The sequence below is a fragment of the Melospiza melodia genome, chromosome 20 (assembly GCF_035770615.1).
Source record: "Melospiza melodia melodia isolate bMelMel2 chromosome 20, bMelMel2.pri, whole genome shotgun sequence".
NCBI classification, from domain to species: domain Eukaryota; kingdom Metazoa; phylum Chordata; class Aves; order Passeriformes; family Passerellidae; genus Melospiza; species Melospiza melodia.
The window spans coordinates 3,171,876-3,310,189 of record NC_086213.1 but is presented as its reverse complement, the minus strand read 5'-3'; the positions used below and the strand labels follow the sequence as shown (position 1 = coordinate 3,310,189).

The window sequence follows — 138,314 nt, the reverse complement described above, 5'->3', positions numbered from 1 at the left end:
ACTGGTTCCATTACTGACCCCGTGACCGATCCCGTCACCTGTTCCATTATTAATCCCGTGATCGATCTCGTGACCAGTTCTATTACTGATCCCGTGATTGGTTCCATGATCGATCCCGTGATTGATCCCGTCACGGGTTCTATTATCGATACCATGATCGATCCCGTGATTTGTTCCATGATTGATCCCATGATCGATCCCGTCACCGGTTCTATTATTGCTCCCGTGTCCGGTTCCATGATCGAATCCCTGTTCGATCCCGTCACTGGTTCCATGATCAATCCCGTGCCCTGTTCCATTATCGATCCCGTGACCAGTTCTATTATTGACCCCATGATCGATCCCGTGATTGGTTCCATTACCGATCCCGTTCCCGGTTCCCGCTCCCGGTCCCGCACGGTTCTCGCGCGCCCTCTGCCGGGGGCGGGCGGGCGGTGCGCAGGCTCCCCAGCGCTTACTGCGCATGCGCCCTGCAGGCGCAGCTCCATCCCCCAGCGGGGCGTGGCCTGGCTCCTGCCGCCGTGTGCGCGTGCGCGCTGCGTCACGTGTGGGCGCGTGCCGTTTAAAGGCGGGCGCGGGGCGGGGCGCGCTCACAGCCATGGCGCGCGGCAGCAGGAGCGTGTCCCGGCCCGCCAAGGCCCCCGCGCACCCCGCGCCCGCCAGGTACCGCGGCACGGCCGGGCTCGGGCGGGCGCACCGCCGCTCGCCGCCCCACGCCGCCCCTCATGACTCCCTTCTCTCCGCAGCCCGGCCCCAGCGGCCCCGATGCCCGCGGCGCAGCCGGCGCAGCCCGGGCTGATGGCGCAGATGGCGAGCACTGCGGCCGGCGTGGCCGTGGGTTCCGCCGTGGGACACGTCGTGGGCAGCGCCATCACCGGCGCCTTCAGCGGCGGCTCCTCCGAGCCCGCCAAGGCGGCGGCGCCCGCCCAGGTGCGAGCGGGGCCGGGCCGTGCCCTTGGGCCGCCCTTGGATGGGAGGGCGGCGGGAGAGGGGAGCGGGGCTGGGCGGGACGGACGGACGGACGGACGGGCAGCCGCCCCCGCTGGAGGGGACGGGAGCGCGCTGGAGCCGGCGCCGCTGCCCCCGCCGGCCTGACCGGGCCCGTGGGCGCAGGAGCCGCCGGCCGTGCTGCAGCAGTCGCCGTACGGACCGTGCCACTATGAGATGAAGCAGTTCCTGGAGTGCGCCACCAACCAGCGGGACCTGACCCTGTGCGAGGGCTTCAACGAGGCGCTGAAGCAGTGCAAGTACAGCAACGGTGAGCGAGCCTGGGCCTGAGGGAGGGAGCTGTGACAGCCCGGCGCCGCAGAGGGCTTGAGGGTGGCAGAAACCACCTGCTGGGGATATGGCGCCCCTTAGGGCTTTAGTAAGACGCAGTTGTGTCTTTAGTCAGGAAGGCAGCTGGAAAGGGAAAGATAAACGATTTTCACCATGTCTCTGTGAGGGCTGGGAGGCTGTAGGTACCTTCTTAAAAGATCCACTCCTGCTGCCCTCCCTGGCTGACTTTCTAATTCCTGCCGTATTTGGTACAAGCTGCTGTCCTTAGTGAGGTCGTGGTGTGGTTACACTGGGTGAGAGAGCTTTAACTCCAGCTGGTGGAACATGTTCCTAATGCTGACCCTCTGCTTCCTCCCTGCAGGTGTTTCTTCTCTCCTGTGAAGAATTCGCCCCCTCGTAGGGAAGAGGATCGTGGTGTAGAGCTCTGCTTTCCCCAGGGAGTGCCAGGACAGACAGACAGGGAGTGAGCTGGAGGGAGCAGAGTGACCAGCCAGGAGTATTCTAGTGGTAATTCACTTCTGAACTAGTAGGGAAGGAAGAGAATGATTGGACCCAAGGGTCTTCAGTGTTCAGATAGCACTGTATTTATTACAGGGAAATAAAAGAATTTATTTGGACCTATCACCTGTGCATGTTGTTTATTTAATTCTCAAGCTAAAATCAAGCTACCAAAGCATGAACATTGTCAGCCAAAGGACAAGGCACAAGTGTGAATTCCTGGAAACAGGGGATGCAGCCTAGCAGGGACTGGGCCTGCATGACTTGGCACAAGGGGATCCAGACACTGGCTGCCCTCCAGGCCAAGGAGAGGCTGAATGAGCTAAGCCAACACGTGTCCCATGGGATTTTCAGTGACAAATCACTTTCCTGCAGATATCCTCTTCCTGAGTACCTGTCCTGCCCTCAGAGCTGAGAGTGTGACCTGTCTGGCTGTGGCACTGGGGTACAGTTGGCTGATGTGACTCTGAGGCTTTAGCAGGTTATGCAATGTTCTCAAGGTCGCTGGCAGCAGGTGAAGTTTGGAACTGTTCTGCTCTTGCAGTCACCTTGGCAGCACAGCCTCGTGATTGCTGCCCTGACTGGCTTCCAGCAGGACATCCTGTTCCTCATGTTGGTCTGACAGGGAATTCTGAGGTTTCAGCTGGAGTTTTAGTGGCACAGCGGTGAAGCCAGGACACTTTCAGGTGCTTAACTGATGCATTTTTCATGCCAGAATGAGTCTTTTAACCTTTGATCTGACTGTTGAATAAAGGGCAAGTTCTCAGCCCCTTGCTGGCATGTGTGAGGAAATCCAAATCTGGGTGGTAAGTGCAGTTAGCAGGTACTGGGGGCTGGTGTTGAAAATCCTGCCCCTTCTAAATGTCACAGTCTTAAATTCTTGGCAGAGATATCCTGAGCCGTGCCTGGCCTTAGCAGGGGTGTCTGGTGTTCTGCTTAGAGACAGCCAAGGGAAAAAGTAGATGGCAGAGATTAAAAGCAAGTGCTGCGTGTGCTGCTCTGTCCTGTGAGAGGGAGGAGCCACTCCAAAGCTGTTTAACTCCCTTTAAGAAATAAGTGTATTAGGCTGTTGGTGTCTTGCTCTGGGTGGGAAAGCAGCAGCAGCAGCACCTGCAGCAGGTGTGTTCTGCCTTTGCCCCTCTTGGCAAAGAGCTGCTCCTGCAGTTGTGCTGTCTCTGGAGCAGCTTTCCCTGGACATGGAGAGCAGTCCCTGCAGGGCCGCTCCAGGGTGCTGCAGTGGGAAGCAGCCCCAGCAGTGCTGGCAGTGCAGCTGGGTGGGGAGGAGGTGCAGGTTCCTGTCCCTGTGATGCCGAATTTTGCCCCAAAAGGCGAGAATAACTGCCTGAGAGACTCAGCTTAAGTCAAATAAGCAGGAGGTATTTTATTGCGACACGTCGGAGAAATCACAAAATGGATTTCTGAGTTTCCCGTAACAAAGGCAAGCCTTTTACACAGTTTTGGATATAGGATTACATCAGATCATATACATAATCATATCTTTGCATGAATATTCATATGGGGTGTGGTGTAGGCGGGGCATGGGCGGGGACACCTCTTTTGAGGATCATCTTGGTGGTCGTTCCGGTTGCCTTCATCATGGGCTGGGGTCTCCTGATGAGTCTTCCTCCTTGAACCTTTGAACCCCTTTCCTAATTTGGTCAATTCCCGGTGTACTTGGCTTGGTCCCCATGGCTTGGCAAAGTTCTTAGGGTCAGTTTGACATTGTTGGCTCTGAACATGCTTAGCCCATCAGTTCCCCTATACCTATCTCTCTTTCCTGTCATTGTGTTCCATGCTGTAGCCGATTTATTGCTCTATGTGCTTCCTAAATGCTATGCTTTCTTCAAATGCCTCACATTCTATGTTTTAACTCATTATTTCTTGAAGACTATCTGTTTTGGGGCTTCACCTGGGGCTGCAGGCCATGCCAGGGGCAGGAGCGGGGAGCCTGTGCCTGCCTGTGATGCTGGGAGTGTCATGGTGCAGCCTTGTCACTGTAGGACACAAAAGAACTCACACCGCTGTTCTCAAGGTGAAGGAAAGGGGAAGTTTATTTTCTGACTCTAACATTTATAGTTTTCCAAGAGTGACTGGATTGGAGGGTGACAGTGCCACCTCTCCAATCACACTGGACAAACCAACAGTCTTATCAACTCTCTCCTCCTCCATAAAGGAATACAAAGCAATGAGTTATTTACAGAAAGTGTGAGAAAGTTTGCTACAAGAATGTCAACATCAGAAGGCTTAGAAAATCTTACAAAAACAGGTTGACACAGCTTGGGGTGTGTGAATCTCTGGGGGGAGAGGGGCTCTGTACAGGTGACTCTGCTGTGCTGGAATAAGATCCTGGGCAGGGCTTGGGGCCCTGGTGGGGGCTGTGCTGACCAGTGATGGGTCTGTCCCTCATTTAGGGGTGCTCTTGTGCTCCAGGCTTCTCTTGCTCTGTGAGGTGCTCCTGTTCCTGGCTCGGGTGCTGGTGTGAGGCTGAGCCCTCTGCAAGGAGCCCTTCTTCCTCTGCTCTGTCCTCTGGGTCTTTGCTGAGAGCTGCTGCAGCCGATCTGTGGGGTGACCAAGCCCCTCCAGAGCTGTTTTCCTGCTGTGTTGCTCAGTTGCCCATTACATGTTGAGCAAGGCCCTGCCAACCTGTCAGACTACATCCTGGAGAGACACTTGAGGGTTTCCCCATTTCTCCTGATGTCCTCCCCTCCCTGGTTATTCCAAGGAGGTGAGTCTCATTGTCAGGGGGACAAGCTGGGCAGGGCTCTGCCTGCTGTGGGGTGTCACTCCTAACTGGGAGGGGACCTGCACAGCAGCCCTGCTTGTCCCTCCCTTGGTGCCTGAATGCCCTCAGTGCCCCCAGGAGCCCTGAGGGAGCACAGGGATCAGAGGAGAGTCCCACAGGTGCTGTGTGAGGGCTGAGAGGGAACAGGAGTGATGCCTGCACCCCTAACTCCTCTGTGGAGGTGAGGTGGGTGCCTGGCTCTTACCTGGGAGCTCAGGGTAGTGTTTCCCCAGGTCCTCAAGCAAGGATTCGTAGCAGATGGCTTCAGAGTTTTCTTCTCCTGGCAGCAGAGTGGGAGAAACAGATTAGTCTCTCTCCTAGCTGTAAACTGAAGGCATGTAACTGGGGCAGCTGGTTCTGCCCAGGAAAAGTTCCCTTTCCCCTGGAGCAGCCCTTGGACAAACAAAAGCTCAGCCCTAGCTGTTCATCTGAGCTGGCTTTGGCCTCCTCAGAGCTCCTGGGCTGTGTCCCAGTGGCTGCAGAGCAGAGCCCTCCCCAGAGCAGAGCCCTCCCCTGGCTGCCCAGGACTCACGGACAGCTCTGACCAGGATGTAGCGCTGCCTTCCCTGCAGGTGTTTACTGGCATATTCAGATGCAGGATCCTCCACCTTGCTCAGGTTCATCAGGGTGCCCTTTTCATCCATCAGATCAATGCAGTCTGGAGAGAGAGATGGTGAAGGGAGCCCAGGCTGCCCCTGTGGGGCCAACGTGAGCCTGAGGGGTTTAGAGGCATTTTCCTTGGCAAGTTACACATAGAACAGAATCTGCTGAGATCTGGGGAGTGGGAGGTTTGCTGTCCCTTCCCCTGTGTTTTGGGATGTTCTGTGACTCCCATTTGTTACCCTGTGCTGTTCCTCTATGGGCGAGTGGCAGTCCCTTGGTGACCACAGAGCACTCCTACCTTCAGGCCTGCACTGGCACTTCCACTTCAGGTGGCCTGTGAGGGTCTGGACACAGCAGAGCAGGTTCACCATCTCTTGGCAGTTGGCTGCAAACAGAGAATGAGACCTGAGATAGGAGCATGGTCACCCCAAACCCAGGGACCACATGGGCATGGCAGGTGGCTCCGAGGTGCCCACTGTGGCCAGCACAGGCAGGACCCCCAGGTGGCACCAGCAGGGCTTTGGGGACCTGCATTACAGCCTTTGGGGACCTGCATTACAGCCATTGGTGCTGTAGGGAGTGCTGAGAGTGCCCCAGGGCAAGGGGAGTAGATGAGCGCTTTCATTTGGGGAGAATGGTTCTGATTGATAAAGTGTCTCTCTGTCCTTCAATTTGTTTCATCAAGCATGAGTAGGAAAAAGCAGAGTCCGTGCCAGTGCCCTCCTACGAGCTGGTCCCAGTCTCACGGGGAAGGAGCTGCAGATTGTGGCTGAGTCACCCAGGATATTTTGGCCATGAACTCTGACCGAGTTTGTCACAATTGAGAAATCCCCCAGGGCTGACACACGTCAGCACTCAGGGCTGGGGATCCAATTCAAATAGCAGAGGGAGCAAAGGCTTGGGACTGTGTGTGTGTGATGGCTCAGCCACGAGTGTCTGGGGCAAGGCCAAGGCTTTCAGCCAGCTGGGTAAGGTCAGCAGAGGGGCTGCTCGTTCCTTCCCACAGATGCCTGCTCTGTGACACTGAGAGCCAGGGTTGCAGCCAGGGAACCCTTCCCACACAGCCCAGAACACAGGAGCTCTGCTGGCAGCTGCCACTGGTGCCCCTCGGCTCTTCTGGTTGTGTCTCGATAAGCAGGGCCCCCTCTGGTGCTTTCCCAGAGCTGCCAGGCTGGGAACTCCTCCTGAGCTATCACAGGCATCTTTTATGGAAAATCCTTTCCTTAGGATTTTTCCTCCTGAGAAGCTGGGAGGCCTCAGGAACAAAATGTAAACATTTATTATCTGCTGCTGTGGAATGCAACAGGTGCATCTGTGATTGGGCTCATGTGGTTGTTATTAATTAATGGCCAACCACAGTCAGCTGGCTTGGACAGAGAGTCCAAGCCACAAGCTTTTGTTATCATTCTTTCTTTTTCTATTCTTAGCTAGCCTTCTGATGAGATCCTTTCTTCTATTCTTTTTAGTATAGTTTTAATATAATATATATCATAAAGTAATAAATCAAGCCTTCTGAAACATGGAGTCAGATCCTCATCTCTTCCCTCATCCTCAGACCCCTGTGAACACTGTCACACTCACCGCCAGCCTCCCTCCCTGTGCTTAGCTCAGCTCTGCTGCCGTGCTTTCCCTCCACGATTTGGAGCAGGGGTAGTAGGTAAATGAAAGCAGTGATGTGCTGGATGCTGCCGTGCCTGGCACAGCTCTCCTGCCCGTCCCCTCAGCCCTGGGCGCTGCTGAGCCCCGGGTGCTGTGTCCCTGCCCGCCCCTGGTGGGGGTGACAGGCTGGCCCGGGTGCCCGGCTGCCCCCGCGTACCTCCGAATCTCACCGTGGCGAACATGGTGGAGCTGCCGGGTCCCTCCCTGCCGGCAGCGCTGGGAGCTGCGGCACAGCCCAGGACAGACGGACTCCATCCCCATGGATCCTGTTGTGGTTTCAGCAGCCAGATTGCCCAGCAACGGGGAATGAACGGCCCCTGCAGACTGCCGAGCCTCCCGCGGGGGGAGAGGGGAGGCAGAGCTGAACAGCGGCCTGTGGGAAGGCTGCCTGCTCCATGTGGTCCCAGGCGCTCTGAATTTCAGATTTTCTGTAGTCCCGTGGTGTTTCCTGTCCCCCCATTTGTCCTGCAGCTCATCTGGGCTGTGGTGGTGCCACATGTGCTCACCCTGCTCCTAGCTGAGGCCAGCACTGCTGCAAGGCCAGCCTGGCCTGCTGTGTGACATGGCTGATGCCACTGGAGAAATCCCCCTGAGGACCCTGCTCAAAACCTGCTCTGTGGCATGGGGTTTTGCAGCCCCGTGTGGACATGGTCATGCGCCGCCTGCATCTTCTGTTTGGTGCCCAAATGTTGCTGTGCAAGTGTTCCTGCAGCCAGGGCCCTGTAGCATCATCCCCTTTTCCTGTGGAAAACGTGGATGGAATCATGTCCCTGGGCTGCTCAGCAGATGGGGAGGCAGGAATGGAGGGAACCTGTAACAACACTGACGTGCTGCATTATCCAGTGCTCACTGCCCTGAGGACAAATTCCCTTCCTCTGGAATGCCCCTCTTTGCATGAGGAGGGGATTTCCCTCTGTCTTGCCAGGTTTCATTTCACAGTCAGTCCAATCCATGGACTTGACCTGCTCAGAGCTTGGGACAAGGTGTGTGTGACACTCCTCCCCTAGGACCTGTGCAGGGAGACTTGTGTTCATCTTGGCACCCCTTGGCAGAACGTGGGCAGTGCTGGTGGGCAGCAGCTGCACCTGCAGGGTGCTGATACCTGCCAGAGCTCATCAAACACAAACTGCTGATAAAATGCAGGGGCAAACTTGCAGATGTCTTTGTCTGGGGCCTCTGTGGGTGCTGCAGAGGGCGGGAGTGGCTGTCCCTGGGTGGTGATGAGGTGGCACAGGCAGGGGCTGGGCCTGCCCGGGGAGGGCACAGGAGAGGTGCCCGCTGCCCTCACGGCTGGAGACAGCCCGGGCTGGCGGCCATGTGACACGGTGGCCCCGTGGCAGGTGTCACAGGCAGGAGTGGCTTCACGCCCGCTGAGCTGGTGGCCGTTGCTGTGACAGTCTGCTGTCCTTCCGCAGCAGCTGTGCTGCAGCCACCCCTCCCTGGGGACACCAGCGCTCCCTGGGGACACCGCGCCTCCTGCCCGCTGGCCTCAGCAGCCACCCCCCCACCCACCCAGCAGGGCTGCCCACGCTGCTGCTCCTGAGGGGCCCCGGCCAAGAGGCAGCACCCCCAGCTTGCCCTGCTGCAGGTTCTGCTGAGACCCTGCCCTGCCATTCCTGCCACAGTGATGGAGCTGCATGAAGGCAGCAGCAGCTTTCCTCCTGTTGTTTCTGTGATGGGACAGCTCCCTTCTCCCTGGTGGCCCCCAGGCTGCTGCCCCCCCAGGGCATCCCTGGCACAGTGCGGCTCCTGGCCTCCTGCATGCCTGGCAGCAGAGTGTGTGGGGCTGCAGGGAAACCTCTCTGCTCCTCCCATCAGCAAAGAGAGATGGTCAGCGATGCCCAGGCCATGGGGTGAGCTGCGGGTGTGCTGGTGCAGCTGAAGGAAATGGCTTGAGGTGAAGGTGGGTGGCTCTCAGCCCTCCCTGAAGGCCAGCTGCAGCAGAGCGAGCAGCCCGGGGAGCAGAGTCCCTGAGCCCCCCGTGTCATTTACATACACCCCACCAGTGGCCACGGCACAGCACCCGCGCTCGTGCAGCGCCCAGAGCTGCTCTGAAACAGCCTCCCTGCCTCTGCCTCCTGCCATGGCCCTGCGAGTCACAGCCCTGCTCCTGCTGTGGACGCTGGGCACAGGTAAGGGGGGAGGCAGCTCTGCCTGGGGGCACTGCAGCATGGAGGGCAGGCTGGGCTCTCCAAGGGGCTTGGTTTGAGTAGGGGGCTTGTGATGCAGGGTGGTGGCTGGGGAATGCTTTGTGGAGTTAGTGATGGGCTGGTAGTGTCCCCCGTCACATTTGGGGGCTGAGGGTGATGGGGGACATCCCTAACTGCCTCCCTGGTGTGTGCAGCTGCCAGGGCTCAGCCCGTGCTGAGCCAGCCCCACTCGGTGTTCGTGCAGCCCGGGCAGAGCGCTCGGCTCTCGTGCACGCTGAGCCCGCAGTACAACATCAGCCACTTCGGCATCTCCTGGTACCAGCAGCGCCCGGGGCACTCCCTCACGTACCTGCTCTACTACAACTCCGAGAGAGACAAGCACAAGCCTGCCAGGACTCCCGAGCGCTTCTCGGCCACCAAGGACCTGGCCAGCAATGCCTGCATCCTCACCATCGCTGCTGCCTGCCAGGATGACAGTGGCACCTACTACTGTGCCCTGTCACCCGCCCTCAGGTGGCTCTAGAGAGCGGCAGCCCTGGCAGGGATGGTTAAAATCCACCTCTGCATTGAGACATAAACTTGAAAGAATTTCGGGTTTTTAGAGGTTTTAGTTAAAGTTAAGCCTTTAATATTAGAGTTTATCAAAGTAAATAGGTAGGCCTTGATGAAGTTGAGTTAGTAGTTTAATAATTGATTGCTTGTCAATATAATGTTTGGTTAGCTGGGTTTATAATGAAGAATATAGAAATTGATAAATAGCTTTTAAGAATATAAGACAATTGTGGCCTCCTCTGTTCTGAAACCAATTGAAGACTGGAATGGGAGTTTTACCAATGGGTTCATTTGTCATATTTGCATTGAAAAGGTAGAAAGGTCAGAACGAGGAAGACTTCATTTACTTCCTCATTTTGGGACCTCTCCCCATGAAAGGGACCACTGACCCATTTCAAGGAACAAACTGTGCATGGCTTAAAAGCTTTTTAACTAATTACCTTACGAAGCGGGGACTGGGATGTAACAAAGTTATGAATATGCCATTTGTATTTTGGGTATTCAATACTTGTACAGATAAAAGCACTCTGTAATCACCTGTAAATTGTGATGTGTATTTGGGAACCATCCCACAATAAACATGTACTTTCTAACTTTAAACTGTTAGAGAGTCTTTGTCCGCCACAGTTGGATATTGGTACTAGATCGATATCCATATTTTTAATAAATCAGCATGCTTGAGCAGGCCCGGCAGTGCTGCAAGCTCCTCTTTGTCCCCAAGTGTCCCTCACGGGGCATCAGCCGGGCACGGCCGCGGAGCGGGAGGATGAGGGCTCGGCCTCGGCCTGGCTGTCCTGGGCTCTTCCAGCGCCTGGCACAAGGCGGCCTCCACCTGGCAGGGGCTTCCGCAGAGTTTAATGAAGTTAATTAATAAAGGCTAATCCTGAGCCGCGGCTCGTGTGGTGTGTGCCTGAGCCGTAAGGGGCTGCGGGCCTGGCGGGGTGTGTGGGTCGGGAGAAGCCCTCACCCAGCCCTGGAGCAGCCCCTGGTGCCCCAGCACAGCTCCCGAGGGGACAGGGACACGCGTGGCCCCGCGGGGACGCTGTGGGGACGTTTTCTCGCAGAGGGATGAAGGATTTTCCCACAAAATTCCCGCACAACTGGGGAAAATGCCGGGATGGCCGCACTGCGCATGCTCAGCTCGGCGCGCCCCCGGCGGCGGGAGTTACGACCCAATAGCGGGTCTGGATGTCACGTGAGGGCCAGCCGGCGCTACTATTGGCTCAAGGGAAGGAAAAAATGGCGCGCCACTTCCGGGTTACCTCAGTGTGCGTCAGGGCCCCGCGGCGGTAGGGTCGGGCCGCTGCCCTGCGCTCAGCATGTGCGAAAAGCCGCGCTATGAAAAGTCCACAAAGGAGACAGAGGAGTCCTACAACTTTATTCGAATAAAGGGAGACAGTCCACTACGCCATACCCCCGTGGGGTCTCTGTCGAGATTTCGGAGCACGCAGCCTCCTTTTATCCTAAACTCCCGGGCCCAGGTTGCTGTCTTCCTTTCCTCATTGCCTGAGGTACAGTGGCAGGAGCTGGGCACTGGGTTGTGTAAAGCAAACAGAGGATAATGAATTCTTGTCTTCTTAACCGAGTCCTATTTATTATGTTTGTCAAAGGTGAAGATCAGCTCGAATTTGGTGCAAGGGGTTCCAAGGGCTAAAAGGAAGCTGCTGTTTGCTGCCTGAGATGCAGATGTCAAACATTTCAGGATCTGGAGCAGGCTGGAAAGGCACAGGCAGCTCTGAGAAAGGTGCTGGGGAGAGCTCAGCTCCACCCTTTGGCCTCCTGCACAACCAGGAGTGAATTTGAAATACTGAGGCCTGAACAAGTTCAAGCAAACAAATCTTCCCAGCTCCCTGTCAGCAAGTGGGCAGCAGAGAGCTGCTCACAAAACTGGACTCCTCTTTGAGGAAACTGCTGCAGAGTAACAAGGAAAGTGTTTAGAGACAATAAACATCCCATCCCGGGCAGATCCCTGCTCTTCTCTTGTGCTATGGGACTGTGGCAGAACAACTCCATTGGAGTTCTGAATGGTTAAACTCACTAAGAGGAACATAAGGACTATAGTGACAAATCCCAATAAAATTCCTTTAGACTAAGGAGGAAAAAAGCCCCTACCAACTTTAGTCAGGATCTAAAATATCCCTTCTAGCTGACACAGCAGAGCAGGGAGTGAAAGGCATCCACAACTAGCTATGCAAAGCATCCGTACTTTCAGCCAGTGACCCATATAAAATGAATAAATAATTCATATTACATATGTAGTGTACACCATGCATGCCAAGAAGGGCTCCAGAGAGAGAAGCACAGTGGGCATACTTTGCCCTCTGAAAGGAAAAGTCCTCCAGTTACTTCTGTCACCCTGGAAAGTCTCTGAGACCCAACTAAACCTCCATTTACAGCTGCAAAGCCACATCAGATATTTTCCCCATGATGTTCTATAGCCTAGATTGACTCCATGATTCCTGAAATTCAGAGGAATTACTCAAAGAATGCACTGGCACAGCAGCACACTGCCAGCACTCCAAAGCAGGTGCACAATAATTTGAAGAAAGCAGGATTCAGTCCCAAAAGTTCATTACTTCCTCTCTTCACCTCTGGCTTTGCCCCCACACACAAGGCAAGTTTTTTACACCGAGGCTTTGGTAAAGCAACAGCTGCTGTCTGGTCCTTCTGGATTCAAGGCTGCAGTTCCTTCCTCTGCTGCTCAGATGTGCAGCTCTCAGACAGGCAGCAGCTCTGGGGGATACTCCCCATAGCAGTGTTTGGCAATTGGGTCTCTGTAGGTGTTTTCATGCTGCACACTCTGCCAGGAAAGGAGGAGAAGCTTTAACAAAATACACACAGTGAAACAAGGCATCCCTTCACCGAGGGACAAACTGCACAGAGGTTATGCACAGGCAAAAAAAATTCCCAAATTATTCTAGACATCAGAGTGCCTTTGGATCAAAGAATTCTGCACTGCCAGCACACAAGAGCCAGCTGCTGCATTACAGCACTGCAATGTTGAACCAGAACCTCCTTTTCAAGAGAGTACCCAAGTAGGTGGGAAAAGATTTCATAAAAAAACCCCAACAACTGAGATCTGCTTAGGCAGTATCACCAAATGCTGTAAGCAAGCAAAGCCCAATAAAGTTGCAACTTGAAATGTCTGCATTTTTCTAGACAAAAGGTAGAGTTCAGATTTTATGATTTTATGTTTAAAAAATCCCAGTAACTTTGCAGACATTTGGAACTCTATCCTTTGTTTGCCGTCCATCCCTATTGCTACCTGAAATACTGAAGCTGCAGGACATACCCAACAGCACTTTCTGAAAGGGCCACTGCTTGCTTAGAGCAAAACTTCTAATAAAATCACATGGGTAACAGAGGTTCACCTTAATAATTAGCAGAGAAATTACAGCACAGTTTTGGAGTTACCATGCAGGTGACTGTCAGCACAGGGTGAGTCTCCAGCTGTACCATAAAATAAAGAGCATTCTGAGGCTACTGGGAACAGCTCTCATTGTCTTAATCCTCATGAGATCTTCCCCAGAACTCATCTGAGATCTCCACTGGTCACTAAACTCAGTCTCTTTTTGGTTAAGCTCTTATTTTCTACAGAGAATGTGCAACTCATCCTGCTCTATATAAAGTGCTTTCCCTTCAGGCTGGCTCTCAGCCACGGCTTCAGCTTTTATGAAAACACAAACACAACACACCTGTTCAATTCACAGCACTGAGCCCATTTCCCAAGGGCGTTTCTGGACATGTGCTGGTGCCTCACCTGTGATGAAGTCCTGCACTTGGCCAGACACAGCTCAAAGTGATCCTCCACGGCCATGAAGAGGTTCTGGAACGCCATCGCCGCCCGGTTCAAGAACCGCTCCAGGAGGTGTTGCTGAAATGGTCAGCAAAGAGAAGGCAAAAATCAGAAACACATTGCTCCAGCAAGGAGCAATCAAAGCCCACCCCAGCCTGCAAAGCTCAGGTATCAGAGGAACAGTGAGGAACTCCACTTAGGATTTCTAGCAAGCACTGAGAGCTAATGCCTCAGAACCACAGCAGCAGGACTAGAATCTAAGAGAAGCTCATAGAAAAAGGGGAAATTACAATTAAAAAACTAATACTGGCTGCAGTAGCTCTTCTGCAATCATTTCTCTTCAGCAAATGCAATTCTCCTGAAGCTGAAACACTTTTCAAGTCTCTCGGTATTTCCTCCCAAAAGTGGGAAGGATGAATTTTGTTACAGCTTTATTTATAGCTTGCCATACACTCCTTGGAGGCTTTCCTCATCATTCCAAGAAAAGGATCCGTCTCTCTAATAAAGCTCCTCACAAAGAAGCTCTTTTAGCCACAGAGGGACCCCAGCAGCTGAGAACCCCTGGAAAGCAGGAGGGAATCCATCACCTTGCTGGGCTGCAGGCAGCAGGACACGCAGAACTCGTAGATGCTGCAGCAGCCGTTGGGCAGGCAGCTGTCACAGCTGTACAGCTTGGTGCTGGGCACGTGCACATTGCAGCAGCCATTCACCAGCAGGTCCTTCCTCTCACAGATGTAGCCTGGAAAACAGCAACAGGAGTGACAACTGGCAAGGCACACCCCTCTGTATGTCCTGTGGAAATCTGCAGTAAGGATCACATTCCCAAAGAGCAGGTCTGTTTGTTATTTAGTGGGTTATGATCCCCCTCAGTCCTGTGCAGCCACTCTTTGAAATGGAGAGCAGTGGTTCAGACAGCCTGGTGTTATCTGCACAGCCATCACATCCTACTCTAATATGTGCTCTATATACACCAAGAGTATTTAAATGCACATTATTTAACTTCTGACTTTTTTTGGGGGCACAGTTCCTTGTTGTGAAAGGGGAAATGGGATTGGCATTGATTATATTGGAAAAAAACCATGATAAACGTTTTTGCAACAGGTCTGTGTCTGGATAATTGTCTTACAGTTCAGTATGAAGAGACTTAGATTTAGCCATGCAGGACAGTGTAATATTCATTGCTGAGTGGAATCCTTAACAGTATAGAAATATGGTGTATATTACAGAACATACACCATATTAAATATATACAGAAATGGTACTAACACAGTGTTAGACAGTGAGAGAGCTGTAATTTTTAGAGATCTTATGAACTGGCACCAAGCCTAAGTCAGGCAGTGCCAAATTTAACACTGATGCAAATCACAAAAGATGTGGTGGGTTCTCTGTAGCCTGATTTGTGGCCAAGAAAGAACCAGGTCTAAGCAAGAATCACAATCCTTAAGAACAGGTCTGTTTGTCATTTAGTTAGATTATGATCCCCCTCAGTCCTGTGCAGCCACTCTTTGAAACGGAGAGCAGTGGTTCAGACAGCCTGGTGTTATCTGCACAGCCATCACATCCTACTCTAACGTATGCTCTATATACACTAAGAGTATTTAAATGCACATTATTTCAGTTTTGACTTTTTTGGGGCACAGTTCCTTGTTGTGAAAGGGGAAATGGGATTGGCATTGATTATATTTAAAAAAAAAAACCCCACAACACACCTTTTTGCAACAGGTCTGTGTCTGGGTAATTCTCTTACAGTTCAGTATGAAAAGACTTAGATTTAGCCATGCAGGACAGTGTAATATTCATTGCTGAGTGAAATCCTTAACAGTATAGAAATATGGTGTATACTACAGAATATACCATATTAAATATATATAGAAAACAGTGCTACCACAGTGTTAGACAGTGAGAGAGCTGTAATTTTTAGAGATCTTATGAACTGGCACTAAGCCTAAGTCAGGCAGTGCCAAATGTAACACTGATGCAAATCACAAAAGATGTGGTGGGTTCTCTGTAGCCTGATTTGTGGCCAAGAAAGAGCCAGGTCTAAGCAACAAGCACAGTGTCTTTAACTTCTACTGCTTGGAACAAGTGGTTAATAACCTTGGGTTTACAAGGGTGAGACAAGCTCGTTAACTGTGACTGAGCACTAATTACACCACCAGCCCTGAGCTGCCTCCATGCAAGGCCAAGGTTTCCTCAGTTGCTCTCCCTAACCCCCCTGACAGCAGCAGAGGGAGACACAGAGACCTCTGCAAGCAGCCACAGCAAACTGAGCAGGACTCAATGTCTGGGTTCTGTGCAAAGGTAACTGTAATTCTTTGAATTTTAGGTGGTCACAGTCACACTCACACAGCCCTGAGCCTGAGTGTGGTGTGCACACAACCACAGCAGCAGCACCTGCAGCCACAGTGAAATTCAGGCAGCCAGGAGAACAGGCCAAGGGCTGAGTGAAAATGCCTTAATAAAGAGCAGCTGCTCCATCAAAGTGTCATCAGTAGTCACAGAGGCAAAGCAGCATTCAGCACTGCCATATGCAGAATAAATTCAACTAAATATCAACTGTACCCAGTTCATCTGTAATGAGGAGCTTCCCCTGCACAGAGTTCCTGCACTGGTTGCTCAGCTGACTGCTGTTCCCCGAGCTGAACTTCACCTTCCACATGATGGGCTGCTCATGCTCCTGCACTTGGAGGAGAGTCCGATCTCTCACCATCCTCTCTTCCTGCAAGGAAAAGCAGGAATGCAACCAAACATGCCAGCTCCTCCTGCCACTTCAATCCACGTGCCTCTCCCAGCATTAAAGATGCCTAGTACTTGTAAACTCCCCAGCACAGGAAATTCCACCATCAATATTGCAAACAATTTACTACTTGTAGTATTTTACTTCATAGTTCAACAGGAAGATACACATTCCATTAAAGTAAGGGTATTCCAGTTCACCATGGATCAGCTAACACAGCTGAACTTGGTCACTACAACTACAAAAGTAGTATATTTTATATTAAATATAATAGCTGAACATATTTTATATGTATATTTTATAGTAAAGTACATGTTATATTAAATATATTTTATAAATATTTATATATATTAAATAAATAATATGTACTTTATTGATATAATATTAATATACAATAATATAATATGTATTAATATATAATATATAAATATATGAAGTATATTTTATATTAAATATAATAGCTGAACAAATTTCTCTTTCATGAGCCCTTTGCCAGTGGAACCACCACTCCCAAGAGACTCAACAACACCCATCAAACCCAGTGGAGACTTTCCCAGTTTCGGTTCAAACCGCTGTTGCTGCCAAACACAGAATCAGGCGTTCCAATTTTAAACTCTTGCATCCATGAAATATTTATAACGCCATTCTTAGGGCAGCATCACCCAGGGTGCGGTGACAGCACCTGGAGAACGAGAGGCCCGTGCCATACGGGCAGTTCTAACCTAGCCGCGGCTGCGGGGCCCGGCCGGCACCGACCTGCTTGAAGGTGCTGCTGATGAAGTAGACGAGCGAGAGCCCGAACACGACGCCGAGCACCCAGCGCTTCCGGAGCAGCCTCCGCCAGAGCACGGCCCCGCAGGGCACCATGGCCGGGCTCGGGGCAGCGCGGGCCGGGGGCCGGCATCACCGGCGGGCGCAGCGAGCTCCGGGCGGCCCCAGCGCGGCCCCAGCGCTTCCGCCGGCGGGCGGGGCGGGCGGAAACCGCGGCCGGGCGTGCGCGGGGCGGCACCGGCAGCGCCGCCTGTACCACCGCCGGCATTACCACCCGCACCGGCACCGGCACCGGCAGCACCGCCTGTACCACCACCGGCATTACCACCCGCACCGGCACCGGGCCGGCCGAGCCGAGCCGAGCCTCTGGGTACGCGGCACCGCGCCACAGATTCCAGCGGGAACCTCCTAACCGGAAAAAAGGCCTGGCTTATGTCTGTATGTGTGTGTACGTATAGAGTCGTATGGTTTTAATTTATATACATATACATATATGTATGTATCTCTGTGTGTATATATGTATATATCTATAGATGTATACCATGTATATATGTATGTAGGTATAGGTATATAACCCTATTAATAGATATTTCTCCATATATACGTACATGTATACTGTTTATATATATAGATGTATATACATATGTGTGTGTATAGAATCATATTAATAGATATGTCTGTATATAGATATATATACATGTATGCATACCTATATATGTATAGGGTGTGTATATATAGATGTGTATTTGTATGTATATATATAGAACTGTATTAATAGGTATTTCTGTATATATATGTATGTATATCTATATATGTATACTATATATAGATATGTATATATAGATGTATATATATGTATATGTATAGAACTGTATTAATAGATATGTCCGTATATATCTGTATATGCAGGTATGTATACCTATACATTTATGTTTATATATCTATATATGTATAGTATATTTATGTATATCTATATATCTTATCTAGATACTATATATATGTGTATCTATACGTACACAAACCTATATGTATATATATTTTTGTGTATGTATATGTATGTATATCTACATATGTATACTATGTATATGTGTGTATATATATAGAACTGTATTAAAAGATATGTCTGTATATATATGTATATATACACATATATGTATGTATAGGATTGTTAATAGATGGCTATGTAGGTATACATTAACTACATAGATCTATACGTATACATCTATATAAATGTAAATATGTATATATAGATGTGTATACACATACATATATATATATACACACATGCATTTGTACATATGTGTATGAATAGGTGGATATATAAAGTATATATTGTGATATGTGTGTGTTACATGTCCTGCAATACAAGTGCATGTATATATAAATACATTGATGTCTGTTTTTATTTCAGACACACACACACACACACAGGTGTGTGTATGGACACACTGAAGGCAGAGCACAGCTCTGGGAGCACTCCCAGGGAGTGCCTGTGTGGGCAGCAGGGCTGCAGGTGCCAGTCCCAGAGGAAAACATCTTTGCTGGGCCATGCATGAGGGCAGGGCTTCCAGCACTGAGAGTTCCTGCACCTCTCTGCCTTTCCCAGGGACATGTGGAGGTAAAACTCTTTGTGCTGTGCTGAAAATTGCTCTCTGTGTGTGCTTCCTCCAGGTGTCCCTGTGAGCACCAGGGCTAAGTGCTGACAGTCACTGGCTGGGAGGACCTGGGATGAGTTTGGAATCTGGACTGTCCTGAAGCACTCCATCTGTGAATGTCTGCACACTCCTGGGCTTCCATCTCTGCCAGTGGCACCTTTCACCTCTGCATAAAGCTGTTCTTCAGGTACTGTGCTTGGAGACAGCTGGCAAACCTTCCCAGAGCCACTGTGCCTTTACACATGGGCTGCACATCTATGTATATATTGACATGTGTTATGAATAATGTTATAACCTTTTATATTCAAGAGTATTTACATCTTACTCTGTACATTTTATTAAGTAGCTATTGTACTCTGGGCCTATTGTCCAGACTTTGCAAATGGTATTTCTGTAGATTAAAATGAATGAGCTGCTTATTGTCATGAGCTAATAGTATTTTTTTTCATTAGAAGTGTTTACACATTTTCTTTTTCTTCTTCCCTCTCAGTTTTGCTTTGCAGAGCAAGTTCCTGCAGAAAAGGAAGACTGGATCTCATTTCCCCAGATGCTGTTGAGTCACGTGTCACCTCAAAAGCCACTGTTAGGTGTCCCCATATCCCTTACCAGGACATGCCATCCCTCCTGGTGACTTCCTGCAGGAGGGGACCTGAGTGACTCCTGCCCAGCCTGGACACCTGTGTGCCCCCCTTTGCCATCCAAAGCGTGCTGAGAAACAAATGGGAGCTGGAGGTGCTCTGTCACAGAAACCAATGCTTGCTGCCAGCCATGTGCCCAGCTGAGCGGGTCCCAGTGCCCTCTGCCCCCAGGGCCTGTGCCAGTTGCCACTCTGGGATTTGCTGAGCCGCAGGGTTCATGTTGAGCGTGCTGTGTTTTAGGGTTTTGAGGAAAATGCAGAGGCGGCACAGCAGCAACACGGACAGCGTGCCTCCTGAAAGGTAAATGCTTCCCCTTCTTCTTCCCTCCAGGCTCCTCCCCAAGAGGAGGGTTCTGGTTTAACAGTAGGGCTGTCAGATTAAGCCTTTTTCTGACCCAGACACATTCTCCACATTTTTCCTCTGGCAGAAGCTGATAGGCCAAGAAACACAGTGTATTGTAATTAGGAAATAATTGGCTTCTGATTGTGATGGTGTGAATTATAGCACCTGTATTGTCTCACCCTTCTCATGAGACTGAGAAAATGGAATAAAAGTTTTTAAAATTCCTCTCAGTTGCCCCATCTCTGGGTCAGGAAAAGGCTTAATCCAACATAGGGGGTGTTTTAGAAGATGAAAACTCAAAATTGAGAAAGTCAAATTCCTGTGTGTGTGGTGTGGCCAGGCTCTCTGCTCGAGTCTGGGGATTCTAGAGACAAGTTCACTTTTTTCCTTGCTGTCACTCACTGATTGCTGCCAGCCACAGTGTTTCAGGGTGACCCAGGATGGCACAGCTGGCAGACAGCTGGCTGAGCATGGGCAGGATTGTGGAGCTCTGGAGGAAGGGATGGATTCATGGCACCTGAGCACTGTCAGTGTGCAAGGACGGACCTGTGTGAACAGGAGCCATTCACACTTCTCTTACTGAGGTGTTTAAAAAAATCTGCTGATCTGAAGCTCTCAACTACTCTGACTTAGTGTTTTATGAAGAATTTGGATGACCCTTTGCATCTTCCCAGAGTCTGTATCTATCTACATGTGTGTGAGTATTTAGAATACCTCTAATTTGTTTCTGTAATTATACCATCAGCAAGGGAGCCTTGCCACAGTTGTTGTTCTGGTACTAAATATTCCCTGGTGCTTTCCCAGAGTTAGAGTAGGACTTTTTTATTTTTATTCCTAGAGAAGAAACGAATCTAATTACTCCAAGACAAAGATGGAACTAATATATTTAATTGCTCTGTTCGAGCTGAGATTAAAAGTGAAAGATCATTAGTAAATATTTTATTTTCTATAGTGGTTTTGCAATTAGAGTTGAAGCTTTATGTCATGGCCATTGCTAGCATGGTACCATTTCTAATTTCAGGGGGAAAGAAAGCCATCTTCAGGTTTTTTCTGCACGATGTTTCCGATGGTAAATACATAGTCAGGAACAGAGGCTGAAATTTTTCTAACTGTAGAAGGAAATGCTGTTGCCACTGGTCTTCACTTCTGTTAACTTCAGCAGCCTCACAATTTCAACAAACAACCCTTGTTTGTTTATAAATATGTCACAGATGAATTCCTTCCTGCTGAAAGCACACTCCAATATTATTCCAAAGGATAGTTGTGTATTTGTAGCCCTGGGTTCCTCCCAGGCTGTTTGTTACATTCCCAGCCCCAAGCTGTGTGTACATCCCTGAGTTGCAATGTTAGGTGTGAATTTGAAGGCCTGGCTGATGAATATTTTGGACCAGAACAAGGTGTGCAATGTCTTGTTGACTTGATTCCCTGCAGGAGCCTGTGGAGATGCAGTGGGAATGGGGTGCAGCTATAAAAAAAGCCTTATTAGGAGTTTGCTTAGTGGGAAGGTTTGGCCAGAGAGGTTTGAGGGTGTCCCCAGAGGGAGGTGGAAGGCAGAGCTCTGTGCCCTAGGGAGGCTTTGGAACCCATGGGGGAGAGAGGGTTGAGGGCCCTGGGTGTGCTGTCTCAACTTGTAACCACTGTTCCTAAAGTTAGAGATCTCCCAGGGCTCAAACCAGGAGGGAGCAAAGCTCTGCACCATGCCCTGCTTGTGGGCTTTGCCTCTTGCTGGGGTTTGTTTGTTGTTTACTCTGCTTTTGCAGGTTAGAGAAGTGTTTGTTGTCAGGTATTTACTGCCTGGTGATCATTCTATTTGTTACCTGCATTGTTCCCTCTCAACTCAACTTTCTTTGTATTGATTGAAAAAAAGCTTGTTGTCTTTTGATGTCAGGATAAAGATATTTAGACTTTCTTTTTGGAATCTGGCTGTATTCCAACATGCTTAGGAAAGAATCAATACCAGAACTAGTTCTGCACAGTAATTTGGGCACATCCATGCCTAATTCACCAAAAATACAAAAATAAAGAATTTACCTGGATTTATGAGCACATCCTTCATTTTTGTGTCAGGTCAGGGACACACAAAGCAACACTTCTTTTCCCCTGGTGTCTCTTCTGGTGCTGTTAATCAGTGGGCAGGTAGTGATTGTCCCAAAATACAGAGGATTTTAGGGATAGGTCATTGCTTTGAGTTAGCCTGGTTAGTTTGTTTGTTTATAGTATGACTGGACTTGGTGGTGCTGTGTCAGTTTCCATGAAGTTTTGTATGTTTTTCTTTAAGTACCCAAACCATTATAGAAGATGCTGGATTTGGTACTGGATGTATTATTTCTTTGTTTTTCCAAAAGCAAGCAGGGTGTTTGGGAGCTTCATTCCTTGGTGAGGGAGCTGATGTGTTCTGGTCAGGTCTGGAGAGGCTCTCTGATCTGGTTACTGACCTCCAGTTTTGCAGCTGTGACTTCTCTACAGAAAATACAGGGAAAAGCATCTGGATGCCTTGGTGTTCTGAGTGGGAATCCTTAAAATCAGAGAGTCTGGGGAAAGCTGCAAAAGGCAGGCCCCAGAGACAGCAGAACAGTGATTAGAGCTAAGCAGTAGCCATGAGGCTTGTCAGCAGAAAAGTTATATGAGATGAAGAAAGTAAGGACAAATAGAGCAATGATCTGTGTATTAATGCTTGGCTAGAATAACTCCCTAAGCTTCAGAAAAAGTATATCTAGTGAGATATTAGGAAGTTCTAAGCTTAATAATGGAGCTCTGTGCATTGCGTTTTAAGGCTTACAAGCAAGTATTGTATTCGAAATAAGCAAGCATTGTTTAACCAAAGGTACCTGTGCTTATAGTGGTTGGGTAGAGCTACTGTCAATGTGCTTTTGCTTTGTGTGATTGGTCAAAACACTTTTAAAGTGAGTTATAAGATTGAGTTCTTTGGCTACTGCCAAGAACATGAGCTGCTGGCATCTTCCCATTGTTATCACCTTGTAATGAGACTGATGCTGGAGAATAAACAATTCAAGACATTCCCCAGCAGTCCCATCCCATTCAGGATTTTGTGCATAAACCCCCAACCAACAATAGAGAGTGTGAGAAATCACTGCACTGAGGGCCGGCCTAAACCAGCACCCAGTTCTGTACCCCATTTTGGCTGAATCCTGGGGTCTGTACCCCTGTTTTGACAGAATCCCTGGGGTATGCACCCCATTCTGGGTGAATCCCTGGGGTCTATGCCCTTGTTTTGTCTGAATCCTGGAGTCTGCGCCCTGTTTTGGCTGAATCTCCAGGGTGTGTGCCCCCGTTTTGTCTGTGCCCCTGTTTTGGATCAATCCTTGGGGACTGTGCCCCCGTTTTGACTGAATCCCTGGGGTCTGTACACCCATTTTGGGTGAATCCCTGGGGCCTGTACCCCATTTTGGCTGAATCCCTGGGGACTATGCCCTTGTTTTGTCTGAATCCTGGAGTCTGCACCCCATTTTGGCTGAATCTCCAGGGTGTGTGCCCCCGTTTTGTCTGTGCCCCTGTTTTGACTGAATTCCTGAGGTCTGTACCCCACGTTGGCTGAATCCCTGGGGCCTGTACCCCATTTTGGATGAATCCCTGGGATCTGTACCCCATTTTGGATGAATCCCTGGGATCTGTACCCCATTTTGGGTTAATCCCTGGGTCTGTGTCCCCATTGTGTCTGTGCCCCCATTTTGACTGAATCCCTGGGTCTGTGCCCCCGTTTTGTCTGTGCCCCTGTTTTGACTGAGTCCCTGAGGTCTGTACCCCATGTTGTCTGAATCCCTGGGTCTGTACCCATGTTTTCACTGAATCCCTGGGGTCCGTACCCCATTTTGACTGAATCCCTGGTGTCTCTACCCCCTTGTTTTGTCTGAATCCTGGGGTCTGTGCCCCCGTTTTGTCTGTCCTCCTGTTTTGGCTGAATCCCTGGTGTCTGTACCCCCATTTTGGCTGAATCATGGGGTCTGTACCCCCATTTTGACTGCATCCCGTGTCTGTGCCCTTTTCAGGAGCCGGAGCCAGACGCTGAGCTCTGAGGCCAGCGTGGACGAGAGCGGAGTGTTCGAGAGCCTCAAGGCCGAGGCCGCCTCCCCTCAGCAGCTCTTCTCGGGGCTGGCCGGCCTGCCCGCCGCCTCCATCGCCGCCGCGCCCTTCCCGGCCGGTCTAGTGCTGGGCTCGGCGGCCGGAGGGGGAGAAGTCTTCATCCAGATGCCGGCCCCGAGGGATGAGGGTGCCGGCCGGGCTGAGGGGGCTCCGTTCCACCACCGGGCGCCGGCGCATCCCTTCCAGCACGGGCACCACCGCGGCTCCTCGCTGCTGCACATGGCGGGCGGCGAGCGGCACGGGCACGGCGAGGAGAGCGCCGAGGAACAGGCCGGGACGCCGGCCCCGGCTCTCTCCGAGCTCAAAGCTGTCGTTGGGTGGCTGCAGAAGGGGCTTCCCTTCATCTTGATCCTCCTGGCTAAAGTCTGTTTCCAGCACAAGCTTGGTGAGTATTCGTCAAAGCTTTTTGAGCTGTCGTTAGAGGGTGGTTGGGGGGGATTTTTCAGGCTGTGATATCTGATGCATGTCACAGATATCTCTTATGAAAAATCATTTTTTTTTAGGATTTTTCTTCCTGAAAATCTGAGAGGCCTCAGGAACAAAATGTAGACAGTGATTATCTGCTGCTGTGGAATGCAACAGGTGCATCTGGGATTGGTCTAATGTGGTTGTTTGTAATTAATGGCCAATCACAGTCAGCTGGCTCAGACTCTTTGTCTGAGCCCCAAGTTTTTGTTATCTTTTTTTTTTATTTTGAACTAGCCTTCTGATAAAATCTTTTTTCCTATTCTTTTAGTGTAGTTTTAATATAATATATATAATAAAATAATAAATCAAGCCTTCTGAAACATGGAGTCAGATCCTCGTCTCTTCCCTCATCCTCATACCCTTGTGAACACAGTCACAGATGCATCCATCCTTTTTGAGCTGTGATTGTAGAAAGGTTGGGAGGCTTTATCAGGCTCTGATGCCTGATACATTTATCCACGTGGCAGTGTCCATGTGGAGTCTAGCATGAAAGGAACATACTCAAATGCATGGGATAATGCATGTGATAAATTCCCCCTACCTTCAGTCCATCCAGAGATGGGCAGACCTTACCCTGGTGACAGCAAAGCTTTCTGTGTGTGGCACAGAAGGGTTCAGAGACTCCTGTCTTGCAGGGAGGGTGCTGGGTGTGAAATCCAGTCCAACAGCCTCAGCAGTTTGTGTCTGACAGAGCCTTTCCCTGCAGGAATTGCTGTGTGCATTGGCATGGCCAGCACCTTTGCCTACGCCAACTCCACGCTCCGAGAGCAGGTGGCTCTGAAGGTGAGTCTGGCATTTTACTTTTTTCTGTGTGGGGATTTTTGGAGGAGTTTTCAATGAGTTAGAGACAGGACCTCTGAGGTTTTTAGATGATGCCATTTATTTTCTTATTTTCTGCATAGATAGGAAGGCTGAGTTCAGCTCACATATTTACAGGAAGTGAGAAGGTCAGAAGCTGGTTCAGAGGGTCACAAGACCCCTGGTTACAGGACCTTTTAATGATTTATTGACTAATAAAACACTGCTAACAAGGATATTTATGTTTTTGACTCAATCCTTATGGACTTCCATCTTATGGATCCATGCTACAGTGTAAGCTTTCTTAGCTAATCATGTTATGATGCACAGACTTACAGTGCTACATTCTAAACTCCTTGTTTACCTTTGTAACTACTTTTATTTTTTCTATAATTTAAACTATAAAACTCCAAACTTTCCTCCACTTAATGTGTCTCTGCTTCAAACTATAAATCCACATTCTCATTCTAGCACCTAAATTTGAAAGCCTTTTCCAAGGTCTCAGAACAAATCCTGTCTTTAATTCTAAGCTTTGGCTTACAGGCCCAAAGTTCTGAGAACTCCCTGCATTTTGGATTCCAACACTCCTGTTCCCAGCAAACATCATTTTCCATGCACAAAATAGTACTTGTGATGAACCTTTGATTGCAGTGTAGGGCTGAATGCATTTATTTGTGCACAGATCTGTCTTCTCCTTCCTGCCTCTCCCAAAGTCTCTGTCCCGCTTTTTTGTGAAATGTGGTGTAGTAAAACAAAAAGGACAAGTCAGGGATGTTGTAATCTTCATCTCCCCCTGCCTGGCTGTGCCTGTTCCAGCACTTCTCTGCATCTTAGTTTTCCCATCATGTACAGCAGAGATGTTGAAACCTATTTGACTTATTAATGATGAGGTTCTGCTAATTAGCATTTAGCTAATGCTTTGAGATGTTCAGCTGAAAGATTTCATAGATGTGTTGCTTGCTAGTAGCTTTATAATGCTCTGGGCATTAATATGCTTAGAATGTAAAGAAACCAGCAGATCTTTTCAAGGTTTTCTGATCTGTGTCAGGAGAAAATTCAACAGCACTAAAAGCACAAGGCTAGAATTGCTTTTTTTGTCCACACAAGTGCATGCCTGTATGTGCCAGGAGCAGTGGAATCAGTGAGATCCAGCCCTGAGTGAGCAGAGCAGTGGCACAGCCCAGTAACAGATTGCTGCTGCCTTGCACTCTGCACCTCTGCCCTTCCAGCACTGTGCCCCTTGATCTGCCTGCCTTAAATCTCAGCACAGCAGGCCTGGCTGCTGGACAGCTACAGAGACCTCTTTCTTAATAAATCAGCTCACATGAAAGATGGTGGGTGTTTTCCTCTCAGGAATAAAATTTACTCCCCAAAGTTACCAAGGGCCAAGACCCAGGACAGTGTCTTCTGCCATCCAGCTTGTGTGTAACTTTCCATATATGTTGAAATGCAAAATTTCCACTTCTTTTGACCTTTAATTATTTGTTCAATCACAAATGAATGTTCCAGAAGCACCATGCTTTAGGATAGCACCCAGATGTGCTGCATGTGGTGGTGGGGTGTATTTGATTTAGCTGAGCCTTCCACTGAGTGGCTTTGGGTCTTTTTATAAAACACCCCTATAAAACACCATGAATTGTCACTCCAGCCAGGTGACAGCTCAGAATTTAGGACAATACATGGAATGGATTTTTTTTTAATCTGCATTTTAAATCTCAGGAGATTTTAGGTGTCCCAAGAAAGATCCCATCTTTGAAGATGCATTCTGCAAGTAATTCTGTCATTTTCACCAGCTTATTTCAATTAATTTCCATTGAAAAGGTTACAGGAGTGAGAAGCATTTCTGCTTGTGTTTATAGATATCTTTACCTTGCAGACTACTTCTTAGTCCTGTGTAAATAACTAATTACTGAGCACTTTGTTACATATTTGTTGGATTTTTCAGCAAGGCTCAGCTCAAGTCTTGAGATTTTGAGCTGCAATAACTCTGCTGTTTTTCCTTGCTCAGGAGAAGAGATCAGTGCTGGTTGTCTTCTGGATCCTGGCCTTCCTCACTGGGAACACCCTGTACTTGCTGTACACATTCAGCTCCCAGCAGCTGTACAACAGGTGAGCAAAACCTGCCTTGTGCAGGGTGGGAGCAGGGGATCATTGCTGGGGGGAAAAGAGGGAATCCCACTTGTCCCCCACACTGTGGGAGGAACTGTGTGCCCCTAAAGCATCTGCTGTGTTTGTTACATCTTTGTAATACCCTCCAGAGCAGGAAAAGGAGGTGTGTGTCACCCTGCCATGCTCCTGTCAGTAAAGGACATGAGCAGTGTGTAAATGTGATGGTGCCAAAGCAGGGTGAATCCTTTCCAAAAATGCCCTCTGAATTCCCATTGTGACCACTGCAGCTGAACATCAAGGGCAGTTGAGGAACTGACCCCCTGATTTTCCTCTTCAGTCCATCCAGATTGGAGTGCAGCACAGGAGATGAAATAGTTTTACCCCAGTGTTCTCAGGACTCTTGGATCTGAGATAATTGAAATAGCCTTGCCTTTCAAATCCTGAATTAGTTAGTTCTCAAATGCAGCAGGGTTTCTGCTCATAGATTTGAATCACAACTTAATATAAATCAGACAGGAATAATCACAGGTAGGAGGCAGAAGAAGGGGGAGAGCTGCAAAGGTTTGAATGTGGGGCTGAAGGGGAGAGGCCAAGCCATGGGATTGTCTGGAGGGAGAGGAGTGGCAGAAAGGTCTGGAAGTGAAATGTTTGCACACAGGGTGTCTCTAAGAGGATGGCCAAGGTTAAAAGCACGAATGGGACTAGTTCAAAATAAAGGCTAAATCATGTAAAATATAGGGATTTTAGCAATTTGGGGCCATCCTACAGACAGTTTAGAGTGTGGTTCATTACCATTGGCCAGGCTGGAGCACAGCTCCAGGAAGAGCCCTGTTCCTGTGAGTGCTGCAGTGCTGTCATGCTCAGGCTGCTGCATCTCTTGCTTGCCAGACCTGGGACTATTCACAAGCCAGCCTTGTCAACTTAGAAATGTCTGCTTCAGTTCTGTTTCTTTCTCTCATTTTTCATTTCCTGATTTTTTTTCTTGTTTCTAGTGCATGAATAGTAGTAAAGTTTCTGATTCTGTTTCTGTTTTTAGGGTGTAATTTTACCTGTTGTGCTGTGCCAGTGTTGTGAGTATTTTAATTTCATGTTCAGGCTTTTTGTTTTGGGTTGGTTACTTTACTTTGCTTTTTTTTTTTTTTTTTTTTTTTAATTTTGTTTGGTTTTTTTTCCTATTAAAACTTTCTACCATGAGGCTTTAGCAGGTAAAACCCTGAAGGAGAATCCTGTTTTTTCAACCTGACTAGAGTCCCGTTCTCATTATTGCTCAGGCCAGTAGCTCCTGCCCATTGCTGGGTGAAATTCTGCTGTCCCAGACTCCACTTTTTCAAACAGCAAATGTTCAGCCCAGTAAATGACATTATGTAAGGGGCATTAATTTTTGGAGCTTTGGTTCAGGTAAGAGTATTAACAGCTCTTGCTGTGCTTCAGGCAGTGGCACTGTGAGGGCAGGACACAAAGTGTGAAGTTCTCCCCTTTCTGCCGTGGCTGGTGCAGGGTTTCCTGTGTCACCCCTTTGTTAGATGTGCCCACTGGGTTTGGGGACTGTGCCCCTGTGGCAGAGCAGCCTGAGGGGCTGAGGGGCTGTTTCCTTGCCCAGGGAAGCAGGGCTGTTCTGAGCAGGGCTGCCAGGACAAGCTGTGACACCCAGATCCCTCACTCTGCACTGAGGGCACTGTCAGCACCCCAGGTTATGGACACTGCTGGATTCCAAACAGACTTCTTGAGTGCCTGGCTCCTGTTTTGTGACACTGGGCAAGCCTGCTGACCCCTGTAGGAGTGAGCAAGAGCAAAGTCAGGAGGCCCAGAGGAAGCCCAGACCTGATTTGTGTTTTTCTTGCCCTTGAGGACTTCCCTGAAGTTCAAGGCCCTTTCTGGGCTCTCTCCAGCCAACAGTGTCTACAAGGAGCTTGAGCAAGCTTCTCCCAGTGGTGTTTGAGCCTTGGTGTCTCTTTCAGCCTAATATTCCTGAAACCCAACCTGGACAGGCTGGACTTCTTTGACCTGATGTGGATTGTGGGCATTGCAGACTTTGTGCTGAAGTACCTCACCATTGCCCTGAAATGCCTCGTGGTGGCCCTGCCCAAGATCATCCTCGCTGTCAAGTCCAAGGTAGGAGACTCTTATTGAGGCACAAACTTTTAGTTTTGATCATCTGATCCCTTCACCACATGTTTGCAGCATGGAATCAGAGAATCAGGGAATGGTTTGGGTGGGAAGGGACCTTAAATCCCACCCAGTGCCATGGCAGGGACACCTCCCACTGTCCCAGGCTGCTCCAAGCCCCATCCAGCCTGGCCTGGGACACCTCCAGGGATCCAGGGGCAGCCCCAGCTGCTCTGGGCACCCTGTGCCAGTGCCAAATATGGATGGAAGAATAAAAACATTAAAATCTGTTGCTAAAACTTTGGGATTGAGGGGTGTTTTTCGAGCCATCACACACCTGAGCAAGGGTTTGGTGCTACCAGCAGTGATTAAAGCCCAAGGAGGTGAGGTGAGCAGTGCTTGAGGAGGAATCAGTGCTAGCAGCCAGATAATTGCTTTTCTCATTGACTTTAAGTCTTGTTTTCTGAGTAATCTCTGTAAATTCATATTTCTGAAGCAGGAACCTCCTCATTTCCTGGGAAGAAATTGCAAATATTTGTCTCTTTGGCTTTCCACTTGGGTCAAAGAAATAACTGGGTTTAACTAAAGCCACAAAAGGCAGCACCAGTTCTTACCATGGGAGAAAAAAAAAATTAAATGCTTCACATATTTAAATGCTTATGAAACCACATGTAGACTAAGCCTAACTTGTAAAAGTTTCTCTCTCTCATTCCAAACACCTTTGGATATGTTTCTATTTTGCATCTCTCTCATTCTGCCTCTCCCTGCACTCACTGGAGGGACACAGTGTCCTGACACAGTGTCCCCATTCTGGGGGCAGATGTGGCAATGTGTGTTATTTGCATTCAGTAGAGAAACCCCTGGCAGCTGTGAGGATGGAAGGCACCTGCAGGTGCCAGGTACCAGCAGGGATTGCTGAAAGTCTCAGGCAGGGCACTTCAGGGGGTATCCAAACTGGGAATAGTTTTACTGAGAAATGACAGGGGTGGCAGGGGAGTTGAGCAGTTTGTTCCTGCACAGCAGGGCTATCTGAGATGGTTATTAATTTAATTCTGGCAATTGTCCAGCTTTTTTTTTTTTTTTTTACCCTCCTTCTATTATTATTATTATATTTTGGGAGATTAATGTGCTGGGTCAGAGCATAATCCAGGCTGGGGAGGGAGGGAGAAATGATGTGAATAGTCCTCCCAAGATAAATGGCAGTGTTGGAAAAGGTTCACAGCCTTTGCTTGCTTGTCTGAGAGCCATCCCAAGTACTCATTAATCCTTGTCTGGAGAGAAGAAAGAGAGGGGGTCTTTATTTGCAGCTCCAGTGAGAGGCTGGTAGGATCACATCTGTCAAGGGCCTGTAATGACTCAGAGCACAGATGCTTCATTTTTAATACCTTTTTTTTCTGAAGAGCAATGTGTCTCACTTTTTTTAAGCCTCTTTTTGTCTGAGGATGTTGGGGATGGTCTCACTGTCCCCTGGCACTGCTGGCACCCAGCACCAGAGCTGGGTTTGGTTTGGGGGTTCTCTCCCCCACTCTGCAGCCTTTAATCCAGCCAAGGATGAGATGGAACAAATTGAGGAAGATCAGACTGGGGTGGGAGGGCTCCAGGAGAACCACAGGACACCATGGAAATGGTAATTGGTGATCACATAGCTGACCCCCCTCACAGGTGAGGATTTAAATGGAACCTTTTCCTCATTTTGAACACTTCTGGTGCAATTTATGCACATTAACTTTGACCACAATTTTTATCAAGTTTTTTCTCTGAATACTTGCCAGATACAAAGTTATTCTCTTCCTCCCAATGTCCTCCAAGCAGGATTTCTGCCTGAAGCCCAGCTTGGAGTTTATGAACTTCTGGGTAGCTGTCACTTAATGGTAACAGGCTGCTGGAGAAATATGAATTTAACTCAGTAGAGCTTCATTTTTTCAAGATGGGTATTGCTATATAGTGAGAAGTTTTAATGCCAATTTAACCACTGAGAACAGCAGCCTCTTGCTCCCCTGGTAGAGAGCCTGAGGTGGAGGTTGCTGCACTCTCAGGGAGTTCAGCACCCAGGGATTTAATCCTCAGCTGCTGGCAGTCAGCAGGAGATCATAAAACTTGCCCTTGTGTGGGATGTGGGGAACTTTAATCATCCTGCACTCAGCCTCTGAGCTGGCTTTTCAGATTTTCCTCATTTTGGAAGTTCAGAGGCACTTGAAAAGCTAGTCTGGCTTTTCCTGCTGCTCCTTAGGATCCTGCTCTTCTCTGAATACTGTGTGGTTTTTGCTTTTATTTATCACTCTCTGTATCTCCCCTCACTCTTGTCTGTAGACTGAACTCCAACAATTTTTTTAATTTTTTCTCAGAGATTGTTCATTCCAGATCTCTTTATTGTCTTCTGGACTGTCTTCATTCCCTCCGTATTTTCCAGATCATTTCTCCAGTCTGTCAAGACAAATTTGGAATATAATCCTTCTTTCCAATTGTGCTTACACTTTAGTGTCAGCTGTACATTACTTTGTTCCATCAGGATCATCAATGACAACAGTGAACAGCACCAAACTCTGCTTTCATCAGTTGGATGCATCTTTTCATTTTGAAAGAAAACACATAAAAAATCTGGATTAGAACACTCAGTTCCCTCATCCAGAGTACCTGGGTCATGTTTTCCTAGTGTGGCCCATCACAGGAATGACAATTTTTGTTGGAAACTTCTCTGATTTGTAGCATCAGTTTATGCTTTAACTGAGAGAAAGTGAACTCAAATTGAGGGGCAGAAAAAGTTTGTCTTTGCACTGTGGGTGCTGCAAGTGTGAAGTGTGAAGCATGAGAGCTGCTTTATTATGAAGGTACAACCAACCAGAGTTGCCCAAGCCTGAGTAACTCAGAAATTCAGAGCAACTCCTCCAAAGAATGAGGGAAGATTTGAAATTCTGACAAAATAACCCCAGACTTCCCCAGGTTCCAAACCAACCTGGAAAACAGAGGCACCAGGGGAGGCTGTGGGACTCCAGTCTGGAATGGAGGGAAAGAAGAGCTTGTGGATTGGAGAGAAAAGCAGGAAAAGGGATGTCACCCCAGCATCAGACTGATCCCAGAGCTCTGGGGGGTTTCCAGAGGATCCCACCGTGCTGGAGGTGTCCCCTCCCTGCCCCCAGGCTGTGACAGGGACCCTGAGCTGGGTACAGGTTTCAGGAACAGCTGAGCTCATCATTCCTTTGGAAGGGAGGGCTTGGCTTGAAGGCTCTCCATTAAAAAAGGCAAATAAGATCATTTGGTTCAATATAAAATGAATTAAAGTAAATTAAACTGCAGGAGCCATGTGGCCTGCAGAGGCTTCCATTGTTGTGCACACATCAAGGGCAGCTTTTCATTTGCACTGCTAAGGAATGACAGCTTGAGGGGGGTGGAATTCAAAATCAGGAAATAAATAATAAAAGGACACACTTGCCAAAGATTTCACTTAGGAAATCCCAGGTGCCTGCAAGCCTCCCATCCCCTCCTCATTTTGTTGTCAGCAATCTGAGCTGGAGAAGTGAGTGAAACATGGGGGAGGGAGAAAGAAAATCAAACCAAATGGGATTGTAAGGAACTGTTAGCCCAAGTTCTTGCATCTGTGTGTCCCTACAAAGATAGCATGGACATTTTATACATCAGAAAGGCCCTAAATAAGGATTTTCTCTGCATGCTCAATGCAGAGCCAAGTTACAGGGGACTGCATTTCCAGGAGAGTGAAAGTGCAAAAGAGAACACTGGCATTGGCCCCTCTCACTGCAGCTTTGAACATACTTGCTTGGTGGTTTTTTCCAGTTTTGATTGTTTTATCAGTGCTTTTTATTTTTAAAGTACCATCTCATCAAGTCTGGTCAGAGAAAACTTGGCTTGGATCTGGCAGCAATTGCAAATTCTGCACTTGGACAAAAAACCTTTGTCAGGTGCACATCCTATTTCCTGCCATAGATGGGTACAGCTCTGCCAGGGAACCTGGCACATTAATTTCCATATTCCTTCTGAAACTGCACCTTTCTTTTGTCCTAAGGGGGAAAAAGGGCTCTTGGAGTATTTGAGTCCTCTAAAAAATACAGAATCAATAGAAACTCACTGGGAGCTCGCTCATAGATGATGCTGAATAAAAAATACCCAGGCAAAGATGTTCCTGGTCCTTGTCTGTGCAATATGGAATTTATTGTGGCTGAGGAGGTGTTCCCAGGCAGGTGACAGCCCAACCTCTCATCCCCTCTCCTCTCTGGCCTCGGTGCTCTTTGAGGGAGCTCACTCCCAACAGATTGACTCTTCATGGAGCAGCTGAGCTTGGTTCCTCTTGAGCCATCCAGGATGTTCTGCAGGGACACTTCCCTGCTGCAGCTGGGACTGATGTGCTGTCCCAGAGTCACGAGTGTGGGATTCAATATTTACAAAATTAAAAACTAACTGAAGCACAATAGCAGGTACTGAGGAGTGGGGACTCCTCTGTCCCCCTCCCTAACTTGCTTTGCAAGTCACTGCTACTGAACTTTCTAAAAATCATTGCTCTTCAGTGCTTTCCCAGTTTAACTTTCCAGTTTAAGACACAAAAGATGTGATTTTCAGAAGCATTGTGCACTGACTAAAATTCTCAATTTCCCCTCTAGCCCACCTTGACATTACTCCTCATTAGTCCTGCATGGATTTTCACCAGCATCCTCCATGCCACAATGCTGTTTGCTGTGTAAATCTGGGAATTTTCTCTGTTTTACTGCTCCTACCCAGCACTTGATCTGTTGGCACCATGACCTGGAATCTCAGCAGAGCCTGCTCTCCTCTGATCCAAATTGCCAGCAGGACTCCAAAGCTTTTTCAAGCATGTTTCAGAATATGCCCTAATGCTGCTGCTGGCAGCAGAGCAAGTGAGACTTGGAGCTTCCCTCGAGTGCTAATCACACCTTGCAGTTGCCTCATTGCAACTTGTCTCACTCCTGCTGCCTGCCCCACTCTGATTGCACCGTGTCAGTCCTTGCTGTGCCTCTGTTCCTTATGGCCAAGGAGCTGCACACTGAGCCCTGGGGGAGTTTGCATTCCCTCTGCTGCTGCAGCCTGCCCCCTGTGCTGTGTCCAGCTTGGCATTCAGTTTTTAATTCCACTGTTCCATCTTATTTTTCTGTGAGACTTCTCCCCTCCATCCCCACGCCCCAAGGATGAAGGTGAGGGATTGGAAGAAGCTGTTGCAGCAACTGGAAAGTTCACAGGAAACAAAGAGAAGAATATTCTACAAGTTCAAGCTGAGTTGCTACACTGGAGAATTAAATGCTGTCCTTTACTTTGCCAAGTAATTCCTGTGTGAGTCTGGAGAAGTCAGGTAGAGCTGCAAACTGAAGTCAGGGGTTCAGCTTTTAATGGTAATGTGATCTAGAAAATGAAGTGCTTTATAAAAAATCTAATCCCAGCACCTCAGCTTGGACACCAAAACAACCTTGCCTTGACTTTTGTGTGTCTCAGGTTCTCATTTAGAAAATGCAGAGAAAAGCTGTCCCTGAGGTCAGGCAGCAGCATGAAAATAAAGGGGTTTTAAAGGTGTTTTCTGTAGTGCTGATGTTGTAAAGGGACTGAAGAAATTCCAGGAATGTGCTCCTCTGGGCAGAGCTCAAATGGCAGGAAGGGATCAGATGCTGATCTGCCATCAGGTAGTGAGGATGTAACAAAATACCCAGAAATTCCATGCAAAAACAGCCAGTGCTGAAACTCTGCATGTACAGGAGGGAAAGTGCAGTTGTGTGAAAATGCTGAATTCCCCTCTTTCAAATGAAATGCTTGGTTTAGAGTATAGAAATTGTATTTCTGTGTGGTGAAGGAGGTTCAGAAAAATGGGAGGATTATACCCCAGTCATTGACTTGTGTTTTTAACTGAGCACTGAAGAAAAAAAAAAGGAATCAGAATTTCACCATGTGGTATCTGAGGCTCATCAGCAGAGCTGCTAAAATTAGATCCCAGCACAGCCCTTCCCCACGTGTGCTAATGAAGTGTTTGATAGCAGCAGCAGCTCCCTCAGAGGGAGCAGGGCCAGCAGTGCCCTCCTCACTTCTTGGGCAGGCTGAATTAACCCTTGATGGGAGCAGAGCCTTCCTGCTCATCCTACCCCCATCCTCATCAGCAGCCAGAATTCCAGGTCATATTTAATATCTGCAGTTCAGCTCCCACACTCCAGTCCTGCACAGTGCTGGCTTACAGGCCCACCAAAAAGATTCTGCTGATCTCAGAGAGCTCTTCAGCCTCTCTACAGTGCATTCCAGAGAAAATTCCCATATTTACACAGGTTTTTCTGACATAGAAAGACTCACCTGACAGAAACAGACCTTGCTTTATTTCAAGCTGTAGTAGCAAATCAGATGCACAGGAGAAATAATTGTGTTTGTGCTTCATATAACACACAGTTCTCATCTTGAAGGGGAAAAAAAACAAACTGATGTATTTTAGCAGAATTTTTCAGACAAAATTCAGCTGAGACAAAGATTTGACTTTGAAAAGTGTAACCTAGATAGCCAAGAGATAACAGAGCTGAGCAGTGGCAGACAGGTGTGTTGAGTGTGCTCCCACTGATGGGTGCTGTCTGCAGTAAATTCCTGCTATCAGAAATCTGAATTTCACTGCTGAAACTGTAGGGGACAATCCTCATTTTCCAAGCTTCTGGCTCAGAAGGAGGGCCTCACTAATTGTAGAATCATTTCTGATTTTCTGGCACTTTTCCTAGTTTAAAGAAGGGGCTGGAGGTGTGCACTGAGATGCCTGAAGTTTTAAGTTTTTTTTGTTCTCTTTAAGTGATTCTCAGCTGCCCTGCTGGAATCACTCTAAACCTACCAACATTTATTTATGGTCAGGTGGGTGCTGCTAAGGGGCTGCAGGGAGGGATGCATCCCTTAAAACATCACTCTTGGGAGGCTGTCACCAAGTTTCTAGCTGCTAAAAAAATCCTGCTACCCTGCAGTTAGCACTGGAAACTGGAGATAAGGGAGTTCTGGCAGCTCTGGGGAGGGTGCAGGGGTTGTGGTTGGATGCTGAAGTTGTGGTTGGATGCTGAAGTTTGTCACTCGATGCCACTGCCACCTCCAGAGGCTGGCTGTGCCCGGGGCTGTGCCCAGCTGTGCTCACAGATGTGCACTCGGGGTTTTTGGTGCTCAGAGTTCCAGCGGGATGAAGGATGCAGCAGCTCTGGCTGATGCAATGGGACAGCAAGCAGTGACCTGTCCCAGCCAGCAGCAGGGATGGATGGAGGGTGGGAGGGATGAGAGCAGAAAGCAAAATTCGCCGCCTTTACCTTGCTGGGAGCTTTCATCAGAGCCCTGTGGAGGGACACGGTGACAGAGTTGTCATTTCTGCCCCAGCAACGCCCAAAATAAACCGTGATGGCATCGCGGCGGGGCTGGGAGAGGCCGCGGCGCTGATTGCATAAACCGGGGCGGGGCCGAGCCCGGAGCGCTGCGGGGGCTGGGATGGGAGGGGAGGGGATGAGGTGGGGATGGGGATGGGATGGGATTGGGGATGTGATGGGATGGGATGGGATGGGGATGGGATGGGATGGGATGGGATGGGATGGGGATGGGGATGGGATGGGATGGGATGGGATGGGATGGGATGGGGATGGGATGGGATGGGATGGGATGGGATGGGGATGGGATGGGGATGGGGATGGGATGGGATGGGGATGGGATGGGATGGGATGGGATGGGATGGGATGGGATGGGATGGGATGGGATGGGATGGGATGGGATGGGATGGGATGGGATGGGATGGGATGGGATGGGATGGGATGGGATGGGATGGGATGGGATGGGATGGGATGGGGAGGGGATGGGGATGGGATGGGGTGGGATGGGGATGGGATGGAGATGGGGATGGGGATGGGATTGGGGATGGGAATGGGAATGGGGATGGGGTGGGATGGGATGGGGATGGGGATGGGATGGGGATGGGGATGGGGATGGAATGGGGATGGGGATGGGGATAGGATGGGGATGAGGGGATGGAGGGGGGATGAGGAGGGGAGAGGTGATGGTGATGGGATGGGGAAGGGATGGGGTGAGGATCGGGATGAGGTGGGGATGGAAGAGGGATGGGATGGGGTTAGGATGGGGTAGGATGGAATGGGGATGAAGATGGGATGGAGGGGGAATGGGGATGGAGTGGGGATGGGGATGGTGATGGAGATGGGGATGGGACTGGAGGAAGGATGGGGATGAAGATGGGATGGGGTGGGATGGGATGGGGATGGGATGGGATGAGGATAGAAGGGGGATGGGGAGGGGATGGAAAGGGAATGAGAATGGGGATTGGGATGGGATGGAAGGGGAATAGGGATGGGGAAGGGGAAGGGATAGGGATGAGGATGGGGATAGAGATAGAATGGAGATGGAGGGAGGATGGGGATGGGGCTGGAGGGGGCATGAGGATGGGATGGAGTGGGAATGGGGAGGGGAGAGGGGATGGGATGGGGTGGGATGGAATAGGGATGGGGTAGGGGAAGGGATGGGAATGGGGATAGAGATAGAATGGGGATGGGGATGGGATGGGGAGGGGAATTAGGATGGGAATGGGGGTGGGATGGGGATGGAGAGGGATGAGGGTGGGGTGGGGATGGGGATAGAGATAGAATGGCCCTGGACGGGGGGTGGAGATAGGATTCGGATGGGGATGGGATGGGGAGGGCAGGGAAGAGGAATGGGGATGGGGATGGGATGGGGAGGGCAGGGAAGAGGAATGGGGATGGGGATGGGATGGGGAGGGCAGGGAAGAGAAATGAGGATGGGGATGTGATGGGGAGGGCAGGGAAGAGGAATGGGGATGGGGATGGGATGGGGAGGGCAGGGAAGAGGAATGGGGATGGGGATGGGATGGGGAGGGCAGGGAAGCAGCCGGGCCCGAGAGCAGCCAGCAGGCGCTGGTGTGAGCTCAGTGGCGTCCCGGGGGCCATGAGCTCATGAGCAGGGCTGTGGGAGCAGGGCTGGATTGCCGAGCAGCAGCACGGCCTGCGAGTGATCTCATGCAGCCCCCGGGGAAGGGCGCTGGCTGCTGCCAGCCCGGCTGCAGGATCCATCCCCACCCCGGCAATTAGTGATTGGCCTGCGATGACATCACTGATGACAGAGCTAACTGGGACAGCACAGCAACATTCCAGGGGAATTTCCCCTTCTCCAGGAGCTTAGCAGATAAAAGGATTTTGACGGGACAAACCCACATCTTTCAGCCCAGATAATGGCTGCATTAAGCATCCTTCTGGGCTCGTTTGCCACCAGCTGTCCCTGTAAACAGAACGGGACAAAACGAGCTGGGGGTGGCCCTAAATTAGACACTTATTCAGGCTTTGGTGAAGGGTGACAAAGGATGCTGCCCATTCTTTGAGTCTCTTTTGAGACAGAAGCATTTCAAGCAGCACATTGCCCCTCCCCACCTTTCCTTCCTTGAGCTCTTCAGGAAGGTTTGGTCTCTTTGAGTTTTAAATGCCCTGAGGGTTTAATTTCCATTTTTTTTTTATTTGTGCATTGCCCAAGAGCCAACACCCACCTGAGGGGGAGGGAAAGGATGCTGGCAAACATAATTAATTTGATTCTTAAACCTAAAAAGTTGTCAGGAAGTCTGGGGTCACTTTACATTTAATCCCTGTACTTTCAGAAGGGTGTAAGGTCAGAGATAAACTTGCTTTCCTTTTCTCACTAATAATAATATCTACAGTTTACATCATATTAATCCCTTATTAACCTTTGTTTTTCTGCAGCATTGTCCAGACACACAATTTATTGCCTGCTCTAAAGTTTCGTTTAAAATTCCAAAATGCTGCAGAGCAGATTTCATTGATTTCAAATTTCAGTAAAAAAACCAAGTGAATATTTTAGTGATTTGTTTTGCTGGTGTCCAGCTGAGCCCTGTGGAGGAATGAAGGGATGTTTTTCCTGTCTGGGCACAGAGCTGAGGGGCTGCATCTCATGAGCGTGGTCTCTGCACCATTTAACAGTGCAGTGATCACTGAGCACCAACCCTGCACAAATTAAATGTTCTTCTTTTGCCTTGCTGATAATGATCCTGGTCTCACTTGCCTGGCTGTCTTGCAGGGAAAGTTTTATCTGATCATTGAGGAGCTGAGCCAGCTGTTCCGCTCGCTGGTGCCCATCCAGCTGTGGTACAAATACATCATGGGGGATGATCCCTCCAGCAGCTACTTCCTGGGTGGCATCCTCATCATCATGTACAGCCTCTGCAAGGTGAGCAGCACCTCCTGAACCTTCCCTGGCAGCAGGGCCAGGGGAGCAGCACAGCTGAAGGGACAAATGCTCCTTTTGCTTGTGGCTGTGCCTGCTTCAGCTGCCCAGCGTGTGGGCACTGCTGGGCTGGGGGAGGCTCTGAGCCTGCTCCCAGGGTTGCATCAGACTCGTGAAGTCATTGCTGCTCTGCTCATCCCTCTCTGCAGAGGCTGCAGGAGGAGGGGAGCTGGTCCTGGGGGAGCTGCACGCCTCCAGGTGTCACACCAGCCAGGCTGCACACACTCCTGGCTGTCTCTGAGCTTTCCTCTGCCTCTCACAGCTCTGAGAGCAGCAGGGAGGGAAAGCAGCAGCTTCATTGTGGGGAGTTTGTGTGCAGGTCAGGGGCAGCCCTGTGCACACCAAGCCTTTGCCTGGGAGGGGAGGGGAGGGAAGGGAAGGGAAGGGAAGGGAAGGGAAGGGAAGGGAAGGGAAGGGAAGGGAAGGGAAGGGAAGGGAAGGGAAGGGAAGGGAAGGGAAGGGAAGGGAAGGGAAGGGAAGGGAAGGGAAGGGAAGGGAAGGGAAGGGAAGGGAAGGGAAGGGAAGGGAAGGGAAGGGAAGGGAAGGGGGAGCTCCTCTGCCAGTGCAGGGCACAGAGCCCTGGCTGTTCCCATCCCATTTCCAGTCCCCAGGGCTGCAGGTCCAGCTCCTTGCCTGAGACACTGAGAATATCCCCAGAGGAGTCCACATTAGCAAAGCCACAAACCACATTAGAAGAACCACAGCAGCCAATTTAGCACTGAGAGCTCCTGTGCTCCTGGCAGAATCCCAGGTTGGGCTGGGGCTGTGTCCCCTTCCCTGCACAAAGGGCAGGAGCACTTCCAGAGGCTGCTTGGAGCTGCTGGGAGCTGGGCTGGTGCCTCTGTCTGCCCTGTGGAGCCAGGAGCCTCTGCCTTTGGTGGAGAAATCCCAGGTGTTCACACACCCAGCTTGGATTTTTTGCCTGTCCTGAGCAGCAGCACTCCCTGTGTGTGACCCAGCTGTGAGGTGATGGCTGGAACAACAAAAAAATGGGTGAGAAATGGGTGTTTGCCCTCTGAAACAGGCAGCTTCTGGGTGTGCAGGGAGCTCCAGAGGGAAAGAAATGAGGAGGAATATGGGCTGGGAGAGAGGAGACATCAGAGCAAAGGCACTGGAGTTGTGCTGTCAGCAAAGCAGGCAGGAAAAGCTGGGAATTGCACTGGGAGAGAAAGGGCTGAGCCCATCCTCAGCAGGAGAGGGGGTGTTGAGTGAGGCAGGGGCAGCCCCAGGGGCAGCATTACTGGAGGGAGCCCTGAGCCCTGTGGGTGCTGCCTGGAATCGTTCTTGGGGCTGCTTTGCTTGCCCCTGCCTTGCAGGATGGGCTCATGGGCATTCCCTGCAGTGAGCCACTCCCTCAGCCCCTGCCTGTGCCTGTGCCCTGCTGCTCCAGCCCTGTGCCCACAGCTGCAGGTGACCCAGGTGGCAGCTCCTGCCGGGCCACCAGCCCCAGCTGCTCCCTGCACTGCCAGCTGCTCACATCTGCTTCAGTTCAGAGAGCTTTCCCTGTGCTCTGCCCGCAGGCAGGGAGGAGAAACATGGGCTGGGTGAAGTTTTCAGGCTTTTTCCTTCTTCCTCCTTTTTCCCCTTTCCCTTTTCCCCCTTTCCATTTTCCCCCTTTCCCTTTTCCCCTTTCCCCTCTCCCCTTTTCCCTTTCCCCCTTTCCCTCCTTTCCTTTTCCCCCTTTCCATTTTCCCTCCTTTCCTTTCCTTTCCTTTCCTTTCCTTTCCTTTCCTTTCCTTTCCTTTCCTTTCCTTTCCTTTCCTTTCCTTTCCTTTCCTTTCCTTTCCTTTCCTTTCCTTTCCTTTCCTTTCCTTTCCTTTCCTTTCCTTTCCTTTCCTTTCCTTTCCTTTCCTTCCCTTCCCTTCCCTTCCCTTCCCTTCCCTTCCCTTTCCTCCTTAATGGGATGGACAATTGTCCCCAACCCAGCCTGGTGCCACCCCCTCTGTGTCCTCTAAAGTCCCCACTTTGCACTCAGCTGCTCCCAAAGCTTTTCTGGCCACCCTTCCTCACTGTCAATTCCCATTTATTACATATTTCATGATCACCATGAAATCTTTTTTGGCACCATTGTTACTTTTTCGCCTCTTGAGTATCCATTTGGAGAATGTTTGCTGAGTTTCTGGACTCTAACACACGCACACACAGAGATTCTGTGAAAATTATCTAAAATGAGATGTGTTTTTTGCAGTCTTTTGACATCTGTGGCCGTGTGGGAAGTGTCAGGAAGGCACTGAAGGTCCTTTGCACCCCCCAGGTAAGGATTCAGTGTGGAGGAGCAGTCCCAGAGGTGGAACCTTGTTCCTGCTGAATGATAAAACTGAAAATTGCTCAGGATCACAGAATAAAACAATGTTAGCCCATGGCTGGGCAAGCTGGGGGCTCCTGTCAGGGATGTCAGGGACCTTTTCTGACATCTGTGTGGATTAATCCAACTGCAAGGAGCTGCAAAACTTTGTAGTGCAGAGTGTGGGAAGGACTTTGAGGATTTTGTGGTGCCTGAAGTGCAGTGGCACTGAAAGAGACCCAGGAATTATCCCAGGCACTGCATTCCACAGGGCTGATATTCAGATCTGCTGCAGTCACTTCCATTTTAAAAGGGTAAAATCAAAGGCTGTAGAGGAAAAGAACCTCATCAAAGTTTGTTAGAGCTTATCTTGCTTATTCCCTGGGCTTGGGCTGGTCATTTTCCCTCAGCAGGTTTCTGTTTGCCCTAAATCTCTTACAGTGGAACAGCAACATTTCCCTTCCCTGTATCTGAAGGGGAAGTGGGCAGCCTGTGGGTGCTGCTGCTGTTTCTCTTTCTTCCATTGTCTCCTGCTTGTTAATAATAATAATAACAATCCCTCCCTCCATCTAAACACCCCTGCAAATGATGCTGAATTAATCCTCTCAGCTCCCTGTTGAGCTCATTAAATTCCATTATCCTTGCTGCACAAGTGGAGGTCCTAAAAGATGGAGTCAGCTGCAGGGGAAAGGCAGACAGAGAGCAGAGATCCCCTCCTTCCCCACCCTGCTGTCCCTGTGGGGAATCTGGGGGTGAAAAGCAACTTCTGTGCACATTTACCCCTCCAATCCTTTCACCTGGGGTTTGTTTTCCCCATTTTGTGCACATTTACCCTCAAATCCTTTGACCTGGGGTTTGTTTTGCCCCCTTTGTGCACATTTACCCCTCCAATCCTTTCACCTGGGGTTTGTTTTCACCCCTTTGTGCACATTTAACTTCCCAATCCTTTAACCTGGGGTTTGTTTTACCCCCTTTGTGCACATTTACCCTTGCAATCCTTTAACCTGGGGTTTGTTTTTCCCCCCTTTGTGCACATTTACCCTTGCAATCCTTTGACCTGGGGTTTGTTTTCCCCATTTTGTGCACATTTACCCTCAAATCCTTTGACCTGGGGTTTGTTTTCCCCATTTTGTGCACATTTACCCCTCCAATCCTTTCACCTGGGGTTTGTTTTACCCCCTTTGTGCACATTTACCCTCCAATCCTTTAACCTGGGATTTGTTTTTTCCCCCCTGTCCCTGGCAGACCTATGGGGTCCGTGCCACGAGCCAGCAGTGCAGTGAGGCAGGAGACATCTGTGCCATCTGCCAGGCAGAGTTCAGGGAACCTCTGATCCTTCTGTGCCAGGTAAGGCCCCAAACTCCCCTTCTGTGCCAGGTAAGGCCCCAGACTCCCCTGCTGCCATTCCCTCAGTGAGCTCCTGCAGTGGGAGAGGCACAGCCAGCCTGGGAACTCCTGCATGCTCCTGATCCAGCTCCTGGTGGCTGTTGTGTTACTGCATTTTTATTTTTATTTTTTCCCTACTAAAGAACTGTTATTCCTACTCCCATATCTTTGCCTGAGAGCCCCTAAATTTCCAAGATTATAACAATTCAGAGGGAGGGGGTTTCCATTCTCCATTCCAGGGGAGGAAATTGCCCTGGGTAACCACTGGTGGGGTGGGCACAGCCTTGTGGGGCAGTGCAGACCCTGGGGCTGCAGTGAGCAGAGCTTTACCTGCCCCTTGAGAAGGCTGGGTAGATTAAAACTCCCTTTTGATAACAGGGTTATCAAATTAAAGCCATCCTGTGCACCAAAGGTGCCTCTCAGCCTTGCTGTGAACATCTGTGCAGATGTTTCCAAGCTGGAAGCCCCTGAGGAGCTGCTTTTGGACCAGGGCTGGGATTTGAGGAGTGACATTTCTGCTGAGTCCTCACGTGTGGAGGAGTTCCCAGCTCCTCACAGCTCCTCGTGCTCCCTCCTTGCCCTTTTCCTGCTCTCCCAGTCTGGGATTGGATGGGGAGAACCCAGGGAGGGTCAGTGCAGAAATCAGAGATGGAGATAAGGGATGAAAACTGAGAAGGGGAAACTGGGACTGCAGAATAAAGCAGATGCAAGGAGCAGGGGAAAGAAAGAGGTTATGGGAGCTCAGTAAGGACTTAAATAACTTAGGGAGCTGAGGAGAGAAATATGGTAGAGGAAAACCCTCTCAGCCCAGGTGCTGCAGGCCTTTGGAATGTTTATTTCTAGTGCTGTTGTTAGTAACCAGAGCTTTGGCAAACTGGGGTTTGTTTCCCAAACCCTGTGAGTGCCACCTGTACCTGCTGCCTCCCTGCTGGTGGTGTGTCTTGGCTTGAACAGACAGGTGTCTGCGAAGGAAGGCAGGAGAATGCAAACCCCCTCCTCTAAATTATTATAATTTTGAAATTAAGGGGCTCTCAGGCAAAGATATGGGAGTAGGAATAACAGTTCTTTACTAGGGAAGAAAATTTAAAAATAAAAGAATGCAGTAATACATAACAACATTGCCAGAGTCAGACCATGCCCTGCCCCCTGTGTGTCAGGGGGTGTCCCAGCCCCATGCCATGGGGGCTCAGCCCTCCTGCAGTGCCAGCTGTGGCTCTGCTGCAGCAGGGATCCTGCACAAGGGGGGAGTTTTCCTCTGCAGCTCCAGGGCTGCTGCAGATGGGCCTGGGCTCCCTCTGGCCATGCAGGGCAGCAGAAAGCTGCTCCTCTGGCAGTGCAGGGGGCAAAGGCTGCTGTGCTGGGCCAGGCTCAGATTGGATCCAGGCAGGAATGCTTGGCTCCTCCCCTGGGCGGAGCATCTCCCCATGGGATGCTGGGATTGGATCAGCCCTGCAGGGACACTCAGTGGCCATGGACAGCAGAGATCTGCTGGAGGGAGGGTTGGCTGGGGGAGAGATAAAGAAAAAACTGCCCCAGGAACAGCAGAGACCTGCCCCAGCTCTGACAGATGGGGATCGAACACACAGCCCCATTTCCAATGTGAGACCTGGTGGCAGCCCCTGTGGCAGTGCTGTGACAGCCCCTGTGGCAGTGCTGTGACAGCCCCTGTGTCCCCAGCACGTGTTCTGTGAGGAGTGCCTGTGCCTGTGGTTCGACCGGGAGAAGACGTGTCCCCTGTGCCGCTCGGTGACCGTGGAGACGCTGCGCTGCTGGAAGGATGGCACCACCTCTGCCCACCTGCAGGTGTACTGACAGACAGACAGACAGACAGCAGGGCACCTCTGCCCACCTGCAGGTCTACTGACAGCAGGGCAGCTCACCAGGCACAGAGCAGGACAGTGCCAGGATCCCTGCTCAGTTCTGTCATTCCTTCTTCCAGCCAACAGAACAATTGTGACTGGCCACAAACTGTACCCTGGAAGGAAGGAGAGGTGTGGGTTATGTTGTGGCAAACTCCAGGGTGTTCCTGGAGCTTACAGGGTTATAAAATATTTGGGATGTTTCCTGTTTTCCTTTCAGTATGGACAAACACAGTGGCCAGGGCGGGGGAGCTGTGAGTGCTGAACAAAGCTGTGCTCTGGCTCAGGAGCTCCACATCCCCTGGCCCTGCATTCCCTGAATCCATCACTTCACAGAATTACACAGCATCTCTCTCTGAGAACTCTTCCCAAGAACTCATGTCCACATCTGCAGTTGCAGAAATGTCATTTCCCAGTTGATGTCACAAATGTCACGTGCTGTCACCTTAGGAGAATCACAGGGAACTTAGGAAGGACCCTGCCAGTGGAGCTGGAAGTGACACCTCCTTTCCCTGGAAATGTTCTTCCTCTTTCGTTTTCATGTTGAAACTTTCTGATTTCCCAGTCTCTGGGGAGAGCAGAGGGAGGCTGAAGTTGAGTTGGGTTTGTCTGGATGGAAATGCAGCACCTGTCTAAGAGATCTCACAAGCTCAGTGTCCCTGCCCTGTGCTCCTCCAGCAGGGCAAACCAGAGCCTTGAGCTTCAGCAGGAGCTCCTGAGGGAGGAGATCCCTGGCAGGAATTAACAGGAATTACCCAATCCCTGTGGCTGAGCTCTCTGCTGAGCTTCTCCAGCAGCACAAGCCCTCAGAGGGAGGAGCTGCTGTTTGTTCTGGAGCTTTCCCTGTCCCCAAACCCCCCTGAGGAGCAGCAGCATCCCCAGCTCATTGCCATGGACCTGGCTGAAGGTGACAGCCCCACCTGAGCATCGGCAGGAGGAGGCTCCTGAGGGAAGGAGGTTCTGGCTGTGCTGCTGGAGACTCCACAGGGAGGAATTAAAGCCAACAGGAGCTGATGGGAGCAGGAGTGAAGCTCCACATTTCTGTGGAAATAAGCTCAGAGTGGCTGAGGAGTGGTGAAAGCTGGGCAGAGTCCAAACCTGGCTTGGGAGCCCCAGGGAAGCAGAGCAGGAAAAGATTTAATTTCCAAACCAAAGTGATGTCAAATTCTTGTCTAATGGACCCTGTGAAAGTGGAGAACTGAGCCAAGGAATCCCTTTGCTCCCTGCAATGGGAATAGCTCCCCGTCTTTGGGATGGGAGAGCTCAGAATGGCAGGGAGCAATTTTTCATTGGGCATAACAAATGTGGTGTGTGATAGCCTGGAATATTGACCAGGAAAAGGGAAATCAGTGATTCCATGGGCAGGGAGGTTCTCAAAGGCCTCAGTGTCACTGCAGTGCTAGGGAACCCAAGGCTTGGTGTTTCTGCTTTCAAACTGTTTGAAAAGCTGCTTCTCATTCTGAATTTTTTTCCCTAATTGCTCCTGGATAATGTGTTTGGAGGAGTGTAGGAAAAGCTCAGTAGGAAAGTGTGGGATACACTGCTTCAAAATTCAGTTTTTATTGGTGGCAAGGCAGGAAATCAAAGGCAAAGTGTGGGTTTGCATTCTTAAATTTTGGGTTTGTTTTTTTTTTTTGTGGAGGATGGTCCTACCTTCTCCTAGAACATGACAAAAAACATCCAGGGGAAACTTCAGTTCCAATGATTGTTGATTTCCATGGGAAAACAGGGAAGGCTGTGGAAGGAAATTCCCCAGAGAGAGGAAATAAAACTCAGAGTCTTTTTTTTTTTTGCCATTGAACAGTTATTTTTCTTTTTTTTTTTTTTAATAAATTCCTTATAAATATGTACAAAGAGTCTCAGCATATGAAATTCCTTTTACAAAAGAGAGAAGCCCCATCCAGCCAGGACCAGGAGCCTCCTGGAGCTCCAGGAACTCCAAGCACAGGCCCTGCCCTTGCTTTGGTGAGGGGAAACCTGCACAGTGACCCTGCTGGATTTCATCCCAATGGTTCTGGATCAGCAAAATGCCAGGAATTGGGCATTCCCTGCCTGGCATTCCCTGGGCAGTGCCCCTGGCAGAGACTGGGGAATTCCCAGTGGCCTCAGGATTAAGGAGGATGGGAGGGTTTTGGGATAAACTGGTGGATGCCTGGAAAAGGGATGCTGTAAAAACCCAGGGAATTCAATCCCACTGCAGCTGGGTTTGCTCTGCTTGCTGCCACCTGTAACTGCTGATGGAGTAACTAATAAAGGTGTAATTAATAATGGTGTAACTAATTAATGGCTGTTTGATCCTCAGATGCTTTCAGTGAATATTTATCAAGCTCCAGAGTCTCTTCCTGTAAATATTAAAAACCTTGGGAAATTCAAGCACTTCAGTAATTCCCTCGGAGTGGACACTGAAGTCACATCAAAATTCACTCCTGTACTCAAATAAATATTAGAAAAAAATAAATAAATTGTATTTTGTGGTGTAAAAACCCAGTGCAGGAGCAGCAGGTGAGGATCCCTCTCCTCTTTCCAGATTTGCTGGTCCTAGGGAATCCCAATTCCCATGGAATTCCCAATTCCCTCAGCCCCTGGATCTGGAACTGGCATGGCCAGAGTCTCCTCACTGTTGTGATGAGATGGAAAGTTCAGCTCACACGCAGCAAAGTCACACAAGAACCAGGCTGAGTTTGAAGCCTGGATTGAAAATCGATTTTGCTGGGAGCAAAGTGGCTGCAGGGAAAGTTGAGCACCTGCTGGGGAGCTGGGATCCAGCCAGGAGGGCTGGACATGGACAGAGTGTCAGGATTCAGCCTCAGTCTGTTCTGCACACACCAGGCTGCTGTGGAGAGCAGGGACAGATGTGGTGTGGGAAAATTGAGTATTATGGGCTGTTCTGTCCTCAGGACATTTTTCACAGGGCAGTGCAGTTTTCCAGCTGGGAATGCCTCATTCCAGACTCTCTGGACAGACTGCACCAGTTTAACCAGTTCAGTTTGTGATGGATTTCAACAGCAGGAACTGCTTCTGCTCACGCTGAGGGTTTAAGAGACCTTTGTAACTTTTCCTGTGCTACAGAAACAAAACAGACTCACAGGTCAGATGGAGCTGATTCAAGAAGTGTTTAAGGAGGATTTCAGGGAATTGCTTCAGCAGTGGGCTGGCTCAGAGGAATTCCTGCCTCTGTCTCTGAAGCAGGAGCAGATGGGATCACCCTGGGCACTGCCAGCTCCCTGCTCTGGTTCTGCCCCTCCTGGGCACTCCAGGCTGTGGCACAGGAGGCCTGGGCCCATCCCAGCTTTTTTACCTGCTGGAAAAGGAGAAAGGGGAGGAACGTGGAGCTCCTGGGCCAAGGCCTGCCCTGGGATAACCCAGCATTGCTGTGAGTTCACTGCCCAGAGCTGCAGTTGGAGCAGGTGGCAGCAGCCCACACCAGGCTGCTCTTTCCCCTTGGAATATGGAATTGCAGGTTGTGCAGGGAGCTGCCCTGGCAGAGAACTGCTGTAAAGATTGATGCAGAGCTCCCTCCCAGCCGTGCTGTGCGCACACCATGAGCTCATCAGCGAGCTCTGAAACCCGAGAGGGCCCTCCCAGCTGACCCAGCCCGGGACTGCTCGGCTGCTGGGAGAAAACAAAAGGGCCAGAGGGGAACTGTGCCGGTTTCCTGCCCTCAGGAGGGGACTGGGAATTTCCAGGGAGCTCACAGCACCCTCCCCTTTCCGTGCAAACACCAACCAGGGGGAAAGCAGATCTTGTAGAAAGGATAAAAACACTCCTTGTCAAAAAATGGAGGCGTTCAAGGATAGCAATTACACCACAAAATGTAAGGCTTTGACAAATCCATACCCTCAACAAGGAATTCCAGTTCTGTACAGGGAATTCTGGCTACAAAACTCCAAAACTTCACCCTCAGTTCACGCAAAACATCCAGTTTGGAACTACAGAAGTGAAGCAAACCAGGACCAAGGCAGAGTTTGGGGTACCAGACTGGTTTGCTCTTGGGAAGCACCATCCATGTGGCTGCTCCAGGCTGGGCAGGACAAGTCCTTTAACATTTTTTGCTGCCTGTTTGGAGCCCCTGAGGAGCTCTGAGGTTTTGGGGATTTTCACAGCCAAGCCTGTCCAGGGAGGGTTGGGACTGAGGGAGATCAGCCAATCCCTGCACTGGGGCTGATCACAGATCTGGGGGCTCTCCCGAGGTGGGGAGGACAGAATTTCCCTTCCTTTTCCTTGGCTGTGCTGCTCCAAGGGAATTGGAACATTGGGAGCAGCACCCAACAGCCAGGGCAGCAGAGAGAAAGGGCAGTGCCAGCTGTGTGCACAGGGAAATGGGATAATGCCTCTTGCAGGTGAGAAATTTATTACATTCAGAGCTGATAAAGGTGAGGGATGTGTGGGAGAGCCTCTGGGGGATGTGAGCCAGGCCTGGGGAGGATGTGCCCTAAGCCAAGTGGCACATCCATGGTTCCTGTTCAAGTGGGATTGTGCAATTCCACAGGCACAATTTCACTCCCACATTCCAGGGGTTTCCAGAAATTGGTATTTTTAAGGCTCTGCCCAGCACTGCTGGAATCAGCTGAGGCTCCTCCTTTTGTTACTGTATGAGACTGAGCTGGGAAGGGGTTCAGGATGCTGAGGATTACTGAGCATCAGGGCAGAAATGGCAGGACAATGTTTCACTGGTCCCTGTGGCTCTGAGACCACCCCAAGGGTATGGACAGACAGACTACACAGAGCTACACCACCCCTCCCAACACTGCACATCACCAAGGCAGGGCAAGGCTCCTCACTGGGAACCATTGACTTGGATCAATATCAGCCAGGAAAATGTGTGCAGGGGCCCAAAACACTGCAGTGAATATTTGATAAAGGGAGAATTTAGCTTTCAGATTGCTTAGAAACATTTCTTCTGCAGCAGTGGAAAATGCAGGGTCTGACTGGACACAGAGGCCACTTGGGTTCTTCCTGGGCTGGGTGAGGGGTGGGAAGTATTTTTAAAAGAGCCAAATTTCCTTCAGAAATCGGGTTCTAACATTCCTTTATGCCTTTGAAAATGCCCTCCCTGCCATGGCAGGGTCAATTTTCTGGTGCAAATATCTGAAGGTAGGAAAAATGTTTCTAAAAAACTGTGCACAGGTTGCTGTACGTGGAAGGTACCCGAAATCTGTCAGGTAGTTTTGGCTGCAAGGAAAAAAGTGCTCAGTACTAGACTGAAAAAAGCCCTTTGACTTCTAAGGCCAAGTTCTCCTGTTATCCCCTGCTCTAGTGATCAGTGTGGATAAGAGTTCTCTTCCCTGGTTCAGGGGGTGTGGGACTGAATAAATCACCGTGCAGGAGAATTCCCAGCTCTGGAGCTGCAGAAAGTGCTGCTCTAGCAGACTTTGATGTGCACACTGCAGTGGAAAGGGCCTTGTGTCCTTTCCACCTCAGTGCCTGCTGCTTCCCAAGCTCCACACTGTCAAAAAGAAAAAAGAACTGCTCCAAAGAAAAGGAGTTTTATAAAGTTCTGGGGTAGATTATTTGTTTTGTCTTAGTTTCTGCAGAGATTGAAAGAAAGAAAAAAAAAAAATAGCACCTTCTCAACAAGTCTTATTTTTTTGCTATCTTGTGTATAAATATCAATAACCAAAATAGATCTTTCCTTGTCCCACGTTTCAGAACATCCTCTTGGGGAAACTGTAGCACCACAGAGAGGCAGTTTAGCCCCAGACAAATATTAAATGTAGCACCAGAGAAACTAAAGTCATAGGAAAGCTGCTCTCCCCTGGTGCCAGAGCATGAATATTTACACACACAAACCGCTGTCCGAGCCGCTCCGCACCCGCTCCCGCCGCGCCTGGGCAGCACGTTTGGGATTCTCAGGATCACCAAATGTGGGTGTAGAGATTCCTCCTCATCCTGCTGCAGAAATGGGCCAGCAGGGCAGGGGGTGGTGTCCGGCAGGGCCAGCAGCAGTGCCAGGCCCGGCCTGCGGGAGCAGGGCTGCTCACAGCAGCGATCTGATCTACAGGGAATGTCGCTTACGCTCTCGACAAGGCATGCACGCGTCCACGTCTGCATACACAGGGGTTACATTCTTCTATATATAAGCAGGTTTTGTGTCTCTGGTTTGCTGCTGGGCCCTTGAACAGCTCCTTCCGGGCAAATCCTCCTTCTCACGTCGCCCAAAGCACTTCCAGCATCTCCCACTTCTTTCTTTCTCTCCACTCTTCACAGCTGCTGCTCAGCCTCTGGATTCCCTGGAGGAAAAGGGGAAACAATTTTCTCCAAGGGCACAGGGTTTGTTCCAGCCTAGGAAAGCAAAAGAATGGGGATGGGTGTTAATTATGTTGATGCATTGGGTACAATAAAAGCTTCTTTTAAATTTATGCTTGAACCCTCCTACTAAATTTACAGACAAGAAGTGTGGAGTTTATGGGGAGGAGGGTTTGTGGCTCAGTCAGAAGATGATGCCTTTTACTGCGGATTTTTGGGAGCTCTGCCCCTTGCAAGGCTCCTTTTGGGTGCTCCATCTTCATTTACATCACTTTAACAAAAATGTGAACTTTTAGGGAAGCCATTAAATTCGTTCCAGGTAGGCAGTGGGGTGCACGGAGTATCACAGGAGACTGCAAGAACTCACTCATCCCTGCCTCTGCCACTGATTAGATTTGTGGCCTGGGGCAAACCACTGCTTTCAGTTCTGCTGGAAAATGAGGGCACTAATAACTTCCTTGCCTCACAGGTGGGCTGCGAGCCTTAATTAATAAAGTGCTCAGAGAAAGGCACCCATCTAAGTGCAAATTAGCAGGAGAGGTGCCCAAAGGGCATCTGCGATGAAATCCCCATTTCCCAGCGTTTGTCCCTCAGTTTGTTGATGGCAGCCCTGGCTGGGGCAGATGCCGTGGATATCTCGTGTGCAGGCAGTGACAGCGAGAGATGTGGCACGGAGAAATCTCCACCGCAGCCGGGATGAGGTGATGTCACCGCGGGGACACGGGGGACTCGCTGACGGTGCGAGTGCAGCAGCAATGAAGGCACAGCTCATTAGGGCCGGCCGGGAGCTCCGGGGCACATCCTGAGCTGCCCTGCTCCGGAATCCCTCCCCTCGCTCTGCCCTGCTCCGGAATCCCTCCCCTGGCTCTGTCCTGCTCCGGAATCCCTCCCCTGGCTCTGTCCTGCTCCGGAATCCCTCCCCTGGCTCTGTCCTGCTCCGGAATCCCTCCCCTCGCTCTGCCCTGCTCCGGAATCCCTCCCCTCGCTCTGTCCTGCTCCGGAATCCCTCCCCTGGCTCTGTCCTGCTCCGGAATCCCTCCCCTCGCTCTGCCCTGCTCCGGAATCCCTCCCCTCGCTCTGTCCTGCCCTGGCCGTGCCAGCGGGAAGGAGACGGCCTGGGATGGGATGGGCTCCAGGGACTGAGGTGAATTGTGGTGCTGCCACGGACTCCGAGCAGAATCACGGAGTGGGAAGGGACCCACAGGGATCATCAGTCCAACTCCTGACTCCAGGGATTCCCCCTGGGCCTGAGAGCAAGCACAGCCTTGGGGCTGTCACCTTTCCCTATCCCTGGAACGTCTCTGGTTCCTGAACCCCGTCTGCTTTATCCCAGCTGCCCACAGGATGTGGCAATTCCAGCCCCTCATTCCCAGCCCTGCTTTCCAGTTTCAGGGAATCTGAGGCACCACTGGGAATGGCAGGAAGGAGGAAGGCCAGGATGAACCTCCAGGGGTGAAGCACATTTCCAGCGTGGCTGTGACCAAGGCTGCCAGCCAGCCCCATCCCAGGGCTGCTGCTCCTCCAGGCTCCATCTCCCACATCCCAGCTGCCCTCTGGAAGTGCTGGAATGTCCCAAAGTGCTTTGGCTCTTTTGGCACAAGGTAAATAGGAGAGGTGTTTGCTGTGTGGGGAGGGACAAACACAGCTACACAAAACCAGCAGTTGGGCACAGGGAGTCAATGCAGAGCTCCAGGGATAGCCCCTGGCTTGGAATGGCCCCTGCTCAGCTTTCCTGCTTCCCTGTGTGCTCAGGGACAGGCACACAGCACCACGGGCTCCTCCAGACTGGGAAACATCACCAGGAGGGGATCTGGTACCTCACTGCCCACAGAAATGCCAGAATCCCCCAGAGCAGGGCACAGCTGGGCTGCGAGTGTGGCACTGTACAAAGCAATGTGGCTGCCTCCACTCCAAGAGGTGAGATATTTACTCAAGTTACACTGGAATAAAGAGTCCAGGAGTTGATTAAAGGATTTCCTCCACAGCAAAACCATTTAATCCTTATTTATTATTTCTCCTGTAGCAGCACTCCCAGCTGCCAAGCTCTGAACCCTTGTCCTGCTGTGCCACCCGTGGCTGGCAACAGATCATCCGTGGTGTCGCTGTATTTTACAAACTGTCTCTCTGTGTCACTTAACGTATAGAAAATCTATAAAAACCTGTAAAAGTTGATAAATCCTAGAACATCTTGAACTCCAAGCGATAAATCTGCTCCAGGGCAGGCAAAGAGCTCAGCACAATGTTTATGCATCTCACAAGCCCCATTCTAAGGGCTTAAATGGCTCTTAAGTTTTGCAACAGCCTCGTGCTGGCCTTCTGCAGGAAGGTGAATTTCATGGAAAGAATAAAAGAGAACCCCAGAATTCTGGCCCTGAGCCCATCTCTCAATAAACCAATTTTGAATATCCTAGGCTGTGTTAAAGCCATTTCTGGGTGCATGTTGGCTGCATTGCCAGTATCTGACTCATTAATGGAATATACTTTGAGCCAATTCTGATCTCATTTATAGCACCGTAAATCCAGGGCAACCCAATTGACTCCAGTGGAGTTACTCCAAATTTCCCACAATAGGCACTCAGCAGACAGAGCAAAATTTGGTACTTTGGGTCTGAAAAAGGCTGAGGAAAGCCAAACTACCTCCCATTTGTACTGGGGTGGATAGTAAGTTGGAAAGAGAACCAGCATATCCCTTCTGCAGAGCTGCTGAAAAATGGATTATTTTATGTGCCATTCTTTAAAAGCTGAAACTTTGGGGGAAAACTGTCCACAACTATCAACATTTTCATTTCCTTATAAAATAAAAGGAATTATGGCTGAGCGCCTGTATGAAAAGTGCAGTGTCTATTGGAAACATGGATGGGAACGATAAGGGAAAATTCGCTTCCACTGAAATTTATTCATGGGAACTGACATTCCCTTTGGTGGTGTATCCCTCTGTGCCTGGGCATTTAGGGAGAGGCAGATTTTGCTCAGAAAGTTGCTCTCAACCATTGCACAAAGGAAGCAATGAGGTTATGAGACAACAAATGGCTTTGGTTACAAAACCACCTCAGCCAACCTGGCCACATCCCGGTGCTTTAACACTACTCGATGATCTGGAATTCTCCAGCCTTATCCCAGAGCTTTCCCAAAAAAACCAAGCTGCTTTTCTCATGGATGCTGAGTGGGATGGGCATGAAACGACTCGGGTAGGGGGTCCTGTGTCTCTTAGCACTTCTCTGAGTGATTTTTATTCAGGGAGGGGAGGAGAAGCCACCTTTGGGCAGCACCTGCACGAAGCCAGAGCAGAGTTTGAGCTGCAGCTGGAAAAAGGAGTTCTGCTCACGGCTACTGTGTCAGCATGGAACCGCTCCATTTAAAGGGATTACAGGGGCCGCTGGCTTGGCACACGTCCCACTGCTAATAAACAAAATAACAGTTATTGATATATTGAAAGGGGAAAATATATCCAAGGGCTTGGATGGCTGAGGGCGCGCTGGAGGCAGGGACTAAACCAGGCACAGTCGCTGCCGTCCCCGCGCAGCAGCAGCTTAATGAGGGAACAAGGGCTGGGCACCGGCCCTGTCAAATTCCCCAGCAGCCCCATCCGTGTACACTCACACTTCATTAGCATCGCCGCGGGAGGTGCAAGGGCAACTTGGAACACCAAAAAACAATTACGAGGGGGTTCAGGAGCGCTAGAAACGAACTGGGAGGAATAGTCTGTCCAGGAGATCTTTGTATAGGAAGAGTAGAGAACCCAGACAGTAAAAAAATACATTTGGGCTCCAATCCTCCCACAAAGACTGTCCTGCTTGGCCTCAGTCCGCCCGTGGAATGAGCCGTTCCTGGGCTGCTGTTTGTTTGTGCAAACTCTGATGTTTGTTTGTCGGGAGAATTAATGCTGAAGGTTTTCTTTCTTCAATTGAACTGCGAGGCTGGGGCGAGGGTGGCAGGGACCTTTGGCTTTTTGGAGCAGGATGCTTGCCGCTGGGAAGGGCTGGCTTTTTCCTGATCCAGGAGGATAAACAACAGAGGCTGCCTCTCTGTGTGAGGGACACACACGGCGTGCACGAGGCTGGATGTCTGTCCTGGTGCAGAACCAGCTCTCTGCATCTCCACTGCCTCTGGTCCTTCGTTTGCTCTGCTCTCCTGCACAGCTCAGTGGGACACCTCCAGAAATCTTATCAAGCCAGTTTTAATGCAGATAATTAACTGCACCGAGACTTTGGACAGAGTGGCTCTGCATGAACCTCGCAGCAAACAGTGGGGGGAATTCCTGGCAACACAGTGGGCACGGAACCAGGCTGGTGGAGCTGGCAGGGACAAGCAGGGTTTGATTTTAATACACTGCCACTCCTGAACTAACAGAGCGAAATACAAGTGACACTGTATGCCAAACTGGCACCTGACAACTATCCTTCATGCCCTGGTTGGATGTTTCAAGGTGATGTCAGATTACATATTACAACTACCAGTTGCAAAGCATCCATCCCAAATCCCAGGCAGGGTCTGCAGATGCAAGCTGGTCACAGCCCCAGTCCTGCTCCACTGCCATCAGCCAGGGCTGAGGGAGCAGGAGGGGGTCCCTAGAGCACTGGATTATTCCCTGAGCTGTGCTGCTGTGAGAGGCCACACGGAGCTCAGGGAACAAGCACCAACCTCCTGCCTCAGAGCGCTCAGAGCCTCTTGGAAAAGCAGGAGGGGAACTCGAGGAATAACCCAAGCTGAAACTGGCCTTTTCCTCTTCTCTCCATTCCTTCTGCAAGCACCAGATCACGAGACAAAGGCTGACTCTGCAGGGCACTCATTAACTGTACAAGTTACTCTCCTCTTACCAGCCTTTCCATGAAATCCAAAGATCACAAGTGGTTAGAGGCTGGACTTCCCAGCTTGTTGCAGGACAATGTTATTGTCACTGCAGACTTCTCTGAGGATGGCATAAAAACGCCTGATTTGTTCAGAAATACTCTGCTGAGGTAATCAAACACTGTCTTACCTCATCTCCAAGGCTAACCCAGCTCACTGCACTGTCACTGGGGCTCCGAGACACTGCAGACTGTCAGAAACCTCCACTGGTGAAAGCAAATTACTGCTCAGGATGAAAAGATTATTAATGGCCAGAATAACCGAGGAACTGAGGTGCAGATGACACAGTTAATTATTCTGGCCTTGCATTGTATTTTCATCTGCAGCTTGGTCACTTGTGCCTCAGAAGCGTGGCAGGAGTGGGACAGGTTGCACACAGGGACAGCCAGGAGTGTCACCAGCCTGTTCATCTGTGCCTTTATCCCTGAAACCGCTTCCCATCACACACCAGGAGCTCCTTTTCAGCCTTACATGTGTGTTTGTGTCCAGGAGCATTTGGAGGCAGCTCAGCACTGTCTGTGGCAGCCTTTGAAGCCAGGGGCAGGACGGTGCTGCCCATGGAATTCGCCTCGGAGGCGCCCGGGATAATGCTTGGCTTTTCCACAGCCTCTCATCAAAGCCATTTAAAAGCAACTGGTGGGCAGAAATGGAAGTGAGCACTCCAGGATCAACAGCACAAGAGATTGGGGGGAAAAGAATAGTGTCTGCCCGATAAACCTGCACAAAAATTAATACCCCAACCAGCTTTGGCCTCGTGGGATTGCCAGCAAGTCTGTGCATGGATCACCGGGGCCAGCTGACAGGCTCCCTGTGCCAGCCCCGCTCACCTGCCACCTCCTCTGCCTGGGACACAGTCCCAGACTGGGCAGGGAGGAATTTCCCTGGCTTGTCAGAAAGAAATGGACATTTGAGACATTAGATAAGGGAGATCACCGCCGTTCCCCCTTGGATTTCAGCTCTGTTTGTGCTCAGAGAGGCCAGCAAGGCAGACGGGTGGGTTTGCTTCCAAACACTGGAACCAAACTTGCCACAAACTGACGGGGAGGGAGAGATGTGTTTGCTCTGCTCCCGACCACAGTCCCACACCACTGACACCACCTCTGAGGCACCATCCCGTGCCTGCTCTTATAGAAATTGAGGCTTCAATTCACCAAAAGCCCACAGTTCTCCTCTGCTTTTGTTTCAAAGAAAGCTTTCCAGAGGTGACCAGCGGAGCCTCCCGCCAGACACAGCAGTTGTGGCTCGGATGGATGACAACAATGCCCCCCCACAGAGTGCACACACACAGTGCACACACACAGACCTGCTGCAAAACCTCATTCTGAAACTCTCTGATAACCTGACTTTCCTTCCACACTGCCCTGTCCAAGCTGGTGGGATACCAGTGCACGCTGAAAGTTAGACACACACTGAAATTGTGCCCTGGACACAGACAGACACTGGGGGGTGTTTATGATGCAATTTACAGCACCCAAAAGAGGAGCCCGTGCTCCTTAGGTCTGTGGTGACAAATCCACGACCCAAAGAACACCGCAGAGCGCCCAAAATCCCTGAGGTGACCCCACATATGCTCAGTATCCCTGAGTGCTCCCAGGGCTGAGGGTGCAGAGTGGTCCCCACACGCCCCGGAGCTGGCACCAGGATGGCAACAAGGAAGGTTACAGGACCGGGCATGTCCCGGTTCCCTGCTGCTCGTTTGCTCAGCGGCTCTGGAGCACAGAACCAGCAGTAACCGGGCCTGGGTGCTTTCCCTGGCCAGTGGCTTGGGACCCCCAACACTGGGCAAGGCATTATCCAAAACACAGAGCCAATGTCCCAGGTGCCCCACTGGAAAGTCCAGTGGGGACATTCCACCACCCAGTGCCCCACAGCACCCGTGGCTCTAAAGCCCACCAGGGAATGACAGGACACAGGGAAAGTTCCTCCACGCAAAAAAGGGCTGGAGGTTTGGCAGGCACGGGTGTGCGGGGCACCGGCAGCCGGGGCAACACGGGACCTGCTCGGCTCCCCCTGAGCTCAAACTGCCCCACAGGAGCACGGGTGGAGCGGGCGGAGGGGAGCCACGGGGGTGGAAGCCGTGAAAAGTTTGGGGAAGGGGAAAGGGGGCGTTTGAGGAGTCCTGGGAAAAGGGGAGAGGAGAGAGGTAAAGTGGGGATGGAGGGGACAAGGGGAGAGGTGAGAGCGACAGGTCGGTGTGACCTGGCACAGGCAGTCCAGGGAGAGGAAGAGAGGGGAGAGGAAGAGGGGTAGGGAGAGGAGAGCGGTCGGCGCGCCCCGGCAGCACGAGCAGCCCGTGGCTCGGCGCGCTGCCGCGGTCAGCCCCCGCGGCCCGGCGAGGCGCGGGTACCGCGGACAGCGCGCTCCCTGGGCCGGACCGAGCCGAGCCAAGCCCCCGCTCCCGTGCCGAGCCCAGCCCCGCCGGCCGCCCCGTCCCGCGCCCACCTGTTGCGCGTCCCGCCTGCTCCCCGCTCCGTCCAGCGCCCCTCTCCCTAGAGGCTCCTCCTGCGGATCAGCCAGGCCAGCGCGGCCGCGGGCGTGAGCGCGCAGAGCAGCCCCGCCACGGCGGCCAGGCGGCGGGCGGCCGAGGGGCCGCGGCCCCGCGCCTTGCGCCGCTGCTCCAGCTCATCGCCCAGGCGGCGCAGGCGGGCGGCCACCCGGCGGGCGGCGGCCTCGGGCCGGGCGGCGCGGCCGGGGCCGCAGGGGCTGCAGGGCGCGGGGGGGCCGCGCAGCGCGCACGGGCACATGGCTGCGTCCGCTCGCCGCCGAGCCCGCCGAGTGTGCGGCGGGCGGGACGCGGGCGGGACACGGGGGGGACCGGGGGTTACATCATCCCCCGCGGGGCGGTGCTCGGCCGCGGGCGGAGAGGGGGGAGCCGGAGACGGCGCGGGGGTGGGTGGGGGGCAGGGGGACGGCGGAGGGGCGGCGGGACGGTCTGGGGTCCAGCGGTGGTGCGGGAGTTGGGTGGGACAGACAGGGCTGCGGGTGATGGTGTGGGGATAGAAGGACATGGAGGGACTGGGGGGAACGGTGCTTGTGTGTTGGGACATTCTGGTATCCAGGGGTGGGTGGGAGTTCGGTGGGACAGCACGGGAATGGATGGATGGATGGATGGATGGATGGATGGATGGATGGATGGATGGATGGATGGATGGATGGATGGATGGATGGATGGATGGACGGATGGGACAGCATGGGGATGCAGGGACACTGGGGATGGAATGACAGTGTGGGACTGGGAGTAGAGGGGACAGTGCTTGTGTGGTGGAAGATTCTGGTGTCGAGAGTGGGATTTTGATGGGACAGCAAAACAACAGTGTAGGAATGGGGGGATAGCGTGGGGATGGAGGGGACAATGTGGGATAGAGAGGACAGTGGGGAACTTGGGACAGAGGGGTCAGTGTGGGGATGGAGGAACAATTTGGGGACAGAGAGGACACTGTGGAATAGAGGGGACAGTGTGGGGACAGAGGAACAGTTTGGGGATAGAGGGGATGTGTGAGGAAGGTGGGACAGTGTGGGATCGAGGGGATAGCATGGGGATGGAGAGGACACTGTGGGGATAGAGGGGACACTGGGCATAGAGGGGACAGTATGGGGACAATGTGGGGATGGAGGGGACTGTGGGACAGAGGGGATGGCGTGGGGATAGAGAGACAGCGCGAGGCTGCAGATGCCTGTGGGCTGGAGGAGGGGACAGCGAGGAGATGCAGGGGGGCAGTGAGGGGATTACACAGAGCTGGAGCCGATTTCATCACCCGCAGCATTACGGATTCGGATCACATTTCGGGTGGCCGAGGCAGGAGCGCGCAGCCCCCGGCACTGACCCGGGGCCCGCGGGGCCTCCCCGGCTGCCAGGGCACGGGAGCAGGGCTGGCACCCCGGGCAGGGCGCGGGAGCAGGGCTGGCACCCCGGGCAGGGCACGGGAGCAGGGCTGGCACCCCGGGCAGGGCACGGGAGCAGGGCTGGCACCCCGGGCAGGGCGCGGGAGCAGGGCTGGCACCCCGGGCAGGGCTCCCTGCACACACCAGCCCTGGGATGGGACGGGGGGCTCGCTCTGGGCCATCAATCACCCCAAACTGGCCCCGTTCCCCCCCTGCTTTGCAGAGAAGCTGCTGTGAACCTCCTGGCAAATCTCCCCAGCCCATGCACCCTCCCTGGAGCTGCCCCATGTCCTGCTGCAGGGGCAGGTTCTGGACTGCAGTCCCACCTCTGGCAGGGCTCACCAGCCTGTGCACCCCAGGGAGACCCCTCCCCTAAGTTCCCGCAAGTGATTGCTTTGTAGGGAAAACAAATCAGAGAATGGCAGACTGGTTTGGGCTGGAAAGGACCTTAAATATCATCCCATTCCACCCCCTGCTATGGGCAGGGACACCTCCCACTGTCCCAGGCTGCTCCCAGCCCCAGTGTCCAGCCTGGCCTTGGGCACTGCCAGGGATCCAGGGGCAGCCCCAGCTGCTCTGGGCACCCTGTGCCAGGGCCTGCCCACCCTGCCAGGGAACAATTCCCAATTCCCAATATCCCATCCATCCCTGCCCTCTGGCACTGGGAGCCATTCCCTGTGTCCTGTCCCTCCATCCCTTGTCCCCAGTCCCTCTCCAGCTCTCCTGGAGCCCCTTCAGGCCCTGCAAGGGGCTCTGAGCTCTCCCTGGAGCCTTCTCCTCTCCAGGTGAGCACTCCCAGCTCTCTCTCCTAGCCTGGCTCCAGCCCTTGGAGCACCTCCATGGCCTCCTCTGGGCTCACTCCAGCAGCTCCAGGTCCCTCCTGATGCTGGGGACACCACAGCCAGGGGCAGCTCTGCAGATGGGGTCTCACCTGAGCGGGGCAGAGGGGCAGAATCCCCCCCTCCTTTCCTGCTGCCCACGCTGGGGGCTCAGCCCAGGGCAGGGGGTTTTGGGGTCCAGCACACAAGCCAGGCATGGCCAGCATTCACCCCCCTGTCTGTTGCAGGGTTTCTACATACAGGAGTTCCTCCCCTAAACGAGGTAGGGTTCTTTATGGACACCTGTTCGTGAGGTTGGGTTTTATAAACAGCACAGGCAAGCTGTAGAGGAGAGAAACCAGCAAGTGGCCAGTGGGGAAGGCAGAGCTCAACACCAGGGTGGGGGTAACTGCACAAGCTGCTGCTGACACCATGGGCTGTGCTTTACACTCTGTTCTAGAAGGACCAACTGTTTGACTGACACCAGCACATCCCTTACCTGCTCTGTTTCCTCTGATTCCTGAGGGCTCCTCAAGGAATCATCTGAAGACTTGACTATTCATGGCCTCTCTGCTTCCCTGGGCAGCTGGACTGGCTGAAGGTGCAGAGGCTTCGCAGCTGCGGTTCAGCATCATTTGAACCCAGCCCTGGAGCACCAAGGTGTGTTGATAGTGGAGAGGAACAGAACCAGCTTCGTGTCCCCTCCAAAACACCATCTAAGTGGCAGCTCTCAGGCTGTGGTGACCGCAGGAGATGGGTGTGATAGAAACAGCAAAACCCCTTCCCAGCAGGTGTGGTGGGCACGGCAGCAGTGGGGCCATCCCTCCCCACCCACTGGGCTTCAGACATGGCCAAGAGAAAGGGAAAAATGGCCTCAGAGGGGTGCATTAGTCACTCAGAGCGGCATATCGGTCACTCAGAGCGGCCACTTCCATGGGCAACAACTGAACCGTGGGAAAGGATTCTCCCTGAGGGACCGGCCATGGCTGTGAGGGGACTGAGGGCTCCCAGCGGGGCTCAGGGTGTCCAGCGGGATCCTGCCCTGTGCCTGGTCATGGCTGTGAGGGGGCTGAGGATTCCCAGTGGGGCCGGCCATGGCTGAGGGCTCCCAGTGGGGCTCAGGGTGCCCAGCGGGACCCTGCCCTGTCCCTGGTCATGGCTGTGAAGGGGCTGAGGGCTCCTAGCGGGACCCTGCCCTGTCCCCGGCCATGGCTGTGAGGGGGCTGAGGGCTCCCAGCGGGACCCTGTCCTGTCCCTGGTCATGGCTGTGAGGGGCTGAGGGCTCCCAGCGGGACCCTACGCGGTCCCCGGCCATGGCTGTGAGGGGCTGAGGGCTCCTAGCGGGACCCTACGCGGTCCCCGGCCATGGCTGTGAAGGGGCTGAGGGCTCCTAGCGGGACCCTGCCCTGTCCCCGGCCATGGCTGTGAAGGGGCTGAGGGCTCCTAGCGGGACCCTGCCCTGTCCCCGGCCATGGCTGTGAGGGGCTGAGGGCTCCCAGCGGGACCCTGCTCTGTCCCCGGCCACGGCTGTGAAGGGGCTGAGGGCGCCCAGCGGCGCCCGGAGCCCAGACCGACCCTGCCGTCCCCGCGGCCCCGCTAGGCCGCCTGCGGCTTTCCAGAGCCAGGCTGGGCCCTCGTGTGGGCACCACAAAACGACGGCCCCGGCCCGAACACCGGCTCCATTTCCAGGCACCGGCCCCGGTCCCGGCAGCGGCGGCGGAACCTTGTGGCGGCGGAACGCGCGGGCGCGGGGCGCGGTTTCCGTGCCGCGCCGGGCCGGCCCCGCCGCCATGGCTGCGGTGCCGGCGGAGCGGGAGCGGCCCCGGCGGCGAGAGGAGCGGGCCGGGGGCGCGAAGCGGCGGCGGCGGGATGAGCCCCCTCAGGAGCCGCCGGAGAGGCCGGGAGAGAGCCCGCGGGAGCCCCCAGCCGAGCCCGGGTACCTGGCGCTGGCCCGCGGGCTGCTGGCCGGCAGCGCCCCGGCCCGCCGCAGCCCGGCGCCCGCCCGGCCCGCCGGGGAACCCGCGGATGGGGAAGCCGGAGATGGGGACGATCTGCTGGGACAGCTGATCCGAGACCTGGTAGGGCTGCGCGGGGCCGGCGGCGGCCCCGGGGCTGCGGCGGGGACGGGCCGGGCCCCGGGCGGGGTCGCGGTGGGGCCGGTACCGGAGCACGGAGAGGGCTCGGCTGAGGGGCCGCTGGGAGCGGCGAGCAAACGGGGACATTGAATTTGTGTTCCTGTGTACTTGTTTATAACCTCATCTTCTGAATATACATCCTTTTACAAAGTTTTAACCCTTCAGAATCCGCCTGTCCTGTGTAATGGCGCGGGGTGGGATTGTTGGGTTGTCCTATGCGGGGCTCGGTGATCCTCGAGGGTCCCTTCTAACTCGAGATATGCCATGATTCTATGAAATAATATCTTTTTTCTTTTAAGATTTTTTGTTGTTTACTCAGGCACTTGATGTGAGTGCAGGAATTAAGGATATCCTGCCTTGTGACACAGCAGCGTAGTAAGAAAACAAGTTTAATTCTTTAAATAAAGGGGGTAATTTGGAAATAGTCTTAAATACAGTTCTGAACCAGATAAAAGTTACTTTGGTAAATCCTCTAAATGCCATAGAGATGTTATTTACAGTATAGGAAAACTAAGGGGGAAACCAATTTTCTTGGTTCTCACTAACCTCACTATGACTAATTACTCTTTGCTTAAAAAAATTAAAAGGAACAGATTAAATTTCTGTCTGCAAGGCACAAATTAATCCATTTTACAGAATTAGTGCTCCATTAGCACACAGGAGCCCGAATCTGTCTCAGAGGGGCTGGTTGTATTTGAGTTTTGGACTCATTCCAGTAGACTTTTAGACAGACTGGTGCTGACTTAACATCCCTGCTTCCTTGTGCTGAGGACAGGCTGCAGGAATTTTTGGGGTGTGGGAAGACCTGGCTGTGCCCCTCATGTTAGGATTGCATTAGAATGTGTGAAAAATGCGTATTTTATGGTTGGCTTTCCACAAATATTAAAATGAATGTTATATGTGTTGTGTTAGAAAGTAATGCTGTATTAATTGTCTTAAGTAGTGTGGTAAATATAGTTTTGGGTTATAAAAAAAAAATGTTAAAATAGAAACTATGCTATGTAGGGTACTTTTTTTAAAGAAAGGACTGGCAGTGAGATAGCAGCCCCAAGACACCTCAGTCTTTCAGAGAAAAAGAATTTATTGCCCATTATCAGGAGAAATGAACTTCTTCCCGCCTCGAAGGTGCCGTCAGGATTCAGAGGAAGAAGTTGACACTGACCAGACAGAATCCTGTGTTTGAATGGAATTTATGCATCATGTATGAGGTGTATGAATATGCAACAGGCTGTTGTTTTTAAGGGTTAATCCTCTGTTAATGGGGGTCCTTTTTCGGGCTCCTGCTGCCCAGAAAGAGGTACCTGGACTGTCCATAACTCTTTGTTTCTATTGTCTCATATTGTCCTAATTCAAATTGTCCAAGTTATTATTACTCTAATTATATTACTATTTTTGTAACTATTTTATAACATTAACTATTTTATAACTATTTTATTAGTATTAAACTTTTAACATTTTAAAAACAAGTGATTGGTGTTTTTCTCAGAATGGAATCAGTAGGAGTTCGTGCTGTGCCTCCAGAACCTCAGATCCTAAATCAGGATCATCCCCTCTTGGCACTTCCTAGCCCCCATTCCTTTGCTTCTTTGTAGGTTTCTTCTACAGCTACTCTTCATTTAAACTTGGACCCTTTGCAGAACCAAAGCAGAAAAAAAAGGCACTTCTGGGTTTATTTGAAGCAGGGTATAAATCCTTGTGCAGCTCAATTTATAAAAAGCCTGTGCAGGCTGGGAGAGCTGGGGGTGCTCACCTGGAGAGGAGAAGGCTCCAGGGAGAGCTCAGAGCCCCTTGCAGGGCCTGAAGGGGCTCCAGGAGAGCTGGAGAGGGACTGGGGACAAGGGATGGAGGGACAGGACACAGGGAATGGCTCCCAGTGCCAGAGGGCAGGGATGGATGGGATATTGGGAATTGGGAATTGTTCCCTGGCAGGGTGGGCAGGCCCTGCATCCCTGGAAGTTTTTTGCTCTTTTCCCCCTCCTTTCCTCCGTTGGTGCTGAGCCTTGTGTGAGCACTGCTGTGCCTGCAGCCCTGATTCCTTGCAGTGAGACCCCAGTTGTCGGTTTCTCGGCTGTTTAGGTGACCTGGAAAGGCCCGGGGTGGCCTTGGGCAGCCCGTGCTCCAAAGGACGAGGAGAGACTTCTGATCTTTTCTCGGTCTCGGTGTTTATTAATTGTTTATCTAAAAGATTTTCTTTCAGCCCAACAGAGGTCTGCTCAGCAAGCCAGCCATGAGCACACTGAGAGCCCCCGGGGCGGTCACCTATCTTTATACTCAAAGTTACGTATACAATATTTATAATTTTTCCCCAATACCTTCTACCCTTATTAACCAGTGCACTTCTAGTAATAACCAATCCCAAAGTGCCAACATCACCACAGAAGATGGAGGCCAAGAAGAAGAAGAAGAAGAACAGGACACGCCCCAATTCCTCCATCTTACTTCTTTAGACCCCCCTGTACAGAAATCCTAAACCCTGTGTTTCACACTCTAATTAACCTATCCCTTCACCATTCACCCAGTGAAATCCTCCCATCCTCATACAGGTGTCGTCTCCCGTGTAGGATCAAAGTCCAGCCACCAGACACTTCTGGCAACATCCCAGGACTCCCGAGCCCCCCAAGGGTGCTCTCGGCCACTCTGCACCTCCATCCTGAGGTGCTGAGATCCCACACCCAGTGTGCCCCCAGCCAGCCCCGATCTGCTCTTGCACACGAGTCAAGCCCAGTTTGGAAGGAGCTCACCCGTGCTGCTGCCGTGCCTGAGCTCAAAGCCCGGAGCTAACAACCCTTGCCCGGTGGCTCCGGAGCAGGATCACCTCTGGCCAGCTCGGAGCCAAGGAGAGCCTCCCTTTGTGCTTTCCTCGGGTGTCCCCGCTGGGCACGGCTGGGAGTTACAGCACTCCAAAGCAAAACAGAACCTGCGGAGCCACGGCCCCAGCACGGGGCAGGGACAAGGAGCTGCTTGTGCAGGGAAATTGGGGGTGAGGAGGGAGGGCAGCAGCAGGGCTGGCTGCAGCTCCTGCTCTAAGGAACTTCAGATCAAGTGGGAGGTTCCAGTGTGTGTGAAATGAGGTTTTGTTGATAAGACCTGATGGGAGCATTGCCCATGCCCTAAACACTTGCCTGTGTTTAGGTTGTCTTGTCCTGAGTGTGTCTCATTATATTGGTATTTCCCTGAGGAACTGCTTTAAATAAACCCAGAATATCCCTTCTATTCTACTTTGGTGCTGCAAATGGTCCAGAACTGAATGAGAAGCTGTAGGACAGACCTGCAAAGAAACAAAGGTACCAGACCTTCAAAGAAACAAAGAACAAAGGCTCCAGGAGATGATCCTGAGCTTCTGGAGGCAAACAGTGGAGGTGGGTTTACACTGAGCAGCTGATTTTGTGCATGAGGATTGATGGACAATGATCAGGAGCACCTGTCGGGGGACAGAAACCAGAGAGAATGCTGCAGAACAAAGCTGGTGATGTAGAAATAGTTATATATTATAGAAATATATATATATAATAGAAATTAATATATTATAGAAATAGAATCGGATTATTAAGCTCTTTCTCTATTATAGAGTATAAAAATCGTGAATATCTAGACAGGATAACAGCAAAGATAAATCTTGTTGTGATAACTGCATAAAGAAGATGCAATAATTATGTAATTAAACCAAACAGAGTACATCTAGGAAAAATCTATGTGCTGCATTTAGCTGTTAGCTTAAATTGATGGATTTGGCTTCAATTTTTAGATTGAGGTGCTCAATTAGTTAAAGGAGGAACATTTCTTATTAAAATAACATTTTTATATTAGTAATGAAAGAAGCCAACATTATCTCCATTCAGTTTTATTTAAAATATTTGTTCATTTTTCCATCATAGGTGGAAAATAGATTGAAATAGATTGAAATCTTGCTGGTGAAGTTAACAATGGGCATACGTCTTCAAAGTGATCATTAATTGGGTGTTTTTGGCACTTTAGCCAAACTGTTTCACTAGAACTTGTGTCCTGCCTTTCTCTGCCCTTTAAAGGGCCATGAAATGGGGGAGAGGCAGCAAAGCTGATATTTTCATGGAGCTGTGGTGGCCCTGAGGACACACCATTCCTCCTCCATACCATGGTAACTTCTCCTGCTGTCAAGCTGTGTGTTAAACCAGCCTCACCAATTATTTTCTCCTTTTTCCTCCCCAGAATGAAATCAATGAGGTTCCTTTTTTCGACGTGCAGCTGCCTTACGAGCTGGCACTGAAGATATTCCAGTACCTGGGCAAGGCTGAGCTGGGCAGGTGTGCTCAGGTGAGTGCTGCTGGCAGTTTGCTGCTCTGATTCCACTAAAAACTGGCAGAAATAGTGAAAAACCAGGCACCTTGACCTTCTTCACCAAGGAACTCAGCTGGTTGTGCTTTCACTCACAGGAGGCAGTTCCAAAGCTGGATATTGGAAATGTGATGGTACATGAGCTGGATTTACAGCTGCACTTGAGCAGAGTTAAATAAAACATCTGTGGCTTGGGCAGCAGCAAAGCCTTAGAATTGAAAATAAATAGCGCAGAGATATTTTGATTTGAGTGAGTGTTTTGAAGCATTTTTGATTCAGGTCAGTGTCTTGCAGTGTTTAGGACTCAGCACTTGGCAGTGCTGAGGGCATGGCAAGAGCTGCTCCTCCCAATTTCCAGCATGGAATTGAACCACAGACATTGGAGTAGCAACTTTTTATCTGTAGTATTTCCATGTGAGGCTAAATTCTTAAATGACCCTGATTTCCTCTCCCCAGCCCTGCAAGGGGTTTATATTTTTCTTTTCTGACACTTTCAGATAATGCTCTCAGCAGTCTGTACTCAGGCATGGTCCTTAATTTACGTGTAGTTGTAAACTCCCTGTCTCTTCCAGAACTTTACTGAAACACTCACTCTCACCTCATTCTACTCAGGGTTGTTCAGCCCACACTGCTGGGCCTCTTTATTTCCTTTCTTCACACACTGATGAAGCTCCTCTCTCAATGAGTCTTCAAAGCCAGCTTAATTGGCAAGTGCTGATTACCCAGTGGAATCAAGCAGAATATTGTGGATAAAATTCCAGCTTCTCCTGTGGCCACTGTTTAGGGTTCCAGGCTGGTGGTCATTAACTTTCACATACAGAGCTCATCTTGCAACCTCACAAAATCCAACCAAAACCATTCTCTGTGTTACAAACAGTCTAGGGCATGGTTTGAGTGGAAGAGAAAAATGTTAATATGTGAAAACTGAGAAGTGACAGACAGGGTGTGTTGAGGATGGCTGAACTTAAATATTCTGCAGATGGTCCAGGCATTGAAAGGAAATTGGGCTTTTAATGTTCAGTGTGAGTGTGTTGTAGTGTTAAATAGCTACAAGTGGTTATTGCTTAAATCTTTGAGTTGCTAATGCCTTTTAGAGACAGGGACTGTTTAAAGAAAATGAATTCCTTGTGCAGGGCTGCTCTTGCAGAGGGGAAAATTCTCTAGGATTATTTTTTGGTGCTGTCCAGGACAGGGAAGCTTTCAGATGTACTCAAGTTTCTGTCTCTTGTGGTTGAGATATGCCATCAGTAAAGGCCACAGCCCATGACATGGAACAGGGTTGCATTTTTGCAGTGGATTAGTTTAAGGTTTTTCTTTCACTCTCTTTTCCCCCCTCCTTAGGCATGATCACTTTACCTCATGGCATAGTAAAAAGATTGGCTGCTAAGGCTGCTCCTTTTCCCTGTGCTTAGGGCTGGACTGGATTTCTCTCCCATTCACTTTGCTTTTTAGCTTGAACCTGTTCTCATAAGATGTGTTTTAACAGAGACAATTTTCCACATTTCTCATTCTCCTGTTCCCAAGTCACTGTTCCTTTGTGGCAGCTGAGCAAGTGCCCAGTGTTTCACAGGGCTTTCCCAATCAGATGAATATCCAGTGCAGAGCTGGCTTCTTTTTAACTGTTCAAATAAAAAGCAGAGCCATAAAAATAAATAGCATTTTCATTTTTCTCCTGGTGGTTTTGTTTTTGAAGGGGGGGAGCCCTCTTCTGTTCCATGGAAAACCCTGCTGCTTTATGGTGTTATCCTAGAAAGGTTTTTTTTATTAAGGTGCCTTGGGATTTCAGTGAAATTGGGCCAGTTGGTGGAATTGGCATCATGATCCTTGTGAGTGCTTTTGGAGAAAACCTGTTTGCTTGGTTCTTTATGCCAAATTGGTAAGCAGCTAACAGGAAAGGAGCCTGACTGCAGAGCCTCTCTGAGATTTAATCACACCACAGACTGTCTGGAGAACTTGAATTTCACCTTGATATTTCCCTCTCCCTTGCTCCCCCACAGCTTTTCTTTGATTTTTGGAATTAGTAGTGTAAACCACAGCCTGTCTGTGTGGCACTGGAAGTACAGAAGTCTGTAAATAAATGTCCTGAGCTCTGCTGGGGCTGCAGTAGGGGGGTGACATTCAGCAGCATCCACCAGATCAGTCCCTGTTGAATCCCCCAGATTCTCCTTGATATCTCCTTTGAATTCAAGGTGAAAAGTAATCCAGGGCTTCATGTAGCACAGAACAGGCCAGGGTAAGGCAGAATTATGCCCTGTGAGCACTTTCTGATTGTGTTCTGACCATTGGCAGAAATATCTGTACCATGAATGACTCTCCTGTGGCTGTGAGCAGGTTTGGGAGCAAGCAGTCACTCCTTCCTCCTGGTCAGGGTGTAGAGGGAAAGGAAAACAATCCCAGCATCACAAATGTGACAAACTGAAATGTCTTTGTGTGATTTAGGGCTGATACTGTAAATACATTTATTTTACCCACTGTAGTAAATACATTTATTTTACCCATGGCCTTTATGGTTCAGCTTGGTGATGAGGGGATGTGTTTGAGTTCAGCAACACTGAATTTTGGCAGTTTTGTTTCTGAACAGATCAATGGGAAATTCCCTTGACCTGTTAATGGGAAATTCCCTTGACCTGTTTGGTTTTCATCTTAGAGAAGGTTTAGAAGTGTTTACCAACACAGGAATTGTGTATGTATCTAGGGCAAGGGAGACTGTTTCTAGGAATTTAGGAAGGAATTGTCATGCATAAATCAAGAATTTCAGCTGCTTGCTTCCAGGGCTTCTGGGATTGTCAAACTGTTGAGGCTTTAATGTTTATATATTTATAAAAAGAAAATTGAATGTGTTTTTTTGAGCATGGTTTTGCATCAGGGTTGTTTATGGGTAAAAGCCATCATTCCAACCTCCTTGTGATTCCCAGAGAGTGCAGAGAAATGGATGGGGAAGGAAATCCCTGCCCTGGGCTGAGCCCCCAGCAGGGGCAGCAGGAATGAGGGGGGGATTCTGCCCCTCTGCCCTGCTCAGGTGAGACCCCACCTGCAGAGCTGGCCCAGCCCTGGGGTCCCCAACATCAGGAGGACCTGGAGCTGCTGGAGTGAGCCCAGAGGAGGAGATGCCCCAAGGGCTGGAGCCAGGCTGGGAGAGCTGGGGGTGCTCACCTGGAGAGGAGAAGGCTCCAGGGAGAGCTCAGAGCCCCTTGCAGGGCCTGAAGGGGCTCCAGGAGAGCTGGGGAGGGACTGGGGACAAGGGATGGAGGGACAGGACACAGGGAATGGCTCCCAGTGCCAGAGGGCAGGGATGGATGGGGTATTGGGAATTGGGAATTGTTCCCTGGCAGGGTGGGGAGAGGCTGGGATGGAGCTCCCAGAGCAGCTGTGGCTGCCTCTGGATCCCTGCAAATGTTCCAGGCCAGGTTGGACAGGGCTGGGAGCAGCCTGGGACAGTGGGAGGTGTCCCTGCCATGGCAGGGGTGGCACTGGGTGGTCTTCAAGGTCCCTTCCAGGCCAAACCATTTTGTGCTCAGGGCTGTGAGCAGAAAAGATGAGCAGCTTCCATCAGAATGGCTTTGGATTAAACACTTGGCACTGGTTTTTGTACTGAGCTCAAAGTCCAGCGAGTTCTAATTGAGGCCCCTGGTCCCAGCAAATGAGCCTTGACTCTGCCTTTGTGTGTCTGGGGAAGAAAATAAACCTAGTGAAATAAAAACCATTATCAGATGCAGAGGGATGAATAAACCTTCATTAGGATTTGAGCCAGTTGATTTAGATGGGATTAGAAGAAATTTTGGATTTGATGGAAGAGGTGGGGTTTTTTAGGGGGAAAAATATCCCCCAGAGGCAAAACCAAATAGCAAAGCCTGTGTCAGCAAAAGCTTTTGAAGTCCTTCAGAACATTATTACTTGCTGAACTATAAAATATAAAACTGTCCCTCTGTGGAGCTCAGGGGAACCCAAACTTTCTTTGCTTAGAACAGTTGTAAAAAGATAATAGGAACACTGAAGACAAAATTAAATTCAGGACTCCAAATCTATAAACAAGTCTGTAAGATGTTGTCATTGATCCTTGCTGCAGTTTCTGTGCAGTTTAGATTTGGAAACAGTTTTAACAAGAGCTTTGTACATCTCAGCTCCTCTCCAGCACCCAGCTTTTGGGTGCATGTAAATAAAGCCATAATGCCCTGGCTGTTGGGGCCTCACCTGAAACTCCAAGTCAAGCAGATCTAATAAAGCTGACTTGAAGCCAATGGCTGGTTTTAATGCTGCAGCTCACAGTGGTGCTGTAAAGTGAAATGCTTGAGACTCTTTATTAGTGATTTCGTGCAGCTGAGCCTCGCTCAGTGGGGTTTTACAAGGGATTGGCATGTGAGTTTGGGGCTGTAAGGAAAGGCTGGGTTAGGGACCCTTTGGAAATTCAGGCTTGTAAAGCAGCAGGGTTCACTGTAATTTGATTGAAAAAAAATCAGGATAGGATAGGATCTTTATTCCCCCTGAAAGTTGAAAAGGCAGTCAAAATTTTATGTAGCTCCCCCCCCTTTTCTTTTGTTTTACTGTCTTTATAAAATGCTTTTAAGACCTTGAAACTTGAAAGGTCTGTGCAATATTGTCTGTTTTGGCAGGCTGAAAGGTGTGTGTTTATTTTTGATTTTTCTTTTGGAAAGCAAGGCAAGAGCTGGCCTGGTTTGGCTGTGCTTCCCTGTGCGTGTGCTCAGCCTGTCCCTGTCAGGGAAATGTTGCTGCTGTTTGGGGAGGGGGCAGAGGTTCTGCCTGGGGAGCTCCACTCCTGCACCACAGCTGCTCTTTTGGTGTGTCAGCAGAAAGCTGCTTTGGGGTTTTGGGTTTTTTTTTTTTTTTTGTATTCTTGGAGCAATAACACAGATATTTATCCTACTTTTAAATCAAATTGAGAGCAAATTCCTGATGGTTTGGATTTGGGATTGCCTCTCTTTGGTGCTTTTGAAGTTGCTGAGTGTGTCCCTCCAGGGACAGGAGCGCTCAGCACTTTGATTCCAGGGTGCTGTGTGTTGCTGGAGCAGCCTCAGTGCTGGTTCTGCCATTTCAGGGCATTATTCTTGCCCTGTGCAGGTTGTTTCCTTTGTCACAGGATGGAGGGGGATTGTCTCCCTGTGCCACTTTGCTCTGAGGGCTCTGGGTGATCCAGAATGTTCATTTTGCTGCTTTTGGATATTCCTATTTGAGCACTGCTTTTCTCTGTAAGTCTCAAACCTTGAAAACACTTGCAGGTTACTCAGATCACCCCTTCTTTCATCATATTAAACATTTTCTGTGTGTGTGTCACTATGGAAAAAATGGCAAATAAATATAAAGAGATGGTCCTGGGGGAGTTTGTGTCCATGGGAGGCTTGGATTCTTGGCATAATCTGGGGACTGAAATGAACATTAGATGCTTAATTGTAACTTACTAAAAATGATGTCAGTCTCAGAAGGTTCTTTTAATCTTTTTAGAACCAGAGCACAATTGATTGCTGCTTTCACCAGTCGTGGCTTTCATTGGTTACATCTGTTTTTTTAAATTAAGAATTACAGAGGAAAAAAAAAAGCTACTTAAGTTGGCTCTTACCTCTTGAATCTTTAATTCTGAGCCCACAATTGATTGTGATGAAGCTGTTCTCTCTGGAATGGGCAGCAACTTGAGGCTGCTTGAAAAACTTAATAATTCATTCCTATTTATGCATACTGTAATACAATAGGTTATAAATCACTAATGTCATACCCCTAATCAGGCATTGTCAGTGGGACTTCAGAGGTATGGTGCTGTGATCTGAGAGGGTTTCTTAGCTACAAATATGAAAATATATTCATATTTTTGCTGTAAGCTCACAATTCTCTCTTAATTGTTTTCTTGCTGCTTTTCCTGCCAAAATTTTCCAGTCACTGATATTTCAGGTTGACAGTGTGGCCACTAAACTGGTGTCTATGTTATGTGGAGTTTCAGTGGAGTATAAACTCATTTTTTTCCTGAAGAAACCACAGAAAACAAGCCTTTTGTTAAAAGTCTGGGGGTTTTATATACTCAGGTCTATAAAGACTGAACAAATATATTTGTTAAAGTAAGACTTTTATCTTAATACAGACCTGTATTAATTTATATCTTAATATGAAATATTAAATAGTATCTGAAATACAAAATCTCATTTTTCCTTATCCATTTATCAGAGATCCATATATAAACATTGATTTCTAGGTCAGCAGGACATGGAAAATCCTTGCAGAAGACGAAGTGTTGTGGTACCGGCTGTGCCAGGAGGAGGGATACCTGTTGGACATGAGCATCTCTGACCATTCCTGCTGGAAGCTTGCCCTCAAAAACTGCAGAGCCAGAGAGCACATGCTGAAAACCAACTGGAAGGTGAGAGGAAAATTAAGGAATTGGGGAAAAATTGGAATGGGGAAAAATTGGAATGGGGAAAAATGGGAACCTGCTTAGAGCAAGTGGGAGACGAGGGTTGGTGTTGTGTTCTGCAGCTCCTCTTTCCCAGCTGAAAGCTGCTGGGGGGTTTTGGGGTAGCAGTAGCAAAGCTGGGAGTTTGCCAGCAGCAGGTTTTGCTGGATAAAGGAATGGCATCACCAGCCCTGTGTCTCTCTGCAGAACCGTGTGGGTGCCGTGAGCCAGCTGCACTACGAGCCCGGCCGCGTCCTGTGCGACGTCCACTGCTGCGACGGCGTGGTGATGGCAGGGTGAGCACGGGGCTGGCACTGCCCTCTGTGGCTGCACGGGGCTGGCACTGCCCACTGCACCTTCCACAGAGTGTGCACTGCCCACTGCACCTTCCACAGAGTGTGCACTGCCCACTGCACCTTCCATAGTGTGTGTAATGCCCACTGCACCTTCCACAGAGTGTGCACTGCCCACTGCACCTTCCATAGTGTGTGTAATGCCCACTGCACCTTCCAAAGAGTCTGCATTGCTCACTGCAGCTGCAGCAGGGTCTGCACTGCCCATTGCACCTTCCATAGAGTGTGCACTGCCCACTGCACCTTCTATAGAGTGTGTAATGCCCACTCCACCTTCTATAGAGTGTGTAATGCCCACTCCATCCTCTATGGAATGTGTAATACCCACTCCACCTTCTATAGGGTGTGTGATGCCCACTCCATCCTCTATGGAATGTGTAATACTCACTCCACCTTCTATAAAGTGTGTAATGCCCACTCCATCCTCTATGGAATGTGTAATGCCCACTCCACCTTCTATAGAGTGTGTAATGTCCACTCCATCTTCTGTAGGGTGTGTAGTGCCACTTCACCTTCTGTAGACTGTGCAATGCCCACTCCAACATCTATGGAGTATGTGATGTCCAGTCCACCTTCTATAGAGTGTGTAATGCTCCTTCCATCCTCTATAGAATGTGTAAAGCTTGCTCCATCTTCTGTAGTGTGTAAGGCCCCCTCCATCCTCTATAGAGTGTGTAAAGGTTGCTCCATCTTCTATGGAGTGTGTAATGCCCACTGCACCTGCTACAGTCAGCAGTGCCCACTCCATCTAATAGAGTGTGTAATGCCCACTCCACCTTTTATAGTGTGTAATGTTCACTCCATGTGTTATAGAATGTGTAATGTCCATTGCAACTGCAACAGTGTGTAGTGCCTACTCCATCCTTACCAGTGTGCAATTCCCACTCCACCTTTTTGGAGTGTGTAATATTCACTCCATGGAGTGTTTAATGCCCACTCCATCTTCTATAGTGTGTATAATTCCCCCTCTACCTTTACCAGGCTGTGTAATGCCCACTCCACCTTCTATAGAGTGTGTAATGCTCATTTTATCTTCACCAGAGTGTCTAATGCTCACTCCACCTTTAACAGAGTGTGTAAATCTTGCTCCATCCTTACCAGGCTGTGTAATACTCCCTCCACCTCTACTAAGCTGTGTAATGCCCACTCCATCTTTACCAGTCTGTGTAGGGCTCACTCCACCGTCACCATCTGAAATCTCAGGTGCTTCCTTTAATAAATTCAAAAGCAGCACCTGTTTGTTGCTTAATTAACTTAATTCTGTTAAGAATGGATTCAGCTGCAGTTCCTGAGACAGGCTGTCCTTTAGTGACTCATGAGGATGTTTATCTACAATTTACCTCAGCAGTTCAATTTTTTATGGAACTATTCAAAAGTTATCTCATGTACAAGTAGTCCCTGTAAAAACTCAGGTGCTTTTTGATGAACTCCATCTATTGTTTTGCTGTGGAAGGACCCAGAATGTATTAAACATTTTATACATCTACTGAAAAAAAAACCAACTTTTTAATGTTTTTTCCTAAAAATCTCTTAATCACAAAGATATCTTGTCACAGCACAAAAATAACTTTAGAAGGACTGTTACTTTTCTCCATTCTTACTTAAAAGACAACCTGGGGGGAAAATAACCCACTCAGAATAGATAAACTCAAACTTCTCTTTTCCTAATATAGAAGTTTTCTGGACCTTGGTTTAATGTTATCTATTCATGTGGTTTATACTCTTAAATACAATTTTAAGAGTCTCACAAATTTTTAGAAGAGGTTACAGTGATTCTCCCAGGAAGTTTGAGGCTTTCCTGTGTTCTGTTTGAATTTCACAGGTTCAGTAATTAGTAACCCTCCAGAAATGACATGAATAAATAAAAATTATGATATAAATAAAATTATTACATTGTCCTTGACATACCAGAGTTAAATGTGTAATGGTAGCACTTCATGTTAATGGTGTGGGACTGAGGAAACTGCTTCTAAAATACTTCAAAATTAACAGACTAGTTATAAGAAAGATGCCTGGAAAACTCTAATTCATGGAAATCCTTTTGAATGCTCTTGGACAGCTGAGAGCAGGACTCTAAAGTATCAGACAGCAAACCCAGTTGTCTCCATGCTGCTGCCAAAACCTCCAGCTCTTCTTTTCTTTCATTTCCTTCTTTGTATTTTTATCCAAACGTGCAGTAAATAGTTATGCAGATTAAATTACATTTCTGAAGTATTAATAAACAAAGGTTATGAATCCTGCATATTAAATCAAATAGTCCATATTTTGGCTTGGTGTATCAGAGAAGTTGGGTCCTGACAGTTGCACACACTCTTTTCATGTTGCTTCTCCAGTTCCTCCAGTATCTCCTGATTCTCTTGGTGAATTTACATCAGGGGTGTGATACAATTAAATAATTCAGATACCTGAAAACAGGTGAGCAGGTAAGAGACCGCTGAGGGAACTCTGCATGTGTGTATCCTTTAGGAAAAAAGATGTCCACTTAAATGACTTTCCAGTAATTTCTCTGAAAATTGAATTATCTCTTTATGAAGCTGTCAGCATGTGTTTGATAAAACAACATGAAGAAATTAAAATTCAGCTGTTTGAATTTACCTAGTTAGTAAATGAAGAGTTTAGAGCATTAGAACACAAAAGTTATGTCCTTTGCTGTTTACTGCTTGTCCTTCACTCTGCTTGGTCTCTTAAATTGGTAAATGGTAAATATCAAACAAGGGAGACTTCAGTTTATAACTAAAACTTCAGAGGGCATCAGCAAATTGTGCAGAGAAATACTTTATGTGCATTTGGTAAGTATTTAGGATATTGAGGAATTTGTTGGGGTTTTGTTGTTTGCTGTGTTTTTATTTTTTAAATCCAACCATAACCCTCCCCTGTCTCTCCCAGCTTATAAAATTGAACTTAATGGCATTGTGCTTTCAAATTTGTCATAAAAGTGTAATGAATCTGGTGATCAATAACAAACTGTTGTGTTCTTTCAGTGCTGAAGAAGTAATTTAATAGCTGAGGTTTACAAAGTCAATTCTCCTCTCAGTATAAATATCAATTATCTGTTACATTTAATGATTCTCTCTCCTGTTTCACAAACACTGTGCTCAGCTTTGCATGGGAATAATCAGTGATTACAGAGGGGCCTGTGTGTCTGAATGTGTGAGTTTGCAGGGCCTGGTGCTGCTAATCCAGAATTGTGGGGCATTTCCCAAGGATTTTCTATTCTGAATATTTTCTATTCCAAATATTTTCTATTTCTGCTCAGGGCTGCTGAGTTTTTAGCAGGTTTTTGGATCATAATTCCACTCCTGGTGCTCCAGCCCATTCCCTGGGCACGCTCCAGCCCCTCCAGGTCCTTTTTGTCCTGAGGGGCCCAGAACTGGGCAGAGGGTTGGAGGTGCCCCAGGAGTGCCCAGTGCTTTGCCCTGGGACAGCCCAGGTGCCCTTGGCCCCTTGCACACCTGGGCACACCTGGGCTGGGCTGGTGCCCAGCTGCTGTCACCAGCACCTCCAGGGCTTTGTCCACCCTGTGCAGCCTCCAGCATTCCCTGGGGTGGTGATGGCCCAAGGTAGGACCCTGCTCTTGGCCCTGCTGGTGTTCTGTGCCAGAACTTTGCCTGGCACTGAGGTCAGGCTGACAGGGCAGTGAAATAAACAGGGCAGCAGATCTTTCTCCTTTTTAATGCCTTTATTTAAAATCAGCACGGGTGGGAAGAACCGAGGGCTTGCACTCAATACTGCTGCTGCTGCTCCCAGGAATGGCACAGAGGAGGAGGAAAAGTGCAGCTTTGTCCACTGGTCTGTGGGCAGAGCTGGAGCTTCCATCCTCATGAGAGCATCAGGAGGTTCCCAGTTTTTCAGTTCCACATTCGAGGTCCTCTGTCCAGCCAACATGTTTTTAGGTTAGGGTGAGGTGTAAAAAGGGTCTTTGGAGACACTGGATTCTGTTCCTCACGTCTAGACATCACTTTGATCTGCCAATTCCATGTTGGCTCATATTTTTTAGGGGTTTTTGGCTAGGTTTGGTGAGGGGTTTCTTTATTTGCATGCCAGCTCCGATGTCCCCTCTTCACCATCCAGGTGGCATCCTCCAGGAAGCAGCAGGGTGTCACTGACAAAAGGGGGATTCCCAACCATCAACAACAGGTAGTTCCTCACAGACATCTTTTATGAAAAATCCTTTCCTTAGGATTTTTCTTCCTGAGAAGGTGAGAGGCCTCAGGAACAAAATGTGCTGGGCATGATCTTGTCGTCTTCACTGTCCTGCTTCAAACTCTGCTGCAAAGTAGAATCATTTTTATTTTAGTTGCTGTAGAGCTTTTTAACCTTTCTGAAAGGGAATTGATGCAGGTTTTGGGCAGAGTGACTTAAACTAGGGGCTGTGATTTATAGAGGCACAGTTTGAGGTGGTTCAGGAGCAGCTCTTTATTAACCTGTGAAGGAAGCAAAGGCACAGAAATACCCAGAGAAACGCTCCAATTCCATGCACTCTCCCTTGTCCCCACGCTGCTGGCCAGGCTGAGGCCAGGAGATGGCAGAATTTCAGGGATTGATTGAGTGCAACCTGAGCTGGGAGCCGAGGTGGCAGCGAGCAGCTCCCCTTTGTGCTGCCTGCCATCAGATAATTCAATCTGGCCTGCACGCAGAGCTTCTTGTGTTTGTCATTAAAATTTCATCCCGGTGGTTACCAGGCTTGTTTTCTGGGTCAGCCCCTGAGTCCCTTTTCATTTGAGCCAGCGGTGTTTGTGGTTACCTCACTCCCAATCAATGCTGGATTCGCCAGCCTTTCTACAGTTACACGTCTCCAAGGATCTTCTCTAAAGGGATGATGTTCTCCCCCTCATCCCCCATTCAAATGGAGTTTCAGCCCCAAGTCAGAGCTTACTTAAAGCAATTATATAGCTGCTTGCTTGGCTTTTAGAAATTCCTGCTGGTGATGAGGCTCCCTGAGCCTGATGCTGTCACTTACTGTGCAGAATGCCTGCATTGCTTCACTTTCTCTTACTAAAATCTTGATTTATATGGGGCTTTTTAAAGCAAATGCTTGTTCAGGCAGTAAAATTGCTACTTTTTTGCTACCTTTTTTTCTTTTGCTACCTTTTTCTCAGAGGTTGGGTCCTCCTGGACAGTGTGATCTCAGAACATGCATCTGGTCCTTGTTTGGCCTTGTCATTCCAGAGGATCCCATGGTGTGATGTGCCCATGGCATGTCCTGTGCCTGTTGCTCCTGACTGGCTCTGAAATCCTCACCTGTGGCTGTTCTTGAGCCCTGGGGTGAGCTTGCCTTGTGCTGCTGGTGCCTATCTCACCTCACAGCTCACCCCTGAAACCACACCAGCTGGGCTTTGAGGGGGATCTGTTAATTTTTTAATGCTTACAGAAAAGGCACTGTGGCTTCTCCTGGTGATGGCTCTGCAAATAAAACAAAAGAGTCAGACCAGAGTCAGAGCACCCTTTCCAAGAGCCAGAACTATAAACTATCATCTTCTTTTTCTTCAGTTTTGCATGACTGAGTGGTGGCCTGGTATTGAAGAGCTTGGCCACAAACTGCATTAGCAGATGCTGTGAGGAGTCCCTGCACCTCTTACAGACTGGGAAATCAGCCCTGGCTGCTCTTGAAATTTCAATTTCAGATGTTTTCCTCCTTCCCCCCTAAGTACTGCCAGCTTTCCTTGAGATTTGAGGAGTTAGGACTGGTGAGATTCATCTGCTGATTGCCTTGATAAACCAACAGATTCACATTTCTCCCTTTTCAGGGTGGGGCACACCTGGCACAGGTGGTGCTTCCCCAAGTGATGCTTGGTAAAGGCAATGAGAAGCTAAGGAAGAGCTTCCTAAATATCCTGTGTGGTTTCTTAGGGGAATCTGGACATCTATTTCTCATGCTGACATGATTTTATACAGTTCTTCATTCTGGGAGCACTCACAAACAATTTGGGCCTTTCAGTTTAACTCATTTTGAGCAACATCTGCACACAAGTAGCTGCTCCTTTATGGTGAGTTCCTTTGTTCTCTTCCATCACCTTCCACTCCACTTTGCTCCTGCTCAAAGGTGACCTGCAAATGACTTTTTAGAAGCTGGGCTTGCCACTCTCTTTAGTTTCATAATGATGTGTGAAACTAGCCCGAAAGGCTTGAAAAAGCTTTCCTGCACTTTAAAAACTTCATGTCAACTCTCATCTAATTTGGATTTTTTTGCTATAGGGCTTGTGGGTTATTCTCAAGGTATTTATTATTAGCTCTTGCATCTTAATTCAGTGTGCAGACCTGAGGAAACCAAAATATTAATTAGTAATGAAAATGAATCAAAGTTAACAAACTGAAGACTTCCAACAGCCTGGATAAACCCCTGCCTTGTTTAATTGCCTAAATTTCACTTCCAGGATGCCACAACTTTCATAGTTTCTCCCTCCCCTCCCAGTGACTGCGAGCCAAGATGTCAAACAAAGCAGAAGGTGAAAATAATTGCTTTTTCCTTCAACCTTCCCCAGACCTTTTGTGCTCTCTTCACTCATTGCTGAGGGGCAGTGTTAGGGCTCCTCTTTCCACCCTGAGCAGGGCAATGACATCAATGAGTTCAGAGGGTGACAGATGAGCAGGGGCTTAGGTAAGGTGGTGTTAGTGACAGCCAGGCTGCCTTTTCTGCCAGCTCCTGAAGAAAACCTTTCAGGTGAAACCCAGAGTGGGGTTGGGTTGTTGGGTGTGCTCAGTGGTGTCAGGTGTTGAGGATTTACCTGCCCTGCACTCATCAGCTCATGGCACCCATCGGGGAAAGCAGCTGAAGGCTCTTGGTGTCAGAGCAAACAGGATGGGATCATTGTTGTATTAAACAGGGAGGGAGTTTTGAGTTGATTTGGGTTTTTTTTTTTTAATTTATGAAGCCTGATCTGACTCTCTGGAAGCTGCTTTTGCAACCTGCCTGGAGCTCTTGGTTTGCCTCTGGGTTTTGCGGGCACAAGCAGTAATTTTGAGCTTGTAAGGCCAGACAAACCCATCCTTGTTTCTACTAAACTTCTTGAAGATTCCATTTTTACTCTTTGGGCTGTCACTATCAGTGCTTGGAGCTCAGGTGCTGCCCCTCCTCTCTGCTGCTTGCAGCCTGTTGCAGTTTGTGTTCCTTCCAGAGCAAACAGATAAATTTCCAGCATGCTCCAGTGGTGTCTTCTCACCTCTGTCTGCAACTGGAGCCACTGTTTTTTTCTGTTCTTTGTCCTTTGTGACATGATAGGGCTGATGGAGCAGTGCCTTCCCAGATTGCATCATAATGCCTCCTGAATTCTTATGGAAAAGATAATTTTTTTTTTTCTCCTGTACCCACAGTAATTTGTTTCCTTGGTAGAGGAGCTGCTTTAATTAATGGGCCTGGGCTGATGCAAGCCACTGGAACCTTGAGCTAGGGGATGGGAGATTTTTTGCCTTAAAAATCAAATTATTAGAAACAGTGTGGCTTTTTCTAATTGCTGCTTTTATAAATGTTCATTAAAATGTTTTCCTTACAGTACAACCCTTTGGCTTGTTTCTGTTCCCTTGGTATGACATTTGCATGCACTTAATATAGAAGGTGAGGCAGAAGCAGTGAGGATGGTGAAATGTTAATTTTGTTACAGATAACTGTGCTAAGCTGCAGAACTACGCACTGCAGCAGCTTAACCCACTTTCTTGAGGGATAATTTCCTAAATAAAGCCCTAAAAAGAAAGGTAGAAGCTCTCTGCAGCTCCATATTTGTGAGGGTTCCACAGATGGGCGTGGGTTGGTAAATTGGAAAGTTGGGTTCCCAGCAGAAGAGCTTGAGAACTGATCACAAGGATGCTCAGAATGGATTTCCTACATGCTAAATCTGAAAGTGCTTCCAGACCCATTTTGGGACAAATTAGTCACATTTTTCATGGCTGCACTCATATATCAAGCAGCCCAAAAGTACATTTGGATGAAATCAGGGCGATTAATTTTCTACTCTGCATTCTTCTACCAGCATTAGGATTGTTTCAGACTCTGGTTTTGGTTTACCCCCATCTGTTTTTCCTTGTGTTTTATGGTGTAGCTTTCTGCTATGTAATAGAAAATTTTCTCTTCCCTGTTCCATTTGTGTTTTATTTTTGGCCATTGTGTTCTATTTATATTCCTTTCTGCCATGTCAAGTAGCTCTTTTCTGCTACTGTTAGTTTTTCCTGAATCCTTTCCTTAAGGAATCCTTCAGTCAAGCTACCTGTTGGTTAGAGTTGGCAAAATCCAAATACCTGAGAGTGAGAATGCAGGGAGAATGGGAAACTTTTACCTTTTCCAGTCTTTGAGGCTCCTCATCCTGTGGTAGATGTTTCTGAGTGTCCCTCACTCATCCCTCACTTCAGAGGAATACAAAGAAGGTGCTAGAATCCCTTGAATTCCAGTGTTTTTAGTTGTGATTGAGGTACCTCCCAACATGCCATGGTTCTGAAGGGGAGGTGTTTTGAAATTGGACATTGAGTTGTCACTGTCTCACTTGAGCTGGCAGAGAAGATGGAGCTCAGGGTCAATCTGAACCAATTTGAAGGTGTTTGGGCTTGGGTTTGCATCTTTAATTGGGCCTTATTCTTGAGCCTGCTGAGGGGGGCACTGGCTGATACCTTAATTAAACACAGGAAGGACTGGAGAGTTGCTTGTGGTGGAATAAGGATGAAAGCTCTGAGGTGCTTGTTGGAGCAAGACAATGCAAAATACTCATTATTTTACTTGCTTATCAACAGGCATCTGCTTAAACAGAGACTGTTACTGCAGCAAAATTCCTACTGACTTCAATAAAATGCACTGACATTGTAAGGACTTCATAATAAGATCTTTTGAGTATTAACAGATGGTCCCTGACTGCCTGAAACAAAGTTGTTGGGTTTTTTTTTTTGGTTTGTTGATCACCGCAGGTATCTGGAAACCGAACAGACTTTGCCTTCTGGAAATCAGACCTGACTGTGAAACAAAGGGGGTTCTTTCTCCTTCCTTTTCCTTGCTACAGACTCTTTAGAGAAAATATGGAAAATGTAAACTGGTTTCTGGTGGGTTTTATCAGAAGTCTTTGGTGACCAGCCCAGTTTAGTGCAGCGAGCCTTGCCCTGGAGGGGTGTGCTCGAGGCAGCACCAAAAGTGAGTGGCACCAGCATTCTGTCTGAACAGAAACCCAGCAAGGGCCCTGTTGACCCTGTGGTTTGAAGTGAAATTCTGCAGTGCCAGCAGTCCCCCAGCCATGAAGGAAAGCAGTTTGTCTTTGCTGCTGCCATGGACTGAATGAGCGGAGTCTCGAATGTTTGGAAAATGTTCCTGTTAACAGTTTTTCTTTTGTGTATTTGTCAGTTTATATATTAGTTGCAGTTGTACTTTGCACAAACACTAATTAGACAGCCATCAACACTCAGGGCCAAAGCCTTACTAACAATGCAACTGTGATAGCAGTGTCTTAATTGGTTGAGTATAATTGTCATTAGGCAACCATAAAGACATCTGGGGCTCTGGAGAGGGATCAGCCTCCCCCTCCTCCTCTTCCCCAAATTTGTTCTGGCTATTGCTATCCAGCACAGTGGAGCTTTTTCAGATGAGATTCTGTGTTTTGACCAGTTTCCTGATGTTTTTCTCCTTATGAAATCGTCTGCCTCTTCAGCACCACTTCATTAGGGCTGTGCCAGCCTCCAGCTCTGCTTCCTCCCACATGTGCTCTGCACTCCACCACCTGCTTCCCAGACATTCATCGTGGGGCAGCAGCAGCTTTTAACCCCAGCTCCTCTGCTTTCACTCATGTGGGAGAGCACAGCAAAATGTCCTTCTCATCACTGCCACTAAAAAGCAGTCATAATGCTTTTGGTTAGTGAATAGTTATTTTTATTGTACATTAATTTAATTTCTCACAGCTTTTCTATGCCATATGCATTCTACCTATTGTTGCTCCATTTCAGCAAGGTTTTGATGCATCATTCCTGAATATCCAGGCTAATTTTTACAGCTAGATCCATATCTGGCCAGAATTACAGAATGAGCTTGTTGAGAAGTATATTTAGAAAAATACAGCTTGTCCATTCTCTGCTGCTGCTTCTCATGTGTCTATACTGAAATATTCCAAAGGGCAAAGTGGAATGTGAGTCCATCAAAGAAGCTGAGTTATTTGTGTGGAGAGGCTCTGTTGAACATCAGAGAAGGAAAAATGTGTGAGTAGAAAGAGCTGGGAGCCAGGTGTGGTGTGGTGGAAGGTATCAGGAGAGGGGGAAATTGGCCTTGTGAGCAGCAGGCTTCTTGTTGGTCCCTGTTGTGCTCAGGAGAGCAAGACTTTGGACAACCTTTCTAAATGAAATGAAGCAGGTGTGGTCTGTAATGTGGGTTGTTTTAGGGTTTGGGTTGTTGGGTTTGCTCAGTGGTGTCAGGTGTTGGAGGATTTACTGCCCTGCACTCATCAGCTCATGGCGCCCATCAGGGAAAGCAGCTGAAATGCTCTTGGTGTCAGAGCAACCAGGATGGGATCATTGCTATATTAAACAGGAAGGGAGTTTTGAGTTGATTTGGGGTTTTTTTTTTTCACTCCAGCAGGAAGCTAAGTGGGCATTTCATTGCCATCTTGGTAGAAAATTCAGTAACTGAGAGGGTTTGGAGTGCTGGGCTTGTTCTTGGGCAGGACTTGCATCTGGGGTTATTTCATTGAGTGACCCAAATGAAAATTTCAGGGCAAAATGTAAAAGTTGTGGTGGGAAATGAATAGAAATCTTGAAATTATCTAGAAATAGTGCAGTGTGTTCCTCTCTCCAGCCAGCTCTGTTGATAGGGCAGATTTGCCAATTATCTGCAATAAAGCAGCCTTTTTATTTTTTTTACAGCAAGGCAGTGCTTTAATAGTTTAAAAGCCTTTTGTTGTGGTTACAAATTGAAAGTGTGGTGCTCTTTACAACAACATTAATTTTTTTTTTTTTTTTTTTTTGCTTTCTGAATTGGATTCATCTGTGTTTGAAATTTTTCCAGTTCAGTCCTGGTGCAGGCCCAGTGCTCACTGGAAATGGGCAGTGGAGGAGCTGGTTTCTATCTCCCATTTCCCCAGGCTGCTTCCCTGCAGCTCCACTCATGATCCCACCACGGTCTTGTGGAACATCTCTCCCAATCCTTCAGCTCTGCTATGTGGGAGTGCCCTGGGAAGGATGGGAATGGTGAGAAATGGCAGAGGAGGGATACAGGAAGCCTTGGGAACCTTCCTGTGGAATTTCTCCTGTGCTGGCACTGTTGGGATTTCTGGACAGCCATGGGGGAGCTTTGGTGGGCTCTCCTGGAGTCTCCCTGGTCTGTGTCCCTGGAGGAGCACAGGATGCTCTCAGGGATTGCTGGGCAGTGTCAGAGCTCTCTGGGGACAAACTCTGGTGTCCTGCAGGTCCATGGCACAGGAATGGGAGTCTCCAGCATGAGCTGATCCACCAGGGAGTGGAGGAGGGAGGAGAAGAAAGCTGCAGGGTGGGCTGGTGCAGACCCTGCCAAACAGGTTCCAGCAACGCCACATCAGAATTTATTTCATCATCAAATTGATTTCAAACCAATGGCCAGAAGTGTTTGGTGGTGCTGCTCCAGTTCGAGCTTGGCTCAGAGGTGGTTCAGGTGGTTCTTCATGAGCAGAGAACAGTTCAAACTAAATTTTGACTTGATTGAATTCTGAGATAAAATGAATTTAAGGATTTACTGTGGTGCTGTGATGTTGTTTCTCTAATTCCAGGATTGCAGTCAATGCATTGTTATTTTTGGTGGATCCCTTGTGTTCCAGGCTGTGGAGGGAAACCAGGTGCAGTGTGCCCTGAGAATTATCCAGCCCTGGGTCTCTCCTCTTCTCCTGCCATTTTCTCCTTCTCTCAGTCTTTGTTTTTTACATCTTCAGCCTGGACTGTGTGAGAGCTACACTAGGAGGAGATGCTGTTCTTCCTTGTTTATTTAGAGATGAACACAAATATTCTCTCCCTGAGTTCTGTCCAGTGTTTTATGTCTCCCCTGGAACTCACTTTTCAGTGACAAGAGAATTTTGGCTTCCCTTGGGAGGAATCTGCTGCTCTTGGCAGTGAGGAGAAGCTCAAAAACACGACCCCAACCAACCCTAACATAAGGAAACAAAAAATCACTTCAGAATTAAAATGCTTCCAAAACATTGTGTGCCTCTTGTTGAAGGGGCCTGCAATCACCTGTCCTGTTGTGGTTTATATCCAGATTTTGAAGCAAAATGAGCCCTTTTTAGTATTGCAAACTGAGGAGATTTGTTGTGATCTGATCTGTGCTCTGTTTCCAATCCAACGTGAAACATTTTGCTTTGGGGAAGATGTTTCTTGGCCTGTTCTTGTTAGATTGTGCTGCTGTAAATTGGAAATGAAAGCAGGATTCAGAGAGGTTTGGGCCTTTTTTGCAGAGAAAGAGAAAGGGAGAAGTGTCCCACCCTGTTCTCATTTCCCTGGGTGCTCCCCTGTCAGGCACAGCAGAGGAGGCAGTGACAAGGACAGGCTTCCCTCTCTTCCTGATCAATTAATGTGCATCTCTCTCTGCCTGACAGATTTCACCACCCCCCTGGGCACTTTAATTCCTTCTGTAAATTGGAGCCTTTCCACCAGGAGGTGGGGAGGGATCTGCTCCCAGTACCAGGAGCCCTGGGCATGGCACTGCCCAGAGAATGGGAAACCTGAGTACAACTCCCATGTCCCCTAAACCTTCCTTTCCTTATTTTTCTTGTAATTAACTGGTTTTTTCCTCATAAGCACAGCCAGATTCCCAACCCCCAGACCTCTGAGGCTGGTAAGAATCACTTTTCCATGATACTTTTCCCCCAAAAGTCAGCATGTAACAACAAAGGTGACAGAACAGGAAGCACCTTTGATTTTCCAAAAGAATACCAAGTGTCAACTATGCCAGAGGAAGACATCTGACAATGTTACTTATCACAGTTTTGTCAAAACTGGCCTTAAATAATTACAGAACTGTGGTCTTTGACTAGTTGTAGAAGCTTCTATACTTTTTCTGTGATTTTTTTCCCCTTTAAAAGTCTTTTGTGTGGTCATAGATGGCCCAGAGCAGTTTATCCATGTTTGCTGTGCAACAACCTTCTTTCATTCAGATTATACTCAATATTATCTGAAAAGTTTAGTTCTGTTTCTTTATTTCCTCATTGACAAGCTGATGCTAAATTATCGTTTTTGTGATATTTTAATGAGCCTCCTGCAAAACAGGAACCTTAATTCTAAAGACAACACTTAGTTGAATTTATCAATTAATTAATTAGTCTTCAGAGATGTAGGTAAATTGATCTGTTGATGAGACATCAAGAAATTTCTTCTATAAAAAGAAATTTCTTCCTATAAAGAGCAGCAGATTGGGTGGGTGCTGGTGTGGTCATAGATAAATGCTCTGGTTGAACACAACCAGAAATCTTGAAAGACTGAAAAGAACCAGTTTGAAGTTTTGCCATGATGTAATTTAGGCTTGGTCCTGATTTCCTTTTTTTCTCCTGAGCCTGGCTCTTCCTGTGTGTTAGTTGCAAAGTGGATACTGATTGTGGTGGCTCAGTTGTGTGTCGCAGAATCACAGAGTGAACTGGGTTGGAAAAGACCTTTGAGAACATCACGTCCAACTTGTGATGTGACCCAGCAGTTCCTCATCGGCACTGAGTGCCACATCCAGGACAGTGACTCCACCACTGTGGGAATCAGACACACAGAAACTTCCACAGACTCTGAAGGGTTTGATCTGCAGCCTTAGAAAAAGGCTGGATTGATGTAAAAATACAACACAGAGACATTAAGCAGAAAAATCATAAACTTGCGTTTCTATAGTTGTAAGAATGTGCCTTAAGTAAGTGAGAAACTGCATTGATAAGATGGTGAAGGGTTTATAATGTAGGGGTGGGGTTGTATGGAATAACTTCTAAACTCTCAGCTTATAATAGAAGCATCTGTGTGTCTGTGAGACAGAAGCCTGTTGGACAAAAGCACCCTCAGTGCAGCAGAAGTAAGTAAAGGTGATAGGTTAGAAAAGCAAAATAAACCTTGTGGCATCTATTCATTGGGTTAGAAAGTTCTATATTGTCTTGTAACAAGGAACTTGTGACCATTTTGAGTTATGACTGATTGCTTGCTCCTCTAAATCTCACAGCCTCTGAGACTGATGTTTATCTGAGCAATAAATCCTTCTTAGCCCAGCTGTGGTGCCATCCCTTCATTAAAAGCTGTGACAATGATACACCACCTCCCTTGGCACAGTCTCTCTTTCAGTGAAGAATTCTTTTCTGATGTTCAGTCTAAAATTCCCATGGCTCAGCTTGTGTCCTCTCATTCTGTCAGTTGTTACCTGGGAGAAGAGGCCAATCCTCCCTGGCTACAGCTTCCTGTCAGGGGGTCCTGTGAGGTCACCCCTGACCCTTCTTTTTCCATGCTAAACAACCCCAGCTCCCTCAGGAGCTCACAGGACTCAGAGTTCCTCACAGGACTTGTGTTCCAAGCCCCTCACCAGCCTTGTTTCCCTTCTCTGGACACACCCCAGCCCTGAATGTCCTTCCCAGACTGAGGGCCCAGGACTGGACACAGCACTCAGGGTAGAGCCTGACCAGTGCTGAGCACAGGGACAGGATCACTGCCCTGCTCCTGCTGGCCACACCATTCCTTGTAGCTCCAATTTCATTTACCTGCCTGCCCTGGTAGAATTTGGTGCCACATTCAATAAATGGGGCTAAAATGGGCAAAGCTGATGGTTTTGTGCAGGGGGCTGGGGAGGATCAGTGTGGGAGCTGTTTGAACCCATCCTTGTTCTTTCTACTGCAGCCACCTCCTTGCAGGTGCTGTGGGGTTGTTGGTATTGGATTATGGATTTTTCTGATTTAGAGATGGGGCAACTGAGAGGTGTTTTAAAAACTTTTATTCCATTTTCAGTCTCATGAGAAGGGTGAGGCAATACGGATGTTAGAATTCACACCATCACAATCAGAAGCTAATTATTTCCCTAATTACAATACACTTGTAAGTGTTTCTTGGCCTATCAGCTTTTTGCCACACTGTGCTGTAAATGCCTTAAAGCCAATCATCTAAAACTGCCCCTCATGGGTCCCACCACAATGCATCTTTCATAGTTCTGTTTCTCCAAAGTATCCAGTCTTATTTTTGAGCCCATCCTTTGAAACTTGTTTATAGCTCCATTTCTCTCCCTGCAATGTCTGTCCTATTCCATGGTGCTTCTAAGTCAGCATTTCTTATCTCCAGGTTTGCATACAGATGCACACTGTGTGAGCCTTCTGTCCGGCTTTGAGAATTCTCTACAAATTCATTTCCCACATTTCCCCCTCTCTCTTGAAGAGAAAAAACTTCTTTGATGGCTTTGTTTATTGTTTGCTGTGCACAGTGAGGTGTACAAGGCACTATCACTAACATTGTCACTATAACAATCAATGCAAACTATAACAATCAATAAGGCACTATCACTAACATTGTCACTATAACAATCAATACATGTAAACTTACTTTGTAAAGGTTTTTTAGTTAAGGTGTAAAACTATGTTTTAAACAAGTCACCTAACTATGATCTATCCTCTGTTTTAATTTGATTTGTCAAATGATTTAGTTTTTGAAGTTGTTTATGGATGAACTCTGAATGGTCAGATAAATTTATATAATGCAGTCCTTCAGATCTTTATAACTATGATTATATGCAGTTTGCATACAGATCCATACTATGCTGTGGCATTCACATTCTCTGAACAGAGAGACATCATTTTCTCTCACAGGATTTTTCCTGGAGAAGCACAGAGAGAAGAAGAGAAAACAATTCTTATCTCTCTACGTAAGCTTTCCATCAAGTTATAAAAATTCTCTGCTATTAATTTCTCAGGTGGGTGATGGCTCCCTTGTTTTGCAGGTACAGCTCAGGGGAGGTGAAGCTGTGGGACACCCGCACCTGGGACTACAGAGCCCCTGTGCTGGCAGCAGTGGCAGGCCCTGGAGGGGCTGGAGCCCTGCCACACGTCTCCTTTGTGAGGATCAACAGCTCCCTGGCCGTGGCTGCCCACGAGGACGGTGAGCAAAGCACAACTCTCCTCCCTATTAAAACAACAGCAAAAAAAAAAAAAAAAAAAAAAAAAAAAAAAAGGCTTCACAAAAATGAAGCAGCTGTGCTCAGCTTTTTGTGTGTCTGTAATCCTGTGTATCCACACACACGCACACACTTGCTTTTATGTGAGAAAGTTGGCCAATAACCCTAAATGCATTAGGAGGCATTGGAACATAGCACCCATTAAAGCTGAGCTTTAATTCCTACTGGAGCTGCTGCACAAAGCTTGAGTGCCAGGCTGTAGTCCAGCCAAGCTATCTTAAGCAAATAACTTGTTTTGCTATAAAAATATTAAATATTCTTCCACCAGCCTTCTCCTCTGGCCAAAACTCCCTTGGGGTGCTGTGGAGCTTTGTTATGGGGATGGTGGTAAACTTGGATGACTGATTAATCCCCATCCCTCTCGCTCTTGGCGTGGTGTGTGGATGCACTGAAGTGTTGGTTTGCAGTGCTGGGTTGTTGTTATATACTTGGATTTAAAGAAATGAAAGCTTTCACCTAGTATTTAGTGAAACCCTCATAAAATCCTGGTTGTGTGCGTTGTTTTAAATATCCTTAGAGGGTTTCTGTAATGGACAACAAGAGCCAGAGACCAACATCTTCTGGATGTGGGAACAGCAATTAAAAAAGTCAGGTTTGGACAGTACCGGCCGACTGGGATCCTAAACTGAGGGGCTTGGGCAGATCTCAACTCCCATCATCTTTAAAATATAAAATTTGATACTTAAAATGTCTCTTGGGTACAAATAAAGAATATTTGTAAGTTTAGAGAGCTTTGTACGCACACTGTCTTTGATCCTGGTGTGTCTGCAGGTGAAAACAAAACAGAAGGTGGATAATCCAAACAAAATCCCTAATCTCCACTTTTATTTTACAAGTAAATTAAATGCTTTGTGTGTTTTAAGATTCTTAGCATCCTTAGCTGGTTTTCTAGCTTGGATCATGCCAGGATGGTTTTCTGTGGGTAAAAATTGTAAATAGGCAACATTTTCTGACAACAGCAAATCTGGTGTTAATAATATTATTATATAAATTATAACACAGGTTTAAGTGCTGGCTTTTTTTCCAGTGTTCCAAGCAACGACTAGCAGAGGGTCTTTTGTTTGTTTTCTAGTTTCCCACTGACTAATCTAATAATTTGTCTGGGTTTTTTGCCTGTCATATCCCTTGCTGTCAGTGCTGTGACTGAACTAGTTTGCATAAAGCTCGGCGTCTTTTATTCTTTTGGGTAGAGATTTTAATAGGCTCTGTGATATGGCAGTTACTCTGATTTGAGAAGCCTTGGTCAGAATAGATTAGTTTCTATGGGAATAGGGAAATAAAAAGACCCATTTTAGCAGTGTTTACTAACTGCAAGCCGAAAGCACATATTTACAGTTTGCTGGAGAGAGTTATTTTAAATTTTGGGGAGGGAGCGGACGGCTTTGAAGATAATGTGTTTGATTGTTCTTTGTTGTACTTTTCCAGCTCCCTTTCCTCTTTGTTTGTAAGTTTGACTAACCCGGAGGAGCCATCTGCTCGTGTTGGAGGTGGTGCTGTCAGGCAGTCTAGACTTCCCTGGCTGGCCCTGACACCATCCCTGGCTGCTCCCGGTCCCGCAGGGCTCCCGTGGTGCTGGCCCTGCTTCCCCATCCCAGGGAAGGGCTGGCAGGCACTGCCTGCCCTGCTCTGCCCCTCAGCTCCTTCCCCAGGCACACCAAGGACACAGGGATGTCCTCCTGGGATGCCCTGGCCAAAGTGGGTTGTCACTCCTTGGTGGCCCTGGAGGAAAATGGGATTGTGGTTGCTGATGGTGCCAGCCTTGGGCTGCAGGGACGGGGAGAGGAGGGAGGAATGGATGAGGAGCAAATGAAGTTCCCTGTGCCCGTGCCAGCGCTCAGTGGGGGCACTGGATGTACACCTGGGGCAACGGGACTTGGCAACTCGAGCCACAGTTGTGATTTTTGAATTCCAACCCACTGGCCTCATATTTCTTCTGCCTTGTTTCCTATTGTCAGCACTGGCAGTGCTCCAGTTTGATTTTACCACTAATTGTGTTGCACGTTACCGAACTGAAATGAATCAAATCAAAATGCTTTTCCTGGAGCATTAGATAAAGCAGGCGAGGGTTCTGGGTAATGAGCAGATGCTGCTAATGCAGGGACAGGAGAGGCCTTGCCAGGACTCCATCTGCTCCATGCTTGCCTGCCTTTGGCTGGGAGCCACAGCTTTTGGGAAACAGCAGTCTGCTTCAGCCATCCCTCTCCCCCCTGCGCTCTGGAGTTGCATGGTTTGACTGGCAAACAATGTGCAGCAACAGGAGAACAGAACTTTTTCCTGCTGTCCTTTAAATGCCACAGCCACCCTGCTGCAGGCACGGTGGGGAACACGGCCCTGCTGCCCTGCTTGTACCCCCTCAGGCCCACTGTGAGGAGCTGGTGGCTTCCCAAGCTGCAGGGGAAGCACAGGAGGGTGCTTGCTGCAGGGATCAGAGGTGCTCCTGCCTGCTGCAGCCTCCAGGAGGGGAATTTCGGCAGTGCTGCTTTTGGATTTCTGTGCTCTTGTCCTTTCTGGTGCCCCTAAAGCTGCCTGGGGGTGTTGTCCCTTCTGTACCCTCTTTGCAGAGTGATGGGTTTTGTGTTCCTGAGTGCCAGGATGTGCTCCAAGAGAGCAGGAGCATTCCAGGCTGGCTGGAGTGAAGGAAAAATTGTCAGAAGAAAACTGCAGGAGAGGGGCTGGGATGTTTATTCCCATTGGGTGCAGATCTCTTGGTTTGGGTGAGTGGAGTGTGATTTCCTATCCCAGTCATCCCATTCCCCACACTGGGAATGAAACAGGGTCTGTGCCTTCTCTGAGGGATGGTGCTGTGTGGAAATCCCTGGAAGAAGGGTGGTGGGGGTAAAATCTGGGAACATTTGGTGGGAACTGGTGTGGTAATGGTAGTGTGAGTAAAAGGCCCTTGTCACTGAGGTCTGATCTCACTATTTGTACCCTCAGGACCTGCTGGAAGTGAAAATTAAATGTAAAATGTTGGTTAATGAACTTCAAGTATCTACTAAGGTTAAATTAGTGTTTACCAAAACACGACTAGAAATGTTTTTGGGAAAAACTCAAAAATTCACGGCAACAAGTTTTGATCCTCCAGGCTGGTGCTCATTTCCACCCATGCTTTTCTTATATTGGTTGTACTTCATAGAGATATGATATAGCTGAAAATTATAAGGAAATAAATTCATATTTCCACTTTGGAGCAAAAAAACCCCACCTGTATGGAGCCATAGAATCACAGAATAGCCTGAGTTGGAAGGGACCCACAAGGATCATCAATTCCAAGGGTTTTCAAAAGGTGAAACAGAGTTTTATTTTATTTAAATCAAGGTGGCAAGACCACAGCTCTGAAACAGGACAAGCACCATGGAGATGATGTGAATTCAGCACCTTCTGGCCTTCCCTTGTGTTTAGAAGCTGAAGGGAATTAACTTGTAAACCATGAGCACATTTGGATTCCCTGCTCCAGCACAGACAAAATTCTGGGGTTTTAAATATTTTTTTTTTCAGATAATGCACATGTAGATTGCTTTACACCTCTTCCAAAGCTGGCAGCAGCCACCAGCTGACAGCAAATGCTGGTTTTAATGTGGAAGAGCTGATGCAAAGGGTCTTTAGGATCTGAGCTGGGATCTTCCACACCCACATCCAAGCTCCCCAAGCAGGCAGCTCAGGTGGGCAGTGCCAGCTGTGCCCAGCTCAGGAGGGGCTCAGACAGGCTCTGTGTCACTGCCAGACACAGCCAGCATAATATTTACAAATGAGATTTAGCACTGTTTGCTCTGTGGTTGTGCTGCCTTGCCCCGTCGGAGGATTAGGGGATTTTAAAGGAAAAAAAAGATACTTGGGTTTGTTTAATTTTGTAACAAATGCATTGCCTGTAATAGCAGAGAAAAACCTGTGTGGAAACAGATGTAACAGCTGCTTTTGCAGGATGTCTTTTGTGCTGCCAGCACTGCTGGTGGAGAGAGAGGAGCTCCAGCCTCCCACCTTTGACACAGCACGAGCTGTGCAGGGCTGGTGATGCTCCCAAAATCTGGGGTTAAGTCAGGACCAGCACTGCACTCTGAGGCACAGCACCTCCTGCTCAATGTTCTATCCAAGGACTTTCCAGTCTGGAGTCAATGGCAATAAATGGACCTTTCATCAGGCCACAATTCAGAAATATATGGGTTAGGAGTTGAATTTTTTGTTAAATCTGGGGCAAAGTGATAAACGAGGCTGGTGCAGTGATTGTCACATTGAATGTCAGCATTACACCAGCAGCAGCAGCTTCTTGCACTTCTTTTCATGAGCCATGATGACTTTCCAGCTTGCTCATAATTCTAAATAATTTTGGGGAGTTACTGTTGGAGTTCAGTTGGAATAATCACAATTATGGTGCAGATTTTAGCGTGCTGTGAAACCGCTGCTTATAATTTTCATTTCGTGACCTTCTAACACTTGGTAAGATTTCAGTATTATAAAAAATAAAAAAGATAACATATGGCTGCAACCTTAACTTCACCTCAGCAGAGGAATTGCTGTGGAAATGAGGTGCTGGGCAGTGCTGGAGGCAGGAAGACAGACTGTGGAGAGCAGTGATCTCATCTGCACTGCTAAATCTTTGCCTGATTTTTTTTAGTGCCACACTAATAACCTGAACTGGAATGTGTGGGATTTTTTGCTCTTACCCAAACATGATTGACTGCTGCAAGGACTTGCACACCCATAAATACCTTTTGTTGTTTCTGCAGTGAAATGCAGAATATTCTGAGCAGCGCTTTTAGCCCTCGTAGCAGCTTTACCTATTTATAAATCCAGTGGAGTGTTTGCTTTTTCTGTTTTCCTTCTGTCCTGATCCTTGTGGGTCCCTTCCAATTCAGGATATTCTTTGAACTCTCCAAGTTACTCTTTACTTTCTGCTTCTTCATCGCATGTGAATTTGTGACCTTACAAGTCACTTTTTTTTTTTTTAGATTACCAGGAATGTTTTGCCCATATAATGTATCATTATATGGGCAAGACATTGCACATATCTGTGTTTGTACACTCTGTGTTTGCCTGATTATAATATTTTCTTTTGGACAGATTTTGACATGTTCGAGATGCAATAACAATAATAACAGTAATAATAGTAATAATAGTAGTAGTAGTAATAATAGTAATAATTATAATTTGTGGCTTGTTGCCCAAAATTGGAGAGCAGAACCCTGAGCTCTGGGTTTCTCAGTTTGCTCCTGTGGTCAGAATATTTTATTTTTTTTCCCAGAACTTTCGTCCATTTAGACACTGTTAAACCCAGTGGAATGTTCATCACAGAGATGGGTAAACAAAAGGATTCACTGAAAGCAAATCACCCTTGTTTTTCCTCTTCGTGAACCTGATATTTAATTGAGATACATTTTCTGCTGAACAAAAATTGAAAATCCTCCTGCTTGGAGGAGCCTGGCAGCCAAACCCATGGTCTGACACAAAAGTCCAGTTCTGACTCCCTGTATCTGATATCACTTTATCACTGATGGGTTTTTTCCTGGCTGAGTGATCTCCTGGAGGTGAAACCTCTCCATCCCTTTGCTCTGGGGGTGCAGCCTGTGCTGCCCACTTGGATTTGTTAACTGGTTTGAAGCTGTGTGCAACCAGTCTGTTTTGCAAACCCAGTTCAGCAGTTATTTACCTTTCAAGCAATTAACATAATTACCATTATGCTAAGAAGTCATTTTGGGAAGTTCTGCTCAGAGCCCTTACGGCTCCGTCGGGACAGTTTTAGTCGGGACTGATCTTTCTGATGGAAGCCTAATTGCAGTTTTGGCTTTGTGTAAACAAACAGAGGCGGCTAATTGTTTAGGCAAATAGCAGATTAATTTAAATATTCATCCCTAATAAAACAAAAATGGTCCCCATTATGGTACTCATTCCCATGGTGAGGAATATAAATATTCAGTGGGAGTGCCATTAGACAGGGATCTTAAGGATTATCTGCATTATTTCACATGGGTAGCACTTTCCAGATACCAAATAATCTTTACAAAAGCTACCATAAATCAATTTAAACTCATTTAGCTACCATTTCACTATGTGCAGTTTCATTACCACACTCTTGCTTCACCTCCTCTGGGACTGGGGAGGAGTGTTTGCAAACTGGCAGTGGTGCCCATCCACAGCTGTCTGTCAGGGCTTTTATGTCTCCTTCTGAAGGAAGAGCTGCCATTAATCATTTCATCATTAACGTGCTCCTCTGCAAGGGAGCCTTCTCCAGCCCTGCCTGTCATGCTGGAAGATTGCTTCTCAATTCAGTGCAAAGGTGGCCCAGAAGGCTCCAATTCCCTTCTGGTTCCCTCCTGATTGCCTCAGGTTGCTCTTACTCAGATTATGATGCTTTTAAATAGAGAACTGGGGAGCCAGGCTGGCAAAAATGCAATTATAAATATGTTTTCTTTTCACTTACACTCCTTTATTCTTTAGGATTTGTATTCTTTAGCTTTTCTCTGTGGTGACCAGAGACAGGGCCCAGGGAATGGAGCTGTGTTGGGAGGTTTAGGTGGAGATCAGGGAAAGGTTCTTCTCCCAGAGGGTGCTGGCACTGCCCAGGCTCCCCAGGGCAGTGGGGAAAGCCTCTGGCTCAGGAGCTTTTGGGCAGCACTGCCAGGGATGGACAGGGTGGGGTTGTTGGGGGTCTGGCCAGGGACAGGAGTGGGACTGGGTGATCCTGGGGGTCCCTTCCCACTCAGGATATTCTGTGATTCTGTGACTGTGCAACAAAGTGACTTAAAATTGGAGCGTGGGCTCTTCCTCACTGGTTTTGGGGGAATTGAGAACCTCTCTATAATAGAACAAAATTTCAGGTGTCTGTTTACATCTGATCTCCAAACATGGAAATGGAGAGAAGTCAGTGTCTTCCTCAAGGTAGCTGCTAATGTTATTGGACAGTCAGAAATTAGGAAATGGTACAGAGCAATAGAGCCTGGAATCACAGAATCACAGATGGGTTTGGGTTGGAAGGGACCTTAAAGCACATCCCATTTCACCCCTGCCATGGCAGGGACACCTCCCACTGTCCCAGGGTGTCCCACTGTCCCAGGCTGCTCCCAGCCCCAGTGTCCAGCCTGGCCTTGGGCACTACCAGGGATCCAGGGGCAGCCACAGCTGCTCTGGGCACCCTCCCAGGGAGGAATCCCTTCCCAATATCCCATCTATGCCTCCCCTCCTTCAGCTGCAGGCCAGAGCACATAAATTCTCCTGTGGCCCATGGCCAGAGGAACCAGAGCACCCTGAATTTCAGCCGTCCTGCCCCATCTCTTCCCCGTGTGTTCCTTTGTTCCACCAGCTCCACTTGCAGCTGTTTAAAGCCTCATTGAGGGTCGTGTCAGAGCTGAGCTAACCCCATTTCCCCTGTGCAGGCACTGTCAGTGTTTGGAGCCTGCTGCTGGGCCAGGAGCCCATCCATCACTTCCAGCACAACCAGCACCTCCAGGCGCTGGCGCTGGCCCCGGGCGGCGCCGCCGTGGCCACGGCCTCCGGCTTCCAGGTCAGGCTGGAGAGCCCCGACGACAGAGGATTCTGGCAAACCCCAGGGACCTTCGAAATCCAGAAACTGGTGAGTCTCCAGGCTGCTCTGCTTCCTTACAGGAGCTCCTGATCCACTCATTGTTGTTGGAAGGGTTGGGATGGTTCTTATGAAAGTCTTACAGCCTGAGCTAGATCAGCTCGAGGCTCTGACTTTGGAGCAGGTTCAGGGTGAGTCTTCCATCCCTGAAGAGCAAGGGTGAACTGCTGGCTTGAGCTAGGAGTGAAAATGAACACAAGTCCATATGGTGCAGGAGGTTGGCTGGGTATTTTAGGTTTCTTTTATTTTTTTTTTCTTTTTTTTTTGTCAACAGTAAACTAAGCTGGCTCATTTTGTAAATCAGTTTTCTCGCATAGAATTGGAGCTGAAACTCCAGGTCTCATTCCAGATCCACACTATCTGATTAATTCTGAGGCAGGATATTGCAGGCAGCCTAATAGTGTCACTTGTGAAGCTGTAACTACTCATGCAGCTTCTTTAGGTTGCACCTTCTGTCACTGAAGTTTTGAGAGTTGTAATTAAAACTCGTTTTTCTGAAGTTTTGTTTTGTCTCAGAGTATCAGCATTTGTTTGAAAGGGGAAGGAAGTGTGTAGGAATAATTGAGTCTTGCAGCCTCTCTCCTGTAGGAGGAAGCTGTGCAGTTAAAGGGTGTGAAGTGATTTAAACCACTCCTGATTAATCCCCCCTCCAAAGCTCAGTCAGTCTTACAGTTCAGTAGTAAGCTTGATGCTTGGTCTTTGTGTGGAATTAATCCATAGCTGAGATGATTCAGGACACACATGAGTAGTTTGTTCAGTTCAGCACATGCAAAAGAAGTTTTGACTGTATTTGAATAAATTAAAATAAAAAAAATAAAATAAAAAGTCTGCTCTTTTTAGGTCAACTTCCTTAATCTGGTTCCAGATGTGAGGGGGAGCCCGGTGGCAGTGGCAGCTGCAGAGGACATTGTGTATCTGCTGAAAGCTGAAGCTCCTGGCAGGATTCTGCACTCAGTCTATGGCCAGCCTGTCACCTGCCTTGATGTGGCTGCTCACGAGGCTGCCTTTGGCATCAAAACCTTTGGCTGGCTATTGAATGAGCCCAACCAGGTACTGGCATTATTTTCTGAGAAGATTTTTACACCTTTGTAATTAAGGAGAAAAGAGTTCATGCTGAGGACTTCTTTCCTTGCTCTCCAGCTTTGGAGAGTAGAGAGAAAATTCAGTGCAATAATCTGATGCTGCTTTGTGTTCTTCTTGGGCTGAAGTGAGGGATTATTGTTCAGCTGTGGAAATGAATTTGTGGAGAATTTTTAAAGTTTGACATAAGGTTTACACAGTATGTATCTATGTAAACTTTGAGATAGGAAATACTGACTTAGAAATACTGACTTAGAAATACTATGGAATAAGATAAATATTGTTGAGAGAGAAACAATGAGAAACAACTTTCAAAGGATGGTTTTATAAATAAGATTAGATACTTTGAGGAAATAGAATTATGAAAAATATATTGTAGTAAGACTTATGAAGAGTAATTTTAGAGCCCAACCAGGTACTGGCATTATTTTCTGAGAAGATTTTTATACCTTTGTAATTAAGGGAAAAAAAGAGTTTATGCTGAGGACTTCTTTCCCTGCTCTCCAGCTTTTGAGAGTAAAGAAAAGAAAATTCAGTCAATAATCTGATGCTGTTTTGTGTTTTTCTGTGGGCTGAAGTGAGGGATTATTTTTCAGCTGTGGGAAATGAATTTGTAGAGAATTTTTAAAGTTTGACACAAGGTTTACACAGTATGTATCTGTATGTAAACTTTGAGATAGGAAATACTGACTTAGAAATACTATGGGATAAGATAGATATTGTTGAGAGAGAAACAATGAGAAACAACTTTCAAAGGATGGTTTTATAAATAAGATTAGATACTTTGAGGAAATAGAATTATGAAAAATATATTGTAGTAAGACTCATGAAGAGTAATTTTAGAGCCCAACCAGGTACTGTCATTATTTTCTGAGAAGATTTTTACACCTTTGTAATTAAGGAAAAAGGAATTCATGCTGAGGACTTCTTTCTCTGCTCTCCAGCTTTTGAGAGTAGAGAGAAAACAATTCAATGCAATAATCTGATGCTGCTTTGTGTTCTTCTGTGGGCTGAAGTGAGGGATTATTGTTCAGCTGTGGAAATGAATTTGTAGAGAATTTTTAAAGTTTGACATAAGGTTTACATAGTATGTATCTGTATGTAAACTTTGAGATAGGAAATACTGACTTAGAAATACTGACTTAGAAATACTATGGAATAAGATAAATATTGTTGAGAGAGAAAGAACGAGAAACAAGTTTCAAAGGATGGTTTTATAAATAAGATTAGATACTTTGAGGAAATAGAATTATGAAAAATATATTGTAGTAAGACTTTTGAAGAGTAATTTTAGAGCCCAACCAGGTACTGGCATTATTTTCTGAGAAGATTTTTATACCTTTGTAATTAAGGGAAAAAAAGAGTTTATGCTGAGGACTTCTTTCCCTGCTCTCCAGCTTTTGAGAGTAGAGAGAAAACAATTCAGTGCAATAATCTGATGCTGCTTTGTGTTTTTCTGTGGGCTGAAGTGAGGGATTATTGTTCAGCTGTGGGAAATGAATTTGTGGAGAATTTTAAAAGTTTGACACAAGGTTTACACAGTATGTATCTGTATGTAAACTTTGAGATAGGAAATACTGACTTAGAAATACTATGGAATAAGATAAATATTGTTGAGAGAAATAGAACTAGAAACAAGTTTCAAAGGATGGTTTTATAAATAAGATTAGATACTTTGAGGAAATAGAATTATGAAAAATATATTGTAGTAAGACTTATGAAGAGTAATTTTAGAGCCCAACCAGGTACTGTCATTATTTCTGACAAGATTTTATACCTTTGTAATTAAGGGAAAAAAAGAGTTTATGCTGAGGACTTCTTTCCCTGCTCTCCAGCTTTGGAGAGTAGAGAGAAAACAATTCAATGCAATAATCTGATGCTGCTTTGTGTTCTTCTGTGGGCTGAATGAGGGATTATTGTTCAGCTGTGGGAAATGAATTTGTAGAGAATTTTTAAAGTTTGACATAAGGTTTACATAGTATGTATCTGTATGTAAACTTTGAGATAGGAAATACTGACTTAGAAATACTGACTTAGAAATACTATGGAATAAGATAAATATTGTTGAGAGAGAAATAGAACTAGAAACAAGTTTCAAAGGGTGGTTTTATAAATAAGATTAGATACTTTGAGGAAATAGAATTATGAAAAATATATTGTAGTAAGACTTATGAAGAGTAATTTTAGATTATTAGTTTAAGACATTTACAGCATAGTGTGGTAAAAATTAATAAGTCAAAAACCACTTATACTATAGTGTAATTAAGAAATAATTAGCTTCTAATTGTGGTAGTGTAAATTATAATATCTGTATTGTCTCATCCTTCACAAAAGACTAAAAATAGAATTGAAGTTTTTAAAACACCTCTCAGTTTTCCCATCTCTAGGTCAGATAAAAGCATAATCTGACATTCAGCCAGCTGGGTTCCCTGTGCACCCTCTGCTCCTCAGCAGGGCCTAGCTCAGTCTGTGCTGCATCAATGGCATCAGGGGGAACTCATCTCAAAAATCCCACCTAAAAACCCCAGGAAACAACCCCAAATCCCAAACCATCCCTCAGCCTCACTCCTCATCCTGAGCAGTGTCAGGCAAATGAGCACCCTTAGGGGGAGACTGCTTTTTGTGCTGTGCTTTTGAGTATTTGGCCAAACTGTGAGAGGATTTGGGTGTTTCCAGATGCCTTGGGAAGAGTTCCTGTCCCTTTCCTGCACCTTGCCTCCCTTTTCCAGTCCCTGTTTAATTCCATTTTTGTGGAACACTGAGGCTGTCAGCAGCGAGGGAAGGAGCAGGAGTGGAGCACCCACTGCAGACCTCTGTGGTCTGGAGTGTAAAAATGCAGGGTTTCCCTTGGCAAGGGACTGGAATGGGAGAGCTTTATTTAGGGCTTCCTCTGGAAGGGATGAACGTGTTCAGCTGCATCTCATTCCCCTTAAAACCCCCATAAATACCTGGAGGGCTGAGATGCTATGAGCTGTGCTGACTTCATTCATTCCTCTGCTGTCCTAACCCAGCTCTTTTCCCTCCAGAGGTGGCAGGGCAGGAGGTGAAATTGCCTCATTTGGGGGCATTACCCCAGTGATCACTTTTGTGCCTTGTAAAGAACAGAGAAACTCTTGGGTTTCTGTGGTTGAGATGACCCTGAGGTGTTAGAAAGTCTCTTTTTTCCCAGCCCCGTGACTGAAGAAGAAGTCGAGATTCCTTGGTTCTGCTTTTCAAGGCTGTTTATTTTCTCTTATCTGTTACATTCCTTCTCTGACCCGCTGAGATCTGTCCAGCAGGTCAGTTTGTGGCACAGTCCCTGCCCTTGGGGTGGTGTTGGCTTTTTATACTAAGAACTACCTATACTTTATTTACAATAATTTTCCAATAACTATCACCTATGTCAGACAGTCTGTCTCTACTCTAAACCAATCCAGAACTGTCACCATCACAGCAGAAGATGGAGGACAAGAAGAAGGAGAAGGACAAGACACACCCAGATTCCCCCATCTTGCTTCTTGAACCCCCATTCTAAGTCCCCAAAATTCTACATTTTCACCCTGTGATAAATTCAGTATAATTCTACTCAAGCTCTTGTGGCTTGTAAATCTTCACACAAAGTTGGTAACTGTTTCCATGGACTAAAATCAAAGGCACAGGTGTTTGTGACTCTGTGCCAAGGTCTCTGAGCCCCCTGCCAGGGCCTTGAATCACCCAGGGCAGCCAGAGCAATGTCCTGGGTTCCAAAAATGAACCCCCCCCAGCCCCGAGTGCTGCTCAGCAAAGCCAGACATAGTCACAGACATTTCATGAAAAATCATTTCCTTAGGATTTTTTCTCCTGAGAAGCTGAGAGGCCTCAGGAACAAAATGTAACCAATGGTTATCTGCTGCTGTGGGATGCAACAGGTGCATCTGGGATTGGTTGTTTCTAATTAATGGCCAATCACAGTCCAGCTGTCTCAGACTCTTGGTCAGACACAAGCTTTTGTTATCATTCCTTCTGCTTCTTTGCAAGCCTTCTGATGAAATCCTTTCTTCTGTTCTTTTAGTATAGTTTTAATATAATATATATAATAAAATAATCAATCAGCCTTCTGAAACGTGGAGTCAGATCCTCGTCTCTTCCCTCATCCCGAGACCCCTGAACACCACCCCAGGACATCTTTCCTCGTTTAGTCCTGAGCTCCCTGCTCTTGCTGGCAGATTGCATTAAACCTGGTGCATCCTAATCAGGGAGATGGGTGCAGCCAGCCAGGGGGTGTGACAAGGACACTGCCTTGGCACTGCTGCTCCAGCTGACATCACGCCGGAAATTAATTACTGCTGGCTCTTGTGCTAACGAGCGGCCCCGCGCAGACGTGAAGGGACTCTGCAGTGCCTGATTACACTGAGCCCACGGGGACAGCCTGGCTTTGGGACAGCTCCCCAGCCTGGAAATGCCATCCTGGAGGATTCCAGCCCCCCTGGCTGCTGCCTGTGTTCCTCCCCACTTCGGGGTTTTCTTTGTTTTCCTCCTGGTTGTTGTTTTCCTTCTGGCAGTCCCTGCCTAGTAACCTGCTTCCTGATCAAAACACTTAGGGAAACCGTCTTTTTCCTCCCTCTCTCTTTTTATAAAATCATTTTCTAATTTTAGCCACGTTTGACAGCAGAGCTGAGATCTGAGGCATAAATTTACTGGGAACTTTTATGTTGGAGAGGAGGAAAACATCAAATCTGTGGCCTAGACTTGGCTCCTGTCAGATGAGAGACACCCGTGCAGGAGGGAGGAGAAAACAGAAATGCTTCATCCCTGAGAAGTTCAGCTTGCACTTTAGTAGCACCAGACAACCCAAATATGATGCTGTTTCTTGAAAGTTCTTCTGCTCTAGTGCTTCTGGAACTCTTTTTTGAAGTTAGGCAATGAAAGATTTTGTTGTTTCAGCTCTGTTAACTCAACATGAAATCCCTTCAAGTCCCAAATTCTGGTATCTGTGTTCCCATCTAGGCTTGTCTAGAGATAATTAAATAGCCCAGATAATGACCCATGGGGGAAATCCTTATTCCCAGGGCATCCAGGGGACATTCCTTGAGGGATGATGTCAGGCCAGTGACACATCCCCTGTGTCAGGCAGCTGGGAGCCCCCTGGTCACAGAGCTGCTGCAGCACCACAAGGCTGGGCATTCACCTGTGGGGATTTTGGGTTTAAACACCATGGGGGAGATTAAATCCACAGATTGGCTCTGGTCCTCTTCATGTCAGGATCTAAACCTCAAAAGGAGGCAGCAGGATAAATGTTAGGCTTGAGTTCATCTGGTTTCTGATGCAGTCTGGAGCTTTTCTCATAGCTGGTGTCTTTATAACCTTCCCTGAATCTGCTGTCAGGTAAGTCTGGTCTCCTGCTACAGCTCAGGTGAGCTTTGTGGATTATTTCTATGAAATTTAGAGGTGTTTGTTCTCCTGAGATGAGGGGAAATATCCTAAAACACAACGTTCTCCTGTATTTCAAATTCAGTTCAAAATTTTTAACATTTTCAGCAGTTCTTGTGGATATGAGACAATGAACAAAGGAGGATTTGGGGGTTTTTCTACCAAAGAAGCTTCACACAACATGCATGAGGATTTTTGTTACAAGTATTGTCAGGCACATATCAGGTGAGGATTTTTGTTGCAGATATTGTCAGGCACAGTTCAGGTGAGGATTTTTATTACAGATATTGTCAGGCACAGTTCAGGTGAGGATTTTTATTACAAATATTGTCAGGCACAGTTCAGGTGTGGTTTTGGTTGCTTGTGCACAAACGTGAACCTGATTCCAGGGATGGGGATGGGGAGGAGAGGAGGGAAGGGATGATTTTACAGCTTCCAGCTCAGGCAGAAGCTGGATGTGCTGAGATCAGCTCTCTGGGGTGCTGCTTGTTCATGCTGCTGCTTTTGCAGCTCTCTGGAGCTGCTGATTGGCTTGAGGAAAGGTGTTCAACCTCACCTGGCTCCTCTCAGCAGCCATTGAAACACTGCCTGGGTTTGCTCCTGGATTTCGTGTTTCCATGGAATTCTTCAGCTGCTTGGAAATGTGAGTGTGTCCAGTAGAATTAACCAGTGATAGTGAGTGAAAACAAATTTGAAATTATAGAATCCTTGAGTGGTTTGGGTTGGAAGGGACATTAAAGCCCATCCAGTGCCACCCCTGCCATGGCAGGGACACCTCCCACTGTCCCAGGCTGCTCCAAGCCCCAGTGTCCAACCTGGTCTTGGACACTGTCAAAGCTGCTCTGGACAGCAGTAAATACTCCTTGAAATTGAGTTTCATACTTTACAGTCATTTTTAGATTGTATATTTAGTTCATGACTGCTTTATGCGAGCTTTTACACCTTACTTACACCTTATTTTAACTAAAGTCCTCCTAACTGAGAAGCTGCATTGTCTTTTCTGGTGTTGAATGTCTGCAGTTCTCATGGAGTTCCAAAGACTTCAATTTTTTTAAACTTAGTTTTTTTTGTTTAAAAAATGTGGGGTTTTTCACTTCTGGTGGCCTCTGTGACCCTTGTAAAGAGCCCAGTTTTCAACAAATTCATCTTTATGAACTCTTGTTTTCATATCAGTAGAAGGGCAGGGCTTGCTGGTGTTTGAACAGATGGAACTTGACCAAATGTCTGTCTTTGAGGAGCTGCAGGGCTGCAGGGTGTTAGCAGATCTTTGGAGGTGTTGAAAGGTGTTTTAAATACCTTTTTATTTATAAGCTCTTTGGTACCATGTAAGAGAGACAGAACTCTCTGAGGAACTGAACTATTGCAAGGAAAAGACACCAGCAGAGAGTCCAGAGCTTTTCCTTGTCTAAATTTTGATCATGAGTGTTTGATGAGTCCAGAACTTTTCCTTGTCTAATTTTGCATGATTTCTTGATCAAACACTCTAAGTGACCAGGAATAATAGTAGTAGTAGTAGTAGTAGTAGTAATAATAATAGTAATAATAATAATAATGATAATAATAATTTGCAAGTTGAAATAAATAAAATACTAAATAAATAATAACTAATAAATAAATCAACCCTTTTCTGTTGGCTGATACTGGCTGACATTAAGGACATTCTGCTTTTTCCCCCTGTGTGTGCTGCAGTGTGAGTGCCTCAAAAATGGCACAGTGGCTGAGGTGGGTGTCTCAGGTGTGGAAAATACAGCTGCTAGGATGTGCCATGAATATTCCAGGTGATGAAACCAAGGGATTGAATTCAGTTTTTAAGGTTCACCTTGCCTCAGAAGGTTTCCCTCAGGTCAGGGAGCGCCTGTCCCTGGGCTAGAGGGATTTTTGAGCGTGTGGGTGGTTCAGTGGGTAAACACAACATCCTCCCCACGGGCCCTGGAGCTCTTGGCTCCACCAGGCACGAGTCAAAGGAGCCTGGTGACCCCACTGCAGTCCTAGCAGACATCTGCCCACATCCCAGCCCATCCCAGGCTGGCAGAGCCCCGGGGGCTGGCAGTGCCCAGGGCTGCAGGTGCGTTGGCAGCGCCCAGCGCGGAGCTTGGCTCCCCTGCTTGCCACCAGCCTGCAGCCTCGCTCTGCAACTCCAGGCACGGGGAAACTTCAAAGGGAAAAGCAAACTGCACTTGTCTTTAGCTCCGTGTGTGACTCGTGCAGCAGGTGTTGGATGGGGAGGAGCAGGGAGCTGCTGGATTTTCCTGCTGGATTTGCTGGGAGCTGTGCTGCTGCTTTTGGGTTTTCAGGCATCGCCCGGCGCATGCGTCTGCCAGCAAAAGTCACCTTTAGGATGGCATGAAAGTCAATTTTCCACATGCTCAGAGAAGCACTTGTGTTCCCAGCTCCCCACAATGACTTCTATCTGGCAAGAACTTGAAAAATAGTCTCTCTGGCTGATTGTCAAAAATTACATCATATTGGAGTAAACTGCTTTTAAATCAAACATCCATTATTCATGGATATTAACTGCTTTTTTATTTATTTATTTTTTTTAACTGGCTGTTTTGTGTTTGATTTACTCTTTTTCTTCTTCTCTGATTGTCTGTCTGTCTCCTTCAGCTGCTCCTTTTAAATCTTAGCTCATCTTGAAATTTATGGAGCCAGAACACTTATCTGTGTGCACAAGTATCAGCGTGCTGACCTTGCATTTGTTAACAGTCAGATTGTTTTTGTTGTTGTTGCAGTGTTATGTGCCATATTTACAGTAGGCAATCCAATACATTTGCACAGGGAAACTGTGCCCCTGGGGCTTGTAAACTTTAAAAATATTCTTGTTTTCCACATCACTTCAGATATAAAACCCAAACTTGCAGCAGTGTGTACCATATGTTGTGTTTAATTTGATGAGTTCCCCCACAAATGCATATTCCTGCTTTTGTAGGTACCCTCTGGATTGGATGGGTTTGACCTGAGCAAAAACCAGATCCTTTTTTTGTTTGTGGTGGACTTGGAATTTCACAGCCCCTTTTTCATTGGCAATATTTTTGTGTATTCAGGCAATGTTTTTTCCAATTGGCAGAGGGCTGGACAGAAGCAAAGGGGAGAAATATAATCTGAAAATAAATGTAAATTCTGTCCTCAGGCTTGCTGCTTGATCCTCTGCCACTCTGAGCAACTCAGGGTGGTTTTATTTTACTTGAAATGACAGAAACCTCAATCCTGGATGGTTCTTTCTGAAAAAGAGCTTCTGTAATGGATCCTGTGTGTTGTTCAGCGAGGAGAAGGATGTAGGGTTTGAGTGTGGTTTCACAACGTGCTTTTTGCTGATATTTACGATCCTCCCTCCAATACTGCATCTAAATAAGAACCAAAATTCAGAGAATAAGAATAATAAGAACCAACACACAGAGGGATTCACCCAGTTCTGAGACACAGCTCAGCCTCCAGCTGCCCCACGCTGTTCCTGTGGGCAGGAGGTGGGAAAGGAAAAGGGAAAGAAGGGAAAGGGAAAGGGAGGCAGGAATGGGGAGGGAGAGGGAAAGGGAAAGGGAAAGGGAAAGGGAAATCAGCTCATCCCAGAGCAGGCATGTGCTGGCTGCCATCCAGGACAGTGGGATGGACACCCCAGCTCTTGTTGAAAGTACCACAGGCTCTTTGATAACAAGTGCTCAGGGATTTGTTGTTTTAATGTTCTGTCCAAAAAAGACATCTCCAACAGCACAGCATCCCAAAACACCTGCTGGGGTTTTGGCCACGCATGGAAGAGTTCCATCAGCAGCATTTCCTACAGTTCCTTGGTTTTTCTTGGAAGTGTCTCAAGCAGAGTGCATCGACCACGCTTGACCTCACTTAGCAGCGAGATGTAACAAAGCTCACAGCTCAGCTCTTCTGGCTCCAGAGCCTTTAATTCTTTGGGAATTCATTTCAGGCATCTTTCATGAGTTCTTGGACAGCATTTAAAGTGAGCTCCCTGCCCCAGCACTCTGCAGTCCTGTGCAGAACAGTAACTTTGCCTTTTTTCCCGTGCCTGGGCTGGGTTCCTGGTGTGTCCCTCCCAGAGGAGCAGCCACAGGCTGAGCTGTGCCCAAGTCACCCAGCAAAGAGGGGAATTAGTCTAATGCACTGCCTTAACAAAGGGGAGACTATGAGCATGAATTATTAATACCCCCAGTCTGTGGCAGTGGGCTGAAATGAAGTCCCATTTGCTCAGCCTTATTAAAAGAGAGAGAGAGAGAGGGAGGGATGGTAAAGGTCGTTAAGGGACTTGTAACAGGGAAGGGATCGCCTCGGAGATGGATAATGTGTTTGCTAATCTCTGTGGTCTTTAACTAAACAGAATGCTGGAGGTGCTCTGGCTATTCCTGGCTTGTTGAATTATTAAGCATTCAGGGAGATTGCCTGGCTCTTGGCCAACAACTTGGACTTTTCATTTGGCCAATGTTAATAGGTGACACTTTTTATTTGGGGCGTTGGATCCCGGTGCTGCCTGCACGGGGTCTTTAATGCTTTTCCTCCCTGAGGTCCCAGAGGGGCCAGGGCTGCTCATTAGTGTGTTATCCCAGGGTTCTTCATTTCACACCCAAATGCTCTTGGTTCACTTCCCTCACTTCGGTACCTATTAGGTCACTGGGCTTGGGTGTCCATTATAGGATTATAAATACCTTTAAAAGGGTAATCCCTTTGCAGTGTGCATTATAGGATTATAAACCTCCCAGAGATCTTATGCTTTATCTGCCCTTTAACACACAGGCCCTTATTTCAAGTCCCTATTGACCAGGTATTTCCATTCTCTCTCCTTGGCCTTTGTAAGGAAAATCCTTCTTGCCTTGGGATATTACAGGAGAGCTCATCAGAGGTGTTCCAGCAACTTCAGAATTGTCATCAGTGTGCTCTTAAATCCCTGTCTCCAGGAAATTATTATTCAGACTTAAGCATTCTGAGTGCTTTTAGCTTCTTTACTTATCAATTGGTCAGGATAAGGGTTTGAAATTCATTTGCAGGTCATGGAACTGCTCAAGACAGGTTGAATTTCGAGATAGGCAAAACCTGGATACTGAAAATCACAGAGACTCTTCCAGTGATGGGACTAATTGGTTAGAAAGACATTTGTGCATGATAAAATTTAAAATAAATTTAAATCAGTAACCAGATTGCTGGTTAAAATAAACAATCTTTAAAAGAATAGAGATAGGCATGAGAAGGAGTTGAAGGGGGTAGCAGAAGATGATACAAGCTTTTCTTCCATTTTTGTGGGTGTGAACCCTTTTTTTTTAATAGATCCTTAGATGCAACCCCTTTAAATTGCAGGCCACCCTCAAGTTATGTGAGGAGAAATAAATTTTTTTCCCAGCTGCTTTTACCTGTGAGCTTTGCCATGGGCCTGCAGGCAGAGCAAATGCAACATGGAAAACATTCCATGGGAATCTTTCGGTGCAGTTTTTCATTCCAGCCTTTCATGGCCATGGCTGGATGTTCAAATATGTATCCTATGTTTATAGCAGAGATGGGAGCTCTGGTCATTTAGATAAATTAATAGTTTATGGATGTTCACTGCAAGTATCAGCCCCAGGGGACTTTTAAGAAAGCAGCTTTTGGCCCTCTCCCCTCTGGAGTTTTAACATCCAGCTGGGAAGGGCCCAACTGGGAGCTGGAATGCATTGCTCCTGACCCTGTCAGTTCTTTCTTCAGCTGAATTCAGCACTTTATTGCCTTTGTCTTTTGTTCCAAACTTTTCAAGGAGAAGTTTGAGTTGCCAGGCACAGATATTAATTTCCTTAGCACTGAGAACCCTTCGAGGTGCCTTTGCCAGAACATCATTATCTGTGGGTTTGGTTACTGAGCTGTTGGGAGCTGGGCTGAAGTGAGAACAGGCTGTAAACTGGTTTTTACCTCAAACACTAACATTGCCATGCAGTTTGTAGCAGCTTTTTCCTTGGGGTGGAAGTTTAAATTAATTTTTATTTAAATTTAACTTTTATGTCCTAGGTTTTCTAACAAAGGTCATCCTTGCTTTGGTTTTTTGGGTCTTAAGGATGAAAAATGCCATGTTTTTTGAGACAGCTTCACAAAGAACTAATTGGGAGATTATAAATCTTATGAACTCCTAAGGAAGTTGGATGTGTTGATCCTAATAGGGAGCTGAATTTGCCTGGGAGAAGGGCAGGTGGAGGAAACCTCCAAATTCTCTGTCTCTCTTTGCCCTGTTCCTTGAGATCTTCAGAGCTTCACTTTGGTTGCCCAGAGGCCTCCATCACAGAATGCTCCTCTCCTTCTCTCTTAATTCACCTTTCAGATCTCTGAAATGGCACAGATAGGAAATAAAAGGCCAGGCAGCATCAGCGCTGCTGTTCTGGCAAATGTTGAAATAATCCATCCAGATAGTGCAATATTTATTGAGCTGCACGTGGCTATAATCAGCAAATTAGAAGTAAATAATATTGATGTGACGATGACATGGCCATGTTGATGTTGCCATGGAAGCTGTGGGGTTTTTCTGGTGTTTCAAATACCATTAACTCTTCTCATGGTCACAAGGTCTCTTTTCATTTCAACAAGCAATACCATGAAATTGAATCATGTTTATGAAGTTATATAAGGCCAGGTGCAGCACTGAGCTCCACTGGGCTTTGACCAGTGCGTTTTTCTGTTTCTAAAAATATTTGTTCTCCTAAATTGAAAGGCCCAAGCAGACAGATCAGATGTGGCCCCACAGGAAGGACAGCAAACGTGATTAAACTGATGGAGGAGAGGAGTGGGAACGGGCAGGGAACAACTCGTGCTTCTCATCCAGGCTCTGCTTGAATCATCTCAGATGCTGCCTAAAATCAGAGTTGTTTTTCTGCCTTTCCCATCTGAGCTGCCACTTCAGATGTGACATTTCTGTGTGTGTGGGTGTGTGAGGGCACCCAGGCTCTCAGTGTGTGCTCAGCTCTGCCCTGCAGTTCCTGCTGCACTTGACCAGATCTGCCTCTCACTGTCCATCTGTCCAGACCTCCTCAGGGCTGCTGCTGTTTGCTTTTGCTGCTCTCTCAAGCACTAAAATTGATGAGAAAACCCTTTTTTTTCCTGTAACCCCAAAGATGTCACCTGTGGTTTCCCTGAGAGCTGTGCCTGGCCCTTCTGGGGGTGCATCCCTGCTTGTGGCTGGATCCCACTGGGAAACCTGAATTCCTGATTTCTGAGGGTGTCTGTGGTGGTGTTCACAGGGGTCCCAGCATGAGGGAAGAGATGAGGATCTGACTCCATGTTTCAGAAGCCTTGATTTATTATTTCGTGATATATATTATATTAAAACTATACTAAAGGAATAGAAGAAAGGATTTCATCAGTAGGTTAGCTAAGAATAGAAAAAGAAGGAATGAATAATAATGGCTTGTGAGTAACCAGTGAGTCTGAAACCACTGGTCTGTGATTGGCCATTAATTAGAAACAACCACATGAGACCAATCCCAGATGCACCTGTTGCATTCACAGTAGCAGATAACCATTGTTTACATTTTGTTCCTGAGGCCTCTCAGCTTCTCAGGAGAAAAAATCCTGAGGAAAGAATTTTTCAGAAAATATCGTGGCTACAGGTGTCATTGCCTTTCTTCACAGGGGTAGATCTCTTGGTGCTGTTTTACACATCAAGGAACAAGTCCTGCAGAACCCCTCAGGTGGTCACAGCTCTGCTTTGTGGGGCAGCAAAACCTTGTCGTGGTGCTCCTGCTGAATTATGTGGTGTTTTATTCCCTCTCTGCCAGATCCTCCTTTACAACCTGGAAACAAACCAGTGTGTGACCAAGGTGGGCAACTCCATGGGTGCCTTCTCGTGTGTCAACCTCCACAGCAGCCCCCCCAACATGCTGGTGGCAGGCAACAAGGACAGAAGGTGAGTGATCCCCACCTCCAGCTCCCTGTCCTGCATCTGGCCCTGCTGGAATCGCTCTCTCCTCTCGTGTTTCCATCAAGTTGAGGAGCAAACTATTAGGTAATAGTTGGATGTGGCTGTCAGTGTGCTTTGTCTGGGAAGCTCCATGGGAAGAGGAGCTTTCTGAGCCATTTGGTGGAGGCAGTTGGTGCACAGCCCAGCGAGACCACTTGGAATCTCTTCCACTTCCCCACCGCCACCCGCAAAATGAGTTTGGCATTTAAAAGCTCACTTTCTGATATTAAAAAAATAACCTAAGGGATGAATCATGGAGGATGAGATGGGCCCTGCTGCCAAATGATGTCAAAAGTGTATTTGGGAACACTGTGATGTCCCTCAGGTGACAGAGAAAAAAAGAGACTTTCATATGAACAGATTCCAGCTTCTATTTAGCTGATTAGCAGCTTTCTCTTTAACTCCTTGGCTTGGGGAGTAGGATTTTCCCAGCTCAGTGTCTGCTGCCAGGACTGGCCGCTCTGGGAACAGGCAGTGCAAAAGGATTAAAGTGCTTAAAAAGACCCTTTGAGTCCAATTTTTAGATTTCCTTTTTTTGGCCAGTCGTTTGTGGGGTCTGATCCAGTGCACCAAAGGAGATGTGGGATGGCCAGGAGCCAGTCTCTAATGGCTCCTGCTTCCTTCCCTCCTCCTTTCCACACTGGGCACCAGGCTGCAGGTGGTGCTCTGCTCTGGTGCTGGGATCAGATTGGAAGGCGGGCACTTCCCTCTGCCAAATCCCAGACCTCTGTCCCGCCAGTGCAGCAGCTTGCAAAAATGATTATTTTGTCAAACAGCTTTTTTTTTTTTTGTTCCTTCCTGGAGAATAGGGAGTGTGAGCAAGCCTCACACTTTCTCAGCAAGGAGCATAAAGGAAATAGCTGAAGTTTGACAAGTGGAATTGAATCCCTGGGAGGTTTTTTCCCCTCTAAAAGCAGATAATTGATTTTCCAAAGCACCCCAGTAAAGTTACCTCCAGTTTTGATCTCCTGCACAATGACAGGAGAGGAGCTGGAGTTGCTATCCCTCCCCTTTATATCAGAGTGAGTGTTTTGTGCCCTTCCCCTCCAGAAAGCTTTAGGGGTTCTCAGCTTTAGCACTGGCTGAGTTCAGGGGGTTGGATGTCACTAGAACAGCAAGGAGTTAGTGATGCACTGTGATTGTGTTCACAGGGGTCTCAGGTTGAGGGAAGAGATGAGGATCTGACTCCATGTTTCAGAAGGCTTGATTTATTATTTTATGATATATATTATATTAAAACTATACTAAAAGAATAGAAGAAAGGATTTCATCAGAAGGCTGGCTAAGAATAGAAAAAGAAGGAATGAATAACAAAGGCTTGTGGCTCAGACAGAGAGTCCGAGCCAGCTCACTCTCACTATTAATTAGAAACAACCAACATGGGCCAATCAAAAATCTACCTGTTGCATTCCACAGCAGATAATCAATGTTTACATTTTATTCCTGAGGCCTCTCAGCTTCTCAGGAAGAAAAATCTAAAGAAAAGATTTTTCATAAAAGATTTTTCACGGCTGGGAAGATAAGTTTGGCATCCAGGGGGCAGGAGCAGAGCATCTCAGAGGGCACATCCTCCTGTGGTGCTGCAGGAAGGTGCTGGGCATCCACAGGTGGAATGAGGCTGGAATCTGCATGGGCACATTATGGAGTGGGTTTCTGGAACGGGGACTGTTGGAGTATTGGGGGGTAGGATGGTCAGGATGGACAGAGAGCAGAGATGTCTGCAGCCAGGTCAGGAACTTGGGGTTCATTGCAAAGGGCCTGGGTGCAGGGCCCTGCTGGGAGCTGCCAAACACAGCTGGGGCAGGGCTGAGAGAAGAGAGGGGGAGAGAGGGTGAGAGAGTAAAAGGGTAAGAGAGTGAGGTTCCTGTTCCAATACAATAAATCTTCTTTGTTGAATATTCTGATTCTCACTAACCAATCTAGTACAAGATACAAATCCTATAGCATTTACATACAGCCTATAAGAATCATTACATTACCATACTGTGTTACATTTTAAACCCTAAAAACTCCTCTTTGGGCCCTTCTGCCAAGCTGCAGGGTCTGCTCTGACCCTTGGAGCTGTCTGCAAGCAGAGGGTGTTGTTCCATCAAAAGGGGATCACCTTCAGCTGGCCATGCCATTGTTTTGCCATTGTTCAGTAACTGAGGTATCTCAAAGCTTGCTTTCATTTCAATCTCACTTATAGTTTCTATATTCTCAAAATCTTTTGCCAGACAATCACATTTATAAGGCTTTCCTGTTTCATCTTCCCCAACAAGGGTCCTTGCCATGGGAGCTCAGGCTGCTGCTGGCCTGAGGGAGCACTTACTGCTTGAATTAAATACAGCCATTTCCCAATTTCACCTGAATTTGCCTTTCTTTTATCAAAACCATGATTTTGAAAAGTAATGCTCACAAAATGGTTTTGGTAGGACGTGTAAAATCTGTCTTTCCATCTGAAATTCCTGCTGATTGATTTGATTCCTGAGCTGTGCTTTGCTCTGGCAAGAGGCCTCCTCTCCTAGCAGGGAGTGTGTGCTGATCCTGCTCTGCCTTGCTGGGAGCTTGGGAAAGCAAACATATGGCAAACCCAGAAAGGTGTGGATCCAAACGTGTCCCAGGCTCTCCTGAAGGCCAGGAGCTCACTCCCAGGGCAGTGTGGCAGGAGGGGCCAGGCCTGGCCTCCAGAACAGCTCCCTGGAGCTGGGATGAGTCTGGAGCGCTCCCACTGAGCCCAGCTGTCCGTGCTGGGCCAGCTCTGTGCTGCAGCATCACACGAGATTGGCAAAACATGGTTCCTCTTCTTCCTTAAGGCCCATCTGAGCAGCCAGGTGTGCCTCTGCTTCTCCCAGGGGTGGGCCAGCATGGGAGAGGCATTTTCACCTGCCTAAAGCTGGGTGCTCCCTCATGGGATAGCAGGGCTCGCTCAGATCCCAGCTTCCAGCTGTGCTTTCCAAACAGGAGCAGCTTTGCCTGCTGGGAGAACACACACAGGAGAATGAGCCCTTCCAAACACCCAATCCTGTCCCAGGCTGGAGCCAGAGCTCCTCTCTGCTGGAGCTGGGCACTGAGGAGTCCTTGCCCCTCGTGCTGTGGGCTGGGCTGTTGCACACAGAGCGTGTTCTCCTCCCTGTCAGATGGATGCTGCTCTGCTGGAGCCCTGGCCTGCTCTGCTGCCTTGTCTCTGAGTCCCTGCAATGTGTTGTTTGTAAAATCAGATGATGCAATCTCTGCTGGAGAAGGGGAGAGGAAGGACTTGCAGCACCATTAGGATCCTAGCAGGGGTATGGAATGAGGTACAGTTAATGTGTTGGAACAAGTGTGTTTTGGCTTTTTCTGGGATTAATGTGTACCTGATGGGTTTGTTCCTGATGGCCATCAGCTGGGAGGAACTTGCTCTGGCTTCTTCTCAAACCTGAGATCAGTCTTTCCCCTTTCCTTCTGTTTTCACTTGCTGCATTTTTTTTGTTTATTCATGTACTTTGCTTTATCTCTTAATCTTGATAAATAAGGATCAAACCCCACACTCCTTTGTGATATGAACCGGGTTTAAAACTTAACACCATCAGCTCTGACTGGTATTGTGGCCTTGTGGCAATCCTAAGGTCTTTGTCTGTAGTTCTGCTTCTGGATGAGTCTTCAATTTATTTCTCTTCAAAATGCTTTGTCTGGGTGGTCAGTAATGTCCAAAAATCAGATGTACCTAAAAACAAGCCACATAGTTGCATTTTTGAAGTAAAGCAGATCCTGGTTGCTGGGTGCTTGCTTTGAATATTGGTGATTAAGTCAAGGGTATGAACCTGTAATTCCCTGTCTTTTTTGAATTGCCACACATGAAATCTCCTCTGAAATCTTTGCAGTAATAATCCTTTCCTTGATCCTGGTAATATCATCACCCCTGGTCCATAGTGGATGTGGGCATGTAGCAGGGCAGGGATGGGTTAGCAGCGGTGTGTGCACTCGTGTTGTTTCATGTCCTATAACAACAGATGAATCTTGAAATCGAATCAAAAGTAGTCTATTGTATTTTTGGGGGAAAAATGGTATTTGAAGAAGGGTGCACACAGTCCATGTTCAGCAGTGGTGAGAACCATTGTCTTCTTGGTGCACTGCTTGCACCTGCAACATCCATCCTGCTTTGGTCAGCTTGCCTCCCCCCCACACCTTCCCTGGGTTGGGGGTTTCAGTCCCAGTCCTTGGAAAGAGTGGGGGGCCCTTTTCACATTGGGGTTTCATGTCTCAGTCCTTGAGGGAGAGGCTTCTTCCATCTCAGTCTGTCTGTCACAGTGGTTGTAAAACAGGTGAGGGTCTTCTGTGGGGACCACCAAAAACCTCAGGAGAAGTCCAGCTAGGCTGAGAGGGGAGGAAAAATTCCAGGGCTATTGTTGCAAAAAGGGCAAAGTGCCTCTCTTTTCCTTTCACTGGGCCCAGTTTGGCATACAGCAAACACACCTGTGAACATCAGCTTAGCAATGCCAGCAGCTGTGCTCTGGCCTCGGGGTCCTTGGCAAGCGACTTTCTCCAACAGGGCCAGAATTTCAGACAAGGATCCTTTTCGTCAGTGGTCCCCAGTCTCTGTCCCTTTAATGACAATCGTGAGGCAGATGAGGGAAACTTCGGACAGAGACTTACAGCCACCCAGCCAGTTGTGGATTAATTAGATGGAGAGTTCTGGATTAATTAGCTGAAGAGCTATGTGTCTCTGGGAGCCTCTCAGGAGCCCCGGCCAGCCCTGGGTCAGCAGGCAGCAGGGGACACTCTCTCATGCCCAGAGGGTACTAAGGGCCAACTCTTAGCAGGGGTTAATCCAAGGTTTTATTCCAGGAGTCCCCAAGGAGCCCCCACACCTCAGGGAGCTCCTGCTGAGAGCCCTGGGAAAGGGGCCAAGGTTACATTGAAAGGGAGGTGGAAATTTAAAATAGATAACATTTACTGACCAATGAGTGACTCTGAGGGATGGGTACTGGGGAATTGCCTTGGTTTGGACAGACTGGAGTCTGCTGAGGAAGGCAGGAACCTCCCCTGAAATGGAGAATGTAAACCCTCCCCACCCCTCCCAATTGCTATAAATTTTAAATTAAGGGGCTCTCAGGCAAAAATATGGGAGCAGGAAATAACAGTTCTTTAATAGGGAAGGAAAAAAATCAAAGGATAAAATAAACAATGCAGTACACCAGAACAACAGTGACAGAGTCAGAACCCAACCTGACACCCTGTGGGTCAGGGTGTTGGTGGCAGTGCCATTGGAATTGTGGCTCAGCCCTCCTGCAGTGTCAGGGGTGGTTCTGCTGGAGCAGGGATCCTGTAGAGAAGGATGGATTCTTCCTCTGAAGATCCAGTGGAAGGAGAGGCAGCTGCTGCTCCTCTGGGGAATCCAGTGCAGAAGCCGTGCTGGTGTCTCAAACCTCTGGATTATATCTGGGTAGGAATGCTTGGCTCCTCCCTCTGGGCTCACATCTCCCAATGGGATGCTGTAGTTCTTATCAGTCATGCAGGGACATTCAATAGCTGTTATCAGCAATATCCCCTCCCAGGGAGGTGTGAATGTGGTCACTCAAAGAGAGAGATAAGGCAAACTGCCCACTTGACAAAGGTAATCTGCCATACAGATGGGAATGGAAAACATCTTGTATTGCAATCTGGAAACAGAAATGGACATTTAGGACAGAGTGTGGGGTAACACTTGTGGGGCTGATCACTCAACGTCCTGGACAGAAAGTTCTGGCTGGAGGGGATGGGATGATGAATGACTGACAGAGAGCCAGGGTGGGGATTTGGGAATGATCCCAGCAAAGGAGAGAGATTGCACAGGTAGAGTGACGGGGGTACAAACCATTTGGGAAAAACACAAAACAAAACTGTTACAAAGTATAAAAGCACACCACACCAGTTGTGGGTTAATTAGTGAATATTTGTGTGTCTGTGCCTCCCTGTGGCTGTTCCCCAGGGTGAGGGTGTTTGACCTGCGGCGTGGCGAGGCCGTGTGCTGCGTGCAGGGGCACCAGCTGGGCGTGTGCTCCGTGCAGATGGACGAGTGGAAGGTGGTCAGTGGAGGAGAGGAGGGGCTGCTCTGCGTCTGGGACCAGCGCATGGCCACCAAGCTCTGGGAGATGCACGCCAGGTAAGCCAGGGCTGAGAGGGGGATGTGGCACTGGGAGAGTTTTGGGGGAGTTCTGGGTGATTTGGGGATGGGTTGTCTCCTCCCTGTGTGTTTCTGAGCGGTTCTTTAGCTGTTGGTGCCTTGTGAAGGCTGGCCTAGAACAGAGACTAGACAGAGTTAAAGAATAAAGTAGGGATTTTAAAAGGATCTCCTCAATAGATCTACCTTGGGCAGCACAAGAGCCCAGCCAGGGCTACACCCAGGATGAACCCAAAATGGTCACAAAATCCTTGACCACTCACGGGATCTCTCACTTTGATCTGTTCTGCTCCATTTGCATATTGGATTTAATTGTCCAATTACAACTCCAGCCCATCCCGTCCTTCTTGTTTTTCTCTCTCCAGCCCACGTTTTTTGTGCTCTTGGGCCTGAGATTTGGATCATGTGTCCTTGGTGCCCAGCTAGAGCAGGAATTGTTTTGTTTCCCTGCTCTGTGCAGAGAGCTCACCATCCTCGCTTATGAAACTCAGACCCACACACTAAAGCAGCACAGAATCTGAAAAACAGAAGAGCTCAAACCTGAGGCATCGCTGTCATGGCATTTTTACTCATTAGCTGAGCGTTCCAGTTGGTGTTGGGGAGCAGGGAAGTTTTTTCCTCTGGATTTTCCATGGAGTTCTTCCCCATCCCCAAGCCCTGTTTAGTTGTGGAACCTTGGGTTTGAGATGCTGGACTGGCTGTTTGGAGAGGAACTGGTTCTGGCTGTCCCCATCCAGAGCATCCATCACAATCCCTGTGCCTCTGTTCACCTCACCCACACATTCCCTTAATGGTGAGGATCAAAGCATTTAAACTCATTTAAATATTGAAATACCAGTTTGTTCTGAGCACAAGGAGCACAGTACTGAAAGTACAAGCAGAGATCAGCATCCTGGAGCTGACACTTTGTACAGCTAAGTGAAATTTCCTGATCAAAGCACAATTCCCAGGCTTTGTCTGGATAAAGACTCGAGGGTTTAGCCCCTTGTAAGTCTGAGTGATACCCATAAAATGAACAGATAAATCCTGATTTCGTTTTTCCTAAATTAGTTTTAATGCATCTTCCCCAAAGAGGAGCTAGATGAGGTATTTACAGGCAGGGAAGTTCAAGCTGGAGTTGTCATTGATTAATAGCAGGTATCACTTTGTGTGCTGACCCTGGGGATGATAAAGCCTGTTGTGATGTGGCTGATGCATTAAGGACAATATTCCATTGATTGTCTCCTTGGCATGTTCATTAGTGCTGCCCCAGGAGCAGGGCAGGCAGGGCAGGGCTGAGCTCAGGGATGTGCTCCAAGTGAAACCATTAGATTAAACAGGTAAAAACAGTGTTTAATCTATAGAGCAATCAGAAGGCATCACTTCAATCAAAAGGCTTTCCTAGATGAGGTGTGTGCTGTTCTCCCTGCCTGTGGCCCCCTGCCAGCAATGGAGCACAGGAGCAGGAGCTGAGGGAGGTGACAGGAGACACATTTGGGGTGTGGAGATGAGCCGTGCTCAGCTGGGGAGAGCAGTGACTCCTGCTTGAACACACAGTGCTGCTGCTGGGTTTGGGCTCAGTTATTCCCCAGTGGGAGGGAAAGGAGTGAGGACCTGACTGGAGTGTCCAAGGGAGGGACATGGGGATGGGGAAGGGTCTGGAGGAGCAGCTGAGGGCACTGGGATTGCTCAGCTGGAGGAGAGGAGCCTGAGCTCAGAGCTCAGCAGGGCTGCAGCTGCTGAGGGCAGCTCTAATCTCTGCTCTGGGACAGGGACAGGGACAGCTCCATCTCTGCTCTGGGACAGGGACAGGGACAGCTCCATCTCTGCTCTGGGACAGGGACAGCACCCAGGGCACGGCTGGAGCTGGGCCGGGGCAGCTCAGGCTGAGCTCAGGGCAAGGTTCTTCCCCCAGAGGGTGCTGGCACTGCCCAGGCTGCCCAGGGAATGGGCACGGCCCCGAGGCTGCCAGAGCTCCAGGAGCCTTTGGGCAGCACTGCCAGGGATGGACAGGGTGGGGTTGTTGGGGGTCTGGGCAGGGACAGGAGCTGGATCAGTGATCCCTGGGGGTCCCTCCCCACTCCATGGCGCTCAGCTTGTGCATTTCTAAACCAGCTCGGTGCAGGGTGTGTGGGGTGGCCTTCCCCTTTTTTTGGGAAGCATCCTGCCCTTCCTGGGGCTGCTGCAGATGTTAGGGCAGCCAGCCCAGCCCAGCCTGCATCCATCCATCCATCCATCCATCCATCCATCCATCCATCCATCCATCCATCCATCCATCCATCCATCCATCCATCCATCCATCCATCCATCCATCCATCCATCCATCCATCCATCCATCCATCCATCCATCCATCCATCCATCCATCCATCCATCCATCCATCCCTGGCTCTGCTCTCCTTTCCAGCAGCATTCCCGGCCTCCCCGTGCGTTCTGGGAAGAGCCCACTAGATGGGGATAGAAGATGCGGGATGGAGGAGCCGGCAGGGCGGCTTCCCCGCCTCTCTCTGGCTGCTGGTTTCAGTCACTCCGGGTTTATTCCCAAGCCGGTCCCAGCCCAGCTCTGGGATTTTGGGAGCCCAGCGCCGGTGGCCGCTCACGCCGGGCTCTGGGTTGTGTTGCAGACACCCAGTGCGCCGCGTGTGGTTCGACTCCCACATCCTGATCACCGCCAACATCCCCGAGGAGAAGAACCCCCGAGGCTCCAGCATCACCGAGGACGACCCCAGCTTGCACCGAAAGTGAGAAACCAGCCCTCAGCAACGTGCTTTGTTCTTAAATAGCACCCTGAGCACCTGAGTCATCACCCAAAGAGGGTATAAAAACTAAAATTAAAAAAGCAGCAAAAAACTAAAATTAAAAAAAGTTTAAGGGTAAGGTTTATAAAACAAGCAATGAATTGGCTCTTGATTTGCTTGAGCACAAAAAAAAAGCTTTTTTTTTCTCAGCAGGGGAACATAAAGTCCACTGAAGCCAGGCAGGGAATGCAGCCCTCTCCATACTCAAAATATTAGTAATGCTGTCTCCTCCTAAAGGAAAACTACTGGCATTTAAGCTGCAGGTTTTGGTATTTGCATCTCAAATGGCTGTTAGTGCTAATTGAACTATCAAATACCAATGTATTTATCTTCCCCCGTGCTGGAGGGCCCGGAGATGTTTCAGCAGATGACAGTCACGTCTCTGCAGGGCTGGGGGATGATTCACCAGCCCTGGGAGGAGGCTGGGGGAGCTTTCCCTGCTCAAAGGGCTCAGCACAGGGGATGGGGGTTTATCCAGCTCTTCCCATTCCCATGGTTTTTATGGTGATTCCTCTGTTTGCTGTCCTGTGATGGTGTTCACAGGGGTTCTTGAATTCTGGAAGAGATGAGGATCTGACTCCATGTTTCAGAAGGCTGATTTATTATTTTATGATATACATTACATTAAAACTATACTAAAAGAATAGAAGAAAGGATTTCATCAGAAGGCTGGCTAAGAATAGAATAGCAAAGAATGATAACAAAGGTTTGTGGCTGGGACAGAGAGAGTCTGAGCCAGCTGACTGTGATTGGCCATTAATTACAAACAAGCACATGAGACCAATCCCAGATGCACCTGTTGCATTCCACAGCAGCAGATAACCATTGTTTACATTTTGTTCCTGAGGCCTCTCAGCTGGAAAAATCCTAAGGAAAGGATTTTTCATAAAAGTTGTCTGCGACCCTTTCCCACTGAGGTGATTTGCTGTGTCCTGGCTGTTTTGCACGCAGGTACCGAGGGGTGATTTATTCCTACGATTTCTCCGTGGACCAGCTGGCCGTGGACAGCGTCCTCCCCATCTGCCGCTCCTCCTACGACGAGGTGTCAGGTTACAGCTACAACATCGGCCTGGCAGTGCCCTACGACAGCATCTAGGGCCAGGGCACGGCAAAGCCCCTGTGGGACACGCACCCGAGAGCTGGGGTGGGCTGCAGAAAGCCCTGGGGTGTGAACCCCAACAGGGCAGGGCTGCCCCTGCAGTGTGTCACTCTGGACATGTCCAGAACTCCAGCCTGGGGGAGTGGAGAGGCTGAGAAAGGAAAGGGAGCGCTGCAGGGTGAGCAAAAATATTCCTGCTGCTTGTGGGAAAGATGCTGCAGGGCCCATCCTGCTCGGGAAGCCAGAGCGGGACTCTGAAGGGGTGGGAGGTCTCTGAGTGAGGAGTTCTTGCCTACCCCAAGAGGGAAAAAAAATCACCAAGGATTGGAAAAAAGCATGTGCTGAGGCACATGTTTGAAATGTCTGTCCTGGTATTGAGCTGCTGGTTCTTGTTTTCCTTGGAGAGCATTGAGATGTGCCTGGGAACAGCAGGCACAAAAGGTTACAGAGGCTGGGAGAGGGCTTGGGATGGAGAGAGGGAGGGGAAGGTTCCCTAGGCCAGGCTGGATGCTTGGGAACTCAGCAGGGTGCACACACACACATCAAAGTTATTTTAGAACAATTTATTTTTTTAATTCTTTAAAATCCTGGATCAGCTGTTTTCTAATTGTGTACATCTGTCAGTGGAAATTTGTTCCTGAGCCTTTTAGGGCGAGCTGAGCCCTGCTCACTGGGACACAGGGCTGGCTCAGCTTCTCAGGGGTGTTCCTGGCTGGATCATGTCCTTGCACTGCACCTGGAGGGTTTGCAGTGCTGTCCCTGCTTCCAAGCTGGGAATTGGTCATGGAGCAGAGGGGATGAGGTGGCCCCAGTGCCCTCCTGGGTGCTGAGCCCCAGAGCTGAGGGGCAGGAGGTGCTGCTCAGGTGGAAATGAGGAGTGAGGCTTTACCTTGAGCCCAGGTGGCACTGACAGACAGGTAAACCCAATGACAGACAGGTAAAACCAGTTTGGGGAACAAAGGCTCCAGCCTTGCATGGATCTTTTTGCTGATTTGAAATGATTTTATTGTGATTTGCCCTTGTAAACTGACTGGTGCAAACCAAAGCTGTGTCAGTTCTGTTTAAATTGAGATTAAGTTTTAACTTACAACACCTTTTATCCTGGGTTAATGGAATCAGTGTGAGCTGAGGGAGGGGTGCAGGAGTGTGCCCAGACCTGCAGGAGAGGGGCTGGGCTGGCCCTGCAGACAGATGGGTTTCACTGCTTTCCTTCTTTGCCTTGGGGTGCTCTCCCATTACCCCTAGGCCAAAATATCACAGTTTAGGTATTTAAGTTACCTTTTTCCGTGTGATAGATACACAAAAAGTGCAAGGGGCAAAACCATTCTGTCTGACCAATAAATTTAATCTTTCATAAAGCTTTGGTCTTTTATTTTTTATTTCTTTACCCTTCTGGGAATCCAGCTCCCTCCCTCCATTCCTGGAAGAGCAGAAGTGTCATGGATGCAGAGTTTGGACAAGAGTTCAGCTGAAACCTGGCAAATAAATCATGGTTTCTGTAGCACGGGTGACTTTGGGGGTTGCTCCGATGTTCTCATTGTTCTCCCTTCCCCTTATCTCTGCTCATTATCTGGGAACAGCTTTGTTCTCCCGACTCTGGCTGCTGCAAGGAGCCGATAAGTTTGTGCAGTGCCCTTTTCCTTTTCCCAGGGTCTCCTTCTCCTCCTGCCCGTGTCAGGCTGTGCCGTGCCAGGCTGTGCTGTGCCAGGCTGTCCCGGTTTGGGCACTGCAGCCCCTGTTCCCTTTCTGGGCAGCTCCAGTGTCCCTCTGTCCCCGCAGCCCCATGGGGGTGCTCCTTTGGGGTTGTCCTTGTTAATTAATGCAGTTAATTGAGGAAGGTTGTCCCTCAGCAAAGGGGGGGTTGTGTGTGTGTTTGACTCACTCTGCTCATGTGGATGTCTGGGGCCGTTGGAGGGTGTGAAAAACGCCAATCAGTTGTTTCTAAAATTGTAAAAGTTCAATAGTAATAAAATGGTTATAAAAGCAGTGATACAATTAGAGTAATAACAATTTGGACAATTTGAATGAGGACAATATGAGACAACAAATACAAAGAGTTACAGACGTCCGGGTACCTTTTCTGGGCAAAATAAGCCCAAAAAAGGACCCACCTTAACAGAGGATTAACCCTTAAAAGCAACAGCCTGTTGCACATTCATACACATCATACATGATGCATAAATTCCATTCAAACACAGGATTCTGTCTGGGCAGTGTCAACTTCTTCGAATCCTAACAGCGCCTTCAAGGCAGGAAGAAGTTCGTTTCTTCTGATAAGAGAGCAGTAAATTCTCTTTCTCTGAAAGATGCAGGTGTCCTGGGGCTGCTATCTCAGCGAGAGTCCTTTCTTTAAAAAAAGTATCCCATATAGCATCGTTTCTATATTTATAACCTAAAACTATATTTACCACACTACTTAAGAGAATTAATACAGCATTACTTTCTAACACAACACATATAATAGTGAAAGAAAGTTGTGCTGTGTTAATTTTCTTAAGTAGTGTGTTAAATATAGTTTTAGGTTGTAACATAATGTTAAAATAGAAACTGTATATGTGAGATATTCTTTTGAAGAGAGGACTTGCACTGAGATAGCAGCCACAGGACACCAAAATCTTTCAGAGAAAAAGAATTTATTGCTCCATTATCAGAAGAAATGAACTTCTTCTCACCTTACTCAGCCCTGAAGAGCTGTCAGGATTCAGAGGAAGAAGCTGACCACGACCAGACAGAATCCTGTGTTTGAATGGAATTTATGCATCATGGATGAGGTGTATGAATATGCAATGGTTTTAAGGGTTAATCCTCTGTTAATGTGGGTCCTTTTTTGGGCTTATTTTGCCCAGAAAGAGGTACCTGGACTGTCCCTAACTCTTTCTTCTTATTGTCTCGTATTGTCCTAATCCTAACTGTCCAAATTATTATCACTCTAATTATATTACTATTTTTATAACCATTTTATTACTATTGAACTTTTACAATTTTAAAACCAAGTGATTGGTGTTTTTCACAAATGGAAAACGCTGCAGCCGGTTGGTTTTGGGTCCTGCCTCTGTTTCCCAACCTCCTTTGCTTTCCTTGCCCCTTAGAATATCAGTGGCAGCTAATTATATTATAATGTTATATATATTATAATATATATTTTATAGTCGATATTATGTATATTATTAATATATTATAATTGGCTAATTATAATGACTAATTAACTCAAGGGATAATAATTACCCTCTCATCCATCCTCTTCACCCCTCCTGGCCTCCACCTCCCTGCCCTTGCTGGGATCCTGTGGGAAGATCCCTCGAGGAAATCGGGGTGTGGATGGGGAGAGGGACCCTGAGCTCGTGTTAACCCCTGCAGCCCCGGCCGGGGCATTTGGGGCAGGAAAGGACCCTGCAGGACCCCGGGGCTGGGCTGGGAGCTCGGGGCTTGCAGCTGGATCGGGGACTGGAGTGGCCCCGCAGTGTCTGCGTGGGAATTTCAGTGGGAAAACAGGGCAAGGAGCCTGGGAATCCTGGATTTGGGGAGGAGCTGGGGGTCGGGGCTTTGTGTGCATGGGGTGAGGAGGGAGCGCTGGGGGTCCGCTACAGGGGAGGAGGAGGAGGAGGAGGAGGAGGATGTGGTGGTCATGGGGCTGCCCAGAGGGGCCCAAGGACGGAATCCCGGAGCTCTGCAAACGCAGCCCAGGCTGGGAGGCAGCACCAGGAGCCCTGCAGGGCCCGAATGGCTCCGCCAGGAGAGCTGGGAGCTGCGTCTGCACCGTGTCCCCCAGCCCCGCCGTGCCAGCTCCATCCCAGCTCCATCCCAGCTCCATCCCACCATGCAGCTCCATCCCAGCTCCATCCCAGCTCCATCCCACCGTGCCCAGCTCCATCCCAGCTCCATCCCACCGTGCCCAGCTCCATCCCAGCTCCATCCCAGCTCCATCCCAGCTCCATCCCACCGTGCCCAGCTCCATCCCACCGTGCCCAGCTCCATCCCACCGTGCCAGCTCCATCCCAGCTCCATCCCAGCTCCATCCCACCGTGCCCAGCTCCATCCCACCGTGCCCAGCTCCATCCCACCATGCAGCTCCATCCCAGCTCCATCCCAGCTCCATCCCACCGTGCCAGCTCCATCCCAGCTCCATCCCACCGTGCCAGCTCCATCCCAGCTCCATCCCACCGTGCCAGCTCCATCCCAGCTCCATCCCAGCTCCATCCCAGCCCCACTGTGCCAGCTCCATCCCAGCTCCATCCCAGCTCCATCTCAGCTCCATCCCAGCTCCATCCCAGCTCCATCTCAGCTCCATCCCAGCTCCATCTCAGCTCCATCCCACCGTGCCAGCTCCATCCCAGCCCCATCCCACTGTGCCAGCTCCATCCCAGCTCGATCCCACCGTGCCAGCTCCATCCCAGCTCCATCCCAGCTCCATCCCACCGTGCCCAGCTCCATCCCACCGTGCCAGCTCCATCCCAGCTCCATCCCACCGTGCCAGCTCCATCCCAGCTCCATCCCAGCTCCATCCCAGCTCCATCTCAGCTCCATCTCAGCTCCATCCCAGCTCCATCCCAGCTCCATTCCAGCTCCATCCCACCGTGCCCAGCTCCATCCCACCGTGCCCAGCTCCATCCCCACCCAGCCCAGCCCGGCCCAGCCCAGCCCAGCTCCACCAGCAGCACTGTCCCTTGGCCCTGTGGGACATTCCCAGGTGAGACATTCCCAGGGGACCTGGGATCAGCTCCATCCCCCGGGCAGCGCTGTCCTTGTCCTTCCCTGGGCCCCAGGAGCTGCTCAGGCTCAGCTCCGGCGGGACACGGGGACCTGGGAGGGGACAGAAACCCTAAATATGCCCTCAGTGTGGGGGTGCTGAGCAGAGACCCCAATAATGAGAAAAAGAAGGAGGAAATGTTGCCCTGAGCCAGGGGGGACACAGGGGTGACACAGGGACAGAGGGGTGACAGAGGGATGGACAGAGAGGTGACACTGGAATGGATGGAGGGATGACAGAGGGACACGGGAGTGACTCAGGGAGGGACAGAGAGGTGACACAGGGCCGGTGGCCCCACACCCATCCCTGCCCAGCCCCTCACCTGCCGGCTGTGCTGCCCCTGTCACCAGGGGAAGCTGGTTTTTTTTTTTTTTTGATAAAACAAATAAATTTTCCCTGCTCCCCTGAAAATAGCCGCTGCCCTTTTTTCCCTGCCTCCCTCCCTCCCCAGCCCGGGCTGCCTTAGAGACAGAACCCGCCTGGAGCCATCGAGTCATTAACGGCAGTAAACAACCCCCGGCTCCCGAGCCTTGTTCCTGCGGGAACATGAGGGGGCAGAAGCCACCTGGTTGCCAGGAGCCCGTGTCCCCACGTCCCTGCTGCCTGCTGGGCTCCTCCCGCCTGCTCTGCTTTGGGATTAAACCGGGAATGTTCCTTGTGTCGCTGCCTCCACATTCCCTGCAGGATGCAGAGTGGGACGGGGCTGTCCCTGCAGGTGCTGCTGTCACCTCCTGTCCCCAGCATCCCCATCCCTGCCCCTCCCATGGCCTGGGATCAGCCCGAGCTGGGCAGATCCTTCCCCACAGCAGTACCTGGCAGAGGCTAAAATCCCAAATTTGTGGGGCAGCCAGGATTTGTGGAGGGTTTCTGCTCAGGGAAACACGGAGTGATGGATGGAGTGATGGATGGATGGATGGGTGGATGGATGGATGGATGGATGATGGATGGATGGATGATGGATGGATGGATGGATGGATGGATGGATGGATGGATGGATGGATGACGGATGGATGGATGGATGGATGGATGATGGATGGATGGATGGATGGATGGATGATGGATGGATGGATGGATGGATGGATGGATGGATGGATGGATGGATGGATGGATGGATGATGGATGGATGGATGGATGGATGGATGGTGGATGGATGGATGGATGGATGGATGGATGGATGGATGGATGGATGGATGGATGGATGGATGGAAGATTTCTCAGCAAGAACTAAAAAGAGAAATATCTTTTATTACAGATAAAAGCCTCTGATGTTTCTAGAGGGCAGCCCCAGCCTGGAACAGGCACACGGGTGGGGCAGAGCTGAGTGCCAGGACATGGAGCTGCTGCTGGGTGCTGCTCTTCCTCCTCCTCCTCCTCCTGCTCCCCTCTCAGTAGCAGTGGGCAATGGTGTCCACGTTGAGGAAGCGGACGTGCATCTTGGTCTCGATGTCGATGCCCTGCCACATCTGCCAGGGGACAGGGTGAGGGGACCAGGGACACACCCCAGCCCTGCTGTGCCCATCCCGGTCCCTCCTGTGCCCGCCCCTGTCCCGGTTCCTGCCCCAGCCCCTCCTCCCGGGGGTGTCACCGACCTTCAGGAAGTCCTCGAAGGTGATGCCCTCGTACACCTGGTCCGGGCCCTGCTCAGTGAGAGGAAACATCGCAGCTGCCCCAGGGTGATGGGGAGTGGTGGCCCAGGGATGTCCCCTGGGGCTGAGGGACACATCCCCCACGGGTTCCTGCCCTGTGCCCCATGGCCAGCCCCGGAGTGGTTCCCAAACCCCCTCAGCTGCCAGGAGCAGCCCTTTCCATAGGCAGTGAGGATGGATGGGGGTTTATGGGATGCTGTTTGCTGATCCCTCTCTCATGAGAAAACATCACCCTGGGGGTTGCTACCTGCAAAAAACACCTCCAGCCAAAGCTGCTGTGGCACAGGGGGGTGCCCTGGGAAGCAGGGACACCCCCAGCCCCATTGTGATGCCAGCAGAGCCCCTGAGAGCAAGAGGAGGCTCCAGCAGAGGCTCCCACCATTTGTCCCACACAGATGCTGGCTGCCTCCATCATGGCCCCGTCGGCGATGGACCGAGCCGACTCCTTCTCCAGGTGGGGGTTCCCCGACAGCAGCTCCTCCACCACCTGCAAGGGCAGAGGCTCAGGCCAGGCCTGGGGATGGGGAATGGGGCAGGGGGGACCCAATTTTACATTTCTGTACTCCTGCAGCGTGATCTTCCCGTCGTGGTCCGAGTCGTACATGTGGAACAGGACTGGGGGGACAGCAGGGGACAGCAGGGGACAGCAGGGTCAGGGCAGCCCCTGGCCAGCAGCCCCAAGCCCAGGTTGGCCCCGGGGCAGCCTCACATTTCAGCTTCTCCTTGCGGAAGCGGTCGAGCTGCTCCTCGTCCATGTTCATCTCGATGGGTCTGAAGTAGGACATGATGGTCAGGAAGTCCTCGAAGTTGATCTCCTCCGCCAGCCCGTCCGACTCCTGCCGCAGGTTCCTGGGGGGAGATTGGGTGTTGTGGTGTGGTTTTGTACTTTGTAATAGGTTTGGTTTTGTATCCCAAATGGTTAATCCCAGATTGTACCCCCTCCCTGTTCCATTGCTGGGATCATCCCCAAATCCCCACCCTGGCTCTCTGTCAGTCACTCACCATCCCATTCCCTCCAGCCAGAACTTTCTGTCCAGGACATCGAGTAATCAGCCAGAGGCCAGGGGTCAGCCCCACAAGTGTTACCCCACACTCTGTCCCAAATGTCCATTTCTGTTCCAGATTGCAATGCAAGATGTTTTCTATTACCATCTGTATGGCAGATTACCTTTGTCAAGTGGGCAGTTTGCCTTATCTGTGTCTTTGAGTGACCACATTCACACCTCCCTGGGAGGGGACATTGCTGATAACAGCTATTGAATGTCCCTGCATGGCTGATAAGAACTACAGCATCCCACTGGGAGATGCGAGCCCAGAGGGAGGAGCCAAGCATTCCTAACTGGATATAATCTGAGATCCTGGAACACCAGCACGGCTTCTGCACTGGATTCCCCAGAGGAACAGCAGCTGCCTCTCCTTCCACTGGATCTTCAGAGGAAGAATCCATCCTTCTCTACAGGATCCCTGCTCCAGCAGAACCAGCCCTGACACTGCAGGAGGGCTGAGCCACAATTCCAATGGCACTGCCACCAACACCCTGACCCACAGGGTGTCAGGTTGGGTTCTGACTCTGTCACTGTTGTTCTAGTGCACTGCATTGTTTATTTTATCCTTTGATTTTTTTTTTTTTTGCTTCCCTAATAAAGAACTGTTATTTCCTGCTCCCATATTTTTGCCTGAGAGCCCCTTAATTTAAAATTTATAGCAATTCAGAGGGGTGGGGAGGGTTTACATTCTCCATTTCAGGGGAGGTTCCTGCCTTCCTCAGCAGACTCCTGTCTGTCCAAACCAAGGCAATTCCCCAGTACCCATCCCTCAGGATCACTCATTGGTCAGTAAATGTTATCTATTTTAAATTTCCACCTCCCTTTCAATGTAACCTTGGCCCCTCTCCCAGGGCTCTCAGCAGGAGCTCCCTGAGGTGTGGGGGCTCCTTGGGGACTCCTGGAATAAAACCTTGGATTAAGCCCTAAGAGTCGGCCCTTTATCTTCTACTGATGTCTCTGGTGTCTCTCCTGCTGCAGAGGTGACCATGGGGAACCTGCCCCAGCATCATCACACCCCCAGCAAAGCCCTAGGACTGGTTTATCCCTAAAATCCTGCTTAAATGTCTTGTTTTCCACCCAGCTCCACCCCAGCCTTTAGGGGGAAGGTCCCTGCCCAGCCCCTCCCCATTCCCAGAGGATAAATCCTCCTTCCCTGCGTGCTGGGGGCTCTCACCGCTTGTCAAAAAAGGCGTGGACGATTTTCCCTCGGATGGGGTTGAACTCCAGGTCGGGGATGCTGTCAAAGTTCTCCTTGCTGCAAAGGGCACAGAGAGAGCCCAGGGTGTGAGGGAGATGGGGAGGAGGGAGAAGGGAAGCCCCGAGAGGCCCAACCCTCCCTTCCAAAGCATGAAAAATAAAGGGATTTTGGATAAAACCCTTCTTTCTTCCGTTCAGACTGACAGCAAGTCCGCACTCAGGGATTTTGTCTTGCCAGGATGGGTCTTGGGAAAGCTCTTGGGATGACCCCAGGGCTCTTTGCATGGCTCCACCTGCTGTGGGTTTTGGAGTTTTCCCAGGAAAAGGCCTCAAGCAGGGCTCACCCAGGAGATCCTGCTGTCCACCCTCCCCTCAGCTTCGTGCTGGGCTTTGATCTCTGGGATTTATAAAGCAAACCAAGAGCCAAGAAATAACCCTGGGGAGCAGGAGGAGCTCAGAGCTCTCCCAATTCCCTGTGCAGCCACCAAGGAGAGGGACAGGAGCACCTGCAAACCCCTCTTCCCTGCCCAGAACTGGTTTTAAAGCTGGGGGGTGATGAGATGTTTGTCAGAGTGCCCCTGCTCCCAGGCCAATGGGTTATTGTGTGGTTTCCTTGGAATATTTGCAAGGCTGTGCTGCAGGAGCTGACTCAGGGATGGCTCAGGGAAGGACACAGAATTCCAGCCCTGGACCAGCAGCTTGGGCAGCTCAGGGAAGGGGGAGATACTGGGGGTGGCCCTGGCAGTGGGGCTGGGATTGCAGTGGCGCTGGAATTCAGTGGGGCTGGGATTGCCCTGGGGCTGGGATTGAAGTGGGAATGGAATTGTAATGGGGCTGGAATTGCAGCAGGGCTGGGATTGCCATAGGATGGGAATTTCGGTGGGGCTGGAATTGCAGAAGGGCTGGGATCACCCTGGGGCTGGGATTGCAGCAGGGTTGGAATTGTAATTGGGCTGGAATTGCTGTGGGGCTGGAACTGCAACGGGATGGGAATTGTAATGGGGCGAGGATTGCAGTGAGGCTGGATTTGCCACAGGATGGGAATTGTAATGGGGCTGGGATTGCTGTGGGGCTGTGATTGCCGTGGGGCTGAGATTGTCCTGGGGCTGGGATTTAAATGGGGCTGGGATTTCAGTGGTGGGGCTGGCATTGCCCTGGGCTGGGATTGCCATGGGGCTGGGATTGAAGTGGGACTGGGGTTTAATTGGGGCTGGCATTGCCCTGGGCTGGGATTGCCATGGGGCTGGGATTGAAGTGGGACTGGGGTTTAACTGGGGCTGGCATTGCCCATTCCCTACCGGATGGTCAGCTGGTCCTGGCTCAGCTGCTTGAAGCGCCGGTGCAGGTGCTCGATCTGCTCCGAGGTGACTGCCAGGGAGAGGAGAGAGGTGACAGGGGGGGACCCTGGGGGACCCCTCTGTGCCCGTCCCAGCCCCCAGCAGCAGGGCAGGGTCCTGGGCACAGCTGTGCCACCCCCGTTCCCTGTGGTGCCACCCTGCAGGTCCCTCCGTGTCCCTGTGCCCCGTGCCAAGGGCTGGGCTATTCCCTGTCCCGTCTGCAGGGAATTCCCTGGCCCAGCACGGCAGGGAATGGCACAGTGGGATCCCTCCCCAGCTCAGGATCCTGGTGCCAGCCCTCTGGAGCAGGATTGGCAGTTTTGGGCTTGTTGGCACCGTGGGCAGAGCTGTGCCCAGGCAGCTCCTCCTCTCCCCCTGCCCCAGCTCTGCCTGGAGCCAGGAGGTTCCTCCATGTCCTGCACAGCCACGGCTGCTGCAGGAGGTCACTCTGGGATCAGAAACCCTGACAGCAGCCAGGGAAGGGGAAAGGACACAGAGGAGGCACAGCAGCCCCCAAAATCAACTCCTGGCTTTGGGATTGCTGCCACTGCTCAGGGTGAGCCACAACCCATGGGGGCACCAACCCCATCCCAGGGCAGGGCCTGATCCCTCAGCACAGGTGAGTTTATCTCCTCCTGCTGCTCTCCTGGGGCTGTAACCAAGCTCTGAACCCCTAGAACGTGACTCCAGTGCCAACATTGACAGAGCCATTCCCAGGAGCCAGGCAAGCTCTGGAGCTGTGTCTCTGTGGGCTGGGGGTCTGTCTGGGCACCCCCAGGCTCCTGCAGCCCCAGCAGCTGCAAATCAGCCACTCCTGGCACCAGGGAGACACATGAAACCACCTTAAGGGGTTGCAAAGGGTTAATTGCAGCAAGCCAGCAGGGTCAGAGCTGGGCTGAGCTGCCTCCCTCGCTGCCTTTTATGATGTTTAAATAATGTCCTTTGCTTTGCCCACTGCTGCTTCACAGCCTGGAAATAGCAGCTGCATTGATCAGCGGGGCTGGGCCTTCAGAGCTCTCTGTAAGAGCCTGGAAATCCCATCTGGGATGGGCCAGGGGAGCCCTGAGCCTGCCTGGATCCCTGCAGGATCCCCTTTATCCCCCCTGAGCCCCCCAGCTCCCAGGGGGTGATGCCCAGACCCCACTGGATGTTTCCCCCCAGCCCCTCCTGGCTGCTGCTCTGCTGCTGTCCCATGGAAACTTTCCCTGGACTTTGCTTTCCAATTTTGGCCCTGCAGAATTGACCTTTAACTCCGTGCCGTGACGCCACCGCTGTCACCATGGGAGCAGCTGGGCCACCAAGCCCTGAGCATCCCCAAAACGCTTTGAACTCTCAGAAAAACGTCCCAGGCACCCAGAGCACACAGAGCTGGGCTCCGTGGCTGGGTGCTCATGGTGGGGCTGGCCCTGGAGGGCTGGGGGAGGCTTTTCCTGCCTCTTTCCCCATCCCAGGTGCTTCTCTCAGGGCAACTCTCCCGGCATCACTGTCCCTGTAAAGGTGGCAGAGCTCGGCTGCTCTCCAGAAAAAAAAAAAAAAAAAAAAAAAAAGGGAAAATCTGCAGGAAAGGCAAAAGCTTTGCTGGAAGGAGGGCTGGCTCAAGGGCAGCACAGGCTGATGGTGTCCCTGAGAAGCATCCTGATGCTGCAGGCCCGTGTCCAAGCACGGCAGGCTCTGCTAACGGGGGAAAAAATGGGATTTCAACCAAAGGGAGCCGGGCTTGCTGCTCCTGGCCTTGCGTGGGTTCTGCTGCTTGAGCAGAGGGAAAGGGGCACTGGGGGGGCTCAGGGGGGCTCAGGGGCACTGGGGGGGCCCAGCCTGGCTGCAGGGATGCTCACAGCATCCCGGGAAGAGCTGCTTCATCCTAAGGAGATGCTGCAGCAGCTTTGGGATGGAGCACACGGAGGGAGGGAGGGGAAGCAGCCCCGAGCAGCCCCTCAGGGTGTCCCTCCATGCAGGAGAAGGCAAAGGAACGAGCCTGGGGCATCCGGGTGGCTCTGCCCTGTCCCTGCCCCTCCCAGGGGACCGGGGGTGGCCGCAGTGCCCTGTGTGAGCTCGGAGCCCAGCAGCGAGGCTGTGAATCCCTAAATCCCCTTTTTGGCAGCAGCCACAGCACGGGGGGAGCTCTGTGAATACCCACGGGGGGCACAGGACGGGCACCCCAGACATGGCCTGGAGTTGTGGGCTCCCCCTGCCCTCCCTCCTCTGCTTTCCATGAGATTTTTGGGTGCTGCCCTCACAAACCCTGCCCTGGCGTTGATCCCCGGGGCACCGGGGAGGGGCCTTCCATGCCATGGTGCCACCTGTGCCCGAGATGCTGCTGCAGGGTCCCCGGACCAGGGGGCTCCCCAAAATCCTCCTCGCACCCTGGGCTGCCAGGCTGGCACCCCGCGGGTGCCCCGAGGTCCTGAGTCTGCCCTGAGGGGCTCAGTGTGGGGGGCTCAGCCCGAGGAGAGGAGAGGAGAGGAGAAGGGAGATGAAGGGAGCTGTGACCCCCGGGGCAGCAGCAGCACTGGGGACAGTCCCCAGACCCTCTCGGTCCCCACAGACCCTCTGGCCGTGGGCAGAGCCCCCCCTGAGCCCTCCCTCCACCGCAGCACGGGGCCCGGGAGCTCCCGCTGGATCCTGCCGCGGTGACACCGGTGACACTTCCAGGACGGACACGGCCACCCCGTCCCGTTCCCTGCCGGTGCCTCGATCAGCGGCGCTGCGGGGACAGTGCCCGGTGGCAGAGCCCGGCTGGGGCTCGCACGTGCGGCCGCTCGACGCCGCGGCTCGCGGGCTGGTGGCAGCAGGGACCAGGGTGACACGCTGGCACCCTCTGGTGACAGTGCTGCTCCCTCCCCTCCCCTCCCATCCCCTGCCCCGCTCCATCGCCGCTGTCACACCCTGCTCTCCCCCAGCCCAGGTGACGCCTCTGCACCTCCCCGGTGACATTCCCTGCGCGGGTCCCGCAGCCCCTGCGCCGCTCCGGCGTCACCTCCCGCAGCCCCCCGGCCGCACAGGTGACATTCCTGACATTCCCCGTGCGCCCCCCCCGCTCCCTTCCCGGCCGGCACCTCCCGCAGCCCCCATCGAGGGTGACACGTCCCGCTCAGCCCCCCCGGCCCGGGCGATGCGTCCCCTGCCGGAGCCCGGTGTCCCCTCGGGCGGCGGCCCCGGGGGCTCGGCGCGGGTGGGACGATCCGGGGCGGTGCCCGCGGCTCCCCGGTACTCACAGCCCGTCCTGTCCGCCAGCTCCCGCATCTCGGCGGGCACGGAGTGCGCGGAGCCCATCCCGGGCCGTGCCGGGAGCGCCGCCGCGGGCGCTGCACCGGAGCCGCCGCCGCTTTTAAGGGCGGGCGGGCGCGGCGGGGGAGGCGGCGGCGGCGGCGCGGCGGCCCCGGGTCCCTGCGCGCCCCCGCCCAGAGCAGCGCCGGGCCCGCGGGAGGGAGCCTGGGGAGCGGGGACAGCCCCGGCAGCGGCTGCGGGCACCGGGAACACCGGCCGGGCCCCCGAGAAGGGAGCGGGGATGCCCCGGTGTCCCCGAGCGGGAACGGGGCCGGGAGCGCCCCATGGAGACCCCCGGCTGCCCCAGCCTTGGCACTGCCCGGGGACACCCAGAGGTGACCCCCCATGACGGGGGGCTTCCCCAGGAGGCACCCTGGGATACACCCTGGCTGTATCCTGGGCGTTTCCAGCTTTCCCTGGATGTACCCTGGGGGTTCCCGGCATGTCCCCGGTGCCAGCCCGGCCCTGGCAGGGACGTGTCACCCTGCCCCGGGCACAGGGCCATGCCAGAAGCAGCACTTGGGGACAGCCACCAGAGCCTCCGGGCAGGCAGAGGTTGGGGAGCAGCTCAAAGAGCACAGCACACCGGCAGTAGGTAGCAAGTCAGTGTTGTTTATTTTGTTGAAAGCCAAATATAAACAGGAAAGGAATGAAATCATTTCCAGCCTCCAGCTGTCCAGGAAAATACCTGTTTATAAATAAAAATGGGAGAAAGGAGAGATGCCCCCATCTTGCAACCTCAGCTGTCAGTGTCAGGGGCCCTGGGGCTCAGGGCTCCTCACCCTCCATTCCTGGGCCAGCACTTTTCCATCCAATGTGGAATTTTGCCCAGCCCAGGCACTTCCAGGCAGGAGGTGGGAAATAAATGCAGCACTCTGTCCCTGCCAACAGCACCCGTGTCCCCCGTGGGGGCAGAGCCAGGCAGGGCCCTCAGAGCTGGGATATCCCTGGGATGCCCAGAACGGGCCAGGACAGCACCTGCAGCCAGCTGGGGTGCAGGTGGAGGTGGCCTGGAAGGGACCAGGAGATCCCAGAGATCTTTCTCCAGCCCAGAACAGCCCTTTCCTCCTCATCCTCCTGCCCCCACAGCTCTCCCTGGCCCAGGCAGGGCTGGCTGGTCCGGACACTCCTGGGGCTTGGTTTTCCTGCAAAGACTGGAGACAAAGTGCCATGGTTTGTCAGAGGCCTCAGTGCCTGCCCTCGGCTGTGCCAGGCTGCTCTCAGTGTCCCTGCATGCCAGGATGGCTCCAAAGGGGTTGGAAGAGTTTCCCCACAGGATCCAGGAGCTGTCCCCTCCCTGTCCCTTGGCTGCTGGAGGGCACCAGCAGCTCCTCAGCCTGGCATGGAGCAGCAGCACAGCCAGAGCTCGGCCTCCAAGGGTGGAGGAACCTCCCGGGGATGCTGCTGTGCCCAGGAGAGTGCCCGGGAATGGCCCTGATCCCTGGGAATGGCACTGCCCCTGGGAATGGCACTGATCCCTGGGAATGGCACTGCCCTGGATTGGCACTGAGCCCTGGGAATGCCATTACCTGGGAATGGCACTGGATGGGAATGGAACTGCCCTGGAATGCCATTACCTGGGAATTCCACTGTCCTGGGTTGGCACTGCTCAGGAATGCCATTACCCGGGATTGGCACTGCCTGGGCACACCCCTGAGTGCCAGCACCCAGTGGCAAAGCCTGGACCCAGCCCTGGCTTTCCCTCACCACCCAGACAGGGAGCACTCCTGGCTTCTGCCCCTTCCCAGCCTCCTCTTGCCCCAGTCTGGATCTTTCCCTTCACCCCCTGGATTGTCACATGCCAGCACCGGGGCTGCTCTGTCCCCAGGATGGGTGGCTGTGACATAAGGGAAGGGAAGGGAAGGGAAGGGAAGGGAAGGACAGGGCATGAACTGCAGGGAATTCAGCCCCTGCTCCCAAGGACAGGAGAGACGTGGCCTGGCTTTGCACCTTGTGGGACAGAGGAGAGGCAATTCCACCTTCTCCAGAAAGCCACACAGGAGAGCTCCACACAGACAGGACAGACAGATCCCCATGGACAGCATCAGCACCACCTTTAACATGGACACCACGGAGCCAGACATCACCACAGACACAAGGAGCTGTTGGGGTCCACTGCTGTCCCCCTGGGGAAAAGGTGACAGTGCCTGCCCTGCCAGGAGGGGAGGGACACAGGCAAACCCCAAATGCCACCCCAGCATCCCACAGAGGTGTTTCCACAGTGCTGGGCCCTGCATGTGCAGCCTGTGGGAACCCAGGCTGTTCCAGCATGGACACAGAGCTATCCTGGGGGTTTCCATCTTTCCCTGGCCACCCTGGATGTATCCTGGGAGATTCCAGCTCTCCCTGGCCACCCTGGATGTGTCCTGGTGGATTCCAGCTCTCCCTGGTCACCCTGGATGTATCCTGAGGGTTTCCAGCTTTCCCTGGATGTATCCTGGGGGTTTCCAGCTTTCCCTGGATGTATCCTGGGGGTTTCCAGCTTTCCCTGGATGTATCCTGGAGGATTCCAGCTCTCCTGCCCCCCCTGGATGCTGGGCTGAGGCCTCCCACAGCAGCAGGAGCTCACAGGGGAGTTTCTCCTCCCCAGGACCAGATTCCACCCAGGGCAAGCAGCACTGGAGGCAGTGGGTGCACCTGCACCAAATGGGAGACCAAGGGAACTCAGCATTCCCTTTGGGTTTGTGTCAAACCCCAAAATCTGACTTGGCTGTGTGGAAAACACATTGAATCAATCCTTCCAAATCTTCAGCCCAATCTTTCCAAATCTGGCACCTCCAAGGCCGGGTTGGTGCTCTGGGTGACTCAACACCCACAGCCCAGGTGTGGATGTGGGCAGCACCCAGAGCAGGCAGAGCTGCCTGAGGTCACAGCCCCTCCAAAAACTCCTGCCAGAGGATGAGGATTTAGTTCCAGGGTTTGTCCCCGAGTGCCCAACCCCTCTGCAGCCCAGTCTGTGGTGAGCAACAGCTCCCACACTTCCTCCTGGGCCAGGGTATGAGCACAGAGTGACCCAAAAGAGGGACAGAAAGGGCTCTGCTGGCTGCTCTGGGACCCTGAAGCACCCAGCAGCTCCCCAGGCGGGTTGGCAGGCACTGGCCAGCTCCCAGGGAAACTGTCTGGCTCCTGTGAGCTCTGCAATTCCCTGGGAGCACTGCAGAGAGGCCCAGGTGGCAACAGGAAGGAGCACAAACCCCCAGGATATTGCTGGGAA

General features: G+C 49.5%; 7 protein-coding genes across 10 annotated transcripts; 4 read left to right on the top strand and 3 right to left on the bottom strand.

Annotated features, from left to right (window-relative positions):
• The first annotated feature begins 598 nt into the window (after positions 1-598).
• Positions 599-1,899, top strand: CHCHD10 (coiled-coil-helix-coiled-coil-helix domain containing 10). The gene is made up of 4 exons (XM_063173054.1): positions 599-663; positions 747-930; positions 1,114-1,258; positions 1,640-1,899. Exons 1-4 carry the CDS (start codon positions 599-601, stop codon positions 1,657-1,659), a joined length of 414 nt encoding a protein of 137 aa, XP_063029124.1. The 3' UTR covers positions 1,660-1,899.
• Positions 1,900-3,809: 1,910 nt separating this feature from the next.
• C20H22orf15 (chromosome 20 C22orf15 homolog) lies at positions 3,810-7,110 on the bottom strand. Of its 3 annotated transcripts, none has more exons than XM_063173052.1 (5): positions 6,991-7,110; positions 5,460-5,546; positions 5,091-5,216; positions 4,764-4,838; positions 3,810-4,334 (listed from the first exon to the last, which is right to left on the bottom strand). In XM_063173052.1, exons 1-5 carry the CDS (start codon positions 7,079-7,081, stop codon positions 4,180-4,182), a joined length of 534 nt encoding a protein of 177 aa, XP_063029122.1. In that variant the 5' UTR covers positions 7,082-7,110; the 3' UTR covers positions 3,810-4,179. The 3 variants fall into 3 exon arrangements, with proteins under 3 accessions (XP_063029122.1, XP_063029123.1, XP_063029121.1); XM_063173053.1 differs by having other exon boundaries at positions 6,978-7,089; XM_063173051.1 differs by lacking the exon at positions 6,991-7,110 and adding an exon at positions 5,690-5,901.
• A 1,229-nt stretch (positions 7,111-8,339) lies between these two features.
• VPREB3 (V-set pre-B cell surrogate light chain 3) lies at positions 8,340-10,122 on the top strand. Its single transcript, XM_063173050.1, has 2 exons — positions 8,340-8,952; positions 9,165-10,122. Exons 1-2 carry the CDS (start codon positions 8,904-8,906, stop codon positions 9,491-9,493), a joined length of 378 nt encoding a protein of 125 aa, XP_063029120.1. The 5' UTR covers positions 8,340-8,903; the 3' UTR covers positions 9,494-10,122.
• A 759-nt stretch (positions 10,123-10,881) lies between these two features.
• On the bottom strand, positions 10,882-16,960 carry SPRING1 (SREBF pathway regulator in golgi 1). The gene is made up of 5 exons (XM_063173020.1): positions 16,812-16,960; positions 15,881-16,037; positions 13,906-14,057; positions 13,283-13,396; positions 10,882-12,322 (listed from the first exon to the last, which is right to left on the bottom strand). Exons 1-5 carry the CDS (start codon positions 16,920-16,922, stop codon positions 12,239-12,241), a joined length of 618 nt encoding a protein of 205 aa, XP_063029090.1. The 5' UTR covers positions 16,923-16,960; the 3' UTR covers positions 10,882-12,238.
• Positions 16,961-18,508: 1,548 nt separating this feature from the next.
• Positions 18,509-44,896, top strand: RNFT2 (ring finger protein, transmembrane 2). Its single transcript, XM_063173402.1, has 10 exons — positions 18,509-18,668; positions 18,972-19,419; positions 23,469-23,947; positions 24,737-24,813; positions 26,837-26,937; positions 28,896-29,049; positions 39,100-39,249; positions 41,495-41,560; positions 42,836-42,937; positions 44,654-44,896. Exons 2-10 carry the CDS (start codon positions 19,337-19,339, stop codon positions 44,786-44,788), a joined length of 1,347 nt encoding a protein of 448 aa, XP_063029472.1. The 5' UTR covers positions 18,509-18,668; positions 18,972-19,336; the 3' UTR covers positions 44,789-44,896.
• A 17,523-nt stretch (positions 44,897-62,419) lies between these two features.
• Positions 62,420-123,218, top strand: FBXW8 (F-box and WD repeat domain containing 8). Its single transcript, XM_063173468.1, has 11 exons — positions 62,420-62,707; positions 66,950-67,054; positions 73,272-73,436; positions 73,677-73,765; positions 89,682-89,839; positions 97,280-97,476; positions 98,326-98,535; positions 111,684-111,811; positions 117,795-117,968; positions 120,588-120,704; positions 121,713-123,218. The coding sequence occupies exons 1-11, from the start codon at positions 62,420-62,422 to the stop codon at positions 121,855-121,857; spliced, it is 1,776 nt and encodes a 591-aa protein (XP_063029538.1). The 3' UTR covers positions 121,858-123,218.
• Positions 123,219-127,832: 4,614 nt separating this feature from the next.
• Positions 127,833-135,160, bottom strand: TESC (tescalcin). 2 transcript variants are annotated; one of them, XM_063173223.1, is made up of 8 exons: positions 135,049-135,160; positions 131,795-131,864; positions 130,474-130,554; positions 128,963-129,102; positions 128,807-128,868; positions 128,501-128,740; positions 128,197-128,244; positions 127,833-128,070 (listed from the first exon to the last, which is right to left on the bottom strand). In XM_063173223.1, the coding sequence occupies exons 1-8, from the start codon at positions 135,104-135,106 to the stop codon at positions 127,993-127,995; spliced, it is 777 nt and encodes a 258-aa protein (XP_063029293.1). In that variant the 5' UTR covers positions 135,107-135,160; the 3' UTR covers positions 127,833-127,992. The 2 variants fall into 2 exon arrangements, with proteins under 2 accessions (XP_063029293.1, XP_063029294.1); XM_063173224.1 differs by having other exon boundaries at positions 128,633-128,740; positions 135,049-135,158.
• Between the last annotated feature and the right edge of the window lie 3,154 nt (positions 135,161-138,314).

What these genes read in the sequence shown, in the direction of transcription:
- CHCHD10 (XM_063173054.1), top strand. Translation starts at nt 599, where the DNA reads ATGGCGCGCGGCAGCAGGAGCGTGTCCCGGCCCGCCAAGGCCCCCGCG. An exon ending in GCGCACCCCGCGCCCGCCAG is followed by an intron (nt 664 to 746) that starts GTACCGCGGCAC and finishes TTCTCTCCGCAG; the next exon opens with CCCGGCCCCAGCGGCCCCGA. An exon ending in GCAGTGCAAGTACAGCAACG is followed by an intron (nt 1,259 to 1,639) that starts GTGAGCGAGCCT and finishes TCCTCCCTGCAG; the next exon opens with GTGTTTCTTCTCTCCTGTGA.
- C20H22orf15 (XM_063173051.1), bottom strand. Translation starts at nt 5,786, where the DNA reads ATGAAAGCGCTCATCTACTCCCCTTGCCCTGGGGCACTCTCAGCACTC. An exon ending in GTGCCAGTGCAGGCCTGAAG is followed by an intron (nt 5,217 to 5,459) that starts GTAGGAGTGCTC and finishes CTCTCTCTCCAG; the next exon opens with ACTGCATTGATCTGATGGAT. An exon ending in ACACTACCCTGAGCTCCCAG is followed by an intron (nt 4,335 to 4,763) that starts GTAAGAGCCAGG and finishes GTCACCCCACAG; the next exon opens with ATCGGCTGCAGCAGCTCTCA.
- VPREB3 (XM_063173050.1), top strand. Translation starts at nt 8,904, where the DNA reads ATGGCCCTGCGAGTCACAGCCCTGCTCCTGCTGTGGACGCTGGGCACA. An exon ending in GCTGTGGACGCTGGGCACAG is followed by an intron (nt 8,953 to 9,164) that starts GTAAGGGGGGAG and finishes TGGTGTGTGCAG; the next exon opens with CTGCCAGGGCTCAGCCCGTG.
- SPRING1 (XM_063173020.1), bottom strand. Translation starts at nt 16,922, where the DNA reads ATGGTGCCCTGCGGGGCCGTGCTCTGGCGGAGGCTGCTCCGGAAGCGC. An exon ending in CCTCATTACAGATGAACTGG is followed by an intron (nt 14,058 to 15,880) that starts GTACAGTTGATA and finishes GCTGTTTTCCAG; the next exon opens with GCTACATCTGTGAGAGGAAG. An exon ending in AGTGCAGGACTTCATCACAG is followed by an intron (nt 12,323 to 13,282) that starts GTGAGGCACCAG and finishes CTTTCCTGGCAG; the next exon opens with AGTGTGCAGCATGAAAACAC.
- RNFT2 (XM_063173402.1), top strand. Translation starts at nt 19,337, where the DNA reads ATGTTGAGCGTGCTGTGTTTTAGGGTTTTGAGGAAAATGCAGAGGCGG. An exon ending in CTGTTTCCAGCACAAGCTTG is followed by an intron (nt 23,948 to 24,736) that starts GTGAGTATTCGT and finishes CTTTCCCTGCAG; the next exon opens with GAATTGCTGTGTGCATTGGC. An exon ending in CTCTGATCCTTCTGTGCCAG is followed by an intron (nt 42,938 to 44,653) that starts GTAAGGCCCCAA and finishes CTGTGTCCCCAG; the next exon opens with CACGTGTTCTGTGAGGAGTG.
- FBXW8 (XM_063173468.1), top strand. Translation starts at nt 62,420, where the DNA reads ATGGCTGCGGTGCCGGCGGAGCGGGAGCGGCCCCGGCGGCGAGAGGAG. An exon ending in AGCTGGGCAGGTGTGCTCAG is followed by an intron (nt 67,055 to 73,271) that starts GTGAGTGCTGCT and finishes ATTGATTTCTAG; the next exon opens with GTCAGCAGGACATGGAAAAT. An exon ending in GCAGGCAACAAGGACAGAAG is followed by an intron (nt 111,812 to 117,794) that starts GTGAGTGATCCC and finishes GCTGTTCCCCAG; the next exon opens with GGTGAGGGTGTTTGACCTGC.
- TESC (XM_063173223.1), bottom strand. Translation starts at nt 135,106, where the DNA reads ATGGGCTCCGCGCACTCCGTGCCCGCCGAGATGCGGGAGCTGGCGGAC. An exon ending in GCTGGCGGACAGGACGGGCT is followed by an intron (nt 131,865 to 135,048) that starts GTGAGTACCGGG and finishes TCTCCCTGGCAG; the next exon opens with TCACCTCGGAGCAGATCGAG. An exon ending in CCTTCGAGGACTTCCTGAAG is followed by an intron (nt 128,071 to 128,196) that starts GTCGGTGACACC and finishes GTCCCCTGGCAG; the next exon opens with ATGTGGCAGGGCATCGACAT.